This window comes from Fistularia commersonii, chromosome 7 (genome assembly GCF_037954325.1).
Source record: "Fistularia commersonii isolate RoL2024-O1a breed Wild chromosome 7, RoL_Fcom_v1.0, whole genome shotgun sequence".
NCBI classification, from domain to species: Eukaryota; Metazoa; Chordata; class Actinopteri; order Syngnathiformes; family Fistulariidae; genus Fistularia; species Fistularia commersonii.
The window spans coordinates 11,087,993-11,232,171 of NC_141290.1; the positions used below are offsets into that span (position 1 = coordinate 11,087,993).

The 144,179-nt window shown below is 41.0% G+C and overlaps 1 protein-coding gene across 1 annotated transcript; it reads left to right on the forward strand.

The window, feature by feature from the left end:
- Nucleotides 1-4,231: 4,231 nt before the first annotated feature.
- Nucleotides 4,232-109,748, forward strand: cdh22 (cadherin 22). Its single transcript, XM_086149788.1, has 12 exons — nucleotides 4,232-5,310; nucleotides 19,648-19,942; nucleotides 37,639-37,758; nucleotides 43,432-43,599; nucleotides 46,002-46,183; nucleotides 47,354-47,610; nucleotides 53,978-54,114; nucleotides 67,560-67,681; nucleotides 94,468-94,585; nucleotides 97,524-97,673; nucleotides 97,903-98,004; nucleotides 108,130-109,748. Exons 1-12 carry the CDS (start codon nucleotides 5,080-5,082, stop codon nucleotides 108,660-108,662), a joined length of 2,415 nt encoding a protein of 804 aa, XP_086005914.1. The 5' UTR covers nucleotides 4,232-5,079; the 3' UTR covers nucleotides 108,663-109,748.
- The last annotated feature ends 34,431 nt before the right edge of the window (nucleotides 109,749-144,179 follow it).

The following is a 144,179-nucleotide window of genomic DNA, read 5'->3' on the forward strand; positions in this document are numbered from 1 at the left end:
TTTCTATCCAGTCATACACGTACACAGGCTGAGGCTGTTTGCATCAGGGGCAGCCAGTTCGATTGCCACGTGACCTCCCTCTCGAAACTCGCTGCGACACACAGATTGGGTTTTGCTGCCTACGTGCCAGTGGATATTTGCAGGCACAAGTGTGTCAACAAGATGGTCAGGGGGCAGCGAGCGGGACTCTGGTTGTTGGCGCCATGCTACGGGTTCACCAATATCAATCTCGCCCGACCGCTGTTCACGGGCTGCCAAATGTCACAGGGGCCTGATCTGGGCATGCCCGCTGATGAGGGGCCACGGCGACGGTCTTGAAGCAATCCAGCTCCCTAATAGGTCACGAATGGCTGCACAGTGCTTGCCAATAGGTTTTTGGAATGGAGGATGAGTGGAGGGGGCAAAGAGAAAGAGAGAGACAGATGGGGGAAGCTGTCAGCTGTGTTTGTATATTCAACCGTGAGTTTTTCTGTCCACTTCATGAAAAGAGATGGTGGTAATTGACATGCCACTAATTCGCCCGGCGCTCACGACGACTTGTGACGCTGCCGTGGCGCCGACACTGTGCAAAAACCGGAATGCACTAATACGAATCCCTGGCTTCTCTCACTCTTTTTTTTCTCTCTAACTCATTACAGTTTCCCCACTTCTAGGCCTAATTATGAATAAATGTGTAAACACTTAATGGAATTCCCAGAGCAGAGCGGCCCTGAACAGAAGGATGGAGAGATTCATTGGAGGAGTGAGATTTTTTTTTTATGCTCGGATACCAAACAGTTTGTGTTCAGCAAATGCCTCGGTTTGCAAAAGCAACTTCTGGGCTGTCGATGCACCCAGAAAATATTTGATACAAATGCTCTCTAATTAAACATATGCAGGCCGCCTGCTGCCCCGTTAAGTCATCTACTGTAAAGGAGCAGGCGAAGGGGAGATACGCACGAATAAATTAATTCCATCCCCGCAATGATGTTTGCCTTGGAGGCACGGAGGAATAAACAGCGCTGTGTGTTTTACTTCTTTGAAGTTATCACTCCGCAGCTCAAACATGTCTAATTGGGAACCAGAAAATAAATATTTTCGATCAATTCATGTCAAGTGGGGGACGGAACACGGGCTTTCGGTTTTGTTTGTCGGAGTTAAAGACGCAGCGATGTGGCCTAGTTACAGAGGGATGACGGTCTGCTCCAGAAGGGGGACGATAATGGTCTCCATCATCTCCACTGACACGCTGCCCACACTGGCTATCATCCTTTTGCCAGGGCCAAGTGGTGGATCTTGAAGAGAGACGCGGTGTGGAGTCAGAAGAGCCCGGTCACAGTCTGTGTCACTGCTGTCAGAGCAAAGCTCTATCTGAGGAGAATGCCGGAAAAAAGGCCCATCATTGCTAGCGAGCGCTGCGCTTCTGTCGGTGAACGTTGGCAGGGCCGTTCTCGGCACAACGCCAGCGTAGGTTCTGCTGCGGCCACCTGTCTAACACAGAAAAGAAACCGGTGGACCTGTCGGTAATGTCCACATCTTATTTTTTTACTTGCTTGGGTTATCTTTTTTGAAGGTGGGGCCAAAATAATCCACAACTTTTAAACTTTGTCTTTGCCTCACACTGTTAGGGACACCAAAATGCATTGGTTATGGCAGATTGGTTGTTCCCATTAGTGTCCCTGACCAATGCACTGATACAAAGAACTGCAGTTGTGCACCAAGACTCCATCAAACTCTCTGCAAGGTGAGGGGTTAACACACTCTAGTTCTGTTTAGTTATGAACAGAACTCCTTTCTGTACAATTTACTAAACTAAAAAGAATAATGTAACGTGAATCTGATCATAAACAAATCTTTTTATTTTTATTTTTTGCTGATGAATATGGTCAGTGTTCTGCCTTGGTTTGATTTCAAAGATAAGCCTTTCTGTGTGGAGTTTGCATGTCCTCCTTGTGTCCATGTGGGTTTCCCTCGGGTTCTCTGGTTTCTATGCACAATCCTAAAAAAATGCAGTAGGTTCATTGGCGACCCTTAATAAGCCAAACGTGTAAAGTTATAGGTCTCTATATGCCATAGGAATGACAGCGAATGTTTTTTGTATGTCTCTGTGTGACATGTGAATAAGTGAATGTTTTTTAACTAAGATATATGAATGAGAGAGTGAATAACGCATGTCCCTATAAGACTTTTGCATGAGACAGTAAGAAAGAAATACCTGTAGTGACCTTCAGTTGTACATACAACACAACATCAGGGAAATTTGACCACTGCATCCTTGTCATGGCAACTGGAATAGAATCTCTTCACTTGAAGTTTCACCCTTAATCCGAGAGGCTACTTCAGAACTGAAGAAGCCTCTGGGATGAGGGCTGAAATGTCTTCAAGTGAAGAAATTCAAGTCCAGTTACCATGACAAGAAGGATTTCAACAAGAATTCATCACGACCTGGATGACTGAGATCCTCCACAGACATGTTGACTGCTGCATTAAACCCACCATGGATGAACCATGAGCAGAAGGGAGCATTTTTGGGGGTTCGGTTCACTGACTGGCAAGTGGGAGGAAGGGGATCAACCAGGAATGTTCGGTTTCGGGGAAAACCTCTCTAAGTGCTCTAACCCCCCTGAGCTAGCTGTGTTATGACCTGGAGTGCACATTAAGCAGTATTGATACAATGAATGAATGAATGAATGAATGCATATGCTCACATGTGACAAAAAAATCGAGCAAAGTCACTTTGCTGCCGGTGTTGCTGTGCTCCGCCTGTCACGGCATCAACACTGACACCTGCTGCGTGTTGGGCCCCTGCGGTTTGCGAGATAGGTACCGGCATGTCTTAAAAAGAAAAGGGTCTGGAGTTTTTATATCTGTGCACGCGGGAAAAACATGCTCATTGTAATTTCTCTTGTATACCGGCAGTATATTAACACTATCCCCCAGTTCCGTCCCACACCCAACCCCCTAAAAACACGGTGCTGCAACGTTAAAGAGGAGGCAGCTTCATTTAATTGCAACCAGCGCGTTCCTTGCAGGGCGTGAAACCTGTGCAATAACAAACCTCATCAAGCCGACTTCATGCAGTTCAGGAGATATAAAAGGTCCGCTGATTGCAAACTTGGCTACTCCGCGCATGACTCGCTTGAAATTCAAAACATGCAATACAGTAACACGTCTAACATAATATTCAACCAATTCCCCATGTTGTTCCTCCATTAAAAGCACCGGCTGCACCGAGTGGGCAAGGAGGTCTAAGCTGTTTAAGTTGCCCTGGGGATTGGACACCCCGAGTGCAGTTGGTTTCCAATAACACGGACATTGCCTTGACCAACAGTCTGAGAAGGAATTATTTCCGGAAGCTCCGATCCCGCTTCTGGGCAGGGAGAGGGTGAGATTAGAAGTCCTCTCCCAGCAGACAGAAATACAATAGGTTAAACCACCTGCTGGCCCAAGGAGTTCTCCTTGCAGTGGTGTTGCAATCATCTTCCTTTGGGGTCACGAGGCCTAAGACACACTAAATGTTATTGTTTCTCCTTCCCCGCCCCTCGGCTGTCATTTGTTCAAAATGTTTTTCCCCTAAATAAAAAAATTAAAAAAAAAATCAATCTAACCTGCAGCCGCAACACAGGCCATCGTAGCACGTTTCATTTCCTCCCTTTGACTTTCATTTTTCAGTTCATTCTCTCCGTCTCTTCGTCTCCCCTCCTCTCATCCAACCCCCCGCTTTCTTTCTGCTTCTGCACTGTAAACTCTGTCTAACCTCTGTGTGTGTTTCACAACAACAGCCGGAGACCGTATCAGTCCCCCAACCCCAACCCCGCTCTTCAATGTTTGTCGGAAGTATTAGGGGCTTGTTGCCTCATTGGATTGAATTAATTGATTAATACTTTTATCCAATTAGTGCTTCCTCATGCAATTAATCAGCTGGCGGAGGTCGGGGGAGGTTGGAGGCCCGCTCTGGCAGTCGTACGAAAAAAGGCAGACACATGCCGAGGCTCTACGTGTGATGAAGAATGACCTCGCTCGCTCGCTCGCACCGCCTCCCGCCCTCCGCGCTTGGATGCTCGCTGCCGTCTTGTTGCCACTTCACAGCTTCTCTCCAGCTGAGAGTGCATTGTTTGTGTTTTAGCTCAACGCAAGCAGGTTGTGTCATGCCAGTGTTATAACAAAAAAAGGCTCTTTGAAATCTATAAGTCGCTAATATAGCAATAATGACAACAGAATTTTTTTTTTTTTTTTTTTTTTTGTCTTGCAGGTTTGACGCCCCCTCTGCTGAATAGTGGACGCTGAAAGAGCAAACTCTCCAGACCAAAGCGGCGCTCCGGAGGCACGAGCCACCGGGAGATCAAACATAATCACCCCGACAGTAAAATCAGTTTTGTCACCTTTGAGGTTCAAAGATTCCCCGTCGGACGGCTGAAGTTGATTGTGGCTTTTCAAGGAACAGGACCGCTAAAGAGGTTCGCTTTGAAGAAAAGTTTTGGTTCAGCATTTGGCAGGCAGCTTATTAGAGCTGAAATATTCCGAAACATCAGGCGGCCACGCTCGCCGTCCGGTTCAGCCACCGGACAGGGCTGGAAACAAAGTGCTTGGCGCCACCAACTACAACAAAACAAGTTGAGATTGGACAAAAGAAGAAAACTTTCCAGCGTCCGTCCTCGGCGAAGTGTCCTAGGCTCCCCGTAGACAAGTGAGTCGATGTCTTGGCTGAAAGAAACAAATAAAAAAATATAATTCCGAGCTCAGGTGAAAGACATTTTTCTCGCTTCTGCACGAGGTCATGCTGGGAAGAGAAGAGATGGAGCGCACGTTGTTAAGCGATTCAAACTGACCGACCATGTCAGGAAACAAACAAGCCCTTGGCAGACGTAGGAATCTGGCACGCTGCATGACCTACATTGTGTTTAGCAAGCGGCGTTAGATGCCTCGTCCCATGGATTGATTTCCTCGTACAGAGACGACGTTTTACCCCGGTTGGAGTTTCACTTGTAATCAAACTACAGGCCGTCCTGTATGTTTTTTTTTTTTTTTTTATATTAAATGTAAGCCCTGGTTGGGTTTGTTTTGATTAAAAGAAAACAAAAGCCGCAAGAAGAAACTATCATGGCTCCCGTTTGGACCATAGGAGCTTGGACAGTCTCAGCGGCGTTGTGTCTCCTCTGCTGCTGCGGTTTCAGCCGCTGCAGCGGCGCAAGGACTAGTAGTTCAACCTCAGGGCCCGGCAGACAGGACGGACCGCCATCGTCACTGGAGCGCGTCAAGCGTGGATGGGTCTGGAACCAGTTCTTCGTGGTGGAGGAGTACACCGGAACAGAGCCGCTTTATGTGGGGAAGGTAAAGAAATCGAATCCTGTACTCTGATTTTAGTCATTTGAATTTTGCATGTGGATTTCTTCTTTATTTACAAAAAAATGCTCCTGGGGGTGGGCTGAAACACTGATATTGCACTTGTGACCACATTTTTTTGAAGAATTTATTTAGTCACATTTAGTTTTTCATTTAGGCCAAAATTATTGGAATTGGACCACTGCCTTTTAACCCATCAGGGGAGAATCAACTAAGCAACGCCAAGAGAGCATTTAGGTGTTCAGCATCTTGCTCAACAACAATTTGTCAAGCTAGCGGGAGCTTAAGAATTGGACAGGGAACATTTGGCTCCAAGAAAACTACAGTACTGTGGTCTAACTAACTGACCCAGGGTACCCCCAAAGAAGACAGGGGGTATCCAGTAACTGTGAGTGTATTTCAAATAGTTTCGGGTTAATTTTTGGGTTATTAAGTTCATCTTGCAGCAAGAAGGTCCCTGGTTTGATTCCGACTGTAGGTCTTTCTGTTCAGGGTTTGCATATTGTGCGTTCTCTGTCTGTATGGGTTTCCTCCAAGTATTCCTGTTCTTTCCCACAGTTCAAAAAAATGCAGTAGGAGATGCTAAATTGTCTGAATGTGTGCGTGAGAGAGTGAATGGTTGTATGTTTTTATATGTGGCCATTTATATGAACCAGCTGGAATAGTTAAGTATACGTAGTATAGACGATGGACGAATGGATCTTAATGGGGAAGTGCAAGAGATTGCAAGAAAATAGGTAGTTTCATAATAACAAAAAAACTCATAAAATATATATGTTCTTTTTTTTCCATCCATTGTCGCTCCACGATCCTCACTGACTTTGAGGAGATGTTCGTTTTTCAGAAAGCGTTTGTCAGTGATGTAATAGCAGTGATTGCTTTTGTTACTGTTCTTCCCAATAACTCTAGTCCGCCTCAATTTCCAGATTAGACTTTTTTTCTGCTCATTTTCCCCCCTTTAAAGAATCCATTTCTGGGTATAAAGTTGCGCTGTTTTGTTTACTTTTTTTTCATACCTTTTTTTCTACACCTCCCTTTGAGCTCAGTGCAACGCTCCAGCCACGAATCCCTTTTCCAAACAATATGCAAATATAGTATCCTATAAGAACAATATGAGAAAAACATTATATGAATGATGCAAATGAGTGCCGGCTGACAACCTGTTTTGGGACTTTGGATATTATCCTCCTCTAGAGGTTGAATTATTCTTGCGTACTTTATATACCATTAATCCCATGTTCTTCCCATTAAAATATCCAACTCACCATTTCAGTTTGTGAAGTAGTCCGTTGAATTTTGGCTTAAGCCCCCCACATATGCGGTGAGAAGCGAGAACTGGATTCAACAAAGTTCTTGCTGGCAGTGGCATTTCATAGTTTTCTAGGAAAACTCAGATGCGGCGCTTGACAGAAACGACAACAGCACCATTGCAGTATCAACAAGCTCCCTGACATTTTACAAACTTACACTGGAAATGGACGTAGAGGATATGTCTGTTTGCTTATTTATCGTTGATCTACTAAAGAAGATCTAACGAAACAGACAACAACAGGACTGTCTCAGTCTCTGCAAATGTCACATCCCCAAATGCAACAAATGGACCAGTACAATGGGAAGTTCTTTGGGTGGGGATCACTGTTGTATGCTCAAGTGTGACCACTAAAAGGACCGGATAGGAAGAAGACAACATGACATTGGTATAACTAGGGACACGAATTCTCCTTCCTCACTCAAATAGCGGTTGTCTACTATGCTGGAAGCTGGAAGAAATCTGCACGGCCTTCTAGTGGAAGCATTGCAGGACAATCGGCAACTAAAAGCAGGCATGGCAAGTATCTGAGCAGTGACTTTTGACAACATTATATACCGACGTACCTCTTAACGTACTTAGCAAGAGCATAAATGAAGCCTCAGGTGAGAGTCGAGTTGCTGCACCAAGTTGCTTCCTTGGCGATTTCCTCTTGCCACTCTTCTTCACCTGCCCATTATTTTTGGCCTTTGGGAATTTGTCTCAAGGATATCACCATCTTTTACGACAGTTGCTTTCCTTTGTGCTCAATTTTCAGGCACCACTTTCCTATAATTTCACGCCCTCTGTTTGTCCTCATGTCTCTTACTCAATATTTTACACATTCTTTTATACTTTCATCTTCAAAAGTAGCCAGTCCACCTGTTCGCTCTTGCAGAAAAGCGTGATACTTCTGTTCTTCCGCACAAACCAACACCCAAATTGCCGAACACTCAGATAATAGTTCTTGGATGACACAGGAAAAAAAAAACGTTTCTGCTGAGATGATGCGTGGAGAACAAGCTGCTAGAAAGAAACAATGCTATTTCCTTCACAGGAGAGAAAAAAAAAGTTCTTGCAGAGTTTGAACTGGCTTTAACGTGCAAGCATCTCAGCTATAGCTCCCCTGCAAGCTTTTCTGCAACCAACACCGTCGGTGTCACTAACCTCGAGTGGACAAAGAAAAAAAAAAAAAACATGCAACTCCACACAAGGACCCTGCAGAGACTGAGTGGACTGATGAAGTCAGTTTCATCACTCAAGAGTGCCCTGTTGCGCTGAACACTTGATTGCAGATACAGAGTTGGGTCAAAAAATAACCAAATAGATTATGAATGTGGATAATTATCCCCTCCACTCCATTGTAGGTGGCTGATTGAATCCCGGCTCATTTGCCTTTTTTCTCGCCCAAGCAACAGGCTGAGAGCAGAGCAAAACTGCCATTTGTAAGGGTGATCGGGGATTATATAAAAGTCCGGTGGCCACGTTTAATGCAAATGCACGCAGACCTAACTTTCCTGAGATGAGTCATAAAAAGAAAAAAAAACTTTTTCTGTAAGATTTCCCGCTGACTTCACTGTGGCTGAAGGCTGAAAGGCAGCAATGTGAAGTCTGAAAAATGTCGAAATCACGATTCCATTTCCTTTCTTTTCTTTTTTTTTCTTTTTTTTTCTTTTTTTTCCTTTCATTTTCCACCTCAGATAATAATTTAAGGAGTTAAAATCCACAAAAGAAGCGGCCTTTAAAGTCACTGTGGCCTTTCTCTTTTGAATTCTAAAATTTCCTATCACAGTGGAGTGACACATTTTTAGGGTTTGTGTCATTTTGTTTAAAAACAAGTTAAAAAAATTAGTCATACTTCATCCTCCAATCATAGCACAATGACCTCTGCAAAGGGAGGCAGAGTTACTTAAAAAAATGACCCCTTTATATATTATTGCAGATCCAACATAATCACTGTGACTTGTACCCTGACGGTAAGTGGCAGCGGAGTGAAACACCCAAAAATAACATACTACTACCCCAGTTACCCGGGTAATTAGAGGAGTTTGGCGCTGATTGGCATAGGAGACCTCAGTGAAGACAGCTGGTGATTGGCTCAAGTAGATTTAGCATCACACACACACACCACACGCCACACATTTAACCGTGTATACGTCATCCCGTGCAAAGGTCAGAAAGTCTGCCTGAAAGATCACTTGACATTCAAATGTGATTGAATTACAAGCAAAGCTCCCTGAAAATACCCGCAGACTTGTCGCTTGTACATTATGGGATGTTGTAGTTCAAATGGTGTGCGTACCGTCATTTTCGGACTATAAGCCTGTACTTTGAACACTGCAGCTTAAATAATGACACATCCTCCTAAATATATTAGTCACAGCAGCATTAAAAAGCATCGCAATCTGGTGGCCCACATATAATATATGGATCGAAAAAGTATGGGACATATATCAGTTGGAGCAAATTACATATTCATTAAGACCTCAGAAGCCTAATTTTACGAAACAATGGGCACCTGTCATGCCTTTACTAATACAATAAGATTGGAGTCAAGGAGTTCTGGACTTGCAGCGGACATACAGTAAGCATCATGTCCTTTTAGATTACCTTTATGGAGTGGATTCTTATCATTTTTCGTCACCCCGCCTCCCTTTTTTTTTCTCCAACCCAATATTTCTGCTACTATTTCCTACATTCGTTATCATTTCATCTCATTATATGTAGTATATGTACCTGTCATATTGATGTAATATTGTGAAGTTACCGTGAAATTCTGAGGCTGTTCAATTCCAACAATGAAGAAAACGACTTGAATGGTTTTCTTGCGCATGAAGAAGACGAAGATAGCGATCAGCCAGAGTAGGACAATGCGAGGATAGAAAATGGATGGATGGATGGACTTTTCCTTTTGTTATTTATTATTCATGTTTTTCATCGGCAGTATTACAGGCACTGTTCTTAAAGAGGCATTTCCAGTACCTATTTGTGGATGCTATCGGTAGGTTATTAATTAAAAGTCTAAAAAACAACTTACAGACAAGTGTGGCCTCTATATGTACACATATATTCATTTGTTAATTTTAGCCCGTATAGTTTATATTCAAGTGCGCTCAATAGTCCGGTATATGTGTTGATATGTATGTTAAGCTCGCTGTAGGGAGACTCTGTTTAAATTTCATGTTATTTTAACTACAAAAGCATTTCATTTTAAAACTCACGGTACGCAGTGATGACAAGTTCAGCCGAGTCGCACAGGGACGTGTTCCTAATATTTAGTCTGGTTCAATCCATCTGATTTGGCCACTCAACACGATTCACCATAGCCCATTACACTCCGGCACAAACGTACATTTCAGCCCACGCGGTTTGTTCTCCCTTTGACCTTTCCGGACGAGAATATATGAGGAGCTCCACGGCGCAAACAAATGGCTGAAACACTCTCCCGCGTAAAGACATCAGTCGACATCTTCCCCCTTCCTCCTGCGGGTTTTTAAAATTTGAAAAGATGAAGGGAAAGCTTTGGGAGTGCATTACACCAATGTTATTTGCTTGACCGAAGTTGAAATTCTTTGGTTACCCGTTCAAACAGTCCCGGATTGATTGCAAATGTTTTTCACCACCGTCGGCGGAGTAAGAGTTGTAACCCTTCTTTTCGTTTTTTTTTAAATGCCAAGGCAACTCGTTGACTCTGCAATTTGTGGTATGCAGAGAAAAATTTTTGAAATGGAGGGAGACTCGTCATGGCCTTCTGCTCGATATGAAGGGCAGCTTCTGAACCCTCGGAACCTGGCCTTTAGATTTGGTTTGAGAATTCAATAAAGGACAACTGGTGCGTAGGAACTCCCCTTTTCTACAATATCGGCGCCGCCACCGCAACCCTTTCTCCTTATTCATCGTCCGTTTTTTTTTTTTTCCTTTTTCCAAAGGGACCCCATTCAAGCTGACGAGAGCGGGAAAGTTGGAATATTAATGCCTAGCTAAACACATCAATTCCGTGATCCCGTCGCTTCCAATCATCTCGACGCGGCGATCAACCGGCTCATATTGCATATATTGATCTCTTGATTGTTACAAATGAATGGAGATGTTTGCCTTGGCAGGGCCGTTGTAATTATCCTCCGACTGGATGTCGTTCGTCTCGCCTGCCTGATGGCTCTGCAAAGACCGACCCGCCTTGGGCGACCTGTCATTCAATCTGAGACAAAAAAATAAAAGCAAGGATGGACAAGAAAGAGGGGCGGATGCTATTCTTGAAAGATTAAAAAAAAAAAAAAAAGAAAGTGAGAGAGAAAGATGGTAATGTGAAAGGACAGAGGGGATTTTGAGGGAGTGACACAGCAAGAAGTTGATTATCAAGTTATTCTACTTTGAGTATCTGAAGCCTGAGCTGCTTCTATCAGCATTGTTAATGGTGTATCTAAGAGGGAGGATGGGAATGTGGCTTCCCCTCTCTCTCTCTCTCTTTCTCTCTTTCTCTCTCTCTCTCTGTCTGTCTGCAACACTAATTTGAATAGTAGAGGATTAAGGCCAAGCAGTGTGTCTGTACTGGATAATTGCTACATGTTTTTTTTCATATGACTTTAGCCCAACTCCACAAGCTTGCCAGCCTTCTCCTTCTCCCTCTCTTTTCCCTCTCTCTCTCTCTCTCATACTCTTATTCTCTCTGCCGCTACTCCGTTAATGAAATCATATTTACCAATAAAAGGGTTCCTTGCATCCTAACTGAACTGGCAGCTTTGATGGGTACATTTAGATAATGAATCCTCATGGATTCGAATGACCCGACAACCATGCGGATCCCTGCCAAGTAATGTTTTTTTTTTTTGAAATTCATCGCATACTGAAAGGAGACAGAGAACTTAGGTAATAACCTCACGGCTGCAGTTCAGGAGATGGAGAGGTGGCTGAAGGTTGGCGGTTCGATTTCCGGCTCCTCCCGTCTGCATGGAGAAGTGTCCCTGGGTGTGAACCCAAAGTTGCTTGCACGCCAAGTTCACGTTTGTGTGTGAATTGGTAAAAGCAATCCAGCGTACTCTTGGTTCAGGAGCAAAAAGGTGAAAGTCCGCTTTAACAGCATTTCTTTGTTTAGTCCTCCATTTTTGATGAAGTCGGGCAATGAGTGAATCCGAGTCAAGTCACAATTTATCTATTCATTGCCAAACCCAAAAATTTGTTGTCTTGACACAACGGGCAACAGCATGCTATTATGCAGCTGGTTACTGGGCATCTTGTCAAAATCTTGTTTTTGTACATATATATATATATACCCTTATGAGGGGTGAAATGTCTTCAAGTGAAGAAATTCAAGTCCACAACAAAAAGAGTTTGACAAGAATCCCCCATGACCTGGATGACTAAGACATGACCTGACATGTCCTGGACCTCCCTACCGGCAGACCACTGGTTCGAGTTTGCAAAGACTCCAGTAAGACCACCATCATGAACACCTGGGTCCCCCAGGGACGAGTGTTGAGCCCTCTACAGTTCACACTAATGATACATGACTTGTGCTTGACACAACTTGAACCACATCATCAAGTCTACGTACCTGAGGTGCATCTACCTATCAACCGGTGTGACATCAATAATCTTCAACTCCGTGTCAACCAAAAAACAAACATGGACTTCAGGAAGAAATGTATGCCATGCGCCCTGCTCACTGTCACGTGCAGTGCTGTGGAAGCTTTGAAAAAGCGTAAGTGACCCGCCATGATCCACCAACCCCATCTCCATCCTCAAGAAGGCACTTCCTTTGCTGGATGATCCTTCACCACCTTCTTCATCTTCTCCCTACCGGCAGCCTCTCAGTCAGGTATTGTCAGTTGCTGACCACAAACCCCTGCATCCAGGTCCATCCAGGACCTGTAACCGTCCCGCTGACTCAAGACAACCACCGATACCACCAAAGACCCAATCCACCTGGCACGTGGACTGCTCACATTCCTAAAATCCGCCAAGCTCTACCGCAGTATACAGTGCAAAGCTAACAGACTCAGAAACTGCAGAAACTTTTTTTTCCATGGGCCGTCAGACCACTTGACTAACTCGGTAAAACTCCATAAACATGACAACCCTGGCACCCTAAAAGACCTACTGAATGTCAAACAGATTTAGGGAATATTTACATTATGCATCTCCAACGCCGCTATTCTGCGCTTGCACTTTCGTAGATTGCATTATTTATTACCTTACACCTCAATAACGTTCTTCAAAAGAACATTCTAGTATAATGTGTCTACCCTTCTGTCTGCCTGTATGCATCATGTTCACTTGTTTATATCTGTTTATTTTCCGCACATCAGAATATGGTGGAAACAGAATTTCGATCCTCTGTGTAATTACTTCACTAATTGCATGCTCTGATTGACAATCAATTTCACTATTGACTCTTGACTCCGAGTACTTTCCATTCAAAGCAGGACCACACTCTTTAAAATGATTGACAGAAACCAAATAATCCCCCCGATGAGGTGCAGAAACCCCTGGACGGATCTCAGCTCGATACGGGGCGGCATTCTGCCTCAACCTGAGAAAGACGGGGCGAGCTATCGGCAATGTGGTGGTGGTTCTACCGGAAGAAAAAAGGCAGGAGACGTTGCAAAACGGATAAAAAGCTTGTGAGGAGATGGAGAAGAGGTGGGGGACTGGGGGGACGCGAGGGGGCGGACGATCACCAAAAACCCCGCCAGACACGGACGGTGATGATCCTTTCATGCCGAGATCTTCTGTTGACTCTCTGATCTTGGTAAAACTTCACTTCGAAGGGGTTTATCGTCAGAAACCCAATGTGCTAACAGGCCGCGGGCTGGAGATCTGGAGCGCAAAGTGACACATCAACCCCCCCCTCCGAGGAACCCCCTCGTGAAAATATTACATGACCGGGGACAGATTGCTGACAAACAATTTGCTTTGATTCGCACCGAGAGACGGAATTGATCAATCGGCATCGCCCACGTTTCCGTTCGTGAGCCGGCTGCGGGCGAGATCACAGAAATCGGTGAATCTGAAACATCGATGTTGCATTTGAAGAAGCGCCGCAGTCCCTTTTGGGGATACTTTCAAATTCACTTTTTTCAAAAAAAACAAAAAAAACAAAAAATCTTATGCTAGCTTTTTTTTTTTTTCTGATGTCCTCACTTCTGTGACTTTTCTCGCTCCCTTTTGGTTTTCATCTGCCTCCCCCTCCCATCACCGCTTATGTTTAAATCGACCTCCCCGACACACACACACACACACACACACACGCACCTTCACACACACACTTTTCCATGCCCCTCCAGCCCCCGCACTGACTTCACCTGTGCTCTCTCTCCGAAACAGTCACCTTGTTAGCACTTTGAAGCTGTTAAGATCAGAGAACCTGACAAGCCTCGGAGAAACGTGTCTCCCCTTCCCCCCTCCTGATTACACAGACTTAAATATAAGGCGGCCAATTTGGTCCTGCTTTGAAACCTACAGTAAAATCGAGGGGGGTTTTGCGTTGCCCACGGTTACCCATCAACATGTGGAAATTCAAAAACCCCAACGAGGTGATTCACGTGTCTCGCCATTGCCGTTTGGTCCCAATATGTCACACAGGATAATAACCGGATTTATATGTTTTGAGAATGTTATTGTTCTCTGCCGCACAAACTTTGAAGGAAAGAAAAAAAAGAGCTGACTCACAGATGAGCGAGAACTTTCTGTCGCGGCGTGTGAATCACGAGATGTCGCCCTCAGCGGGTTGGCGTGCCGTGACAGCTCGGACGGTCTGTCATGACCCGAAGGTGGAAGTGACAGGGAATCAACAACCCGACTCTCGGCTGAGTCACCCGACGGCGCTCCCTCGCAGCCCCAGGGCATTCCTGCCGACGGGGTTTCATTTAAAGCCAGACTTTGTATTAGCTTCTTGGCTACGCTGACGATATATTTCAAGAAGGGTAAATTAATGTCAGTTTTTCGACACAGGCTGAAATATAAGTATTTGACGGATAAACTGACTCTCCTCGGGATTGGTTGCTCATTTGGGGATGGCGGTAGAGCTGGCGTCTATGCAGTGGGAAAGTTGGTGGTTCAATTCCCAGCTTCTCCCCTCTGTTTGCCAAGGCGTTCCCAGACGACACACCAAACACCCGGTTGTTCCCGGTAGTCTGGTTTTCTTTCTTTATTTGGACGGCATTGTGGCATGTTGGTTAACACTTTTCACCTTACAGCAAGAAGGTCCCCGATTGGGGAGTCTCCATGTTCTTCCACAGTCCAAAAACATGTAGTAGATTCATTGGAGACCTTAAATTGTGGATGAGAAAGTGAATGTATGTCTCTTTGAATGAGAGAATGACGGCGTGAACGGTTGTTTTTTCTCCAAACGCGGTCCTTCGATCAACTGGCGACCGATCCATGGCGAACCCCAACTCTCCCGCTAGGCTCCCGCACCCCCGCCAACCTGACTACAGGACTTGCGGTACAGATAATGGATGAACGAGTGACTGTTTACGCTTTCATTTATTTATCATCTGATTTCATTGTTCAAGGTCGTGCCTGAGACACAGGGAGAAATCAAAAGAGAAAAACAACAGAGAGACAACCAGGAACTTCATTGCGCAATCGATAACAGAACAGACGATAAGTCGCATGAAAGCAGAGGAGAAACATTGGCGAGGTGGGTTCAGGTGGCGGGGGAGGCCGGCGCGCACTGAATATCTGCACTCAATTACTTATCTGACGTCTCCTGCCTTCACCTGCACCCGTTGATAAAGAATGACAGACCCGCGTACGGAGTATTTACCCGCTAAGTTGAAAGAGTTACAGCGGTTGTCCCAACCCTGTTTACCATAACACCCGTCGTCCCGGAGAGTTAGTGCCGGCAAACGAGCTCGATAGCCGGCTTTAGCTATCGGGTTCAAACAACATGTTTGTCTGTGGTTTTTTTAATAAAAAAGATTTGATTTTGACAGTTTATGCACCAAACAAGTTACAGAAACATATAACTTCCTGGTGAGGAACATTTAGTTGTGTGAGTTTAGCTTTTGATTTAATTTTAAATGAAAAAGAATTGTACCCTGACCAAAAAGTTATTCGCCCGCCTCTTCAGTCCCGATAAACCTTTTTTAAAAATGTGCAAAATAAAAAATGGTCTACATTATACATGCAACAAGCAGTTCACAAGCACACTTTTTTTTTTAAGTCACTTTTATATTTATGCATAATTTGACTGGTTCACTGATTTTTTTTTTTTTTTATCTCTACCGCTTATCCTGCACTCAGGGAAACATACAGCCACTCACCCTCTCATTCACACATCATGTAGAGAAATAGAAATACAACCATTCACCCTCTCATTCATATGTCATATATAGAAAGCTCTTCAAGCTCTCATTCTTGCATCATATGGAGACAAAAAGCTATTCACCCTCTCGCTCACGTCATATCCAGACATGCAATGATTCACTCTCTCATTCTTAGATCATATAGAGTAAAAAACTTAATTCCTCTCACTCACACATCATGTAGATAGAGGAATATTCACTTTCTCATTCACATCATATAGAGACATTCCACCATTCACTCTTTCATTCACATGTCATGTAGAGACATGCAACCATTCACCCTCTTACTCACGTCATATAAAGACAGATGGCCATTCACTCCTTCATTCTTGCATCACATGGAGACAATTCACTCTTATAGCCATCATATAGGGACACATGATGATTCACCCTCTCATTCACTCTTACTTTATAGTTTATAGTTTATTTTCATTTCTAATTCTGCCTTTCTTTTATCATTTATTACTGTTATATTTTCTGTAACTCTGGCACAGCAATTTCCTTCGGGATTAATAAAGTTGTTCTTATTCTTATTCTTATTCTTATTCACATGTCATCTGGAAACATTAACCATTCACTTTCTAATTCACAGTGGAAGCACATCGTTGTTTACTTGCTACATTATCGAAGCATATTTGATGAGCTATAGATTTTATTCTTGATGTTCTCCCTGCCGGAGTGAGAACTGCCAGGCGTCGAGAAAAAGGTTTAAAAACAACAATGTGTAAAACTCACGGACAGTAATTATTATTTTTTTTAATCCCCATGGTGCATAATCAAGGGAGAGGGTTTCCCTTGGTTTATGTGGGCATCCAGTGTGAAACTGGGACATTCTGGGATGGGGCAATTTCTTGTTTCTCTCTTATCCAGGTGAAAATTCTGCACAGGGATCGTTGTCTGCGGTGTGTGCTTTAAAAAAAAAAAAAAAACAACCAAATGCCTCAGATGAGACCAAGACATGGGATTTGTTGAGTTTTTCCAGAGGGGGTAATTTTAAACACCGATGCATCGATCATTCTGCAAATGTAGGAGGACAGCTTCCTGTTTGCAGCATCTTTATTTAATGTGTGCTCTGCTCGACGTAGGTTTGTTTACAGCGCCGCTTAGGTTTATGTATCTATTTATCTATTTCTTTATTTATTTATACATCTGGTAAGCAATCGCTGTTGTCCTGACTTTGACCTTTTTTTTTTTTTTTAAGTTTCGCTGGGAACAACTTAGCTGAGCGTCATATGTGTGTTTTTTTCAAGCTGCCAACTCGAATCACTCCGGCGAGGATAGACTGACAGACGGATGGTTCTATCTAGCCTGAGGGGGAAGAAATTGCATCATCCCAGCGGAATGATGAACTCACTGCGTGTGTATGTGTGTGTGTGTGTGCGTGTATGTGTGTGTGTGTGTGTATGCGCTGACACAGCGGATGCGCCTCGCTGTACAATAGGTAGCAAGTTCTTGGATTGAATTAACACGTGATGACAATGTTTCACGCACATTCTTGTCCGTAGAGTCTAATTTGGTAATGCAGAGACCGCGTTTGTGTGTGTGTGTGTGTTTGTGTATGTGTGGTGTCTGAGGGAGCCAGTGGCACGCAGGAACGCATGCTTCTATTGGACAATGATCATGGAGCGGACAGTTTTATTCTAACTGAAATATTGATACCCACCGACCCGGATCCCGGGCGATACTTTAATTTTTTTTTCCTCCTCTGACCGCTCGCGTATTCGTCTTGGGGATGACTCAGGGTTGCGAGGAGAGGCAGGAACACACAATAAATAGGGGATGGGGGGGGGTTATGTGATATGAAAAATACACGCCTGCATTATTCCACAGCTTTATGACAAATACTGTGTGAAAACCATGGCGACTGGGAGGATTGAGCCCTTTCTTTAATTTAGCCTTTGTGAAATATTAACCGGGCGGCCCGTTCCCAGGAAAATGTGCCACGGTTTCACGGATACCTCTGAATTATAATTTCAGATCAAATGAAGAGCGAGGAAGGTCCTAAAGAGCGAAAGGACGGCTGGGACCGGCAGGACCGATGGCGCTTCTATCGCCGCCTCGGGAGTGTCTTCTAATCATATTAGGTGGAAATATAGGGCTGATTTATTACGGGCTCTTTTTAAGTTCACTTTTCCAGCCCCTGCACCTCGGCGTCTCCTACCTTTAACAACCTTCCAGAATGACTTTCATTCCCTAATTTGGGCCTCGTGTCCCATGAAGGGCACGACGCATGGGGAGGAAAAAAGGTGGGAATTAGCTTCTTAACAGGGGTGTCTTTTGTCTTGACAATGGAGACGGCTGGTGTGTCAGGACCTTGGAGAACCTTAGCTTCAAGTCTTCAATTCCCTTTTCCTTGCAGCTGCTCCAATCATCTTACTCCGTCCAAATATCTACTTTGCATCCTCGTCTCTCACCGTCTGACTTGAGAAGTTTCAAGTACCTTTGGGAAATAGGCAGTAATAGACAATGCAATATAAAGACTGCGTTAAAAAAAAAAAAAAAAAAAAAACTCTTCTGAAAGTACAAACTTTAAAATTTCAGGATGTGGTTGAATTCAAGATAGCATAAAGTTATATACAAAGCAAGAAATCACTTTGAAATCTTCTTTGATGAGTATGGGAGTTTCAGTTTGAGGGGTAAAATTATGGAATAGTCTTGAGGTGAATTTCAGCAAGGTTAAAAACATAAATTAGTTGAAAGGAATATAAAAAAAAAACAAACAAAAAAAAAAAAAAAACTTAAGTTTTAAATTAATGTAGGGCTTATATACTGGACGTTTAATACGGGATTATAATATAAATCTCTAAGAACTTTGATGTGTTTTTTTTTTTTTTTTTTTTTTTGTGGGGTGGGTTGATAGTTTGCCTCTTTTGTGTGCAACATAATAAATAAATTGTTTTGAAGACATACAAAATGTAAGTGGTAAAACTGAAAATGAGGCATTTTATGGGGTAGACCTGTAGAGTGTATACTTCCTTTGACTCAATTTTCAGCAAGTTAAGGGAAAAAAAATGAAATTGTACATGTGGAAAAAGTTGAAATGTAAATTTGCACATGATGATAAAATATTACATGATATAATTAAATATTGAAATAAACAAATGAATAAATCATGGAAGGCTTGCAAAGAATGGTATACCATTGTGCTCAGAGCCGGCTTTACCCAATGAGGCGCCCGAGGCGAGATTTTAATTGGCGCCGCCTCAAAAAGAAATAACATAGCATTGTCTTGAATTCAAAAGGTAAAATTTTACAAGCTTAATAACTTACAAAGAAATGCAAAAAAATACTAAATGAATAAATAAATACCCTCAAGTACACCAGGTACCAATCAGTCAGATCATTCAAGGTGATTTGGTACTCTCATTTCTAGTAATATTACTTGGGCATCGGTTTGCATTTGGATCAATGTGAGCTTTTCCAATTGAAAAGTTTTAATAACAAGTAGTTCTACCATAACTACGTGGAAGGTTTTTTGTTTTTCTCCTGATTTAGCATTTAGCATCCACCATTTGCCTATATCGCCAAATAGACCACAGGGCTCCGGTTGTGCTGATAGTGCGAGCACCAATGCTGGCCGCTCACGGTCTCAGAGCAAGAATGTGATTGGACTTGATTCTCCCTGTTGACCATGGGGCACACAAAACTATTTAGAGCAAAGAGGCTGCTTTGTTGCATCCACATTTCAAAAGAAAGCCTAATAATAGGTTAATTTCGATCGTCTTCCAGATACATACAGACTCAGACGAAGGCGAGGGTAACATCAAGTACACCATTTCGGGAGAAGGGGCCGGCTCCATCTTCATCATTGATGAGCTGACGGGTGACATCCATGCCACCGAGAGGCTGGATCGTGAGGAGAAGGCCTTTTACACCCTGCGGGCTCAAGCCCGGGACCGTCTCTCCAACGATCCACTGGAACCAGAGTCGGAGTTCGTCATCAAGGTCCAGGATATCAACGACAGCGAGCCCAAGTTCCTGGAGGGTCCATACATCGGCAGCGTGGCGGAGCTGTCGCCCATCGGTGAGTAGAGTGACAATCGGTCAATTCCGCTTTCCTGATTTGATTAGAGGACACGAGCTCGGAGTGGCCCGGAGTGATAATTGTGACCTATTATCGCTACAACAGCTGTGTTAGTCTTGTCCAAGGCAGGTGCAGTTTGAGGTGTATTCTTGTGTACGGCATACAGATTAAGGCAGACGAGTTGACTTGTAAGATTATGGACTCAAAAAAATGTTACTTATTTCTATTTATTGTAGCAATAAGATTATTTACCCCTTAGTTACTGTTCCCTCTAAGCCGCGCATTTGCGGAATCGCGCACTGCTCCAGCGTTCTCCGCGCACAACAAAGCTGAACTGTAAATAAATTAAACACATTTATTTTATTTACAGTTCAGCTTGGATTTTATTTTGCGCGCAGCTTAGATTTGCAGTGCGTGGGGAACGCTGGAGCAGTGCGCAATTACGCAAACGCGCGGCTTCGACGGAACAGCGCCCTTAAACAAAATTGCATTTTCTGCACCTTCTGTTTCTGACAAATGACTAAATACTCATAAGGTGCAATTGACGATGACCTAAGCAGGCCTTGGTTGGTTACATTGGAAACATTCCCAAACTTTGGACCGTTCTTTCGGCATCATCCTTGCTTCGTGCGGCCTCCATGCCACCGCTCCAACCCTCATATTCCCTGGTCACTAGTGCACATGCATTGTTAGCGAACAGCGAAGACTTGGGGAAAATGTGAGACTTTTCCTTCTGAGCTAGGGGGAAACTTTGATTAGCGTCGCTTTGCACACTGCAGGATACACACATTAGCTTCACCAACAACCTGTTAACTACCAAATTTGTTGGCTAATTTTGCAGTAGACTATTTATCGACTGGTCGTCTCAGCCCTAAGTCAGACAGACCCTTCTGTCGGCTCTTTACGTTCACTACTTGCGTATTTCTGCATGTTTTTGGGGTCTTTTGCCAAATGCAGCAAATGGAGCAGTATCCACCAAAGATTTTAAGGGTGGCAGTGTTGCTCACTATGCTCAACCAGTGGATGGAACAGAGAAGAAGACAATGTGGTGTCGATACGACCAGGGAGAGAAATTCTCCGTCTGGCTGCACAGACCGCTGCCGTCAAATGTGCTCGTTATCGTTATTGCGGAATTTGGAAGTTAACTCTCCACTGTCCTCTAGTGGATTTATGGCTTAACAGCCTTGTAAGTATATGGGTATCGACGTTTTGGCTCATTTGCGCTTCTGTTTGGTTCTGTTTTGGCAGACGAGGCCGAAATGGATGTTTCTGGCAGGATTCAAGATTTAATTACTGCCATTATATGCTGGCTGTTTTTATTTTTTTGCTTTTTTTTTTTTTTTGCAATTTCATGAATTCTCCATCCACATATTGCCACGTAGGGGCTGCACATACCACCACCAGTACTCCACTGCACCACCTTTTAGATCATCATCTTTGTTATTGCCGGATTTGGAAGTGCACTGTCCTTTATGGTTGTATGTTTTGTGTGGATGGATGTGACATGAGCCTGAAGATTTTGTCCGAAAACTTATCCTTGCAAAATGACTCCTCTGTTGCGAAAATGAAAAAAAAAGAAGAAGAAAAAGGATCAAGCAGTAGATTTGATGAAAATAGACGTTGAGTCAGTAAATCGGAAGCGAGTAGCGGTTACACGGGGTGTATCTTCTTCCCGTTGGAGTAACAGTACAAGTCATAGGTGGAAATGAAACATGGAATCAAGGAGAAACCGTATGCTTTTTGCAAGGAGGCTTCCTGGCTGCGTTCTGACAGCGAAAAAAAAAAAAAAAAAACAAAAGCAACGAGAGAAACGATAACGGGTGAGTTGGGGTGAAAGACGAGCTGTTTCGCTGAAGTAGATAATGGCGGCGGTTTTGCACACCGATGAGGGCTTTTGATGGTGATGGAAAAAAAAAAAAAAAGCTTTTCAGCCGATCAAAAATTTTGGATGTGTTGATGAAAAAAAACAGGTGAACAAGGTTGTCAGAAGTGTTATTAGCATGTTATTAACCCCTCGAGAGCGGAGACAGGTGTTTAACAACTAAGTAGTTTTCTTTAAGTGTCAGCTGATATCACAAGCGGTTGGGAGGGGTTGTGCTAGAAAGAGTGTCTTTATTTGCAGGCGAGGTGGGAGGGTGATGGTGCTCCTCGAGGTTGAATGACTCCAGGGGAGCAGTAGCAAAATGGAGGCCCCTCCTTTCCCCCCTCCCTCTCCAGGTTCGAGCCTGATTGGAATTAATTCCTGCCTTCTCAGCACCATCCAGACTGTGGGCTCTTGTGTGCGCGGCGGCTTCGCTCCTCTTTGCTTAAAAAAAACAAAAAAAAAACAAAAACTAAACGGCGTCTGCACAAATGAGTCAGCAAGGAAGCCTGAGAGAACGGGTTGGGGGTGAAAAAATGCATTAGGGGAAGGTAGAATTAAAGAAGAAGAAGAAAATGCAAAAGCGCTGAGAGCGTGAGAACCGTTGTTTCTGAAAAAAAGAAAAATGGGCGGCTGGAGGCGGTTTATTTTTAAGGATTTATGACCCGGCCATGTTGGCCGCAACCCCTGCAGCTTAGTCAAATGAAACAATAAATGACTGTGTATTTAAGGGTCCACCGATTCTTCTTTTTGTTTTTTTTTCCCGGCAATTTTTCTTGACGGTTCCGACAGGCACCGAAGGCAGCGGTAAGAGAGAAAAAAAAAAAAAAAAAAAAAAAACAGGAGCCGGACAAACAAGCCTGGCTGTCAAACGTCACTCACAAACATCTACCATTCTGCCTCTTTTGCCGTCCTGCAGGCGGACGGATAACATTGATTTCCCCGGCATTCACAGCGAGGTTCCCTCCATGCATTTTTGACGATAACCACATAGAATCTGTCTAAATAAAGTTTCTGTCATGTCCTATAGTTTGTTATAATAGATCACGACTGTTAGGAGCTCCTTACTTTTATTGCAATATGCTATTGCATTTCACAGAGATCCGCAGCGTTTTTCAGTGGTGCGATTTTATCAGCCGACTTCACAAAGGGGGTTGGGCCCTCATTTGTTTTGCAAGATTGTACCGAAACGGATATTTTTGGTAGGATTCAAGGGGAAGTGTTGTTTAGCTAATCATGATGGCCTTGCCGACGACCTCTTAATTTTTCCAACTAGATAACTGATTATAGCTCTGATACAGACAAACCCTTCTGTCTGCCGTTTGCATTTATTTCTTAGATAATTCTGTATATTTTCGGGGAACGTGCGGATGAGAAGCCAAACACGGTAAACGGAGCAGTACAACAGGAGGTCATGGGGGGACAGTGTTGTTCAGTATGCTCGACCGGCGAAAGGAAAGGAGAAGAAGTAGACAACGCGATGTTGATGTGATCAGGGAGAAGAATTCTCTATCTGGCTGCAACTTATCATTATTATTAAAAAAATTGTTATTACGAAACTTGGAAGTGGACTCTCCACTGCCCTCTAGTGGCTGAATTGTTTAACAGTCTTGGAAGTATGTGAGCAGTGATGCCTGACAATGTTAAAAATGAGCTTAAAGAGTTAATTTGTTTCTGTTTTGCCAGATTGTGCCCAAAAGGATGCTTCTGGTGGGATTCAAGATTTAATCACCGACATAAGCTTGACATTTTTTTTTTTTTAATTTTTTTTTGGTTAATTCTTATATTTTACAATGTCATGCATTTTTCCTAACCATATTACACGAAGCTCTCAGGCAAAAGCCAGCCACAATTTTGGGCGGATTATCTAGACGTGGTGCTTTTACTGCATTTGCATATAATTGAAGATGAGGCTCCTGGCCTTTGGGAGAAACTCTATGGGAGCTCACTCCCATTTTTTATTTATTTTTTTCCTAGTGTCAGCACACCATTGGGTGAAAAAGTGTTCACGACTGGATTTAGGCTATAAATCTGAGAGACACTTCTTGCACTCAGAGGCCCCTTTTCTTTTAATGCTGTGTTTGAAGGAAGTGTCCAACATTAACCTAGCCAGCTGCGAGCAGACTCGGTGGAAGTGACCGGTTGTTCTAACAGTTAGAAAAATTGGTTAGTTTTCTACTGGTTAGAATCTAACTGGTAGAAAAGTTTAAAAAAAGAAAAGGAAAATAGGACTATTGCAAAACTAAAATTGACTTTATATTATTTGCTGATTAATTTTGTATTTGATTATCTTATTAAATAAAAAAAAAATAAGCTGACCTTGCATTGCAAAGGAATGAAAAATAATCTTAATAAAAATGATAATATTAAAAATAATACAAACTTCTTGAAGAGATACAGGCATTTTAACATTCTTTTACATGATCTCCCGTTGAATTGTATCTAGTATTTATGTATATATTTACTTATTCAATTGTGTTTGTTCAGGAAGATCCAAGTGTGAATTTAGCATTGATGGTAACTTTCTCTGTGAACCAAAAACAGCAAATCAACAAATAAATAAACAGATAAATAAAAATATACATACATGCATACGGAAAATGTATGTATTTACCGGAAAAATTGAAAATGTTTTTGGATTTATCTTCCAGATAAATAATTAGAAAAATAAAAATAAAATAAAATAAAATAAAATATATGGATAAGTAAATTTCACTAATAATAATAATGCTAATAAATTGAAAGTGGAAATGTTAATTACACAAATTCAACCTATGGCAGTGATATTTGGTTGATTTTGGCCTTGCCTCACATCCACCCTCAGATATGACATGCATATCCGTTAGTTTTCCTTTTCTGGGGTTGGTTAATTCTGAAAAGGGGACAAGTGAACAAATAAAACAGGAGTGGCAAAGTGGATGATGAAGTGTTGGGGGCTCGAGCTGTGTGGAAAATACGCAGCTAATTAAATTACGGCGTTAAATCAAATCTGTAGTTCAGGGGTGATCGAGCGTCACTGTGACTCGCGGGTGCCATGGGACAGGGGAGCCGGCGTGGACAATTTCACTTTGCCTGGAATGCCAACCGATTCCTCTGACGGCCACTGACAAAAGTCAGGGAGCATCATTGCACTTGGAGACGCGCTCGGCAATGCTCACATAACTCATGATTTGGCTGAATTCTTCTCCTTAGCTTAAAACTGAAAGGCAGTATTTTAGTACCGCACAGAAACTTCAACTTAAATTTCAGTCTTACAACCAATGACATCTTCACTGACCTTAAAAGAGAACAGAAACTTTCCTTAAGGTTCTTTTTTTTACTCATAGCTGAGGGTGACCGGGCTTGACATATGCAGTCACTTGATATCGGCGGTGGTAAAGTGGTATCTTTAAGTCGTCAATAGACCAAACAGGGATTCCGACAGCGAAGATTTGTGAAATTAATACGGCTCGACACCAGCTCTGACGCGCTGACAGGAATCAGATACGTTTTTAGCAAAAAAAAAAAAAAACGGGTTTCAGTTTCAATCGGACATTCAGAGACCGCCAGTACTGACACAAACACGGACTTGCGAGAGGAGCCTGTTGCCGCGGCGATTCACACGGGCATCACCGTTTCACATGAGGAATACAGAGGGAGCTCGCATCGAAAGTCAAAATACTGAAAAGCTTTTTAAAAGCTTTTGGACGCAGCGTGAAATCGATGGTTCCTGTAAACAAGATGGACAAACGAAGAGGTGGAACCTCAACCATCAAACCTTGTCCTCCACGCTTGTAAGAAGAGCATCCATGAGGGGATCCGTCATAATCCATCCATCTATCAATCCATTTATTCTTTCATTCATTCATTCATTCATGCATTCATTCATTCATTCATTCATTCAGACATCTATTGATTCATTTTACCGTTCATTAAAAAAATCAATAAATGCATACATTATCAAAAAATCACCCTGCTGATGGTGATATGAGCTCTATAAGCTCTTTAATATGATAACCATTTTTTTTTTCATTAATTCCATCTATTATAGTCGGTTATAGCAAATTATTCACCACAAACGAGGCCCTTTCTGTTTATACTTGTCAGATATAAAGATTATTTATGTAAATAAACATAAAAATAACGGTAATAAGTTCGTTGATGCCTCTGCCTGTTAAAACTCTGGGGCAGCTGCAGGCTGTTAGCGAATGTCTAAAAAAATATCTTGTAATACATTATATATATATCAGAATCAGAATCGAAATAAGGGAAACATTATTTTGGAGGAAACAAGGGGTAGCATAAAAACATAGAGCAGATCCAACATCTGTAAATATTTAAGAAAAAAATTAATACATCAGATATAAGAGAAAAACACAGTGAAAAATTTACTGCTGTAACTCCAACATCTGTAAATAAATTGCACGGCTGTGTAAAATATATATAATGCAATGTGGAAATTCAATACTATTTGGCATGTCAGCTAGGTGTAATTCAGCTTGTTTTCTCGTTTGCTTTGTCTTTTTTTCACCTATTGCATTTTTCCATACATTTGTCAGGATCAAAGTGTTGACATTGCATCAGGAAATAAAATTAAAAAATATGTGGCGGTGAACGCCAGTTTGATTAATGACTACTCACTTCAAATCCAACGGGTCATCTTTCTCCTCCCATCCTTATTTTTGAAAGGAATAAAAAAAAAAAAAGCTGATTCACCATTAATGCAAATGACCCGCAACTGTCCATTCCCAAGCCGATGCGAGTCCCTATGGTGAAAAATATAAATGAATAAAAAAAAACAACATTTCAATTCGGAAATATGTCTCATTAATCTCCGACAAAAAGGGTCCCGTCTTGTCATAAAGGTCTGGATTAAAATCACTGATTCGTCCGAATCATGCGTGAGATGCAGCAACGGGCCTGGTTTTAATGTCCTCTGGAAGTACGAGCTCTCTTTGTCGCTGAGACAAAGTCGACGAGATCAACACCTCCTCATCAAACTCCGAAGAGAAAACAATAAACAAAAGTAAATCAGACAGGTCACAGAAGTTTATGAATATATTCGCATGCATCGGGCTGCTGCTTACAAGAGAAAAAAAGCTTAGTATTTGCATATGTTTGTGTGCATAGAAGTGTGAAATTATCCTGTATGTACTTAGGAATGTGCAAAATTGGAGTGTGGCTGTAGGCGTCTCAGCCCCAGAACAAAGCAGATATTTGTTTTTTATCTGCGAGGAGACCGGCCCCGTAATGATCGCGACACGGGGCTGATGACTTTTCGTGTGACTGTGTGTTATAGTGTAAACACAGACGGTAAGACGCAACGTGCACGCCTGTGCGTCTGGCGACGGTGACGGCGGTGGTGGTGGCAGTCGAAAACGTGCACGTCGACGAGGAACCCAGGGTTTTTGAGTTAATTTAGACTATCAAACTGTGCTGGGTGGGATTAAAAGTGAGGATGAACTAGTTTAATTTTTAATTTGGGTGTTGTCTTTGAGCTTTGATTGTTTCCTCCCTGCATCTATTTATTTATTTCTTCATTCATTTAATACAGTAGAACCTCGGCTTATGACTCGAATTCGTTCTTCGATTCCGTTCACGCACCGAATCAAAGTTTCCCATCGAAACCAATACAAATCAAATTGAACTGTTTTCCAGACCCAAAAATATACTGTACTCCTTTAAAACTTTTTTATGGTTTCATTTGGGGCAAAATTACAGAAATAAATTGAAGATAATCTCAATTATTACTGTGTTTCTGGTGTTCTTCCTCTTTGTGCCGGCACTTGTCCATGCAAAAAAAATAAAGCCCTCTCACATATGAGAGATAGCTAATGCTATCTCCAGCAAGCTGTCTTTCAATAATCCAAACTAACGATAATTTTTCTACTTCTTTTTATACTTAAGAGCTTTGCTTCCTTAACAAAGTCATCTCTTTAGCCACATCAGCCATCTATAGAGCATCTTTATTCTTCAAGATTGCACAGATGATTGACTTAACCATGTCGTAGTGCTTGGCGAGATCTTTAACCACTTAGCTCTTATTTTCCTCTTCAGTTTGACTGTAATTCTTATCTTCTTAACACCACCACAACCAGCACTTTTAGCTTTTTTGGAAGCCATAATAAGGGATCACCTCATGGAAAAAAAACCTTATAACAGGAGAACACAACAATGTAAACAATGCCAAGTAGCACACATGACTGCTGCTATGCTGCAATGCCACGACTCAGAAAGCCTGTAAGTTTGTTTGTGTGTTCATGCAGTGAGGCTTGTTCGCAGCTTGAGTCAAAATTTGAGCAAAAATACTGTTTTCGGGCCGATTTGTTAGTGTTTAGGGGCGTCAGTAAGCCAAGGTTCTGCTGTGTCGCCATGTTCTCCCTGTGTCTGCATGGGTTTCCTACCAGTTCTCCACTTTCCTCCCATAAACCAAAAACATTCAGTTCGTTCATTGGAAACTGCACACGTGAATGGAGGGGGAATGATTGTTTGTCTCTATATGACATGTGAATGACGGGATGATTGTCCCCATCTGTGGCCCTGCCTCTCAGCCAATCACAGCTAACCCCCCCCAACCCTGTGCACGGGATAAGCAGTATAGATGATGAATGGATTATCTATTTATACATTCATTGTTGTTCAATACGAGATGGAGCAGATAAAATGGATTCCTTTGTGTAACAAAGGATTGCAGTGACCCCAATTTCTTTTTCTTTTCCCCTCGCCTTTTCTTGCTTCAACAGACTTTAATTTGATCCGTCACAAATTATTGTTTGCCTATTTTATGCTTTTCAAAACAGCCAATTAGATCTGTAAGGAATTTGTGTTTTGTAATTACCAGTACAGTTTGCGATTCAGTCAAAGCTGTTTTTTGATTTATTTTTCTCCTTCATGATGTTTATTTTTTTCTATTTATTTATTCTTTGTTTGTTTGAAATTGCTTTCATCCTCAATGATCACATAGCTTCTCGTTTTTCCATGTTTCTCTGTCCGTGCCACACGGGCTTATTTGCCCCTGAATGCAGATTACCGGACTCGATCCAAATGTGCAAGGCATCATATCTAAAACTGCACTTTGCAAAATGAGAGCGGTGAAATATCCACCTGACGTAGTATGTCTTCATCTAAAAAACTGAATATTTTTCCTGAAAAAGAGATCGATCAGATATTGGACAGGTTTATATATTTATAGAATATTCCCATACACCCCGGGGTAAAGGTTGGGTTTTGGAAATATATATACTTTTATGGTTTTCATTAGCTCAAGCACAAATAGGGATGCAGGCTGTGGGTTGTATGTCTATATAGCGCGGTTGGAGGAGTTTTTTAGGTTCATGTTTATGCTTCGGAAAAGCCTCGTCATTAATATTTGAATCCGATGCATCCCTTCCCCGTTCTTTCTCCCGTAGCACTAAACGTTGCAGTATTAATGCGGCTTAGAGCGAGGGCCCCAAAAGAAATGTCAAACTGTTATGTTTTTCCCTACAATACCACTTAAAGTTCAGAAGCCCCTGCCAGTTAAACGTAAGACGCAGCGAGCTTTCAGACCTCTGCAGTCGCTGCAGAGGTATTATTGGCAGATACACAAATACACCCTGAGCTATAATCCTCAAGCTCCACGCAACCAGCAAATATTGGAACGGTCGCGCATTATTTTGTCTCTCTTCATAGCAAAAGCTGAAGTTCATACCGTCTAGTCACTTTGGCCAGTACATGTGGTGTTTATTAGCGGGAATCCGCGGGGCAGAACGTTTCCATCGGGCAGGACCTCCGAGGCTTCTAACCTCGGGTAACGCCGACCGACGAGGCAGTGAGTCCAAAGAACACACATAGGAACGACGGTTTGATCCCCGACGTCCAGCTGGCCTCTTTCCGCCGCTATCATCTGGTAATAACACAAGCTAATGCAGTTACCAGACACAAGGTACACTCTCCAGCAACTCAAAGTGCTATTCTTTCAAAGATCCTTTCAAATACTTAACAATAAGTACTTTTTATTCTTTTTTTTTTTTTTTCACAACCCAACTTTTACATCCCGTAGGAGCCAACGTAAACTGAGCCTAACAATCAGAAGGGAGAATGCACAAAAGAAATAATGTATGACATTGATAAATAAAACATGTAAGAAATATCATGAGAACCAAGGTCCAACAACTGGAAACTAGATATTGCATCATTAGTTGAACCGTATAGGATATTTAATGGTCACACTGTATACCATGGTAAGCGCTCCTGCCTAGCAGTCAGACAGTTGCTGATTCAATTCCCATCTGATATTCTGTGTGGAGTTTGCATCATCTCATCTTTCAGCATGGATTTCCTTCCACGATTCAGAGTCATGCACTAGGTTATTTGCTGAAGTGTGAATGATATATATAATAATAATAATAATCTTATATTTTATCAAAGATATTTGACATTAATGGCAGCGTGAATGGTTGTCTCTATATGACGTGAATGAAGGAATGACCAGTTGTGACGTATGAATGACAGAGTGAATGGTTGTAAGTTTCTACATGTTGATACAGTGAAGAATTTCAAAGAAATACCTTTATTGCCACATAGAACACAACATCAGCAAAAGTTGACCGCTGCATTTAACCAATGCATGAACCAGGTTAGTTATGAGCAGCACAGGGGGAGCATTTATACATTTCCACTGGCTAGGAACCCCTTACTTGCAAGCAGTCCAGGGTGCATGAGCGCATGATAAGCGGTATTGTTAATGAATGAATGAATGAATGAATGAATATACTGTGACCGCAAAAACATTGGTTATCAGAGCAGCATTTTCTTGGTGGCTAAACCTCATCAAAGCACCACTTATTTGTAGGTACATGTTGTTATTTAGAGGAAAAAGGAAAATCAGGTATTTCAGGGCAGTTCAAGGCAGCTTTTTCAATATCAGCATAAGACTGAACTATTCAATCCTCAATCTTGCGGAGGGTGCAGTCCCAGTTAATTGTATTTTATAGACAAGGATATGTTTAAATAAAGGTTTACAAAACAATTTGGCTCCGGTGCTCCAATGTCCCTTTTATTTCTGCCAACTTCCCGTCGTCCCACCACGCAAGCACATACATAAACATGCAAACGTGCGTAGACATGCATCCACATTCTCCAGCAAAGTCAGGATGGGAGATACATTCCCGGTCACGTGAGAGCCGTCCTGGAGAATCACAGTAATAATCACCCTGCTGCTGCTGGAGTCCGGGGGTTTGCGAGGAGGCTACAAATTGCTGCAGTCACCATTAGGACAGCTCGGGGCCGCTCATGCTAATACTAGATGAGACCGCCGGGAGCAGCGGGATCACAAAGGAGGGCAATGCGACAAGGCAGGAGTAACATACAATCAATATTCACTGCCAGCTGACTTTATATAAATGCCCAGCAACATCAACTACTGCGTGCTCCGCCTCTGCGCTTGATGTGCACTAATTGATTGTGGCTGAGCTGTGCAAGCGGTGCGTGTGTTGTGGGCAATTCAAAAAAAAAAAAAAAAGGAAGAGAATAAGGAGGTGAGAGAGCCCTTGATTTTGTGTGTCTGTGTGTTGAGTAGTGGAAGACGTGCATATAAACAGGAACTTGCCGAGGTTTTGCAATAGGAAAACTTATGGAGGGGCAGCTTAACCATTTATTTATGTGTTTATCTATTTTTATATTTACGCATGTATTTATTTATTATTTATTTAACATTTATTATCATTATTATGTTATTTTTCTTATTTTCATATTCAATTCAGTATATTACAATAATAATAACATATTCATTTATTTAAATATGCATATTCACATTGTTATTATTCATATTATTATTCACTTGTTGCATATATTTGCAAATGCATATCGCATATATTTATAATTTGTTCACATCGTGAAAAATGCTCAATCTCAATAGGAAATAAATCAGAGAGGGAAAATGAATATAAAATTAAATAAATGCACTTTGCTCCCATGCTTACCAAAGGTAGTTTGTTGATATGAGCCCTGAGAAGTGGAAGCAAAGGGGCATTGTGATTGTTTTTTTATTCCACTAATCCATGACATATTTCTCTGTATACTTGTCCAAAAATCAAAATATTATTTCAAACAAAAAATGATCAGATCCGTTAAAAGCACCACGACTAACAAAGATTAGATTTACAACCTCTGCCTTGCGGAGATGAAAAATATCTTCAAATTCTTGTTGAGATCTCGAAGAAGATCAATGTTAGCAGGCCATTGCTTTTTATGACATGGCAGATTTTTCATCGTCTTATAGTTCATTCTGCCCCCAAACCCCCCCCCCCCCCCCCCCCCCCCCCCTGTACAAACACACACACTCACACACACACACACATCTCGCCCTCCTAGGGCATTTATGTGGATAAGAGAGGAATGAATCACAGCAGAAGTAGTGAAGAAATAACTTTTCATGTGAAAACACCCCGGCTTTTATGGCTTTACTAAATGATCCATAATGCGACTGAGGAGCACTCAGTCCCACAGATTAAGGTGGGTGAGAGCAGGGATGAGGCTCGGTGCCGCACCCGCAAGACCCCTCCGGTGAAAACCTGCACTAGTGCAGTGCCGGCTGAGATAGGCACAAATCTCTTTTACGAGGCCGCCTCTTAAATAGCTGTCAGTCTAGTGTCTCACAAGCGACACACTCCTGCAGCAGCCTTTACAGTAATTGAACCATCTCTACCCGGAGAGCAGAAACGGTGTGTGGGAATCCATCCCAACAGGCCGTGTTGATACCATTAAACGAAATTTGTGCATGAATCTAACTAGAACTATCATCACCCACGTTCGTCCGTATATTCCACGCTCCAAAATTAGCCTTGCACTCCACTTCGTTCTCCCCAGCCATGACCCGAGGGTTTGTTTTTTATCTGAATAATCCTTCAAGGGATGTTGTGGAGGCTATAAACATTCCAATACCGACCAAAAATCACAAAATAAATTGATGTGAATACATACAATCACTTACATGTATGTGTAATTATGTATGTACAGCATGTATGGCTGTGCATATGTATGTGTTTACACACAAACACATATTCATTGCTTGTTAGTCACACACGTGTGCATACACCTGTAAGTATGTACAGCATGTATGTGCATATATGCATATGTGTACATACACACGCACACAAACATGCATATTAGATTTATGTGAGGTATGTATATGAGTATGTAAATATGGATATGTAGGTAACATGATGCATACAAATATACATATGGACTGTGTGTCTGTGTGCATTTACAGCACAACACAATGAAGCCTCCATAGTAATATGAGTTTCGTCAATGTTCTTTCCACGCTCCTTTTTTTTTTTTTTTTTTTTTTTTTTTAAATCATACGAACAATATTGACAATTTAGCAATTTCAGAAGTACCCTGAGTGTGTACCAGCATGAAAAGCACAATTAAACAGTCATAATGTTGGGCTTCATCTTGACATCCCAGTAAATGCTGTAAGCACCATAAAGGAGAGTTATCTTATAATAACATTAGGATAATACAAATGGAAATGACTGAACAAATAAAAGAAAGTAAATGGAATATAATGTATAATAAAACGCTGCTGTTCAAAGTCAAAATATGCCCCTGGCATTTTGCTCCAGTGGAGGAGTAAATTATTAACAAAGGCATATCCTCATTAGAGTTGCAGGGCATTGAGATGTTGTTGCCCTGTCAAATCACCCTCGGTGAACTATTGAAACATAAAATGAAAAATACACCGCCTGTGTAAGTTGAGTCGTTGAACGCACACAATTAAAGAATAAATAAATAAAGCCACTGTCAATTTAACATTGAGGAGTCGGCTCACGATTCACATAGCTCTTGGGAAAATCATAGAGGCCACATGTGTCGACTAAACACGAAAGCAAGTAGGAAAATGTCATTGATCTCTGAGTGTGTGTGTGTGTGTGTGTGTGTGTGTGTGTGTGTGTGTGTGTGTGTGTGTGTGTGTGTGTGTGTATGTTTGTGTTTTCGTTGGAGTGGATTAGGTCAGAGATGTGCTCCCACTTTGCCTCCGCTAATGATGTAAACCGGCGTCATTTGAAGTCAATAGGAAATGACAAAACGCCATTCCAAGTTGTCACACTCATAATAATAGTATAAGAGTATGTGATAAATAGCTAAGTGAATGCATTACAGCTTTAACTAAAAGCTTGATGTATCTGCATTAAATCAGTGTCATATCCTGCAGAACGCGGAGCCATAAAACCGCAGCCAACGTCCACAGGCTTTGCAGAAAACCAACCATATGTTGTTACTGTCATCCCCTACACGCAACTGCAGAAAACAGTAACTTTCCCCACATGTTTCTTCACTGCCATCCACCCTAACTCATCAGCGGACATGAGATACCTGATTTTTTTATTTTTTTTATTTTTTTATTTAAAATTGTTCAATATTTGTTTGCCTGAACTCCCAAGAAATTTTCTACCTGTTTTCAGACACATTTATGCGTGCGTCAAACAGCAGCATCAGTCCACTCTATCTCTATTATCTGGATGTTTTTGTGAAGAAAGAAAAAAATGAAAGAAAATTACTTAGCATATTTTTATCTGTTTCTCAGGGCTCTAAAGCATGGTTATTACAGAGTGACTGAAAAATAAGTGATTGTAAAATCCCATGGAGATGAGTTGAGAAGGTGTTGTCTGGCATCCTTATTGAGCGACAGGTGGCTCCGCAGATGATTTTTGGCTGCAGCCTTCGCCAAAAATACAACCATTACCTTCTGTTTTACATTTTTGTAGCACTCGGTCAAAGCTCGCCTCCCGCCCAAACTCAATCATCGCTTCCGAACAACCACATAAAGACAACAGTCACCCGCTTGGTTCTCAACCAATCAGCCCTTATTTTCACCAACCCCTGTTGCTGAGCTGATTGGCTGATGGGCCACAGAGGCACATACACTAACACTAAACTCTTTGTTAGTACATTTATTCAAATATTTTTAGATTGCATTTTTATCATATTTTGTTTACTGGTGAATTATTATTGTATTTAATATTAGTCTAAATATTTTTCTAAAATGGTTGAATCTTTAATGCCAGTATAAGTATAATGATACTACCACTCCTACTGCTATGGTTATTATTATTAATAATAATAACAATTTCAAAATGAATAATATCATATATTATATATGTGATTTTATATATATACATGTTTATGTATAGACATATCCATTTGTGTGTGCTTATACAGTACATATATATGTATATGTATGTTTCCAACGTTTCAGCTTTGTAACATTTGTTTAATGTATCTAATAACTGTCCATTCTGAACTCAGGCAGTTGCAGAAACCAAACCAATGGCACCATTACTTACTCACCTCAGTGAACACATTAACCCCACGAAATGCAAAGTCATTTAATGCCCTGGCATTATTCTCCTAAACCAGAATGTCTGAAAACTCAACGCTTGACTTTGACTCAAAATTATTTACGTTGTATTTGCAGACGAATCGACTGCGGCTCCTCAGGTGGAGCGGCGCCTGCATCCAAAGATGTGGCGTGCTCTTATTGTGATTCTGTTTGCGCGTCAATAGAAACAGAAAAGATTCTGAATTATAGTTGTGTCTGAATACTAATGCATCTTATTTATTTGGTCTGTGAATTTCATATATATGTATATATAAATGTATATATATAGTAGAAGTGAATTGTTGCCTTGGTAATACACCGTACTTTTTCGTCTGCTGTAAGTACTTCATTCCAACTCTGAGAGTCAATATTTTTTGCGAATCCCCTGAAGTCCATCAGCTGTAGTATCTGCTTGAGTGAGACGACAAGCACGCCGCCAGATAGTGTAAGTAATGACTTGTCTCACTAAAAATACTGATGCGAGCCACAGCTTTAATAAGAATCCAAGTGCCAAGCTCACTGCCTTGGTTACTCATTTTAATACAAACACAATAAAGTGGTATTTGCATTTATATGGTTCTTCCAAACTGTCGGTATCTGTCAACCGCTAACCAGAAACAGCTGAGTGTCGAGGTGATTGTTACCTGGGGAAAATTAAAATAAGAAAAGTAATCCCTCGAATGAAAATGGGTTTATTGGTCCCACCACATCAGGACCAAGCAGGTGGGCAGAATTAGCAAAACCCGGCCTTTTGCCAATAACAGCCTATAGAGCCTTATGTTTTCTCCACGATAAGGAAGATGTGACCCTCATCACCAAAGAGCCTTCAACATTGCTTGGTTTTCCAAGGACGAGCTCGCTTTTTAAAAGAGTAATGGGATCATAAAGCAACTTGTAACGTACATTAATAGCCATTCCTAGTCTAATTAGTACGTGGCGTTTTCGAGAGAACGAGGTGCCTCGTGTCAGGGTCTAACAATGCCAACTCCATGGCAGCACCAGAGATGTTATGGTTCCACAACCGGCATAATTTGAGGGCTTTCCTACGAACTGGATTTATTTTCATTTGAACAATTCATACGGTCCACTTCCTGAGAATAGACTTGACCTCTTTCGCAAGACAGATCAGTCTATTAGCAATGTGCTAGCTGCCAAACTAGCTTGCCTCTATCCAATTTAATGTGCCTACCAAAAAAAAAAAAGAAGTGTTATAGGTGACAACAAAAGAATTGCGTCTGGATCTGTCCCCCGTGCACGATCATCAAATACCCTCGTGGAGCTTCATTGGATGACAGGAACAAACAGTGCTCTGACACTTCCTGCTAATTAGCCCCATTAGCATACAGCCATTATATGGCTGAACAGTAGCATGACAGGGCTCTGAGAAAGGCTACAGCAGTGACCTTTGGTGGACAACACCAGCTGTCAGTAATTACCCATCGCATCGGCTGGAGGGATGGAGACAAAGACTGTCTCCTTGTCCTTGAGGAACGTCTCCCTTATCTCGTTATTCCAAGAGTGAAAGTATTTATGAAAAATAAAAAAGAAAGAAAAGAAATCATGCGCTCAAATGCCTAGATGCACTGTTGTTTCCTGACTGGAAAATAAAGATTTTTTTTTTTTCTTTTTCTTTTTTTTTGTTTCGTCAGCTTTCGGCTGAGCTTTAACTGAAATGTGTGACTAAACTGCTAGACACGCCTGCCACTTGCAGCCAGAGGCTTCTGTTTTGTCATTGACAAATGTTGCGCTGCACCGATTAGGATTATTTTTTTTCTTTGTATTTGCGCTAGTAATCGTCAGTAATGCCTATTCCTAATGCCTCCTCGAAGCGACCGCTGAATTTGCACTCACCTCCATTTTCAAGCGCAACGTCTATGCTGATGACAGCTAGGACTTTGAACAGTGTCGAGTAAGCGAGTAATTTGAGTCGTCGAAAAAAAAAAAAAAAGTTTGGAAAACCAATATGTCTGTCCTCCTTCTGCGTTATTGCAGTGAAAGTACACTTAACATGTGCAGGTTTTCCAACAGTTATGAAACCCGAGTTCCCTTTTAGCCCAAACCTTCAACTCTGCTTCTAACATCATGTCAACACAATATCTCTTTCCCCAAGTAAAGGATTGCGACACATTGAAACTGCAACATTACAGATCTAATCTAGAAACAGAATCGATTCTATATGTTTAGTTGTACATACTCTTTACGAAGCAGTGATGTGGAATCCAGCGTATGTTTCCCCGGTCGCTCCAATTTTTCAACCTCATGCTCATACAGACGCTAAACATATCATGTCTTTATATATTTCGCTTTTGTATTCTACATCTCTTCCTCTGAGAAAATCAAGACGTGTCAGGTTCCATCGCGACGGGCGTGTCTGTATCTGCTCAAAACGACACTTAAACTCATTTCACTTTGAATTCTGCCTCTGGCGACGAGACAGATGAGAATGCTTAATTTTTTGTTTGGTGTTGTTTTGCCGTCCCTTCTCAACAGGAACCTCCGTCATGAAGGTGACGGCGTCCGACGCAGACGACCCTACGTACGGTAGCAGCGCCAGAGTGGTCTACAGCGTCCTGGATGGAGAGAAGTTCTTCACGGTGGACAGATACACGGGTAACTGTCGAAGCCCTCTTCACCCGCTGTTTGTTCGGTTGGACAATTTTTAAATCGTCTTTTTTCGTTTCTTTTTTTCCTGCTACCTGAAGCAATCTAAAGCTCAGAGACCGTAACTCCCAGATCAATCAACGTTAGCTGACAAAAACGTAAAATCAATTGGCCAAAACAAGCAACCTTAAAAAGTTTTCTGCCAAAAACTATTGGCTCAAGTTATCGAACGCTATAAATACCACGTGGAATAGATTGCTTAGCTCGATAGCGCATTGATGTTGCCACCAAGCCGTACTTTAAATCACTTTTTAAATCTATATTAAATGGTCATTCTTATATAAAACCCCAAACTCTTTTGACAAAGGTTCTGACCTTTCCACTCTTCCGACATTCCATATCAAGACATGTATTTTCCCGACATTTTAAAAGCAAGCTCTAACAATTGCCAGTTGTGCAAATCGAGTGTTGTGCCAGCTCTGGATGGCGCTATGTTGTATTTCATTGGTAATAAATTGTCTTTTCAACTGAGGCAAAGTTCAGCCAGACAACTCACGCTTGAATTATTCATCATTGGAGCAGAACAGGCTCTGAGGCACCGAATTCATCACTCCCTGCATTTTTGTACATCAAGATATTGTAAAATAGTGAAGAATTATTTTAACCCCCACCACCCTTGGAAAGTACAGGTGGCTGGTAGGCCACCTAAATGGTACACCCCCATACATGGCAGTGGAGAGCGATGGCAGGCAAGGGAACATGGGGAATTCTGAAACAGAATTAAAATAGTCTACCCAAAGATGATCGGTCAAAGACAGGGAAATGCGTCTCTTCTGGATTACAGTGTACGGTAATCAAAATGTCTAAACAATTAACTACAATTTTTTATCAAGTGTAGCCTCTTCACAGCATGTTTTTTCTAGTATTTTTAGAACGAAAACCTGACTGGTGGAAAATGTTGACATAAGTGAATTGGGGACATTGAACATTTTATTCATATAACCATATGAGGAAGCTCCCCAGGGCCGAAGTACCCATTCCGCCCACTGATTTAGGAGTTGTAGCAGCGTTATAACCTGACCCCTTCTTTCAGGATTAGTTTAGCATTGATGGTGCCTTCCATTCAACTCCCCCCCGGGAGAAGCGGTAAAGTTTTAATGGTTCCTTTTTTGGTCTGCGCCATTTGGATTTGGTCAGCCTTGAATGCCTGGATGATAAATGGCCCTGCTGTAGTGGGACTATCCGGGAGATCGGATGGTTTGTTTCAGCTTCTGTTCCTGCGACCCGCATTTCATACCTCCCCATTTGGTGGGCGGATGGACGAGCAAGCCTGATAGGTGCAAGACAAGACAGACAAAAAGAGGGGACATAGCAGCTGTGAAATGTCACCCACTGGAGAAAAAAATAGTCATTTATATGAAGCACTTCATGTACTTTCAGTTTCATAAAAAGACAAAGGAGCAATTCCTCAAAATAAAGAAGTCGCACAGGCTATTTAAAATAAAATAAATCCTAATAATAAATCAAAATCAACAATCGCCCATCCGCTGCGCGGACACCATCGGCTAGTCTGCAACCGTTCATTTCGTTGAGGCTGTTCTTGTCCTGGCTCCCTGGCTGCGCTGCGTTCCGAAGCCATTCAACAGCGCTTGAGAATGTCTGAAATGCCGGGTCAAAAAAAAAGACTGTGCCTGCCATGATGTTTGCTGAGGGGATGTCTTCCGGAAGGATGTCAAAAGCACGTTGACTTCTTTACCGCTAATTTTCTGTCTGCAAACTAGAAAAAATGCCGGAGCGGCCCATGTGGCTTCACACATCAGATTTACATTTCCACTGCCTACTGGTTTGAAAACAGAAATAAAATTAACATGAGTTAAGAAAAGAGAGAGAGAGAGAGAGAGAGAGAGAGATTAGAATGTAATTTTTCATTTTGCGCTAATATTATGCATTACCATACCAAGGCATTATTTCACAGTTGGTGTACACCAGCGTATTACCCTGTTAAATTGGTTAATGTTGGGAGTACGTGGAGTGCATCGAGATGGAGACCACGTCAACTGAAGTGACTGCTTTCATGAATAGTGACCACGCAGTCTCATTTACATGTGGACCCAACAACGATGTCAGGGCAGTCATGCTGTACACTATGTGGAGACGGGGATTTTTCCTTGGACGGCCCTAATTTAGATGCATCCCCTCTGGCCTTTGGTGGATGAAAGGGGTGCATGTTATCCGCCTCTTTTTTTCTCAACTCCAGTGCTGCATGTACTGTATTTTGGCTACTCATGGAACACACCCCGGGGGGCTAAATGTGACTGGAATCACTAAGTTGCGTTCCCCACACAATGGAAACCTCTGGGAGTGAGACAGCATACTAAGCCAAGGGAATGCATCAATAGGTTCTGATATGAAAAATCCCAAGGGGGGAATTGGAATCATATTACTACTGCACAGTAAAGCATTTATGCTGCTGTTGCTGGGCCAACAAGGAGAATGTCTCTTCTTCACGGACAAAGTGCTAGTTGAGAAGAGGAGGAGTGAGATATAGAAATAACACCACTTGCTTACCAACACCGTCAGACGTACATACACTTTTATGATGATGATGGTGATACCCGTCCATGCACTACATATGATTTGTGATCCTTTTTTTTCTGGCATTGTATTTTGCTGAAAAAGAAAATCAACAAAAATCTGAAAATAAAAAATGAAAAAAAAGCACACTTCTGGGCATAATAACAATTTTATGGAAAAAGAGAAAAAAAATCATTTTAAAACCCAGCAGCCTGGGAACAGAATTAAACATCATATTTCTGCTGAAAGTGATTATTTTCACTAGAAATGTCTCAATTTAATCCTATTCATCTTGCACACACACACACACACACACACACACACACACACACACACACACACACACACACACACAAACAAACACAAACAGATATATATACACATTATATAAATGACATTTAAGATATTTTTGTATTTGCCCAGTTGCATCCTATTACATTCATTATTCAGCCAATAAATAACACTGAATGGTTACTTCTGGTTTTAGTTTAAGCTTTGGCTTTTCCCTGTGCGGACTAGATTTTAAGTTAGAGATGTAACCAGCATGAAAACCAAAGAGCTGTCTTTCGTTGAAAAAAAACAAGCAATTGTGAAGCTGAGAGAAGGAAAATCAATCCGAACCATTGCCCAAATTGATTTGTATTGTAATCTACTGTTCGCAGAAGACTTCATCAACAAAAGTACAGAGGCTACAGCACAAGATGCAAACTGGAATTTGCTATAAAATACACAGACGAGCCTCAAAGGTTCTGGGACAAAGCGTTATAGACTTATGAGACAAAGATTAACCATTGCCAAAGTAATGGAAAGGCTACAATAGGAAAAAAGAATGGTTTCCTCAATGGTTTGCTAAAATATGGGACCACTCGATACAAGGCCATCTCTGAAACATGGTATTAAAGTTTATATCATGGGTACGGCTTGCATGGCATTTTATGTAAACATTTGTCTACCAATTTAAAGAAAAATGCAACCTAAGTGGGAGATCCTTCATTACGCAAAGAGATAATGACCCAAAACATGGTGCCAAAACAAACTTAAACTCGAAAGAGCATTCATATTACCTGCTAAGGAGATACTAACACCCAAAAACAACCAACCACGGAAAGATGTGATGAGAGCCTGGAAAAGCATCAAAAAAGAAAAGTGCAAGCAGTTATCGAAGGATTGAAACGGTTATAGCGAGCAAAAGATTTGCAACTAGACATTAGACACTAGACGATAATATGCTGATCTGTTTTGGAAATCTTATTGTCGTGATAACGGGACTTAAATGTCTTCTCTTGAAAACATTTCAGCCCTCATCTGACAGGTTTCTTCAGTTGTAATAACCTGTGTGGAGTTTCTGAATATAACTGCCAGGGTTTTGGGCGGTTCTAGGTAACGGTGGCTTTCTATGTAAATGGAGCAGGTGATCGGCAGAAAGTAATATTTGCACATGCAGACCAGGGCCATCAGCACCCTCCAAACAACTAGGAATTATTCAACACCAGGACCAAAACCTGATATCTATCAAATGATCCTCAGTCCATAGGATCCAACAGGTTTCACTCCTTTGTCTTGCTTTACCTTTTTTACATTCCAATCCAGGTAATCCGAGAAAGTTGCTCTTTTGGCCCCAACAAACTACACCCCATTAGCATAACAACCCCCTTAAACCTAATTTCTGCTGATCAACTCTTTCATTTACATAACAAGCCACCATAACCTGGACCTGCCCAAAACCCCTGCAGTTATATTCCGAAACTCCACACAGATTATTAGAACTGAAGAAGCCTCTCGGATGAGAGGCCAGTTGCCATGACAAGAATATTTCAAAAAGAATTCGCAATGACCTGGATGACTGAGAACCTCCACAGACAAGATCTGTTTTTGTCAATTTTGTCATTTGATGTGAAACCAAAATATTTTGAGTCCATTGCAAAGCATAAGGAATCAGCCTCACTGTTTCAATGCTGTATGAAGGAAGTATAGGACACCGTTTATTTAGTCACATTCAGTTAAATACACAGCACAATGAGGAGCAGCATGAGGCCACTTAGCTCTACTGAAGGAACCATTAGTGAGTCAGTGTCTTGGGACGTTGGGTTCCAAGACAACAACCACTAGACCGAGTAGTACAACTAGAGGAAGAGTCTGTACGATTGAATTATGATTATGCTTAACAAGAAAAAAAAAATACATTACAGACATTCCCATTTCATTTGACTAAAATTGATAAAACTTATTTAGCCGTCTCTCAAATTCAAAGGCACCGTTAACTGATCATTTAGTTTTACTCTACCCATGGTAGATACATCTATTTTGATGCCTGTTCAGCACAATACCAATAATAATAATATTTTTTGTATTATACTTATATATCATCATCATCATAAATTAGGTATTTGTTTATAGTGTCCCAGCAGTATTGCCGGCATCTCATTTCATCTACATTGCTTGGATCCAGCACAATAACGCACATATCATCATAAATAAATCAGTCAATACATACATATATAAATAATCAAAATTTTCAGGATGACGTCTCCACTCCATTGTCACTTATGTAGGAAGCCATTTGATTGTTCCTTAGTGTTAAACTGTAGTTTAAAAAGGACAAAAATATAGAAAAGGCATTGTGTTTCTAACATGCCTATCTTCATATGTCCCTCCCTTTGCCTGCAGTCTATCACTTTCCCGGTGTCCCCTCTTTGCTCCTTTTTTGAAATCCACTTCTTAGATATGAGCAGAGTCTGAGCCACCGTGGCGGAGTTGTTATGCTGTTCAGGGTGGCGGAGGCACGCCTTCATTCTGCCCCTATATATTATTCATTTTAATACAGCTGAGCCATAAAAAGGGTGTATGCGCAGAGGCGCAAATATGACATAATCTCCAGCATCCAGCTCTCGAAGGAGGTGAAATGGAATATGCTGCACTTGTGCCTCTGAAATGGAGTGCTTAGCAGAAGTTGAGATCCAAGCTGAGTCGGGGGCGCGATGGGAGGGGGTAGAGTTAGTCAGAGGTACTCACCACTAATGCAACCTTTCCATTTGCTTCAATCACTACTCCCACTTTTGCTCTTTATGTGTCTCCACTTCAATCTACCCGCTGTCTCTCAATCATTAGGTATCATCATGACAGCAGTGGCAGATCTGGATCGGGAGACCCAGGATCGTTATGAGCTGGTTGTCAAGGCAACAGACATGGCGGGACAAATGGGCGGTCTCTCAGGATCCACCACGGTGACCATAGTGATCACGGACGTTAACGACAACCCACCACGCTTCCCGCAGAGTGAGTGTCTTCCTGTTCTTACCTTGGAGAAATAGTCAAAGTCCAAGTCGGATTTATTGTCTATTTCTCCGCATGTACTGGATGTACAGAGGAATTGAGAAGACATTTCTCACAATCCCATGGTGACGTGAAATTAACAAAATGTTATGGGGTGCAAATTAAACAGTAAAGTATTGCATTAAGTAGTTCAGTTTCATGCAGATTTTCAGTAAGTACTACCATAATCCTATATGGTACAATAGCAGCATGATGGTTTTCTTTGTGACAGTCCAAAGTAGCAGGAGTGAAAAAAAGCGGTAATATTGTAATATCTTGTAATATAGTGGTAAAACAGAGAGAAAGTGAAACAAAAGAAAGAAAAAAACGGATAACTGGGGTTCAAATGAGGAAACTAAGGGCTCACGCTGCGCACCTGAATGGGTACATCCGTTCCAAACACCTCTGCCCACATACTCCTCGTTTTCACATTAAGTCGCCGTGGCTGTTACGCAATTCCTCCACTACAGATCCGTAGCAGACGATAACAAACAGAGGAGCCTGTGATAATGAGAAATTACGAGAAGTAAGTCGGCTCTGACGACGCGTTAAAGTCTCGCTCCTTTCAACGGTCACACCTGCGCAACACTGCCTCCCTTTGACTCCCGGCGATACTGCGCTGTTTGCTACATTCAGCTACACATCCGCAAACTCACCAATAATGTTCAGAATTTCGCAGGCAATGAACGAGGACAGACAGAAGGCTCCGACGGTATGCTTATGCATATTTAATACCCGCCATAAATAAGCCCTTATAGTCCAGGAGGGTGACAATACAGCAGCGGCGCAAGAAAATAATCGCGCTTCCGAGTGGCAGGCAGAGACCTTGGTCGTTGACACCAAAGAGCGATCTGGCATCGTGGCCCGATGTAGTGTGAGGAAAAAAAAAAAAAGAAAAAAAAAGAGGCACCTTTTTTGAATATATGAGGTAGTCAAACCCATAGCCCATGGCGAAGTACTGATCCAGAACAACAGCAGCTGATCCATAAAAAAGTACAGCTCCCCCTCCAATGACAAAGAGAACTGATCCTGCACAGCTCAGATTTTTTTCTTTTTTTTTTCTTTACCCTTCTCCGTTAGCCCGAACAGAGGACTGCATCAGGGAGATTGGTTGTGCTCTCATTGTAATGTAATAGCCTTGGATTTATGTGGAGTGATTTCAGATTCATTTCACAGGACTTACATGCACAGCAGGTATAGTAGAGAAGTCTTTGAAGCGCACCATTCAAACGCCCATGAATGAACTTTATAAACGCATTAAATACCCGTGTTACCTTAAATAGTAGTACGCCTCATTTTTTTTTTCCGCACCCTTGTCAACCGCTGGCTCTTTTAAGTCGCAGACCCATTCACATGGACCGCTGCTGCTTCCGACAGAATTACGTTTAGGATTTTCTGTAAATAATGAAAAAAAATAAAATAAATAAGAAAGAATGTTCCCGTCTTTGCCCCTCGTTCCACCGACTCTTCACGCCATCCCGTTTTTAGATTTAAAACTCCACTGCTATTACTTTTGTTACAGCTGGGGGAACAGCTCGTGACAGCCTGGCTGATTGTATTTGATATGCCTCCGTACACCTTTTCTTATTTCTGGATAAAACCCCCTCACCCATCTCAGTAAATCATATTTACTCAGTTAGAGGGATAAACCTTGCAGGATTACTGTATCTGCACCCCATGGTATGGGGAAATAGAAGGACTTAAGTATACCGCTCTGCAAATAAGATGCAAAGTAAGATGGCACGCTTTATCTTTAAGGACTTGTGTTCCCGCATAACTTTCTCCAGGGAATCAATAAAGTTTTCTTTTTATTATCTCTCTTATTGAGCTCTGGCAGAGTCAAGACACTCCCTCAGCCCTTCCTGTCATTTTGAACGTAACCCCTGTTTACTTATTATGCCGTAATGACATGGGATGGAATGATAATTCCGATGTTAGTCGCGGAAGAGGTGGATAGGAAATGGATTGCAAGCAGAGGGATGTTTGGGGGGGGAAAGGGGATTAAACTGACAAACCTGCCTGATATATTTACTTAACCTGAGCTGTCTGTCTTGCTATGCAGTCATCCGTGTCCCATCAGCTTACCCGCTTTATCTTTGTGAACTGTCTTTGTTCTTCCTCTTCCCACTTTTCCCTTTTTCGCTTCATCTTTCACCGATGTCCACCCCTCCCTTCCGCCTTTCTCCATTGCCCCATCATCCCTTTTACATCAATGTCCCTCCAAACATTTGTTTTTTTTTCTTTTTCTCCTCCGTTCTACCATGATTTGTCGTACTTTTTTTTCCCTCATGTTCTCTCTTTTTTTTTTTTTTTCTTTATCCCATTCAACATTCTTTTTATGTGCTGTCGACTTCTCTGCACGCTAGAGATGTACCAGTTTACCGTGTCGGAGGGGGCCTCTGTCGGGACGCCCGTTGGAAGTGTCATCGCCACGGACGCCGACATGGGAGAGAACACAGACATGACCTATCTGATCAAAGAGGGAGGGGAGCTCTTCAAGGTCACCACTGATGTAAATACGCAAGAAGCTGTGGTGTCCATCAAGAAGGTGCGTTGGGATTCAGGCCAAGGTGACGCTATCTTACTCAAAAAGGACTCTGCTCTTGATTTTTACTATCAACGAAAACCAATGACCGTTTTTGAATTTTCTTTTTTACCAATCTGTGGATTAAACACATTATTATTTCTACAATTTTGTGATACTTGCAATTTCCATATTTCGTTTCACTGCCAGAGATTAGCCGCGACCACTTAGAATGAACCTTTGACTTGATAATGGTGCAGCATTTTACGTTAGTCCTGTTGATATTCCCCAACTTCTATTTACCCTACTTTTCAACATCAGTTGGATACGATGAAAAAAAAAAATTGTTTGCAGCACGTTTCAAAATGCTTTTTTTTTTGTTTTCAGACGTTCATGGATGGTAGATACCTAGTGAATTAAAAAAAAAGAAAAACTTCACATTGCTGTAACAGTAGAGACCTAACAATCCATGAAGACGGGGAGATTGGCACGAAAACTTATTTTTTTTCAGAATCCTCTTAACTAAAAGTCAACAGATGACCTTCCATATTTACTGTTGCAGAGTTTTGTTGGCAAAGGGAATACGATTCTCCTCAGTGGGCGTAACTGATCTCTGGCGTAGAGACTGAAAGTGCGCTGAAAGAAAGGAAAGGAAAAAAAAAAGATTTGTCTTGATGATTGATGATTGATCATTGGTTGTCTGCTTGTGTTTGACAGGGCTGTCAGTTCTGTTTTTGTTGAAAAGGTGTTGTTTTTTTTTTTCTTTTTTTCCTTCCTCATTCTGTTTTCCCTAGCGTAAGAAAAGCAAGATAGGTGTATACATTTATGTATGTGCAATAAAGAAAATCTAGCAGTCACTTATTTCCATGGACACATTAACATACCATAAGCATTCCTCTTGTCTGACACCCTCGCTGCTGTGAATGAGCCCAACCAGAATAAATCACGACACACACGCCGGCCGGAAATCTTTCACTTCATTGCACTTTAAACATCCAAATCGATACTGCCCAATAGTCGCACTGTATTGGTCGGAAGCACCACGGACATAGTAATAATTTAAAAGTAACAAGACAGGGGTGCGGGAAGGAACTGGCTCTGCGCCACCGCCAATCCCGCCAACATGTATTTGCGCAGGTCTATCCTCCTGTAGTGTTGTGGTTAAATTAGCTCTTATTTCTTTTTTGGTTTTAGCCGCTGGACTTCGAGAGCAAACACAGGCACAATGTTGTGGTGGAGGCGGTGAACAAGCATGTGGACCCTCGCTTCGTAGACCTGGGCTCTTTCCGAGACCAGACCATAGTGCGGGTCAGCGTGTCGGACATCGACGAGCCGCCGCTCTTTCATCCCGCAGAGGGTACCATCATGGAGGTGCAGGAGGACGCCAAGGTGGGAGCGCTGGTTGGAATCGTCACAGCCAGGGATCCAGACGTCAAAACGAAACCTGTCAGGTAATATAGCAAGCGACTTAACCATTCAACTAAACTATCAGATGGTGATAGGATTAAAACGCTGTACACAAGGTCCAAAACTTTAATTTTTAACATGGTGGCGATAGATAATACTCAACATGAACCATACTGGCTCATTAAAAATTAAACATACGGCTTGAATCGGTATTTAAATCATAAAAGCGTGAATTTGATGACTTGGGCCGATTGTAAAATTAAATGAGAGCGATAATGATGCTGCTAACGGACTGACGGTATACAAGTGTTGTAAACCATTTATTGAAATTAAGCCCAGTGCATTTATTGGTCCAAAATGGAGTGTAATATCCTACTACCAGCAATGTATTACTTGTGCGAAGTGGCTCTCTTGGTTATCGGCTGATTGCTGCTTGCAGCTGACACTTTTCGCATTTGGGGTTATGGCGGTGCACTCTGGTTTACCTATCCCTTGGCTACCACCAGACTCTAGGCCAAAACTTTTTCATCAGTTTATGTACAATGTGGACAAGTTCAAGAAGGTGAGTAGAATGTGAACAGTCACAATTTAATTTCATGTAATTTAATTGAATTTAAGTTAAGTTAAGTTAAGTTAAGTTAAGTCAAGTTAAGTTAATTTTTCACCACAGAAATATAGTATACATACTCTACATAATGAAACCAGTAAACATACTGGTAAAAATATAAATGAATGATTGAGCTCATGTTCATTGATTTTTTTTCAGTGTGGCAAAACTGGGTAGAACATTAGCAATGGCAAGTAGTGCTCTTTTTTTTTTACTGGGGGAAGAGTAGTAGTTCCTTTCTTGACCAGGGGTATTTGGTATCTCACCATCGGAGCAAAAACAAGAGATGCCACAGAAGTAGTTGATTCAGATTTTTATCATTACACCAGGGTTCATTTTGACAAAAACTGGATTTGATGCCTGTGGAAACTCAGATTGCATCAACAGGATACATTTTCTTTTGGTATTCCCAGATTCTATATGAGAAGCGCTCCGCTCTAACATGACTTAGGTCATTCTATGTGTTACGGTTCCCACTTTCAAATAATAGATGGGTTTGTTGAGTGGACATGAAATTTCCCAGGGATAATTGGACACCAGCAACTCTGATGCAATTCAACACAGATTTGGAGCCATTACATTATTTGCACGGATTCTTGATGCAGGCTCCTTTCTGATTTGACAGAAGCTGTCATGATGTCAAATCTCATAAGCCCTGACATCCGACAAGACTGATAAAACTGGATAGCCTCCCGAATTCAGACTTTTGCTGCGCCATGTGATAACGTTCCACAAAATACACAGGATTAGGAGTGGATGGTGACATGAACATTCATCCGTTCATTATCTATCGAGCTTAAGCTTCTGTGAGGGTTGAGGGGGGTGGGGAGGTTGGGACCTAGCTGAGGTTAGACAAGAGGCTGGGTTCACCCTGGACTGGTCAGCCAGCACATGCCTTAGGAGAATCCACTGCATTTGTTTGGCGTGTGGGAGGAAACTGGTGAACCCGGAGGAGCGCTGCAGGAAAGGTGCAGCCTGCACACAGAAAGGCCCCCCGTCGGGATCCAACCAAGGACTTTCTTACTGCGAGGCGACAAAAGCATCGTCTTTAATCGATAAGTAAACTAGCAAATGTTTCTTTGTAAACACTGCCGCCCCGAAGAGCAACAAAGTAGACCATTTCTGCCGCGTCTCTACAACATCTTTATGCATCGACGCAATTTTTTTTCATTTCCAGCAGATATATTTCTATCGCTGCAAAAATATATGCTGTGAAAAATGTAATGCGAAAGTCTCATGAGTCAGTGTCCAGGTGGAGACACTTGGTTTCTCAGAAGGGGAATGGAAGTCAAAAATGAACTATGCGGCTCGCACAACGGATAAAGCTGTATATTATATCTTTTTTTTTTCGCCTAGATCACGGCTCCTGATAAAAGACATATCATCTCATAATCTTCAGTACTGAGGTCTGTGGTTTATACGTCCTCAGAAGAGCAATTGCAGTGTGAGAGGGGAATGTAGATAAGGGCTAAGACAGTCTCACTGACAGAGTACACACTGACACACGCAGGGCCTGTGCAAATTACCTCGATTAAAAATGCATGAACCTCAGTTCCAGATGTAATAAAGTACAACACAATGGCAGCGCTGTCGTTCACCGGGGTCTTGGCAGCTCGGAGCTTGAAGTGTGTGTGTGTGTGTGTGCGAAGTGAATGGATGAATAAGTGAAGGGAAAGGGGAGAGATTGGCCAGAAGCCACCTAGCGGGGAGAAGTTAGTGAGCTTGTGCCCTCTGGCATTCAGACATACCTTTTCTGTGCGATTTACTGTCAGGGATAGATGAGGGGTTTTTTTGCCAAGAAGTAATATAGATTTAATCATCCATGCTTCACGTATCACTATTTTGTGTAACAACAACATGTTACATGGTAACTGCACAACTTTATGCTCATGGTGCTCTAAATGAAAATAGGATCCCATTATTTGGAATTCTATGCACAAAATATTACACAGTATTAAATCTAGCAACAACAATAATAATTGTAATGACAATAATAATAATAATAATAATAATAATAATGTGTTAACAATGTGACTTTAATTCAATTTTAATATAATGCAATGTTCATAAATGGACATAACATACTCAGATAAAATCATTGTGACAAGTTATTTAGCATTGCCATTATTATTATTATTATCATTTGTAGTAGTAGTAGTAGTAGTGGTATCAATATTATTATTATCATTAAAATTATTAAAATTATTATTCACTTTAGTTTCCGGAAAAAAATGGTGGCTGAATATTTGTGCTGTACATGAGAGCCATAATTTGGACTTTGTCAGCCCAGATTGTTGTTGTTGGGAGGGGACGGTGTTTGTTTGTGGCAGTCGTATTTTTGGTGTTATTACTGTTGTTTTTTTTATTATTTATTTGTGGTTGTAGCAATAATAGTAGTAGTTGTAATAGTATTACTATTATTAGTATCGTTATGAATATATTATCATTGTTTTCATTATTAATATCGTTGTTGTTGTCGTCGTTGTTATTCTTGAATCTATTTTCCAGAGTAGATGGCCACTGAATATTTATGCCTGTACATGACAGCCATGGTCGGTTATTTGGTGGCCCATTTATCTTATTGTTCATAGAGCTGGCTTCGGGCAACAGGAAATAACCATTAAGTGGCCAATATCAATTTATTCTTACATGAACGTCATCATCATCAGCACCATCATCATGGGTGGCTGGCGCTCCACTGTGAGGTATGGGGCAGGCAAAATTTATTTTACTTCTCACTAACGGACAAGTTAGTCTCTTCTTTTGTTTAAAATCCAAGTCCATGACATTTTACCCATGCATCACTTCGCTGACTACAAGTGATTGTTGTGTGTACATTTTAATTTGCTCCTTATATACGCGTCACTATCAAGACTATTTGTCTTCCTTCGTGGGCCAAAGAGGTTCATCTCTGTCTTTCGGCGGCGGATACACTGACAGCCTTTGTGTCCTGTGTCGTGCACCCCCCCCCCTCCCCACTGACAGACAGATTAAGTGCATTTTGTCGTTCCATTCTGTCCCCTAAAATCATATATCTGCATGAAATAGCCTCCATCTAATTGTATCGATGATAAGTTGGTTGTAATTGCCATCACCGTGCCATATCTGTAACTGCAGGGCCAATTGGATGCATTGTGCCCTCACAAATATTGAATATAATAGAGATCGATGATAAAATCACTCAGATTAACAGTGTCTGTGAGGGTTCTCAGTCATTCGCTCTCAAATATGACAGCTGGACTTTTTTACTCCTTCAGTGCATTTCAGCGCTCAGCCGAAAGGCCTCTTCGGTCTTGAGGAAAACACCAGAGCCGAAAACAGACCTCGGCAACACGGAAACGGAGTTTCTCATCGACTTCCAATCCAATAGTTGTCGGTGCATTGGCGCGGATGTCTGGTGAAAAGCAGCCGAATTAACTGTTTGAGCGGCGGCGGATTTTATAGTTTCCTTGAACGACCTCAAAAAAAAATGTCATGTTCGGAAACTGCAGGAAATGGAAAGATCGGCTTAGTTACCATTATTTCAGTCACTACAAGGAGTCGTTACGACGGATAAATAGATGAAAATTTAAATAAATAATGAGATCAATATATTGATTTAAAAAAATATGTACATAATAATAAAAATAAATGTATTAATCAATTCATAAGTGATAAGATAAGATAAGATAGTACTTTATTGATCCCTAAATCAAAGCAATGCAAGCAACGTTGTCAAGCAGTCTGTCGCTCAATCACTGCTGGTATCAGCTTGAGAAAACACCTTTTCTTAAAGATAATGGTTTTAATGCACTCAATGCAAATTTTGCTTATATTTCATTGCCATGTACTTGTAATGATAATAAAGTTGTATAGTAATCAAATCACAAATTGTTTTCCAAATGCCTACTCCTTCACAGTTACGGAATATCTTTCTTGGCAGGGGCATTTGTTCTCACACATCCCAATCTGATTGCAGACGATTATTTGCACTCCTGACATTTACCGCTCACTGAGGTTGGATGTTGAGTTATTCTCTTTCAATTGCAGCTCCTTTTGCAGTGTTAGATTATTAGAAATACTCTAAAAAAGGTTGTCCTTGTGTGTCTTTTTTTTCCCTTTCTGTCTTTGGCTTATAAACACCACCACATTGTGGTGAATCATTTGCTCTGACATTTTAGAATTGATCTTTCGCTGTCAGTCTGAGCTCTTTGCCCATTGAAAAACTATTTTGAAATACATTTACGATTTTTGATAGTGTTATTCTGTTATTATTTTTTCTTGCTTTTTAGTTTTTATGTCAAGGCAGCAAGAAGGTAATTTTTTCTCAATTTTCTGTGCGTCGGCGAGGGTTTCCTTCAGGTCCTCTGGTTTCCTCACACAATCCAAAAACATACAGGAGGTTGTTTTTGAGACCACAAATTATTGTGAAGTTTGAATGAGAGAGTGAATGGTTGTTTGTTTTTAATGTTTTATGTCCATATATATGGCCCTAACTGGTATAGATAATAAATGAATGAATTTTATGCTATAGAATCCCCAAGAGTTTTTTTTTTGTTTTTTTTAAACTAAAAACATTCATATGAACAGTCAGAATTAATTATTTTTAAGTTTAATTGTAACAAAAAGAATACGGTCCTGTTACAGGGATAAAAAAAAATAAACAAACAAAAAAAAATGTTTTCCCCATCATCTCACAGAGTCAGTCAAGCACACAGTGCTGCTGATGATGTGGACAGAGACGACAACGACGACCTATTCTCAGAGTGATATTAAAAGATGGTAACACTATGGCCTCTGTATCTGTACGGAGTGTGCGTGTGTGTGTGTATATATGTGTGTGTGTGTGTCTGGTGAAAGGAAAGCAACAAAGAAACCTTTCAGCTCAATATTTGTTGACTCACCCATCTTAAGAAAGAGCTCAGAGGACCCCGAAACATGCATTTGCGGTTTCTCTTGAGTGCACGGTGAAAATTTAATGGCTACTTTCTCTTTCTGAATAAGAAAAAAAAAAAAAAAAAAAAAAACAAGATTCACCGCATAGTAAACCGCCATTGAGTAACAGGAGAAAATTGGACAAGCTGCGCTGGCAGAGGACCCGTGACCAACCTCGCCCGAAAAAACATCAGCGATATTATTACCTTAATCTCAGAAGCCTTGTTTATATATTTATTATATTTGTTGTGTTAAATCCATGTAAAATAAAATCCCTGAATTTACTGAAAGCGATGCGCTTTACAGTAGTAAATAACACATAAATAATAAATAACAATCCCCCTTTTGACACATTGGACACTTTGTTCCACGGGAACGAAACATCTATATACGGGCATGTACAAACTATAAATATTCCAAGTGGGAATTGAAATTTTGATGTCGTTTCACTCGGTGCTCTCAGTCCTCCACGGGCTCTGCGATGAGGAAGTTACTATCTGTGTTGCACCTTTTAAGGGTAGATGCGTTGCTAAGTGCCTTGCAAACGCAGCATAAATATAGGTGTAGCGTTAAAGGCTTTGTGTTTCTTGTAAAAAGGTATCCGCAGGGCTTCAGTACAATGGGTCACGGCTCCAATGTCACGAGCCAACCTCAAAAATAGATAGAAAAAGAAAAAAAAAAAGGTATTTTATGATAGCGACCTTGTGATGTGGAGCATCCCGTTTCATGCTTACGGGGTTACTGTCGATAAAGGCGATCCAATCAAAATCTTTTGCAGTCATTGTCATCGAAGCTTCAGCGTGTTTACCATCACGCGGACGCGAGTGAGATGTTTATTATGGTGGGTTGCACAGAAAAGTCACTGTGTTGCTCCATATTGTTTCTCGCAGGTTTTCTATTGATCGGGCCACAGACCAGGAAATGATCTTCCACATCGACGCGGGCTCGGGCGCCATCACGCTGGGGAAGGTGCTGGACCGGGAGACGGCGGGCTGGCACAACATCACCGTGACGGCAGTGGAAGCAGGTACGCTTTCCTTACCCTTTAGAACCTTGCCACCATTTATACATATCATAAATATATATATGTTTCTGTATATATATTGTTTAAGCTGATGAGTCTTTCCATGGCCAGCATTGTTTGAAAATTCTTGCTTACAGAGAAAGAATTCCAATCATTCTTACAAGGAAACAAGAAGGTATTATAATAGATTGTAGCACAGTGGTTAGCTTGTGTCAGCACAGCGTGTATTAATTTAATTTAATTTTTTTTTGTCGGGGTCTACGGTTTCCGAAATCATGCATTAGGTCAATTTGAGACACTAAGTTGTCCTAGTCAATGGTTGGATGTGTCCCTGTGACTTACAGAAGACTGGTGCAGGTAAAATCCCATCTCTCACCCAGTATTTGCCATGAATGGCTGGTCCTCCTCACCTGAAAGAATGAGAGTAGTGAGTTATACTTAAAGATGAGTAGCAACTTAAGTTAGAGCATGAGCCGTTTACATTAAAAACCAGAATAATCTGCAACAAATAATACATCTAAAGAAAGTTGGGTTCTGGGGGGGGGGGGCAGGACTTTCGAAGAGTGGTCCAGTTGTGGGACCAGTCTAAGTTCAGCTCAAGGAAGGACATCTAATTTGGTGAAGCACTTCAATTGACAATAGGTATTCCTAATTTTTTTTTTTTTCTAATATTAAATTAACTCGTTAATGTTTTTATTTTTTAATGTATTAATTCAGCATTTGTTTGATTTTATTCTGTATTTAGTTTAATTTTTTTTTATTTTATTCTATTTCATATTTTGTTTCAATTTATCTTAATGTATAGTATTGATTTTTTTTTTTGTTTGTTTGTTTTGTTTTGTTTTACTTTTCCATTCTGCATTGCACAGCCAACTTGAAAAATTGGCAGCGGGGCCTTGTTTCATTTGTCCTGCCGTCACATCAGGAGGAGTCGTACTCCTGGCTGAGAGCCATCAATTCACTGTCATCCCTCCAATACCTGGGGGGCGGGTTTTTCTATCACTTGCCTGTGCCACAATAAACACTTCGCCGTGCATTAAGTAGATACCTTTTCTTTTTTTCTCCCATTTCAGAGGGTATCATCGTCATTGAAAATATGCAGATCTACCCGCTAGATATAGGAGGAGGTCAATTTGAGAAAATAAACATAAAGAGTGGGTATGACGGAGAGATTTTCTTGAAGATTTTATGTTTGTGTCCCAAGCTGAGAGACACAGATGCCTTGTCACTTACAGTGAGGAGTCGAGATAAACCAACGAAGGACAGCAAGGATAAATGTCACTTTCAGCTTGCTGCTGAACTTATTAGATCAGAATTTTCCAAAAAATCATGGCTTAAAAAGGAAAGACCTGTTATACATGACAGGGTTATCAAAGCGTGGCCGCCAACGTTTCGCTCACCTGACCATCGAAATACAACTCGTGGTGATGAAGAAAGAGTCTAATAAATGGGAGAAACTAACTTTAGCAATGGCAGCAACACGTTGCATGCAGTAGTTTGCTCTTTTGCCTCGTAGCAAGAAGGTTCTCGGTTCGGGACCTGCTCTGCATGTTGTGCATGGTTTCCCTCCTGGTTCTCCGGCTCCCTCCAAAAACTCCAAAAACATGCAGTAGGTTCATCGCAGACCCCGGAATTGCCCATAACGTGTGATGGAAAGGGTTGGTGATTGTACATCTCCACATGTGCAGGATGAACCCGCCTCTCGCCCAATGACAGCTGGCACCCTGATACGCATATAGATGATTCAATAATGAATGAATGAAATTTGGAAATGCAATTGGAGGATGGATATTCCCATCCTTTCATCACATCAGGTGACTTCAAGCGTCTTCTGTCATAAAGCAAAAATACCACACATGAGCAGTAGGTGGCCTTACTCAAAACAGATATTAATTTTAGCCTAGCTTTTATTTTTTTCCCTTTTTTTTGAAGCCTCTCAGCTCATTAAGGCTTGAGAAGCACAATGTCAACCTGTTTGAGGACACACACACACACACACACACACACACACACACACGCACACACACACACACAGAGTCTATTACCGGCCTTTGAACCGCTGCGTCTCTGCTGTCTCATTCGCGCGGCGGCCGAGTGACAACAGGTTTTTGACCGTGCTTTTTCGAAGCTGCATCCCATGTCAGCTAAAGTACAAATCTCATACTAAATGTCACTAACCAACACGTGCAGCTGCGATAAGTAAGAAGGTTTAAGTGCAGACGAGACACAAATACACCTGATTAGAAGCAACCCGAGCCGTCTCTCCCTGCGGACCCTTCCCCTCCCCCAGTATGATATCACCTTAATTGCAAATCAGTTGTGTGTGTGTGTGTGGGATGCTTCACCCTGAAGGGGTATAAAAAGACAAAGATTCCTGGAAAGTCTTTATCGCTTGTTTTGTTGTAAGAAGGAGATATTTCCCAACTTATTTTCCTTTTATTTATTTATTTTTATTTTGGGGTGGCTGTTTTTATTATTCTGTGCAACTTGCTTGTTTTTTCTTCTCGAACTCACAAGTTTCCAAACTCGATGAGGTGACAAATCAGCGTACTGAATCAAATTTGTAAAGTAATAAACAACAATGGATGCAAGGAATACTAAGATTTTAGTCAAATATGTAACTCTCTAAATTTCACCCTGACACTTGTGAGGGAAAATACGCATATGGACGATGAATTTAGTTTTTGGACGCTCTGTCCTGCCCTCTGGTGGATTCCATGTAAAGGCTGCACCTGTATACGTGCATAACGTGAGCTTAAATTAGACTTTTAGCATGTTAAGGCTAATTCTGAGTGTGTAACAACTTTCAAGCAAACACACACATTGTGATTTAGATGTTAACGAGGGGGCCTACAGAGTTGAGAATTATTGAAAATAGCCCCTCTCAATTTCTGTCCTTTAACTTAATAATTAGGTTAATCTATACAGCCATTATTTATTCATGAACTATATTTATTTTGATTTTTTTGTCATCTGTGTTGCCCATTTTTGTTTGAATTTCTAAACAATTATGAATTGTTTTGGCTATTTATTATAGACTTAACATCTGTCATTGTTTCTCCGAACGCCTTTTTTTTAACATTCATTGCACAGCCTTTTACTTTGATCAACGTGGAAAGAAAAAAGAAGGATGAAAATAAGAAATCGCACTCTTTCAAGGGCGCACTTCTCTGCAGAAAGGAACAGGAGGTGCGGCTGTAATTTGTTTATCACAACCCAGGCTCCTCTTTGAAAGGAGCAAGCACAGGCCCTCTGAACCCAGCGGTGTGGTTGTTGATTGTGTCCCCACTGAAAAAAAGGACAAGTAAATTCCGCTGAGGTTGTAATGAGTTAAAAACCACTGCGACTGTCACTTTCCACCACTTGACTTGGATGATTGTGTTCTGTTTGGGCGTTGCTGTAGTACGGCCGTAACCTGTCAGCAAGGTGGTGAGATGTAATAATGAGTCTCGAGATGTGTCTGCTTGAGCGAGGCGGCACAGCGGCGCAGCGGTTCGAGCTTCCGCCTCGCAGCAAGAAGTTCACTGGCTCGTGGCCTTTTGGCGAGGTTCACCACGTTCTCTCTCTGTTGCAGCGCACAAGTTTCCTCCCACAATCTAACATGCAGGAATTTCATTGGACGCGAGTCTCATTGTTCATTTGTGTTCTACTCTTACCCTCTCATTTGCAAAGCACTATGACGGAAATGTGTTCGATAGTTTTTCTTCTCCTTATAATTATTATTATTCTTTTTCTTTCAACATTTCCCTTAAGGGGTCACCACAGCAAATCAACCTTTTCCATCTAACCCTATTCTCTGTATCCTCATCTCTCGCACCAACTAACTTATATCCTCTCTCACTACGTCCATAACTCTTCTCTTTGGTCTTCCTCTAAACCTCTTGCCTGGCAGCTCCAATTCCAGCATCTGTCTACCAACATATCCACTATCCCTCCACTGTACATGACCGAACCATCTCAATCTGGCTTCTCTGACTTTCTCTCCAAAACATCTAAAATGCGCTGTCCCTCTGATGGACTCATTCCTGATCCTATCCATCCTTGCCACTCCCAAAGAGAACCTCAACATCTTCATCTCTGCAACCTCCAGCTCTTACCCCCGTCTTTTCAGTAATGTCACTGTTTCTAGACCTTACAGCATCGCTGGTCTTATTTTATATACTACTGGGGAACTGTGGGTAAATTCAGCTGAGTTTATATTTTATGCTGCTCTATCTATCTATCTATCTATCTATCTATCTATCTATCTATCTATCTATCTATCTATCTATCTATCTATCTATCTATCTATCTATCTATCTATCTATCTATCTATCTATCTTTTGCTATTTACTATATGATTTGTTTTAATTTTATTTTATTTCATTTTATTTTTTTAATTATCATGTGATGTACTTATTTTCTTCGAGGTGCATAATCCCATATTCTGATTACTAGTTGCCAAGGAGGATTCCCCTCAAGTTTTTTTTTTTTTTTTATCTTTTTTCCTTTTTTTGATGTTTTTAAATTAAATTGTCAAATAGCAGTCATGCAGAATATTAACTGCCCGTGTGATGAATACCTTTCACTCCAGACCTCCAAACAGCTCGAGCGATGAACTTTAGTGTTGCTGCACCGTCAACGGGCATATTAAAATGTTAATAGCTATTACAATCATAGTGATATTTTTTTATTTTTTTTGAGAAGGTAGAAATGAGATATAATGCTACTTCATGTGATCCGAATTTTGGCTCCCCCAAGACAGTGATGTGTTCCTTTTAGCAGATGTTGTGAAGTTTTTATATATATAGAGCTTATATATATGAATATATATATATATATATATATATATATATATATATATATATATTCTTATGCCTGTTGCACGAATAGGGAAATTGAAACGCTGTGGGGGATGAATGCGTTGCTGCGCTTTCGTCGTCACTTAATAGAGACCATTTTGGACATGGAGTAGCTGAGGGGGAAGGATTGTAATAAATTCAATTGGGGGGGGATTTATTCAGGATTAGAGGAAACATCTTTATTTGTGCTGTATTATTCAAAAACAACAACTTTCAGCAGTGTACATTTGGGGAAGAATGAAAGTCACCTCGTGGAATATTGGGATTATTAGTCTATGTGGGTTCCCTCTAACTTCATTGACGGGGAGCTTTTTTATATTCTAATTTTGAGCTGTTTGCAATAATATAAATCAAACTTAAACCCAGGTGTGTTTGTGTGTTGATCAGATGCCCTTGAACGTCTTAATTGTGTTGTGCCGTGGGGTTTTAGCACAATCGTTGTTTGCTATCGTGTTTACCTGACAAGCTTTTGTCTTTTTCACTCTCATTTAATTGTAAATGAAAGTAATAAACCCATGGTTTTCATGTCTAACTTTTATCCTCCACGGTGCCAAGCATATACTTGTTTGTGACTGTTCAGTGTGTGTGTGTGTGTGTGTGTGTGTGTGTGTGTGTGTGTGTGTGTGTGTGTGTGTGTGTGTGTGTGTGTGTGTGTGTGTGTATGTATCGGCAGGTATAAAAAAAATCCGCTAAATCATGAAGGCTTTCTACATTGATCGATAAGAACATTAATCAGCTCCTGAAGGCACTATTCTTAGTGAAAATTCTGGTAACTGAGGAATATGCTGTTTGTGTATTTTTCTATGAGCATGCACCATCAGTTCTTGTCAAAATCTTCTTGTCTTTGCAACTGGACTTCACTTCTTCAATTTCTTCACTTGAAGATGTTTCAGGCCTCATCTGAGAGTCTTCTTCAGTTCTAATGACCTGCATGGAGTTTCCTAATATAACCGCCAGGGTTTTGGGAGGGTCCAGTTTATGCTGAGGATGTCGTTCTTTTGAGACAAAGGAGCAACTTTTGGGGATTACTTGGATTGAAAGGTGAAAAGGTAAAGCCAGACAAAGGAGTGAAACCTGACGGACCACATGGACTGAGGTTCAGGTGGAAGTTGGGCTGGTTCTGGTGGTGAATCTTCCCTGTCCATTCAATTCCAGGTATTCCCCAAAATATACTCTTTTGTCCCCACCTAACTACACCTCCATTAGTACAACCACCCCCTTTGACCTAGTGTCTTTCAATCAATCCACCATTTATATAACAAGCCAGCATAACCTAGACCCGGCCACAGCCCTGGCATTTATATTTGGAAACTCCCGTCTCCTTCTTGGATGGGGGGGTGAAATTTCTTCAAGTGAAGGAATTCAAGTAGACAAGAATATTTTGACAAACATTCACCATGACCTGGATGACTGAGAACCTCCACAGACATGCTCCGTCCAGTGTGGAATGTGTACATTCCTTCATTCTTTACCACTTTCCTGCAGACAGGACTGTCAGAGCCTATTCCGTCTGTCGTTGGATGAGAGTTGGGGTTCGACCTGAACCGGCTGCAAGTCGATCACATGTAGAGAGCATTCACTCATTCATTCAAGTGACATTTAAAGCCATGCAGCCACTCAGTTCCATTCACCGTCTAAGCATTCACATGTCAAAAAGAGAAATCCATTTAAAATGGCCTATTCCATCTGACAGCAAATGCCCTGTCACATTCATACATTTTTTTCTATTTATATTCTTTTTTTTTTTTTTTCTTTTAAATCTGTATTTAAGGGACTTTAAAATGTATAATATATATATATATATATATATCATCAGCAAAGATGATATAATATGATATAATGATATAACATATATATATATTTTTTTTTTCTAATTTTTATTTTTTTTCCATTCAGCCACTCCCTTCATGGGTCACCAAAGTAAATCAAACCTCCATTTAATCTTATTTGCTTTGTCATCATCTCTCACATGTACTACCTTAATTTCCTCTTTCACAAAACCATAAATCTTCTTGTAGGTCTTATTATATTTTTTTTATTATTATTGCATTACAAGGGGACCTTTGTATGTGGAGTTTACATGTTCTCCCCATGTCTGTGTCGGTTTCCTCCGGATTCTCCTGTTTCCTCCCACAGTCCAAAACCATGCGGTAGGTTAACTGGAAAAAATTTGGATAATTGCCCCAATTGAATGAGTAAGTGAAGGGTTGTTTGTTCATATATGTGGCCCTGCGATTGACTGGCAACCAGTCCAGGATGTATCCTGCTTCTTGTCCAGTGACAGCAGGGATAGGCTCCAGCATCCCCCATGACCCTGTGTGCAGGATAAGTGGGAGAAGATGGATAAATGGATTATTATTATTATAACTGATGAATTTGGCTTGAAATTAAAAAAAACGCGGTGCAAAATTATTTTGGCGTTCGGGTCTCGTATGCGCTTATGACAGGCATAAGTGAAGGAAATTTGCCGCAATGCTCGGCCAGGCCGCTGGCTCAGTCGGGAGTCCGGAAAAAAGGAGCCTGTTAAGTACATTAAAATACTCATTTTCCCATCTGAGTGAATGTGACATCTACACCTGACTGTGTCCTCCAGCAGAGAAGACAGAGCGTTTAGTTGTCACGCGCCCCCTAAACCAAAATGCAGAAGCACGCAAATGTAGAAGGACATGTGTGCACAATCTCAACGCTGCAGCCTGTTCATGAAGCTATGTCAGAGCCTGAGCGAAGCTGCTGGAGAGTCGCTCTCAGATAGCCGGCATGCAGCGCAAGAAGTTGCAGAGCACGCCAAACAATGTCTTTAAATTCTTTTTCATTCTTCATTCTCCTGTCATACGACAGATTTAGAACAGCACCAGTCGGTCCAGATGAATGAACCTGTCTAACTGAGTAACTTTTTGTTTTTTTTTTCTTTCTATTTCACGTTGGCAGTTTGGGTTGAGGAGCAGCCAGGCGCTCACGTCATTGTTTCACACGCCTTTAAATTGTACGGATTGAAAAATGTGAAATGGGTATCTTCTGATTGCCAGTTTTCATCCCGGCCCAGCAGGGGGGGGGGGGAGGCTCGGGGAGGGTGACGGCGACATAATGAGGAGACAGAATTAGAGAAGAGAGGGGGACAGTCATCCGCCGCTAGTGGAGATCTTCCTGCTTTTTTGCTTTTTTTCTTGCTGCTCCAGCTCGATTAAAATCCAGCATTGATGTGAGGATTATGCTATTAGTCCATACCGGTGTTCTCATTAGCCGCCGCTACACAGAGACGGGGCTGGAGAATTTGCAACGTTCTGTTGATTTCCCTTCTTGACTCATTTTGCCGTTTTGAAATGTACAACCGAGGCTAAAGCGTGACGGTTTTCGGCATTGTGTTAGGCTGTTTAGTTTCGGCGTAATTGCATATTCATGCCGGCACTTCTCAATATTTCAGTGACACTCAGTGGTGCAGCATTATTAGGTTAAGATCATTTCAGCCTGTCCTCTCCCGACCGGTTGAGGCAGAAGGTCGTCCGCCTAGAGCCGGAATCTGTCCAAGATTTCTTCACCAGTAAAGGCCATTTTTTTTCCTTGAAAGATTTCTGTTTAAAGCAGCCTATTTCATTTGACTCCAACTGCTCTGTCACATTTATTCATGATTTTGTCTCTTTTATTTGTTTTATTTTTATTGTTTCTTTTAAATCTGTTTTTTGTGGATATGTATGTCCCGACGATGTCCTTGAGTATTGAGTAAAGTGCTTTAGATAAAATGTATTAATATTATGTGGACAGCACTTTGGCGCAGTGGTTAGTATTTCAGCCTCACAGCATGAAGGACCCTGGTTTGATTCTGACCAGGGGACCTTTCTGTGTGGAGTTTGCGTGTCATCTGCGTGGGTTTCCCCCGGGTTCTTCAGTTTCCTCCCACCCTCTAAAAACATGCAGGGTTAATAGGAAAAAAAATTGGAAAAATTGCCCAAAAAGATTGATTGATTGAGTGAGTGACAGGTTGTTTGTCTATATACTGTATGTGGGCCTGCGATTGACTGGCGACCAGTCCAGGGTGGACCCCGTCTCACGCCCGATGACAATTGGGATAGGCTCCAGCATCCCCCATGAACATGGGTGCAGAATTAGTGGAAGATGGATGGATTGTTATTATTATTATTATTATAACTGTGATGAATTCGGCTTGAAATTAAGCTTGGAGGTATGACCGGTGAGTTTAGAACTCCAGAAGTCTGAAGGCAAAGCCCCTGCTCCTTTACAATGGAGTGGTTTATTCTTTTCTGGGGTCAAATGCAGAAATATGAAATTTTCTGGAAGATGATCTTTTTTTGTTTCGTTTTCATCTGACATTGGTTGGTAGGTAAATAGCAATTTAGATTTTAGTCACAGTTTGTGTTAGTTTGAATCAATGAAGCTCCGCAAATGTAGTCTGTCCATCGATCCAATAAAGCCTTTTATTCAGCAAAGCTAATTTGTCCCGAGCTTTCATTTAAAAGTGTAATAAATGTGCAAACTCTCCAATCGCACACGGCAAATGAACTCGCTTTGCTGATGACTAATGGTACTTTTGTTTTTTTGGGATTGGACCAATCTTCCCCGCATGTTGCCTCTCCCCTCAGCGAAACCTTTGTTTTTTATGTCTCACAACGTTCGTGTCAGTTTGTTTAGCCTTTCGTTATGTCACGTGCACGGCGTACCGTGACCACATGTAAGATATCTGAGCATGCATGGAGAACTTTTAATCAATACGAGTGAGCCATCAACGGGATTTGAAGCTGCGCGGCAACGGCGAGTGTGCGCTCGGCGCGTGAACCGGGTTGAGACGGCACTCTATGCCGCTTCATTTAGCCTGGAGATAATGTTTTTTGTCTCTCTCATTTTCTCTGTGCAATACACACAGACACACACAGGAGCAAGAGTATTAGGCTCCCCACTGTGTTCTGCGCTGTGTTGTATGAGGAAGATGGGAATTCCAACATCCATTATCATATAATTAATTAAGACTGAAGAAGAGAAGTCTATCTAGCTCAGACGAGGCTCTCAGTGTATTAATTATACTGATATTATGGTAAATAGTAATCATCTCTGCTTCCATGTCAAAAAAAAAAAAAAAAAAAATCAAGGCTTATTAAGATGTATTTGGAGACGATACTATTTTGCTGTATTAATCAGGAAATGGCGATGATATTCGAATCCACTTGATAGACGTTTCCTCCTGGATGCAGGCATAGCGATCCAAGATGGACACCTTTTCATAAAGACCCAACTTCAAGAAATAATTTTCCTGGCCCGAAACGACCCGCTTTTTTTGTTTTTACCTGCACATATTCTACCGGATTAAATACCAAGGCTGAATTCAGGCCCTTTGATTTCCACTGACTGCTTCTGCTCACAGCTGGAGTGAAATCGTGCCACCGCAGGCGAAGGAAATGAACATGACCTCCGAGAACAGAAGGAGTGCCTTCACAAAGAGTCACTGGCACAATAAGAGAATATCTACAAAGGCTGGGTCCAAACACTCTTGGATTTCTTTTGGTGAAAGCCCTGAGAGGTTTTCAAAGAGTCGCATGGCGTCAAATCAGGATCTAGACGAGTTTGAATTCCTTTCTGCACGAGTGTCAGGTCGGCGTAAAGAACTGAATCAAGACAACGCAGCGTCAGATGAAGCCGAATCCTGAACAACCTTGATATTGGAGCTGATCGGACAGTCATCGTCAACGTAACATTTAGATCTTTAAAGATTATAGGTTTTTTATCAGTGGTTTGATTCTGAAGATCGGAAAAGAAGAAAAAAAAATCTGAAAAGTGATCGCAAGCATGTAGGGTTTGAGCCACTGCGGGAAAAACCCGGGCCAGCAGTGACCGGGTTTCTCATTTTTCAACTCGGACTCGATGCGAAGTGAAGCTTCTGAAAAGCACAAACATCTTTTGTTGCTCTAGAGATGAGCAATCGATCCTTGCAGTTACAGAAGCGGAGAATAAAAGGGAAAACGTCATTTAGAAAAACGGATCAGTCATCCCTCTGAGACCCCTTAGAAAGTACAACATGATTCCTGTGAAGATAAAATTGCATGGAATTCAGAACTGATAAAGCCATACTAATATTTGAAGGACAAAAAAAAGGAGATTTTTTTTCATTAATTTATACACCCTCAAATTTACAGATATCAAGTCAGGTCACGACAAGGAAATTTTGACAAGAGAGACGTGCAACCATTCACTCTGTCATTCACAAATGCGGGCCATTAAAAGTCAAAATGAACCTCTTGCATGTATTTGTACTGTGGGAGAAAACAGGAGAAACCCATGTAGACTCGACAAGAACACAAACTCCGTACAGAAAAAAAAAAAAAAATTATATATACATTAAGTATCTTTTTTTTTTTCACACACACAGACATATATATATATATATATATATATATATATATATATATGCATACATACACTGAAAAATCCAAGGCAACACTAAAATAACAGAGCCTAGATCTGAATGAATGAAACATTCTCATAAAATCCGTTGTTGTTTACATAGTTGAATGTGCTGACAACAAAATCACACAAGAATTATCAATGAAAATCAAATTTATTGACCCACGGAGGTCTAATTTTGAGTCACACTCAAAATGAAAGTGGAAAAACACATTACTGGCTGATCTAACTTAATGTAACGTAATGTCTTTCAAACAAGTCAAAATGAATCAGTGTTGCTTCCTGTTGGAGTTACAGTTACAGTTAAATATTCCCTTTATTTTTTGGACCAGTATATGTTTATGCACACACATACACAATATATATATATATATATATATATATATATATGTATGTATGTATATATATATACATCATCAAACTGCTACACTTTCCTTGATTCTGAATTCAGATCCATTGCCCTAACTTTGAATGTACCACTCTGATGTAACCTGTCCTTCAGTGTTTTTTTTTTAATGATTTTTTGAGTTTTGTGTGTGTTATACGCTCGCATTACTGAGCAGATTTATCTCTGACAATACCTTAATTCGTTATCTAATTTGTTTGGACAAAACGGAGGGGAAAATTGTTTTCGTGAAACAGATTCCCGAACCAGGTATTGACTTCTTGTCGTCCGCCCGGCACTGCCCAGCGCCTCCGGAATCAATTATTTACCTTTTATTTTGCCGTTTTCGAGTCAAATGTTAACTGGCCCTCGGACAACAATGATCGTCTCAGACATGATGGATCTGAATGACGAGGAATTTACAAGCTGCTGTTCACTTCACCGGAGCCAACAGATATTAGTATTTTTTTAATCTTTGCACACTAAAACTCATAGTGACAAAGTCTGGGCTGCAATTCCGTTTTTACTGTTTATTTACACACAAGAGAATCAGTGTTTTAAGCATGAATGAAAGAGTGGTTTTATGTCTGTATATGACCAACAGGTGAAAGATCCACACAAGCCTCCATGGTTCTCTGAATGAAATTTATTTACATTCTTAAATTAAAAAATTAAGCTTGGCACAAAGATGTGGTGGTTAGTGCTACCGACTCGCACCTAAAAGGTCCCGGGGCTCGATTCTGAACGCGGTGTGGACTTTGCACGAGTGGGTTCCCTTTGTGGTTCTCCAGTTTTCTCCCACAGTCCAAAAACGTGCAGTACATTAGAAACCATGAATTTCACAGACGGGTGAGTGAACGCTGAATGTTTACATGTCTCTATATGATGTATGATTTGAAAGAACGACTCTACATGTGTGCCTGTGATGGATTGGCGAAGCCCACGTGACAGCTTGGATAGGCTCAAGACCCCCCCGAGTGCAGAACCATGAGTGCAAGACAAATAGCATAGATGATGCATTAATGAATGAATGAATGAATGAAAGATCCTTAGCCACTTAGAGTAGACAAGCAAACCCGAGCATTAGCGTATTTCCTTTATGTTGCATATGGTCTTTCCATTATGGGGGGAGTTTTGTTCTTTTGTTGTTGTTTTTTTTTTCACTACTACCACCTCTACCTCTCGAGAAGAATTATAGAATAATTCGTCTTTTTCTTTACCTTTCCGCTACTCCCTTCAGCGGTCGCCAAAGTGAATCAACCTCCTCATCTGCATGTACAACAATTATATCTACATATTTGCCCACTGTTCATCGTCCATTGACTATGATGTTTGCAGATGACATTGTGATCTGTAGTGGCAGCAGAGAACATGTAAAGGAAAGATAAATGGATGGGTGTTTGACATGGGTTGTTGATGAATAAAGTTTACTCACAAAAAGACCGAATACCTGTGGGGCCCAAGTGGAGAGTGAGTATGGTTCAGAGACACTGACGAAAAGACAGGAGGCAGAGCTGGAGGCAGCAGAGATGAAGATGTTGAGGTTCTCCTTTGCCGTGAGGAGGATGGATAGGATCAGGAGTGAGTCCATCAGGGGAACAGCACGTGTTTTGAAGAACAGCTTAGATGGTGGAGATCTGGGAAGAAGGATGCTGAGGTTGGAACTGCCAAAAAAGTGGGATAGAGGAAGACCAGAGAGGTGATTTATGGATGGAGATGACATGAAGTTGATTGGTGTGAGAGAAAAGGATGCAGAGGAAGATTGGCAGGAGGATCTTGTAACGCTTGTGATTTTATCTCTGTGTCTCTGATAGATAATCACACCATGGCATCCCATTCAGCTGTGAGTATTCGGATTCTTGACGTCAACGATAACCCTCCGGAATTGGCAACGCCATACGAAGCCTCCATATGCGAAGACATCAAGCCGGGCCAGGTAATTTTTTTTTTCCCCAACCGAACCCCAAAATTTACAGATCCTGTATCAAAGCGGTCCCCTGGACCGCAGCTCTTTATCTGAAAAATACTCTGAGAAAACAGACTGTATAAAGGAGGCACGTAGTTCGGTAGATGCTATTTCACTTGTGTTGGTGAGTCAGAAATATCCCAGAAGAATGAATTAATCCCGTATGCGTTCTGGAGATGAAAAACTTAACTCATAAAATAATCCAGGAAGACAGTAAAGTGATTTTAAAGTTTTTTTTTTGTTTTTTTTTTTTCTTAATAATACAAGTCAAATACAAATTCACATGAAAAAAAAAAAAAAAAAAAAGAACAAATAAAGGCAGTGTTAATTAAGCTGCCGGATATTTTGTTCTTTGTCACTTCAGACGCCCACGGAATTTTCAGAAATTGTATTATTTATTTATGTCAAGATTCAGCTGTTTATTGTATTGTCTTATTTTTCTTTATTTTGATTTTAATGCAATTTATTTGTTTATTCATATATGTATCTATTGTGTATGTATTTGCTTGTTTACATATTTATTTTAATAACAACAAGCAGCCTTAAAAAAGGACTGCCACAGGACGTGTTCCTTTTAATTTGCCAGAAATCCAGAATGTGATATCAAAATTAAGTCCCCAGTAGGAGCATGCATCCGACAGCATCCTATCCTTCCCATAAATAGAAGTGATGCTGCTATTCTGCGGTGCTGTGATTGTGCCTGAGTCCAAGGGTAAGCAGTGAAATATAGCAGATACAGAGGCTAAAAACGATATCTTTGTCAAATCAGTATAACAGTTAAGTCCTCATGTGTATTTACATGTTCGTTACCGTGTTTATGACGTTGCAATAACAACCGCTGGACATTTATCTACAGCCTTTGTTCTTTACACACCCGTACACGTAGTCCATCGACCTCCGCAGCCCGAAGGTCGCTCTGGCTAGCTGCCCTCTTGGGATCGTGCTCGCGGCTGCAGACGAAAAAAAAAAAAAATAAAGAGCTTCCACTCCGACCTTCCCGTAGCTCTGGATCCAGTCATGAAGCTACAATCAATTAGGGAAACAACCTCCAGTTAAATTTCAAGGATTTATTTTTAACGTTAAAAACAGATAATCTCCGATTTGACATATTATTTAAAAAAAAAACCTGGTTGCTCATTTCACATTGCAAAAATATTTTTTTCATGTATATGCTTGTTTTTGGAATCAAAAGGAAGCAGTGCAAGAAGAGTGCGGTGTAGCATTAAATCGCCGTTCCTCAGCCTTGATGTCTTTTTTTCCTTTCTCTTTCAGAGAAAAAGTCAAGCGTTGAACCACCGCGCTTTTGTGATTCATTATTTACAGCTTTGACGATCAATACCAGAGGGAGTCGGTTTACTAACTCTGTCTGTTCAGATCCTGCCGAGGAGTAGTACTAAAAATATAAAAATGACAACCCCTTCATTTTGTATAGATTATCAACTTAAAAAAATTGATTTATTTCTAATAATGATGTATTTATTTGCAACTGAATATTAAATGCTTGTTTGATCGTGAGATTTTGTGCATTGGCTTGTGAAGTGGTCGTGGGTCAAGCTTTGTTGCGATTACCAAATTTTAGATAGCAAACAAATAGAAAGTAAATGGGGTGAATGGTACATAGAGAGTATTTACACCTCGCGGTTCTGAACTGCTTTACAGTAAAATGCGTTCAGTCACTGGCACACACCTATGGTGGCAGAGCTGCCATGTGAGGTTCTAACTAGACTAATGGGAGCAACTCTGGGGTTCAATGTCTTGCCCAAGGACATGCAGATGGGAACAGCTGGGGATCGAACCGCCAACCAAACCAACTTAGCCAGGGTCACATAGAGTAAATATCAGTGGCCAGTAAAAGCACAGTATGTCTGCCAAGGATTTACAGGTACTGGCAGAATCTGGCGGTCGGAGACCCTCGTTCCAGCTCCCGCGAAGAAAACAAAGCAAAAACATTCCTTGGTTCCATTGTGGCTTATTGGCATTTAATTGGAGAAGAAACAGCCGTCGAACTTCACCTTCTTCGGTTATTTTATTTTTTTCTTGGCACCGCGCTGTACCCCGGTGTCAGGACTACTGCGCATCAGGGAGAGGATGAGAGTGCGTGGAGTGCAGAGGTCGAAAACAAAAAGGGAAATAACGTGAGCAAGCACTGCCCCATCCGCACATAGGTCGGCTGTTACGAAACCGGCATTATGGAAACACGGCCATGTACCAACTCCCAGGGGCACTCGGAGTTAACCATCTCGCTACCAGATACTTTGGATTATAGACAAGCCAGGTATTGAACCAAGAAGTTACAAGACGATGCACTCTACAGCTTAGCATGTAGCAGCAGGATTAGTGAGAACGACAGGATGAATTTTATAATCTGTGTCAGATTGTATCCTCGATACAGACCGCTCCTTTACTCTATGATGGCAAGACGGAAAAACAAACTGTTTTTCTACTGCGGATAACACTTTATTCACACAAGTCTGTGTGAAAAAAAAATCAGTGATTCTTGATTAATTAATTCTGCATTAATCTGCATTTGCAAACTAATGAATAAAATACATAAATAGATAAAATAAAAGCAAATATATTTTCATGATTCTAATTTCAAAACCTAGTCCGGAAAATAGTTATTAAATTTCGATTAGAAATGTTAAATTTGAAAATTGAAATGCTTTAGCAGAGTGCTTTTTCATCTTCAGAATGTTGAAGTATATTTTGACTCATAGCTAATATGAGTAATGTACAATCCAAACTGCATTGTCATTTTCTTCTTCCAGACTGCTCATTCTGTGAAATAATCAAAATTAAAAGGCAACATGTATTTATGATTCAATTCTGAAATGTACTCCAGCAAATTGTCATCAAATTTTAATTAGAGATGTCAAATTTGAAAAAAGTAAATGCAGTAGAGGATACTTTTTCATTTTCAGAATGTGGCAGCATATTTTGATTTTAAATGAGTAAGACGTAATCCAAACATTTTGATTTTCTATCCCGCTGCATATAAAAGGTATGAAAATTCAATTTGGATTTGCAATCCCAAGTGGTGTAATACAGTGACGTCAGTGGCCCATCTTCTTCTTCCCGGCTTGGTTGGGTATTAATCTGATCATGCAGATTAAAATAAAATAAAATAAAATAAAATAAAATAGAATAAATAAAAAGCAAAATATATGAAAGATTCAATTTTCAAAACATAATTTGGCAATTTTTTTATGAAATTCTAATTCCAAATGTCAATTTGAAAATTGAAATGCAGCAGAAGAATGCCTTTTAATTTTAGGACTGCGGCATCGTATTTTGATCCATAGCTAAAATGAGTAATAAGTAATCCAAACTGCATTTTAATATTGAATCCCGCTGCACCAAAAAAAGCATCTAAATTCAATTTGGATTTCCAATCCCAAGCGGCATAAGACTGTGACGTCAGTGGCCAATCTTTTTCGTCACGGCTTGTTTGACCTTTCAAATACAACACACTCAGCTGTTTACCTGCTAGCTGATCGCTGTGGCTTGTTAGCATGGTACTTCCTAACGTATTCACGCAAATCTCACGCCCGAGCTAGCCTTGTACTTGGGGCCTCAAAGTTAAGGACCTAGCAGAGCTGGTTGAGACTGAGAGGAGTTTTAGCTCGTTGATAATGGTTTCACACAAATCTTACAATTACGGAACCAGATAGAATTGCAGAAAATTTCCGAATCGGATGCTCCTGACAGACTTGAGCAGACACTGTTATCACGGTATATTTTGATCATATCAAAAAGGATACCCATAGCTGGGCGTCCCCTTCCAGACACCACCGCATCGACTTCCTGAAGGACTGAGAAGAGTCTGTAATTTGCTCAATTCACAAATTTTCTGCAATTCCAACCAGTGCTGTAGTTGTAAGATTTGCCATAAAGCGTTAGGGAGTAAGTATCAGCTGGTGACTGCGAATGGTTGATTATCTCGCTATGACTTGCGAGTGAGTGACTTGTTTATCCCTGTGATCGAATGGCGACGGGTCCAGAGTGAGTCCTGTCTCTTGGCCAATGACAGCTTGGATCGGCTCCAACCTTGACCCTAAGTGCAGGATAAGCGATATAATGAATGAATGAATGAATGAATGAATGAATGAATGAATGAATTGATATCAAACCCTTATTCTTGCTGAAATCTTGTCGTGGCAGCTGGACTTGAATTTCTTCACTTGAAGACATTTCACCCCTCATCTGGGAGGCTTCAAGTGAAGAAATTCAAATCCAGCTGCCACAACATGAAGATTTCGACAAGACTTCACCATGACCTGGATGACTGAGAACCTCCATAGAAAGATTAAACCATTATATTGTTCTGTACCTTTTTTGTGAGCCAAATTCTTCCCATAAGTAAAAACAAAACAAGATGGCTCCTAACCCTACATCAAAGTGCAGACGGCAGAATACGAGCGCCGAATCGAACAACGGAGTGTTTTATGCACCTTAGCGTGAATCACGACGGAAACGCAGGTAAGGCCGCAGTTATTTCCAATCCGATAGAAGGTCGGGTCTCCTCATTGATCACCATTAAAAATGGACAAAGTCATTAGGGTGTTTTATTCTCCGCGCACACAGTCAACAGGCCCTGGGCTTTGTTGGACCCAATTATATGTGCAGAGCGAAGGAATAATTAAAAAAAAAAGGAAAGCAAGGCTTTAAAAGGGCGGGGAGGGGGGTCTGCACTGGAAGCTGCATTTACATGTGTAATGAGGCTTAGGCCTCTACTCCCCTTGATCCTCAGACTCTTAACCACTTATAGCCCCCCATGCATCTGCAACACTGCCTGTGTGTGTGTGTGTGCCTTTTTGACTACATTGTGTGGTTTCACCCTGCCCCCCCCACACACACACATGCACACACACTCCCACATCACCGCTGCTGCCATCTGCGAAAAGCCCAAATTAACCTTCAGCTCCTAATCACACGGACATGATTAGTCTTCCAGCGACCAAAAAAAAAAACGAAAAGAAAGAAAAAGAAAAGAAAGAAAGATCATTTCTGGCCCACAGCATTTTAAAAGAAAAGGTTTTTTTATTTGCATGCTCATTAGATGAGGATGCATAAAAACATTTCACACTTTTAATTGCAGAGCAAAAAAGGTGGAGGAGTGGTGATTTCAAAGTCACTCTAACTTCCCATTTCGCTATCTATCTATCTATCTATCTATCTATCTATCTATCTATCTATCTATCTATCTATCTATCTATCTATCCCTCCCTCTCTCTGTCTTTCTTTCTCTCCATCTCTCTCCCGAAATCTCTCTATCACTCTCTCTCTTTGTATCTTCCTCCCCCTCTTTCCCCCTTTCTCTATGTATCCCAGCATCCTTCTATTTCTCTCTTTCTGCCAATTTCTGTCTCTCCTCCGGTCTCTCCATCTTTTCTCTCTCTCTTTCTTTCTCCCCGTCACATTTTTTTTCTCTCTGCCCATCTGTATCTGTCTCTCTCCCTCTCTTCCTCTTTCTCTGCATCCCAATTTCTCTGTTTCTACTCTTCCCGTCTGTTCTTCCTTTCTATGTCTTCCCAGAAATGTCCATTGTTGTCCTCAGTTGTTTATGTCAACTTCTTTATGAATTGTCTGCTGATATTGAATGGAGGCGGTTTTAAGATGCAGATGAGAGGCGGTCGTGGTGGAGATGGTGTCGGTCGGAAGGGCACAGGCTTGACAATTTTCTCCTCCGTTCATTTCCATATGATACGTGAGTTTGTTTTTACATTGGATTTTGTGATTTCAGCAATTTTAAGGTTATATATGCAATTTTATTTATTTATTTATTTATGTTTTTATTTTCAGAGTTGGAGCTTTCCTTCTTAAAAAAAAAAACACCTCAAAGCGCTTATTTGTGAAATATGGTGGCTCCGCACCGACGCACAATGGCCGCACAGTACCCGTTGGGCCAAAAGGAACGGACCAAAGCATCAGAAAACGGGTTTTTGATTTCGAAATTAGATTCAATTTTTGCTCCAAATCCCCAGAATGCTGTTAATCAACTAGGCGCCTCTGACCGGGGGGAACAGTTCTCGGAAATTGAGATAATTAAGTCAATTTTTCTCCCGCTACGTGTGGTGATGGGAAACTGGCACAATGCCACAGAACCTAAGAAAATGCACTTTGATCAGCTTATGCTCACTTTACCCAAGAGCTGAATTATATTAAAATTATGAGTGAAATGATAGAACACTTGCATGTCTTTATCTGACATGTGAATAAGAGACTTAATTATTGTATGTCTGTAAATGTGAATGACTGTGTGTCCATATGTGGCCTTACAATGGGCTGGCACCTCACACTGATAAACATCTGGGATTGGCTGGAGCCCTCCTGTGATCCCAAGTACAGGAACAGCAGTAAAGATCATGAATGAATGAATTAATGAAATAATTCAGGCTCATTTATAGTCACGTTAGATTCACAAATAGGTTTAACTGTTTCAAACATCAACCAACTCCGCCTACATATTTCCCATGTGTGCTTTACGTTGCCATGGTTGTAACTCAGTGCAGCCACTTGGGGCGGTGCAGAGTTCAGCGTTCCGGTTCAGATAATAAAAAACATGGCAACGTTGGAAGGTTGGACGAAGAATGCTTCTCCCTGGTTCTACCAGTATCACGTTTTGTTATTCTTCTCTGCTCCTTTCACTGGAGGCAGTTGAACATACTGCGCAACAATGCTTCCCAATAACTTCTGGTTGGTACCATTCCGTTAGTTGCATTTGGCTACGCAAGAAATGAACGAATAACATTAAATGCAGCAGCATTTAGCATATATGAGCCTTCACTTTGGGCAGACACATAAACACCTTTTATCATGGCAAGTTCCCTTCTCCCGTGTTGACGCTCATATTTGCATAACACAAATGTTGCATTATTACGCTATATATATATTGCCTCGAAAAACCTTGACGCTCATCATCAAATACTTTGAAAATTGGACTGTCTGGTAAAGAAATGTCCATTTGAATATTTTCAATAGTGCACTGAGCATTCACTGAGCATTTAATTAGTAACTCAGTAACTATAAAATATATTAGTCTGTGAAGCCTCTCTCTGTGAAGGTTACGGTCAATTGTTGTCCAATCCTGTTGTAAAACTGGATTTATTCATTTATAATTTTTTCCTTGGAGTTGTTTCACTTCTTGTTCAAGACGCATTTTCACTTCTAAAAGGTTGTGCAGAGTCTCTGCAATCCAACTAAAGATGTTGGGGTTGGACATGGGTCAGAGAGGGTTTATTAGATTAATGAATGACTTGTCTTTCAGCAACTAGGTTGATCGGGTTTGTTATGTCAAAGTATAAGTTATAATGACACGTACAAATTACCGGAGACTTATCTGATTGGGTATCAGTGAAGCTGATGTGCAGATTGAAAACTCGAGAAGTCCGTTTGTTTTCTCAGGCTGAGGCTGAAAGCGATCTCTCAGTTTGGCAAAGATGGCTTCTGTGAGTGAAAGAAGAATAATTTCAAACTGGAAAGATGGTCGCTGAACAGACGAGGGGGTCTTCAACACAACCTTTTCGCCCACGTACAACGCCGTGCTGAGATTTGTCCCGACACACACTTCCACAGATCCGCCTGCACCCTGCAAACCACCTGGGGAGTTCAAAAACCTAAACCAGGCCCTGGCGTCTAAGGACTTTTGAATTTTTTTTCAATATTTTTTCTTTATTACGATACCTTTTTTTTTCCCAACGCAAACAAAAAAAATGTCATAAATAAATAGGGGCGGTGCAGTGATTGGCTGGGTTCATTGGAGACTAAATTTGACAGTCAGACTTTTGTCTGAAAGAGTGGATGGTTGTATGTTTCGACGACGGTCAGTGGTTGTATTTCTCCATAGGTGGCCTTGTGTCAAACTAACAATGAGTCCAGGGTAAACATACTCAATTTTCTTCTCTTGCTCAATGCCAGCTGAGACAGGCTCCCACAACACAGTGACCCTGAGCACAGGATAAGCAGCATAGATAATAAATGAATAGATAGGTGATCATAAGATCAATTTCTGCAGGATTGTCGCATTGGGTCCCTGAAAAGACGGAACTGACTCGCTGGATCGTAAAAATCTTAGAAATTGATCTGTTCAGACTCGATCAGTCTAAAGTAACTTAGCTTTTATCTACTGGTTGAGTAAGATAAAAGTAATTCTGCATTAGATGAAGCAGAACAAAAGGTAGATTTTGAATGATTCCAAATCTCCGATATTTGAATGTTCTTCTGTCGATCTGCACTGTAGGCTATGTTTAACTTGTAGCAAGACTTTGTTGGCACAAAGCTAACATGACACAGCATAAGGTACATTAAAAGCCATGTGGATTTTTTTTTTTTTTCCTAGCCTGAAGGCTGCATAATGCACACAGCGATTCCTGCAGAACAGGTTAGTAGAATAATCATTACTAAAACATTACAGTGTGGAGCTTATTAGTGAGGATGTCAAACCCACTTTAACTGAGCGAGCGTTCATGGGTCCCCGCTGCCCCCGCCAGTCGGTCCGCTCACACACTCTAACCTCCGTTTACATTATAAGCAGCACTACGTACGTTTTAGTTGGATTGAAGCCCACTCTCACTTAGCTGTTTGGTAGGGGACCACCATATCATGAATTATAAAAATCTCCACGCGTTGGTTCTCCAGGTGGTATTTCATTCATTGTTTTGCATTGCATGCATTGTATTTAATGACTTCACATAAAGCTTCCCTCAAGGCTGCGCTCAATGACCTTTACATGTAGGATATTCCCCGCGGCAAAAACGGCGCAGGAGAAACAACGAAACTAACAGCTGTCGTGGGAAAAGAGTTTAACGCTAATGTTCTCAAATACATCGTGAATATTGTTTCCTTATGAGGAGATGGTTGATATGCCAGCCCTGCAGGATACACCGTTGTTATGTTACGCTCCAAGCCACTACCAACCCCCCAGTTCCCTCCAACCTGTAAATGCTAATTGGTTTTGATTCATATTACTTCATGCAATTAATTTGAAGAGTACTAACAACCCTTTCCCACCTTTTGGTTAGCCTTGGGTCCAGATAATACTTCATTTGGCTTGCCTCAATCCACTCAACATTTTTGCATCGTTTCCCTGAGGAGGTATTTGATACTGAGAACCTTACTGTTAAACGTGTTTCTTTTTTTCTTTTTTTTTTTAAACTAACTAAAGTTGCAAAGCTCTTTCACCCTTTTACTGTATATTTTTTCTCAGATTTTACCCATGCTGCGACGGATACGATCTCCGAACCTCAATTATTACATAACAATTATTACTATTATGTGTGTCACTGCACTTTTGAGACTTTTGACCTGTGGATCTGCTCCGTCCATCACTGATGCTGGAATTGATCATTCAACAGAAGTAGTTGGTGTTCAGCATAAAAACGTTGTGTGCAGAATTCTCATTCCTAAAACTCATTATATGTCAACGCATTATGAATTCTTCATGCCGTAAAATCCCCCATGGGTATGTGGATACCACGCAACGCGTGTTCACATCCATCCATCCATCCATGGTCTACCATTTATTCTACTCAGAGTCGTTCAGCTGCTGGAGTCCATCCCAGCTGCCAGTCAATCACAGGGCCACATATAGAGACATACAGAACTCCATATACTCTCCCATTCGCAGACCGTACAGAGATGTGAGAACATTCACTCCCTCATCGGTGTCCTTGAATATCGCGAATAGTGGCTCAAATAAAATGCATTATTATTATTCCCATGCCAATCATGTCTGCAAACCCAAGGAACAGAGACCCTCTTCCTCGGAGGCCGAAGCACTCACCAAAGCGCCACAGTGCCCCCTTTATCACTCATTCATCAACCTGCTGATAATTAAACCTCACAGCCCCCCCCCCCTCCGATCTTCCGTGCTGTTTCAGCACTGCGCCCAGTGTCGCGGATGTAAGAAACAACTGTCTCAAAACTCTGCCACATAACGCACGATAACTATGGCGTAAACAATAGGACTTGATACCCGGTGCAGGAGGCAAAGGATTATATATACATAATTTGACATTCAGAGATGCTGGGTAGCAACGTGTCCGCATCGCCCACACAGTCAAGCCTCGCTATAAACCCGCTTGTGACAACAAGCATCCGGAGTGTAAATTATGTGTTTCTGTCTGTAAAGTACTGTAAATATATAACCATATTTTTAAACATCCACATTCTCAGATTTGATCAAAAAACATGCCTTTCACCATCATCATCATATTATTATTATTATTATTATTATTGTTATTATTATTATTATTGATGTTGTTATTATCATGATTATATGACCTATTGTTTTTATTTATCCATTTATATATTTATTTATTTATTTTAGATGAAACAGCTGAAAGTTTCCATGTGTGCATTCTGTAAAATTGAAAAGTTACCCATTGCCACTTTTTGCACTGTGGGACCTTTTTGCTGGTTTTTAGAAGCTTCTATTTTGAGGCAAGGTCACTAAAGGTGCATGTCTCAAACACCTGGGCCACAGCCATCCCAACCGTAGCCCCCTTAGTTCCTTTGGGGGCTAAAACCTAAAAGTGTCCCTTGGGAGGATGCTTCCTGGAATGAGATTCGAACTCAATAGTTCTTAGAACTTGTTTTTCCCCCAAAAAGAATAGCAATCTGTGGGAAATTGTCAAATAATCTTCTTTGTACAATGCAACTTGCTCACTGACACGGGAAATATCTGGTCACTTTACCAGTACAACTTAAAAAATGAAACATCCAGACATGCGGAGCTGAATTGTGAAGCTTGGGAAAAAAATTGGCATGCACAACAAATGAGGCCACAAGCACGGCGCTTCGCTCTTGGTTTCACAAACACTTTTTTTTTTTCATAACTGTATACGGCAGGGGGAAACGCAAACACTTTTGATTTATTTGCACTTATGCTTTTCCAGCATTTATCCGTCCAGCCCCTTTGTGCCGAATTTGTCAGCTCCCACTGTTTACAGCGAGGTATATCAGAGGTGCAGTCATGCGAACCCGTCTTACCGACTGTGTCAGACACATGGTGGCGTGCAAATGTAGAGTGCACGTTCGTACGCCCACGCGCATGCTGTTTGCACACAGTCGTCAGTGTCGCACTTTTAATATGTCACATCGAACCCCGGTTTACGTGGCTAATGAGCAGCGCTCCATTGTCTCCCGTCGTGCGCTATGTTATCACCCAGCCTGCTCACGGAGTGTCAGCTCCCTGGCTCAGGTCTATTTTTCCATGGAACCACAGAGAAAATCAGATTAACCTAAGCCTTTTAACTGCGGTTGGGTTTGATCCCATTTGAGAGCTGGCAACGCAGCCCAGTTTGTTTGTCTTAAGAGGCAGAAACGAGTGATGAGAGGGGGTTGGCGGGGCGGGGGGGCCGGTGGCTGAGAAGCGAGAGACGAAACTGGTTGGAAAAGACTGAGCGGCCACTCCGGAGGGGCACAAATCAAGCCAGGTCGCCTTTCGATCTCCGAGGTTTTTTAACTGACGAGAGATTTGTTTGGTTTGGTTGAAGGTTAGGTTATTGTGCCCTATTTATCTGTTGCTACCCATTTTTTTTGTTTTTGATAATCTTGGAGGGAGGCTTGTGAAATCAATAACAATCCTATTATTTCCTAGTCCTATTAAATCATATTTATTTTGATTTTTTTAGCAAATATTAAGTGTTTACTATCTGTGTGTGTGTGTGGGGGGGGGGGGGTTATTGAAGCAGCCATTTAGCTGCATTCATTTACTTATTCATTTACTTATTTGTCTGTATTTAATGTTAATGTATTTATTGATTTTTTTTTTTTTTTTTCATTTTTTATGACAAATACAAAGTGATTTAATAGTTTTAAACAGGGGGTCATTAAATCAATTACATTGTCTTAATTAATATATCTATTTTTTATTTGTCTGTATCCATGTATATATAATTTTACTTTTTTTTTAATATTTGTCATGACAAATATTAAGTGTTTTAAAAGTCTTAAAGGTAGGGTTATTAAATGAGCAATACAATATTTAACAGTATCATGTCTAAAACAGAGACAGAGATGATTTTGTTGTTTTTGGTTGATCAATTTAACTAACAATACATAATAATCTGAAAGTTAATCACTGATTACACAAGAAAGTTATACGCAAGTGTTGTTTTCTGTTACAAATCCTTGAAGTATCATACACCACACAAACTCACACACACGCACACACACAAGAGGGAACTTGATCTAATTTTAGTTTTACGGCTCTTGACACTTAGGGTTACCTGAGTCACTGCGGCAGAGAATGAGGGCAGAGATTTGCATCACTCAGAGAAGAAATATTGAGACTTCACCTATCACTCCATTTTTTAAGATAGCATATAGGCATACATATATATATATATATATATATATATATATATTATTTGGCTATTATTCAGGCTCAGTGGCATGGCTTCTAGATTATATCGCAATATCTATGTTGACACTGATGGCGACAAACAGTCGCACTAACATGATGACTTAATTTGCATTTCAACATTTTGGTTTGTTATATCAATAATTATTGATAATCTTTTCAACTTGAATGCTTATATGAGAGACATTTGGAAGAACAGTGTTTGTTATAAAACTGGGATAACCAGACATATAATTGTATCAAAGGAATTGACATTGTTCCCTACCTCCTTCGCACTGACCCATCTAACTTATGGAAAATCCACGTGCTCATTCTTGTCACTTTATAACAGCGGTTTTGTTCTCGGGATTTGAATCACGGGATCAGTCGAAATAATGAAAGATGTCTTTTTTGGGGGGCTCCAGAGTTATGCTTTGCCCTTGTAGCCACCATTTGGTGGTGGTTTTAAAAATGGTGATCAAAAAATATCACTCAGCGCCTTACAGCTTGTCTATTAACACATTAAACAAAACTAAAGTACATCTAATTGGTTATATATTTTGGCCAGTGTAAAAAAAATATAAAAAAATAGATAAATAGATAAATTAATAAATACACACTTTTATTATGAATACTTACATAAATACATAATTTTATTATTATTAATTCACAGCAATGATTCACCATTTCAGTGTTATGCTCAGTAATGAATAAATGAATAGATATATAAACAAATTACAGAATAAAAGAATATATAAATGAAAATGAAATGTAAGTAGATTAATTAATAAATAAATACATTATAAATACATAAATAAATAGATAAATAGATAAGTAAATACCTAAAAAAATAGAGGAACAAATATACAAAAGAAAAAACAAATAAAATGTAAATAAATACATAATTTCATGAATTTATCAATGAATCATTACATAAACTGCAGGATTGAATGGAAAAAGAAAAATGCAGTGCAACCCCCTATGTAAAATATGAAAGTTATTGCGCCCTTTTCAAGGCAGACTTGCTCAGAGCCCTTTGATTTGTCCTCTCCTGAATCAATATCTCGATTAAAGAGCTGCAACACACTTCCAGGGCAGCCCTTTGCTCACCCTTTGGTATTTTTCTGACTGTATGCAGAGCGACAGATATCATACACTGCTGTGTGTGCAGGAGAAGAAGCCGCAAGGAAATCCCATATACGACAAATAACCTGCAGTTAGAGAAGCCTGTCAGCTCGGCTGTTCTATCTCACGGGCAGCCGAGGGGGTCACAGCGACAGATCAACTTCGTTTGGCTGTAGCACCGCCGACATCCAACTCCCGGGTTGAGTACGTTTGAAATCGCTAAATGTTAAGGCTGTCTGAAACACACGTCACATCCCACACACACATATAGGCATAGCACTTTACTCACTTCATGAGCACGGATACTCAAATATGCAGTGGAACACATCTGACACGTAGCTGGGCGAATGGGAGAGGGAAAACAAGGATGAACCAAAAACAAAGACATGCAGCGATGGAGGAGGGGTGCGCTTGCATGTTGTGTTCATCTGTTGATCTGACAATTTTTGCTCCTGTGACACAAACACCCCATTCAGATCATGCGATAGTTTAAAGCTACCAAATGCAAAATGATTTTGGTGTAACTGGTGTCTCTCTGGCAGTTTCGAGAATGTGCACACACTGGAAGGACAAACCTGTGACTGTAGGCTCAATTTGTAGAACCGTCGTCCCTCCCCCTCTTTGATGATTGTGAGAATTTGAGTCATTGTGAACTGTTCATACATTCATTGCGTTGAGCTTCTTCTCCTCTCGGCTTTTCCCTTCAGGGGTAGCAACAGCGAATCAACCTTCTCCATCTAACCCTATTTTCCGTATCCTCCTCTCTCACATCAACTACCTTCATATCCTCTCTCACTACGTCCATTCTCCATCCTTTCATTCTGGCCGATAGTCTTCTATCCCATAGTACCCCTGACACTTTTCTCCACCCACTCCAACCTTCTGGAACCCGTCTCTTCACCTCTTTGCCACACTCTCTGCTGCTCTGGACTGTTGAGCCCAAGTACCTGATATCCTCCAACTTCTTGATCTCCACTCCCTGTTCCATCTGAGTTCCTCTCATTCACTCACATATACTCTGTCTTGCTGCGACTGACCTTCATTCCTCTTTTTTCCAGCGCATACCTCCACCTCTCTAGATTTTCCTCAACCTGTTCTCTGCTCTCACTGCAGATCACAATGTCATCTGCAAACATTATGGTCCATGGAGTTTCCTGTGTAATCTCATCTGTCGGCCTGTCCATCACCACTACAAACAGGAAGGGGCTCAGAGCTGATCCCTGATGGAGTCCCACCTCCACCTTGAACTTCTCTGTTACACCTACAACTCACCGCACCACTGTCTCACAGCTAGCATACATGTCCTGCGCCAGTCTATCATACTTCTCTGCCTCCCCAGACTTCCTCACACAATACCAGAGCTCCTCTCTTGGCACCCTGTTGTGTGTTTTTTCTAGGTCTACAAAAGGGCGATGCAGCTCCCTCTGACCTTCTATGTACTTCTCTATCAGCATTCGCAAAGCAAATACTGCATCTGTAGTACTCTTTCTAGGCATGAAGCCATACTGCTGTTCCCAAACGCTGACTTCTGCTCTCAGTCTAGTTTCCACTACTCTTTCCCATAACTTAATTGTATGGCTCATTAACTTTATCCCCCTATAGTTGTCGCAATTGTGCACAGCCCCCTTATTCTTAAAAATGGGCTCCGCACATTTCATTTCCATTCTTCAGGCATAGTCAGAAATTATATTGCTGCCTCTCCTAGACACTTCAGCAATTCCACAGGTATATTATCAGGACCAACTGCTTTTCCACTCTTAATCCCCTTAAATTCCTTCCTCACTTTGCTTTTACTAATCACTGCTACTTTGTGGTCTGCAATACCTTACTTCTTCTACACCGCCTCTCTTTCATTTTCCACATTCATCAGCCCTTCAAAGTACATTTTCCATCTTCCCATCACTCTTGTAGCATCTGTCAATACATTTCCCTCTCTATCCTTTATTACCCGGACCTGTTGTACATACTTTCCATCTTTATCTATCTGTTTTGCCAACTCCTGCACTTCCTCATTCCACCACAAAGTCTCCTTATCTACTTTTCTTCCAAATTCACCAAGTACTGTCCTACCTGTCTCCCTGAAAACATTACAGTAGATGTAGTTGTCCAATCATATGGATTGGACCACCCCCTGACCACCCAGAGTCTTTCTCAATTCCTCCCTGAAAACCATACAACACTTTGCCTTTTCAGCATCCACCACTTTGTCCTTTGCTCTGACGTTGTCCTCTTGATCTTCATTGTCACCAGGGTCATCCTACAAACCACCATCCCTGCTGTCTGGTTACACTCTCACCTACAACTACTTTACAGTCACTGATCTCTTTCAGGTTACCTCATTTATACAAGATGTAGTCTACCTGCGTGCTCCTACCGCCGCTCTTATAAATGATCCCATGTTCCTGTCTTTTCTGGAAAAAAGTGTTCACTAAAGCCATTTGCATCCTTTCTGCAAAGTCAACCACCATCTGTCCCTCTGAATTCCTATCCTGGATACCAAATCTTCCCATCGCTTCTTCATCCCCTCTATTGCCTGTACCAACATGTCCATCTCATCTCATCTCATCTCTGGGGATATTCTGCACCACTTCATCTTACTTATTCCAGAGCTTCTCCTTCTCCTGAAACTCACATCACACTTGCGGGGCCTAACAAAATTGAGTATCACATCTTCAATTTCCTGTTTCAGACTCTATCTGACATTCTTCATTCACCTCCAGAACATTCCTAGAAAACTCCTTTTTAAGATAACTCCTACTCCATTTATCTTCCTGTTAGTACAATAATAGTACTACTTAAATCCTGCCCCTACGCTTCTAGCCTTACTACCTTTCCACCTGGACTCCAGTTTATCCACCTTCCTTCTCTGCATCATGTCGACCAACTCTACCTTTTCTTATCATAGTCCTAATATTTAATAAGTATCTACTCTCATTCCCAGTCTGTTTCCTCCTCTCTCTGCATCTGTACATGCCATCCTCCTCTCCTTCTTTGACCTACAGTAGCCCAGTTTCCATTGGTACCCTGCAGGTCATTGGTACCAGTTGGCGGTTGTTGTTAACCTAGGCCTCGACCAATACATTGTGAGATTATTAGCTTTGATTTGCATTTTCAGAAAAAATCATGCAAGCTAATGAACCTGGATGAAAAATCCATTTCGAGAGTCCCTATAAACACACATACATTCACATATATAGATATATACAGGGTGGCTGTTGCTCTGTTGGTAGTGGGTGAAATCCCAGGTTGCTCCCCATGGTGATGGTTGACGCCTTGCAGTGCTGCTCTGCTGAATGGGTTAATGTTACCTGCTGTAATGTTTTATGTAAAGTGTTTTGAAATACCTGGTTAACTTGACACAACTTACATTTGCCATACCATCTCTACACAAATGGGTAATTTAATGGGCAAAGCACTCAACCCTAAGGTGTCACATCAGCTTTTAAGAATGCGGGCGTGAGGTTACCAGGACTCAGCCTGCCGCTTTTTAAAAACCTTCAGACCTGGCCCACCTCAGTCACTTTCAGGGACAACCGCTTGCGGAGTCTATTTCTACGGAAGGAGGGTTTTGCAAGCTGTAGCCGAACGAGACTCAAACACGGGTCGCTAGAAGCGCCAACTGTGATACGGGAAAATATTTTGGGGTCCTCGACCAAGCAGAATCTGGAACAACCTTGAAAAGATTCAAAGGGCTGCCTGGGGTCATTTGCAACTGAACATTGGTCAGATCGACATGTTGTGAAATTTGAACAGACTCAGCAAGGATGCGTTTGACGGGTGGAAATAATGCATCTGTTTGAAAACACTTCGGGAACCAGTAGGAATGTGACACAGCTCATTTCCCTGTAACTATATTTATTTATTTACCTTTTTATTTGGCCTTTTTTTTTTCTTTATTTATTTTTCATGAGTTTATTTATTGATTGATTGGATTTATTATGCAACAACTATCAGCTGGCAATGTCTTAGATGGAAAAGATCAAAAACTTGCTTGTTTTCACATTTTGCAAACATTTTGGCATCGGTATTGACCAGCCCTAGATAGTCATTCATCCAGATATTCATTAATTCATTCATTCATTCATTTATGATCTATGCCTGCAGTGGATATGGATATGACTGCCAGTAATGACAGGGCCACATTTAGAGAAAAATAACAATCCACTCTCTCATTTGCACATCATACTATGAGGAGGCATTTAATGGGTGAAAATAAAATGTCTGCTTGAAAACATCATAGGAGCCGGTACAAACCTGGCTAATTTAATTATTCATTCATTTATTTATTTGTTGGTGTATTTATGTTTTTTTATGCAATTTACCTCTTATCTCGCTGCTCCCATAGTGAAATGGTTGATCACCGCGGTGAATCCAAAACAATATTTCTTTAAAAAAAAAAAAAAAAACTATTCCTCTCACAACCTTGACCTTTTAAGACATCTACGTTGCAGACAGGCTGAACATTTCGCAACCCCCCCCCCTTCACTCCTCCCCTCCCCGCCCCCACTAGCTTTCCGGAGATATGTGAGATTTTGGCGGGGTCAGGAGAGGGTACGACGAGATAGAAATCTAATTAGGTGATTGTGCTTGAGGGAGTTTCACTCACTGTTCAATAAACTCCCACGCGCCCGCTTCCCTCCTTTCTCATTTCCACTCTTTGCTTTCACTCCCTCTCTGTCCCTCTCTTCTCCCTCCCTCGTTCTCTTGGCTCATCCTGAGATACCCCCCTGCTGAGGGCACAGCTATAGAGCACAGATCAAGGCTCAGTCGCTTCAGACTCACATATTCATATTCCTTTAGAGGAGATTCTGTGCATCTGTCCCTTGTTTCGGGGGACAAAGCCGCCGCGGCGCGCACGGTCTCATTTCTTTGCTCATTACTGCTCCGCTTTCAGACTGTTACAAATCAAAAAAGGGCTTGAAAAGAGGTGAAAAGATTGGATGGGACCTGTTTATATGCAGCTGCATCATTCACTCATCAAGAGCTCGGCTGGTTAATGTGCAGTTTCTAGAGTTTCTTTTCCACTTCTCTTCCACCCAAGTAAACCTGAACCAGACAGAGAGACGGACGAGCAAAGTACGCTGCGCCAGTATTTTAGGCTAAATAGAACAATGTGATTGTTCCTTTTCTTCTCTGGGAGACCCGTGGGGGTGCCATGCACTTATTGGATGGAGGCTGTGCATCAGCTCCCGGCAAATGATTTTCTGACATAGAAAATGTATAAAACCACATATAGAGCCAAAAAAAAAGAAAACTCGATTATTCATACATCATATAGAGACATGCAACCATTCACTCTCAAACACATTTTCACTCTAAATGCACCAAGAGCCTGATGAATAGTGAAGTTCTACTTAGTGACATATACTGACACATTAGACACCCCATTCTCGTCATTTTTCGAGGAACTGAGGACCATCATGTCTCGATCATCATCAAATAAAAACAGAGTTTATATTTTCCACATCTCTCTGTTCCAAATCGTGTTCCTCCACTGACACTGCACCCGAAAATTTTCAGGGTTTGTCAGACTGTGACACAGGCTTTCAAAATACAAAATTCACCTTTTTATCAATGGTTCATATAGACACAAACAAGAGACATATTCACTCTCTCACTGAAACATCCTGATAATTTAGGGTTTCCCACTGCTGCATGTTTGCGACCATGGGTGAAGAACAGACCCCCTGTTGTAATCAAAACAGGGACCTCCTTGCTGTGAAGTAAAAGCGGTAATCGCTGCACCAGCATGCCATCCTGGACCCTGAATGCATCATCCATCCATCCATCCATTTATCTTCCCCCGCTTATCCGGAGTCGGGTCGGGGGGGGCAGCAACGGGAGCAGTGAGACCCAGACCTCCCTCTCCCCGCCACATGGTTCAGCTCCTCTGAGGGGACCCCAAGGCATTCCCAGCCCAGCCTGGAGACATCGTCTCTCCAGCGTGTCCTGGGTCTTCCCCGTAGCCTCCTCGCAGATGGATATGACTGGAATACCTCACCCGGGAGGCATTCAGGAGGCATCCTGACCAGATGCTCGAGCCACCTCAACTGACTCCTCTCTATGCGGAGGAGCTGCGGCAATACTCAACACTCCTCCCGGGCGACTGGACTTCTCACCCTATCTCTAAGGGAGAGTCCGGCCACCCTGCAGAGGAAACTCATTTCGGCCGTTTGTATCCGCGATCTCGTTCCTTCGGTCACTACCCACAGCATGTGACCATAGGTAGATTGACTGGTGAATTGAGTGCTTCGCCTTTTGGCTCAGCTCCCTCTTCACCATGACAGATCCCTGCAGACACCTCGCCTGTCGATCTCCTGCTCCATCCTTCCCTCACACGTGAACAAGACCCCAAGATACTTGAATTCCTCCACTTGAGGCAAATTCTCTCCATAAAAGTTAGGAACAGAATCGATGACACAAACTTTAGCCACAAACAACAGTCAGAACCTTTCCTTGGACGTTCCACATTCCAAGAGCCAGCTTCTGCAACCAAGGATCGGACCCTCAAGGTCCCCCGCTCCAGCCACCCCCTGGCTCACACTGCACCCGACCCACTTGACCCTTCCTGTCGGTGGTGAGACCAGTGGAAGAGGGACCCATGTCGATCCTTCGGGCTGTGCCTGGCCGAGTCCCATGGGTGAAAGCCCAGCCACCAGGCGCTCACCACCGAGCCCCGCCCCCAGGCCTGGCTCCAGATTTGTGCCCCAGTGACCTGCATCCAGGCATAGGAAAACTAGGTCCAACGTTTGTCTTCTTCATGGGAGGTCCTCTGGGCCACACTTTATCTGGTCCCTTACCTGGGACCTGTTTGCCTTGAGTGACCCTTCCAGGGGCATAAAGCCCCTGACAAAATAGCTCCCAGAATCACTGGGATGCGCAAACCCCTCCACCATGGTAAGGTGGCAGCTCACAGAGGGGTGAATACATCGTAGTAAATAAATATCCTTCAGTAAAATCAGTCATACCACAATGCAAACACTATCAAATTACTCAAAGAAGGATTAGGGCAGCATTTTCTGTTTTGATTAAATCCCATGGCATATTTCATGCTTTTCTCTTTTCCGAGTAACTGTTTTGGAATGCGGGTGATATAGTCCATGGCACTTTTTAGTGTGAACATGTGTTTTCCCTTAAACAATCCTCTATAGCATTTTGTCATTGTGCCGGCTGCTTCCGAAGACACTTCCTGTGTCGCAGGTGTGACTAAGCCTGCTTGGTGCCAGCGATGCCGCATCAACGCTCATGAACTGTTTATTCTGAAGGCCTGGCTGTGTCCTGGAAGTGTATTTGTCAGTGGCTAAGTCACAGTAATGCGTAGCCACCCCTCCGGCTCAATTTAGAGTGGTGTGCGGGGACAGAAACGAATTAGCCTGCCTCACACTGACAGGCAACTTTAGCTTAAAAGCAAAAGAATTTAAAGATTTTTTTTTTTTTTTTTTTTTTTTAACTCGGGGCTTCCTTTCTCATTTTACAAAGTGGCCGTAATTGATGATGCTAAAAATATATATCTGTCTGTTGGTACATTATTGATGGAGGTCATTGAGATGGTTTATGAGGAAAAAAAAGTCCAAAGCAAAATGTAGTCTATTCACTAAAAGTGTTTTTGTCTCATATGAACCAAGATCATTGTTTTAAACAAAAGCAAGATATATATATATTTGTGTGTGTGTGTGTGTGTGTGTGTGTGTGTGTGTGTGTGTGTGTCCGTGCATAACTGAAGTCTCCCTCTGAGCAGGGAGTCACCTGGCGCATCCCCATTATCACGTCCTCTCTCATTTCTCAGACATCTTTATCAGTAGATCCCAGCTTATGTGAGTGCGGCCTTAAAATTCAAAAGCACATTGAAATCAGGAATTCAGTTGAGATTGGTGATGGTGGTGTGTGTGTGTGTGTGTGTGTGTACGTGGAGGGGTAGCATTTTTAGCAATCCTTCTGGGTAAATGCACCATTCTGATAAAATACATATTCAATCATTCAAAATCCAAATATATGTCCATCAGGGAGAGTGAGACCAGCACAGAAGACTAAGGAAATGTGTGTTTACACTGCGGTTAGTGCCTCCTCCTCACAGCAGGAAGGTCCTTGGTTCAATTCTTACACAGGGGGTTTCTGTATTCTCCCAGTGTCTGCATGGATTTCCTCCAGGTTCATGCATATTGGAGATCCATTATAGCCCAGATGTATGAAAGAGAGTGAATGATTGATTAATGTGAGAATGAGAGAGTGAATGCTTGCATGTATGGATGTACATAGTGTGAGAATGTGAGTGAATGGCTGTATGTCTCTATATGAAGTCAGACTGAAAGGTTGCGTGCCCGCTGAGACGTGTGAGAGAGAGTGGTAGCATGATTCCATATGACATGCGAATAAGAGAGTAAATTGTTGTATGTCTCTATATGAAGTCAGAATCACAGAGTGAAAGGTTCTATGTTCTTTCATATGTGAGAATGAGTGAGTAAATAGTTGCATGTCTACATGACATGTGAATGAGAGTGAATTGTTGTATGTCTCAATATGAAGTCAGGATGACAGAGTAAAAGGTTCTATAAGATGTGTTCATGAAATCTATATATCTAAAATATATCTTAAATCTAAAATCATTAATCTATCTTTTAATTATCTCTATCCTGTACTTGTTTTTTAATCGTCTCTCTATGTATATTTAAATTCATACTAACCCTCAGCCTTAGCCCTGAACAGGATAAGGTGTATAGATAATGGATGGATGGACTGAAGAACTGCTGTGTTTAGTAGATTCAAAATATTGTGTTCACTTGCACTGCTAATCATACGAGTAAGTGAGATGACCACATGACGACATGAAAAAGCCCTCATGCTTAGATACCGTAGAGCTGCGTGAGCGGTAAACAAACCCAATTTGGTATCACGCGACGTCCATTTAGCGGCACTGACCGCGCCATTCTTTTCAACGCGCGGAGGGTTTATTTGTGTCTAGTTAATCATCGTCGACGAGGAACACGGGTCTATTAACCCCCGGGTTGAAAGACGCCGTGAATTATCCTCTAATCACTTACACTGTGCAACTGGAGTGTGGAGTGCATCTCTGCTATTATCATTTAAACAATCAATTTATGGTCCAATGATAAATGAGGGACGCGGTATGTTTTTTAATTTTTTAAACATTTTTTTTTTACCCCCGAAAGAACAAGAATGAGAGCGAGATAAATGCAGAGGGCGAGGGATTACAGGAAAAGGGAGTCAAAGTGATGGATAGTGAGAGCAGGCGGAGGAGGCGGGGAGCCCAGAGAGAGAAAGGGAGGATGGAGGATGGGTTTGGTCCACTAAATAAAGCCGCGTTTAACATTTTTAAAGGCACCCTTACTCTTAATGACGTGACTGCTACCAACAGGCGGCAGGGAGTTTGATATATTCCTCCTAAATGTTATCGGAAATGGTGTATTAGTAAGAGCAGACAAAGGAATAGCGGGCCGCTTTTAATCATTTAGAGAAATGCCTCACTTACCGGTAAATCGTGGGCTGTCCGTCAACTCAGCTTGTAAAGGGTGTGTTTGAGCCCGATGGGAGGTGGGGATCAATCTGTTCAGGCTGATTTTGTGGGTCATATTCATCCATAAAAAGAGATTTTTGGTCATTTACCGGCAAGTTTTTGGTTTTGGATGAAAAAAGGGGGACTGAAGCCCTCCTATCGTACTATCCATCCATCTATCTTCCCCGGCTTATTGGTCACGGGGGCAGCAGCCGGAGCAGTGGGGCCCAGGCCTCGCTCTCCCCCGCCACATGGACCAGTACCTTGGGGGAGACCCCGAGGTGTTCCCAGGCCAGCCTGGACACGTAGTCTCTCCGGCGTGTCCTGGGTCTTCCCTGTGGTCCCCCTCCCAGATGGATATGCCTGGAATACCTCCCCCGGGAGGCGTCCAGACCATCCTGACCAAATGCCAGAGCCAACTCATTTGATTCCGCTCTATGCGGAGAAGTCCGCATATCTCCAGACACCGCACCGATCCGCCAGTCGATCTCCTGCTTCGGCTTTCTCTCAGTTATGAACAAGACCCTGAGATCATTGTACTCCTTCGCTTTGGGCAGGACCTCTTCCCCGACCCGGAGTGGACATTCCACGTGTTTCCTGTTGAGCACGATGGTCTCGGATTTGGAGGTTCAGATCCTCATCCCACCCCCTTCACATTCGGCTGCGAATCATTCCAGAGAGAGCTGGAGAGTTGCAGACCAAGCTGCACTGAAACGTATTATTGCACTTCCACTGTTCTATTGCGATGTTTATATTCATATCTATAATCATATTTATAACAATGGTTACACTCTTTTACCAGCACATATCCCAGTGCACTGTGGACAACAAAGTAGGAATTCTACTGTACAGGGAATAATGTCTCTACACTGTACATGTGAATGCTTTGAATCTTGAATCTTGAATCTTTTGACTACTTCAGCAACTTCAACCCTGGAAATGGGTGTGTCTGATGCAGAGTCCCCTGGATCTGCTTCCTCATTGGAAGGCGTTTCAACCAGGTTGAGGAGGTCGCAGAGGTATTTCTGCCAACAATCCACAATATCTCGAGTTGAGGTCAGCAGTGCCCCGCTCCCACTGTACACAGTGTTGACGGAGCACTGGTTCCCCTTCCTGAGCCGCTGGATGATGGACCAGAATCTCCTCGACGCCCCATGAAGTTGTCTTCATGATCTCCCCAAACTCCTCCCATGCCCGAATTTATGCCTCGGCAACCACCGAAGCCACATGCCGCTTGGCCTGCCGGTACCTGTCAGGTGCCTCCGGAGCTCCACAGGCTCAGTTTGACGGCATCCATCACCAACTGAGTCCACCGGTGGATTTTAGAGCCTGGCTCCAGGGTGGACGCTGGTGACCCGTGTCCAGGCATGGGAAAACTGCATTCAGTGATTGTCTTCTTCATGAGGGTTTTCTGAGCAACACTTTGTCTGGTCCCTCACCTAGGAGCTGTTTGCCCCCGATAACATAGTTCCCAGGATCACTGGGATACACAAATCCCTCCACCACGGTAAGGTGGAAGATCACGGAGGTCCTCCCGGAACTTTTGATATAATTTTGCATCTCGTTGCAGATCATTTTACAGTGGTGAAACCAGGCTATCGCATCAGTCTCCTGAAATCATTCATCATTAACTTTAGTGTCTATTATTCTATAATTACACAGCATAAATAGATGGGACAATCTAACGCTATGTTACATCATTAGCTGGCATTGCACCATTAATTCAAGGCATCATTTGGCTAATATGACTGATTATAGGCACCCCATTTGGTATCATGTGGAGGTGGTGTGGTGGTCATGTCCCTGGTTGGATTCCGCCAGAGGTCTTTCTGTGAGGAGCCTCCATGCTCTCCTTACCTTTGGGAAGTAATTGAAGTTGTACAAGCCACAATCCAAAAATTCCAAGGTTCATTGGAGATCCCAATTAGCCCAGACAAATGAGAGGGTGAATGGTTGGTCATCTCTTTATAACATGTGAACGAACGATTGAATTATTATCTGTCTAAATATAGCTCTGCGATCAACTGGTGACCTCTCTGGGGTGAATCCTTCCCCTAGCCCAATGACAGCTAGGATAGGCTACATACCCGATACCCTGAGTGCATATCAGACAATGGATGGATGGATGGATGCATGTTCACCCTATCAGTTATTCTACAGTGATGAGATAACAGACTTGACTTCGGCTGAAGTCTCAAGTCAGGCGTTCGAATCGAGGCTGGCGAATCTCAAAAAATGGCAAATAATCCAGAAACCTGGGATATCAGGTACTGGAGTCCCAATCTCCTCTGGTGTAATCCCAGATGAGTTGTAATACTCCTCCTTAATCACCGTCTCCTCACACTCATCCTGTGGGAATCTTCTAAATCTTCATCAAAGAAAATCTTTTGACAACATACCAGCATAAGAAGTGGGCGGAGAACTGCTGCCTCTGGCACTGTCATCCTTACTGACATAGAGCTTAGCAGCTTTAATTTACCCTCATTTCTGAGACGGCATGGTTTCGTATTTCACGTCACCTGGTGTTCAGGGGGACGGCACGAGTCCAGTCAAAGTCGAATTCCAAAAGACGTTCATAACTCTATCTGGTAAGACTTGACATTAACATCAATTGCACTGTTGACTGTTTGTCCTTGGAGGAGAACTGCAACATCACGGAGGTGACCCATTTTCGTCAAACCATCACTTTTTTAGGCCGGAGTCATATTTCATGCTGCTTTCAGGACAAGGAAAGTTCATATGAATAAGCAATCAGGAAAATGAAAAGGGAAAAAATGGGTGGCCTTGTTTGATGTCTGCTGACAGAGGAAACGGGGCATTTATAAGCTCGTGGTTTGACATTGTCTGCAGAGTAATAGGATAAGAGGAGGCTGAACGGTCACCGAGAGACCTCCGTTAAAGTGAAAGTCTCTCCGGGGACTGTTTGATGTCGTCCCGCGCTGAATCCTATCTCACCTTATTGTGTCTACACATCGCTCTGCAAATTGGATCATTTTTGTCTTCGAATTTGAATCACCTGTGGTTTCTGGCTTCATTTTTACGAACCTGGAATCATCTTCATGCTTGATTTTGAATTTGTTGATGATTTAGGTTTGCATGAATGCATTTTTTTTTCCCAATTTTGGTCAAATGTGTAAAATGTGTAAGGATATCTATATTCTGCCATGAAACTTTTTATTAAAAAACAATGAAATCTGACATAAAACACACAAATAATGAATGGGAGGTTATCATAATTAATCATGATTAATCCACAGCAGCCCTCTGATTAATTCAATTTAAATCATCTAACAGAAATTGCTTCATCGTGCAAATCAATCAATATGGATTAAAGCTTTTAATTTCCAAACTTTTTTAATTTTACCTATATATATATATATAAACAATTTAAATTACATTTATTTAAAAACAATATATATATTGAAGCTCACAGAGGGAGGACTGTGTAATTTATTTTTTTCTGATCTTCAATCCCGATTTGGAAGGCGTTTTAGGATGATTTTTTTACCTTATGTATTCACAGTGCTAGTGTCAGCTTTCTTAATAAACCCCCCACTAATCTCCATTTGACCGTAGCCCTTTCAAACTGCACTTCCACAGGACGCGTCAGAGTATTTTGCATCCAAACCGTCTTCCTTGACCTCACACCACCCCCTCATGAAACAAACATCGGAACTGTAAAGTGAAAAGTGTTTTTCATATTAATGTTCTTGCTTCCATCAAAGCGATCTAAGTTGAAAATCTAACCTCTTAGCAATTTTATTTTTCTTTCCCCAGTTGATTCACACCATCAGCGTAGTGGATAAAGATGAGCCACAGTCTGGACATAATTTTTACTTCAAGCTGGCCCCCGATGCCTCCAGCAATCGGCATTTTACCCTCTGGGATGTCAAAGGTGAGAATTTCAAAGTCACTGTGTTTCTTAAATATCTGTGTTTCATTTATATTTATCTGTTTATTTATTTATTTATCTCATTCAGGTACCAGATGAAATGATACGTGTCATAATTTATGTAATAATGGTAATAATAATTATTATTATTATTGTCATTTGTTTATTACATTATTAATGTTGTCTTCATCATCACCTTATTATTAACATTATTATTGATATTATTATTTATATTATTATATCTAGTAGTATCATAACTTTTGTCATACACACATTACCAGTCATTATTGTTATTGTTTCTGTTGTTATTGCTTTTCTTGTAGTAGTAATCATAGCAGTAGTATCATCTTTTCCCCTATCAAAGTAATATTGTTTGCGATTCCTTTTTTTTTCACCACGACCATATTTTTCAAGTTTCAAATTACCCCCGACTTCAATTTCTGCAGAGCGATAACATTTTATGTTAACGTAATCCTTGAAATACGGCCGTCTCTTGCGGGGATAGATAAATAAATCTACATATTTCCTTGATATGTCTTCTGTGGAATTATTTGTCATCATAAAAAGTGCATTTCGGAAAAAAAATAGTATATAACATAACAGTATAAGTCTTCACTCACTCAATTTTTTTTTTTTTGCATGAGAGTTTTTAACTTTTCTTCTTCTTCCTCTTCTTCTTCTTCTCCTTCTTCTTCTTCTTTTTTCTCCTTGTTGTGCATCCCTCATTTAAAAATGTGCACTTTGGTGACATCCGGCCAAATCGAGATTGATCTGACACCAGGGAAATGTCAAGGGAGCAGCTTGAGCCAGGGAAATGTCACCGTGTGGAGGCACTGAGGTCTTTTGAGACCCTCCCCCTCCCACACACACACACACGCACAGAATTACTCGTGCATGTACATGGAGTATTGTGCGCAAATATGATGAAATCGTTTTTTTTTTTTTTTTTCCCTCCCGGGGCTCATCCGCATATCAGGAAGACGACCCATGTGTTTTAATGCATTTCCTCACAGCTAACTGTGCACGCATGGGTCTGTGTGTATGTGCACATGTGTTGGTGAACACTGGTGGAGGGATAACATGGTGTATGGGCACAGAAATAAGTAAATGATGAAGAGTCACATTGTATTCATGCTCAGATGTAAAAGGTCACAAACACCCAAAGCCTGTTTTGACACACACAAATGCACACACACACATACATATATACATATATATGTGTTTGTGTGAATATGTATATTCTATATTTGTGCCATATGTATTCATAATTCCATAAATCCTGCACATGTGTTGGCGAAACAGTGCTTGAGGATTTTACCCCCCTCCCCCCGCCCGTCTACCAACTACAGCGTCTGGTTTCATGGACACATTTGTCAACCTGTCACTTTCAATCTGTCAACTCTATTTTTTTTCCCCCCATGATGGCCTCACATTGCATTATGTCTACACACCTTGACACAGTGATTGGGAAAGCTTTTTTTTTTTTCTTCCTTTACAGCGATAAATTCTGTTGGAGATGACCAAACAAAACTTTTGCATTAAGAGATAAAGTTTTTTTTTTTTTTCTGTGTCTCTTATTATGTCAGTAAATGCTGTAGCCTTGCATTTGGTCAATTCTCAGGGACAAGATTGGATGGAATTGCCAATAAAGCAGGATGTTAGGTGGAGTTAGCTGATGGGCTCTATCTATCTATCTATCTATCTATCTATCTATCTATCTATCTATCTATCTATCTATCTATCTATCTATCTATCTATCTATCTATCTATCTATCTATCTATCTATCTATCTGGCTATCTAGCTATCTAGCTATCTATCTATCCACTGCATATCGCAGAGAGTGACTGAGAGTGATATTCTGTTCATTATGTTTTATTTTCAAATCACCGTGAGTCAGGAAAGCTGACTCGCAGCAGAATCAGGTGCGGTTTTGGTCTGACCTCCACCTTCCAAGGTTTTTCTCCTCACACGGGCGTGTGAACGTGAGAACTTCCGAGTCACGTGAGAAGCGCATCGCCGGCTCCTTTAGGTGTTCTTTATAGTTTCACTCATAAGATCTTGTTTTTTTCCCACCACATGACAGGAGACGTGAACGCGATGCAAACAAAAATCAAAAGGACAAACACGGATGTGGGGGAGTGGGTGGTTACAATCCTGCACGCGACCGGTTTTATGGAGATTGTTCCACGCGTGTCAAGGAGGCAGCGGAGCGGCGTGGATCTCGGTGATGAATGTTCTAGAAGATGGATTGTTCTGTATCCTCTATGCAAGTCTACCCCACAAAGTTGCTCTGACTCTATTTGTCAAAACCCCTCTGTCTAGCACCCCCTCCTCGCTGTCTTTGTAACATTTATCTACGTCTCCAGGAGAGGGTTCGCATATACGACGATGGAGTTTAATTTCAAATAGTGGCTCATTCAATCATTTCCAACCCTGTGTGAATTTTTTTTATTGTTTACTCTGTTAAAAAAAGAAAGAAAGAAAAAAGAAGAAGATAAATGCAACCTCCTTGAAAGCACTTCACTCGCCCACCGAAATGATTTGACCTTCGGCTCGAAATCAACGATCTCGACACTCCTCTGCCTCCGCCGTCCTTGAACTGTGCGCAAATAATTTATCCAGACTTGTGCGAAAATAGGAGCGATTTCCTTTCTGTTTCTTTTCTGTTTCTGTTGTCTGGGTGTTGTTTTTCTTCAATGCAACACTGAAATAATATTCATTCTTTTTTTTATAAACCGAATCACCGTGTCTCCGTCCGTTTAAAACTGCAATTTGTTCCCGGCATTTTTTTTTAATTCACAATTCCCGTTTTCAGCAGAGCAAAAAAGAGACAGCTGCTAGCCTCTCCGATGAATGTTTTCAGTCGTTCTGTGAGACAAATTTTAAGTTTAATTGTTCCTCTGCATGTCTCTCTTATCTCCTAACACAAACACAAACTAGACACGACCGCCGGCATCCGCACCCAGCGGTCGGGCTTCAACCGCCACGAGCAGAGCGTGTACTTCCTGCCCATCACGGTGGGCGACAGCGGGCCCCCCTCCCTCAGCTCCACCAGCACACTGACCATCCACATCTGCGGCTGTGACACAGGTGAGGCTTCCCGCGAGACTCGCCGCCATTAGCGACAATCCCTGTCATTTCCTGTGCAGGTACGGCGCCGCTAAAAGGTCATTCCCACTCATTGGACCCTTTGTAGAGGCTAATATTTGCGGGGAACAACATCCATGCACGGGCTTGAACCTTCGTGTTTAACCACTTATATTACTACGTGCTGTTTAATCTGTTTTATTTATTCATGTATTTTTTTTTTGCATTACAGACGGAGCCATCCAGTCCTGCAACGCCACAGCATACGTAATGAGCGCTGCTCTCAGCCCCGGGGCACTTATAGCTCTACTGGTCTGCATGCTCATCCTCATCGGTAAGCGAGCGTTCATGAATGTATGTATGGGTGGACTTCGATGTATTATGGGGGGGTAAATGGGCGGGTGATAGATGGATGGATAGATGGACGCACACGATTCATTAGGATCTCTTTTCCGGGGCCGGCTATTTTACAAGTCTGACAGCCATGGGGCCGGGAGCTCGGATGTCGCAAAGAAGAAAAATGGAAAAATTTTTAAGGGGAGAGTAAACAGATGCTGAAAAATATGGCTATTATATTATTATTATATGGTTATAGCTGATGAGAGATCCCTGGTTCAATCCTGACCAGGGAGTGTGGAGTTGGCATGTTCTTAGTGTCTACATGGGCTTTTCCTGGGTTCCCCGGTTTATTTGCACAGTCCAAAAACTTGCATGAGATGCAACGAGAAAATGAGTGAACGTGAACGATTGTATATATGTGTATGACAGTGATTTTTTGTACGTCTCGGTATGACGAGTGAATAACGGGAGGGACAAGCGTACACTACTAGGTGATGGTGGATCAGGCCAGAAATGCTGAGGGAGAGGAGATACTCCTGTAAGATGTTTAATTACAGAAACCCAGGTCAAACTGTAACCATAACAAAAACCTGCTAAATCTCCAATACAAACAGAGAACAACTATGCAGCAAAAATAAATGCACTGGACAAAATCAAACTCCAGTCTCAAAAATAACTTGCTAATTCTTCCTAACTTGCTAATGAAAGCAGAGCACAAATAGTAGCAAGGACAAATGTACCAGGCAAAATCAAAACAAACTTTTCTCCTCAACATACGACTCGGCAAACCTACATATAGGAGGCAGTCAGGACTGTTACCATAGGAAAGGAGAACAGATCATCAACAAATACAAATAATGACAAAAAAGGCTATAACATATTAAATGGACATTTTAATAACACTTAAACAGCAGGCTGCTACTGAGAACATTAAAATTTAATACACTTCAATAATGTATAAAGGGATTGAATGGTACGGCTCAATCAGGGCTGTCTCCATCTTCCCCATGAAGCGTTACACATTGGACTGGTCCAATTAAGGCTGGAACACAACAAATGCACACTTTTTCCTTGATGCCAATCTTTTTTTTACCACCGAAACGACCCGTCAACGGCAAGGAACATTACAAAAAGCTAACCACCTCCACCACGTCTACCCAGTTCTGCAGTCGGCACGCGAAATTGTCCGCGCCAGCATGCGCGAGAGCGCCCGGACAGTGGCCGACCTGCAGCAACAAAGGCATGGAACATGGCCAGTCCGTCCACGACAGTCACAGAAAGAATAAATGATTGTATGTCTTTGAGAAAACCATCACGCTACTATTGAACAATATACCACAATATACCATTATGGTACAATCTACTGACCTTTGCACTAAACTGTCGACAGAAAAAAAAGCTCTGCTGCTACTCTTTCATGCCATCGAATTTCAGTCTGTAACTGCGCACCTTATACTTTATACCTTATAGTAAGTATAATGTTTACTGTTTAATTTACCAGTGCACTTTACTGTTAATTTGCACTCTATTATCATTATTATTATTTTGTTAATTTCATGTCACCTTGGGACTGTGAGAAACTGTATGTCCAATACATGCAGCGAAATATACTTTGGTATGATGGACTGATTCTGGGAGTGAATAGTTGTATTTCTGTATTGAGCGAGAATAGTTTCATGCCTCTATGTGACATATGATCGGTTTAATGTATATTATGTCTCTATATCAGGGGTGTCAAACTCATTTTCATATAGGGCCACATCAGCATAATGGTTGCCCTCAAAGGGCCATATGTAATGGTAAAAATATAAATATCATTATATGCTGCCAAATTTAATGTGAATAAATGTAACTACTCCTTAATGTTAAATAACTCTGAATTTATTACTCATTCAAATCCAAAATGTTACATATGCATTTGCATAGATCTAAAAAAAAAATTACTGGTTGCTCTGTTACAAAGCCAGCTCTCACTGCTGCTGTGTTTTTGGACATGGCTTTCATGAATACATTCTGCTGCCATTTTACTTTGGCTTTTAATTCTTGGACAATTTGTTGTTTTTCTGGAAGGCTAACTTTGCCACACTTGGCTCTGTGTTTGGTGTCAAATTGCCAACATAGATTGTACTCTTTGACAACCGACACTGCCTCATAAGACAAAAGACATACCGTTTTTTTCTCCTTGAAGCAGAAACATGTAGTCGCTTGCATATCTTTCTTGAAACAGCCTTCCATCTGCATCAACTTTTCTCTTCCCGGACATTTAGGGATTATTTGTTTTTCTCAATTCCACTTGTTGAAAATCGCATTGATGTGGAATGCATTGATGGGATGCCGTCACTTCGCAGGTAACATGAGCATCATGAATTGTGGGAAATATAGTTCATGGTCAATGCATATGTTTGACTTATTTATTTTAAGACAATCAGACCTTTTAATATTCTCGCGGGTCACATAAAATGACATGGCAGGCCATATTTCGCACGCGGTCCTTGAGTGTGGAACATATGCTCTATATAAAAAAGTGGATGAGCAAATGAATGGTTGCCTGTCTGTATATGACAGTGAGCAGCTGTATGTCTCTACATATGGCCATGTGAACGACTGGCTAGCAGGGTGAACCCCACCTCTTGCCAAATGACAGGCGGGATAGGGACGTGACTACAGGATAAGTGGTATAGATGACAAAGTTCTGAATGGATGTCTGATGTTAGGCTGACCAATGATAATAGCTTTTCCTGCACACAACAGGGGGGGACTGTGGGGGGCTCATTATCTCCGAGAATAGGTAATGTCCTTTGAATCAAAAACACTCTGGGCACGTCGAAGGTTGTCAAACCATGCATCTGCTGCATTCTGAGGCAGAGGGTGTGTTTACACAACCTCTAGTGTGTGATCTGGCCTCCTCTGTTGTTCCCAATGCCAGCATATAACCTCTACATTAATAATTCACTATGATCACATCATCCAGTAGACCTCCCCACATTGCATGTGTTATTTATAACCCCCTCTCCGTTTTTTAAATTGAATGTAATATAAGTTGAACTAATATTCCACGTGTAGTTTTACCTTGCAGGTATGCAAGTGTAATCAAAGGTATGCATAGATTTGACGTTAATTTGAACCGTTGATGCTAAATGGCTTCATTTGTTTAGAGATATTTAAATGTGAATTCATGTTTATTTATGCTCCTTTCAGCTATCCTTGATCACATATCCTCATCAAGGCTTATCTCCTCTATCTGTGTCGTCAGAATCCTCCTCACTCAGCAGAAACGTTGCACTTTCCTTGACGGATCACATTCGTCTGCCAGTGCAATGCAACAGGGGAATATGATTATCTAAAATAAGTCAATATCAGAAGTCATTCGCTCCTCCTGCTGGTTGCAGATAGTCATGGTTGAGTCTTTTTTTTTTTAATGTTCCCTCTTTTAGCATCGGCCAATTTAGGGACTGAATCTCTGGACTGTTAGCATAATCAACCACAGGCATCCCTTTATCTGGAGCCAAAACCAGCTCAGGACATCAGATTACATTTGCCACTGTGTTTCATTTTGCTAATGTAGCAGCGACGCACATCAAATTCGCGTAAATGCCAGCATCTAGTTTTTTTTATTTTATGCATGCGGGACGCAGCAGAGACAAAGACATCTTGGTGCCTGAACAGATTTGTCTGCAGCCGAGCATCAATTTTATGAAAAATATCATATGAAAAAATGTGTTTTGAGCAATATAAAGTCATGTGGAAGTGAACACAGCAAGATACCAAGAAAAGGAAAAAAAAAATTTATTGCAAGGAAATACAAAATGAACACAAACTCACGATGACCTTTGAAACTCACAGCACTACAAACGCTGCAGATGGAATTTCTTTATGTATCTGTTTTTGTTCGTTGTTTTTTTTTTTTGACTTGAAATAAGTTTTGATGCCACTGGGAAGGTAAATCGACTCAGGTGAAACACGACTCGACCTGCGGGAGGGAGGCGGAAAAGTACGTAAATAGATAAGTAGAGCGATCTTCCTTGGAGCTGAACATTCCTGGTTTGATTCCTGGCTTCACCTTGTGTGTCGAAGTGCTGTTGAGCAAGACACTGAACCCCTAACTTCTCCCCTGGCGCCGCTAGATGGCTGCCAACTGCTCATGGTTAACCCATGATTGGTCGAATGCAGAGAGGAGTTTCCCGCACGGGATTAATGAAGTACAATAAAATAAAAAAAATAACAAAAAAATGTACATATAATAACTATGTACATGGACAAACGTATAAATAAATACATAATAGATAAATACATACATAGATACATATATAAATAAATAGATACGTACAAGAAAAAGGATAAGTGGATAAATACATAAATAAATGGATATGTAGATGAACACATAAACAAACAAACGAATATATAAATAAACACATGGGGAACAAATAAAATACATAGATAAATCGAATTCTTGAATATATTGATGCATGTATCAATAAATGTATGAATAAATAATAAATGAATAAAGGAAATATATAAAGAAAGAAAGAAAATAATACAAAGATCAATACATGCATAAATAAAGAGATATGCAGAGGAATGAATAAACAAACAAATCAATAAATACATAGACAAACAAAATAAATAAATGGATCAAGGAACAGGTAAATGAAATTAGGTGATTTATAGATCAATAAATGTGTTCATACATGAATACATAATAAATAAAGGATTCTTTTTGAAGAAAGACAGAAAAAAAGACTAATATAATATAAATAAACAATTTACAAGATTGAATAAACAAACAAACAATGATAAATAAATGCATAAATATATTCATTAATAAAGGAAAGCCTTAGTCAGTGCTCGTCAGTGAGTCAGTCAGTCAGGAAAGTGCTAGCTCTTACTAACTGCATACAGAAACTGCTGTGAGGACAGATTTGTCATCCGGAAAGTGAAAGCGGTCCAAGTCGTGCATGAAGGCTGGCAGAGATACTTCCCTTCCTCTCCGGTCCCCATCTTTTCCCGGTCACGCTAAAATAAGTCAACACCATGCAGTGTCACGTATCAAATTAACAATTTTACAGATATGATTCGTGCAACTGTCCTCTCTCTTGTCACCTCCTAGTTTATATTTGTCTTTTTTCCCTTCATTACTTCCTCCAACTTCTCGTTGGCTATCCCGTCTCTTAATTCAGGCGGGAGAGGCGTTTTCCATGCAAGCGCATGAAGGATGCCTGGGTTTATGAATGATGGGAAGCCTCTCAGAAGGCAGACGAAGATGGAATGAATGCAAGTTGAGCGCAGAGACAGCTGGAGGGAGGAAACTGGCAAAACAGCTGGCTCAGCACCTGAGTCTGAGCGGAGCCGCTGGCTTTAAATAAACACACTTTTTCATACCTCTGTAACCAGAAGCGCATAAGTGCAGGCAAGTGGTCATCCTCTCAGAGACCGAAGGGGTTTTTGTATCGCCGCATTTGAAATTTTTATGATGTCGCACCCTCGCTTCATCGCCGTGCGATGTCACCCGTTTTTGTTTAGTTTTTTTTTTATCTCCCATCCTCTCTCCTCTCCGCGCTTTCAATCAGGCAGATGGAGGACATAACACCGACGGGCCGCTTTGACTGTCACTAAAATCGCTTCTCATTTCTTCTCTGAGAACTGTTTTGAATGAGAATTTATTAAAAAAAAACCTTGTCTTTAGAAATACCTTGTTCACAAATCCATCCACTCATGGAGCGGTTGAAAAAATGGAGCATAATTCATTAATTGTGTTTTTAGAAGGGCTTGATGAACACATTATTCGCAAATCTGAGCCACTTGAGCCGGCCCAAGTAAAAAAAAAAAAAAATGAAATTTGCCATCATCGCATCAAACGTTAGGGCTTCAGGGATATGTTTAATCTTTCATTCGGGTTGAATCTTTACAGAAGGACTCCAGCTTGAAGAAATGAATTATTTCGGTATAATGTTGTTTTTGAATTTTAGCAATGGCAATTTGAAGGAAAAATTCACTTATGTTAATTCACCGTACGATGTTATCTGCTCATTTTTCACGATTCCTCTGAGTAAATGATCCATTGTGAATTCAGTTCCAATTAGTTACTAACCGGTTTCGCATTCACAGCCCGGGCAGAGAAGACAAGAGGTGTCACGACAAATAAGGAAGGACAACTCAGGCGCTGCGGTTGGAGTCAGATGGCAAAACCGGTGCCTAGATCGAGCACGAGTCGCATTTTTTTCACATAAATACGTGGATCGGTTGAGAAAGAGGACGAGGGCGAAGCGAAAGAATCAATTCTCAACACGCGCAAATGCGGTGCGTAGCTATTCTCACGCACAAAGACACACACCTCTGCACACACAGCCTGTTCACCAGCCATCCAGGGATTTTCCCGTTGGAGGGGGAGTGAAGGGCTGGACTACCTCCATTACATCAATCGTCCGGGTGATGAGAAAAATGAAAACAAATTTCTGCCTAATTACGTTACAAACAAACAGTCCCTCCATCCGTTCATTTAAAAAAGCCCGATGTGATAAATCCATTCCACCGCGCCGAAGCATCTGCACGCATCCATTCCAATTAGCTCCCATCTGCTTGCAATGAACTTCTGGGTGGGGGCTACCAGCAGTGGCCCAGGGGTAAATTAACCGTCTTGTCAGGAACACTTATCATAACATCTGTGCACGTGGGAGAACAGCTTTGTGCGTGTGAGGTGGAGATACGCAGGTGCATACGGCTGCGGTGAAGGCGAGAAGCGCTGCGGCTAAAATATTCCCTGAGGCTAATATCTAGCCTAAAACGGTTTTTCAATACATTGCCGAGCCCAAAACTAGCCGTGATATCCACCTGTTGTCAGTCGGGAGGAAAGCGCGGTTATCGGGGTTGTTGTTTTTTTTGCTTCTTTTTTTTCGCTGCATATTTGGCAGGGGCCTTCGGGAGAAGTCAGCTCGAGTCAAGTCATTATTTTGTTTTATTTTTTTGTTTATATGACGGCAAATCTCAACAGAGATGTCTTGTGGCTTTCTCTCGCAGAGCGGCTATGACACATCCCAGCTCAAAGTGGGCGGCCTTCTGCGTTGACCGATTCGGGCAGAAAGATAGAGGGACGGATATAGGAGGTCGATCTGCACAGAAACGAAGGATTGAAATCTGGAGAATAATAACCATGTTACCTTGAGATAATAATAACTCACTGCAGTTTTAGTGCCATACCTTGGTGTATAACAGTAAACGCATGTGGAGCTGCTAAAGACAATCAATTGGACTTTTTCATTTGGTAAACATACAGATCAGATGAGATTTAAAGCTATATTTTGGGTAATTTTTTGCTTTTTAATTGTGCTTGTTCGTGTTTTCATTTCCTGTTTACTTCAAAAGACTTCCTGTTCAGTCTTTGATGTCCCTGCCGGGGTGTTTGTTCGCCTTGTTTGTCACACAGTTCCCCGTAGTGTCACTTTAATCAGCCCCTCCTTTGCCGTATTGTTTCCATCCAGTCACCCTCCCCCACCCTCGTGTTCTCCTACCTGTTCCCATTTGTGTGATTAGCTCAGTTTGTCTCGCTGTTCAGTTCTGAGAGTCAAATCGGCGTCTGATCCTCTTCGCATCTTCCTGCCCCGGTGTTAAGTCTGGTTTCTGAAGCTCATCTGCTCCTGCCCTCTGGGTTCTCCTTCATCGCTTTTATAGTAAATCTTGAATAATTATCGAACCCCTGAGCGCTACGGCTAAAACCTGCGTCGAGGTTCTCCTACTTCTATTCTCCTGAGCGGCCACATATTTACCGTTGCTCATGTTGATTCAGTACTGAATATTTCAATGGGAATTCAGCTACTTGGCTGAACACGACATGACATCACAAAATGACCCAAAGAGCACTATGTCTTTTTGGAGTTCATGTCTAAGCGCCATTCTTTTCCTTCATCCCCGAAATATCCTGGGGTTGGTAACATCAAGTTTCCAACTTCCTATTAATCTCCTTGTTAGTGTGGATTTGGAGTAATTGTCTCCGCTCTTGTTTAGTATGCACGGCATAGAGCGCGGCAATTTACCGCGAACCATAACTGTTTCCTCAACCCCCGTGGCAATTAATTCACCCCCGTTCACTGAGAGAGAATAAACACAATGGTTACAGACGAGGCTCTCCCGACAGAGCCTGAAGAACAATGCAAAACTGAGGATGATTATAATATCAGTTAGATAGAAACACAAAGAAACTCAACATCAGCAAGGGCTCTTTAAACTGACAGGGCCAACACAGGGACGGCAAGATGGTATTTACTCTGATTATGTGCTCGGGACGAATATTGCCATTGCACTTTGGCAAACAGGCGGAATAGATTTTGGGTTGGGACATTAACGTGAGGGTAAAACACAGTGTTCAAGAGCCACCGCCAAGGTTGCTTTTACAGAATGAGCTTCCATCTGTCATTCTAATGAAGCATCCACAGTTGTGAATTGGTACACAGCACAATGAATTTACTACTGCTGCTATTACTACTGCTACTGCAACTACTACTACTACTACTATTACTACAACTACTAATAATAATAGTGGTATCATTTTCGTTATCATTATCATCATTATAATTAGTATCGGAAGTAGAAGTAGCAGTAGTATTTTTAGTATTTGTATTATCATACATCATCATCATAATTATCAACAACAAAAACAACAACCACAATAACAATAACAATAATAATGATACAGAAAATGGGGAAATTGGGACATTTTCCAAAGATGTCTTTCCTCTTGCCATAGCCTGTTGCATTGCGTTACAGTCGGAGCATCAGACGCTCTGCATCTGTGCGGGACAGCTCTGGCCCCGCCGTAATTGATAGCCTTTTTATCTCCACAAGCTTGTAGACATTTGTTTTAGGTGCAGGCTATCTGTTGCAGAAGATGCATGGTGCCTACTGGTTAATGATCTATCTCAATGTCCTTTCACTGGCATCCATTAGTTGCACATCGTCCCGGCTAAAAGGAAGGAAAAGCACATTCCTCTGTCAGTTACGCATTGTCAGTATCTGCCTTCCCGTAGGTAATACATCCTGGGGACAATCATGAGTCAACTTAAGACCATTATTTACCCTTGTTGTTGTTTGTAACACATTTTAAAATGGCATGTTATTGCCACGGAAAGGAAAGAGAAAAAAAGCTATTTTCCTGTTGGTAGAGTTTTTGCTTACAATTCAGGGTAAATACAAAATAGCAGTGTAGCAGTAGAGCAAACAGTAAAAAGATAGCCTGGAGCTCTCATTCCTTTTTGTCTTTTCTCCTTTCATGTATGTATGTATGTTTGTCTTTATTTATCTATCTAATTTTTTGCATACACTAATTGGCATGAGCATCTTGAGTATGTTTAATTGTAGATGTCCTATTGATAATTATTATTTTTGTTGTTGTTGTTATCACCTTGGTTGATGTGATTGCTGTTTTATGAGTTCCTTTTTAATGGAAACATTTATTTATATTGGTCTCTTTGTGTGTCTGTGCCATTGTGTACTTGTCTGAGAAATGTTTGCCTTTTCTGATTCTAATAAGGATGCTAGGACTTCATCCATCTTGGCATTTTTCTCAAATTCATTTGACCTATAACAACATTAGTCTGGCCTATTTTTTTTTGCATTTTAGACTCTTAAACTTAGATTAGGACTGATGCATCTGCTGTCTCCATTAGAGCCTTTTGAAGCTTTGTGAATCATATTCTCCGGCATGGTGATCAGTTTTGTGGAAAATCAATCCTCATGCATTTGAAATGCAAGACTTAACCATATTTATAGTTTCCCCTCTATCCCATTGCCCGGAGAGTTAAAATCAAAGTAACACTGGCAGGAGTTATAAATTCTTTTCATGGAATTGCAAGTTTGAGAATGCGTGGCGTGTATATATAGCACCGTATAAGTGCTGTACACATCCAGTACACTTACTTCTCCCGGAGCCATTTTTCCCTTTCAGTGTTAAAATGACAAATTTCAACTCCCTTGCTTCCTGTTAAGATTAATACTTTATTTAAATAGCATCCTGAACTTCCTCCTGCCTTCTGTGTTACTGTGCAAAAGACGCTGTACATGTAAACACAATTCCTTCCTATATTAATATTCAGCACTAATGTAACCTCTCCCATCTCCCCAACCCCATCAGTCCTTGTCCTGCTGATCCTGACCCTGAAGCGCCACAGGAAGGGCCAGAGGATGACGGAGGACGAGGAGGACATGAGGGATAACGTCATCAAATACAACGACGAAGGCGGGGGAGAGCAGGACACTCAGGCTTACGACATGAGCACCCTGAGGAGCCTCTACGACTTCCCCGAGGCCAAGGGCTGCGACTCGGGCGCGGACATTCACTCCCTGCCGCAGTGGATACAGGCCAACCGGGTCGGCGGCGGAGCGAACGGGGCGGCGGCGATAGCTGCGGCAGACTTTTCCCTCTTCAAAGGCTACATCCGGAAGAAGGTGGAGCAGGCCGACGCCGACCTGTCGGTGCCGCCGTATGACTCGTTTCAGACGTACGCATTTGAGGGCACAAGCTCGCCAGCTCTGTCGCTCAGCTCCATCCACACACTTTCCACCACCTCTGAACAGGATTTCTCATACCTCAGCGACTGGGGACCCCGTTTCAGGCAACTGGCCGGCTACTACGCTCCGGGAAACACTGACGAGGAGGGGTCCTAGCAGAGCGTCTCCTCCGCAGAGACAGTCAGACTCTCTATTTGAACCTTTTTTCCCCTCTTCTCCTCCCTCTCCCCCCTACCGGCGCCATATTGGGATGACAATCCCAGCCGGCGCAGTGAACCGCTATTTGTTTTTAGCCGACAACGCGCCTATAGGGTGAAGGCTGCATTTGGGGGTCAAACGTCACGCAAGTCTCCGCTCGGGGAGAAAAGGGTCACAGTTCATGAGTGGCAAGAAGTAATCTCCGAAACTGCTCAGCCGGGTTGAGCTCTGCTGAGTCCATAAGATGATTGGGACCGTTTCCAAGCTTATTTCCATACTTGACCTCTTTTGCCTGTTATTAACGCATGTGTGTTTTTATGTTGATCCATTGGTTTGTTACAGGTTTTCCCATCGTTTGTACGTGCAGAGAGAGGCTTCTCTCCCCCCTTAGACACTCAATACTTTACTGTTATCAGAATCATCAGCAGCATTTTGGAAGTTGCTGAGGTAACCTGTCAAAACAGTATTTATTGAAGGTGGCGATATTTATGTATTTATTTGTTATTCTGTTATTTATTTATTTATATATGTTCTGTTTTTTTTTTGTTTGTTTTTGTTTTTTTTGCTGAAAACTCCACTGATGTGCTTTCAAAATGGAGGTGGAGGATTAAAGACCGCAACGGTAAGATGGTGACATCTGGGTTAAATGATGATGATGTTCTCGAAAAAGGTTTTTATTGTCCTCTTTTTGTTTTTTTTTTATAAAATAAGAAATGTTAAGATGGAAAAGCGGAACTGTGAATAGACAGAGGGGTGAGGACCAGAAGCTGAGGAACCAAGGCACCGCCAGCTCCGTGTGAATGGTTTCAGACCGACTTACCTTTCCTGTATTTTGGTGATTTATATATACATTCAGAAAAAATTAAAAAAAAAAGTTTTTTTTTGGAAGTTACAAACTGAGGACAATTGTGTGTTTATTGGTTCATGGTTTCTTTTGTTATTCTCTTTGCAGCCAATTTTGAGGGAATAATGCACAAACCACAACAGTGATTTGAGACGTTAAAAGAAAAAAAAGGAGAAGAAAATAAAAAAAAAAGACTCATGGAATTGTCTGTTGGCCAACTTTGACCCAATTTCCAGCAGTTTTTTGTGTGAATGTGTTTAACTTTATATCCTGATGTATTTTTTTTTTCTTTTTTATTCCTTTTTTTATTATTTAAGTTTGTTTCAGGATGGGCGGATGCCATTTGCAAATATATTGTTTGTTCTTTGTTTTTCTTGTTGTTCAATGGGAAAGGCACCACTAGACGATGGACTAGTCACATCCACCTGATATTCACAAGTTACTTTATGTTGTTCTTAACTTGCAAATATATGGAAATTAAAAAAAAAAAAAAAGAAGCGAAAAGAAAAAAAGACTAAATATTTAATTTTTTTAAAATAAAAAACAAAAAACAAGCTATGTCTCCCTGTGTGCAATATCCTACCTGGGCCAATGTCATAGCATAGATGATGTTGATGAGTGTGTCTGTGTGTGTGCTGATGGATTCGTGCTGTGAATTATAGTTGAAGACCTATTGGAATTACACATCAAAACTATTTGAATCTTAGAATACATCATAACTGGTATTTACATTGTTTTTATATATAGTAACTCTTGTTTACATTTTCTTTTATGTCATATCATAGATCATCTTTAATTTGTATTATATGTCATGACTTCCATTTACCTTGTGTCATATGTCAGAGCTTTTTGTCATAGCTTAGCATTTACTTTGAGTTATAGATCAGCTTGTGTCGACTCTATGTTATATATTATGGCCTGTGTTTAAATTGTCTTATGTCGCAGTTCATGTTTACATTGTGATATATATTAGAGCTCAAGTTTTCACTGTTACATATTATAATTTATGATTGCCTTGTGTTACATATCATAGCTCATGTTTACATCTTATTATGCGTCATAGATGGTGATCATAGAGCGTTGAGTTATAGGTAGTAGCTTGTGTTTACATTTTCTTGTGTGTCATATCTCATATTATATATCATAGCTAGTATTTACACGGTGTTATACAATATATCATTGCTCAGTTAATTTTTCTTATATATCATAGCTTTTATTTACATTGTGTTATATAACAAACCTTATGGCAATGACATGTTATATATCATGGCATTTGTTTACATTGTCTTTACATTTTGTTTTATATCATAGCTCATGTTTGCACTGCCGGTACATGCAGAGCTGTGGAGTGAAACAAACACAGCACATGATAGGCCAAAGGCAAACATCCGCCGTTCTCGCTTCGTAGCTGCCTTTTGGCTGCGTTTTCAAAAACAACTGCAATCATCATAATCACCAGGGTGATGCCAGAGCATATAAAGTTGTTTTCATCTCTATGATCCACCACTGATGATGGAAAAATGGACTGGGATGCACACAAAGCTGTATTTAAAATAATAGTTCTCCAGAGGTGAATGCTGGTGTCTTCTCTGGTAAGTAGCTGGCCCATTACATTATTCACGTAAATTGCAGCTCAAACCTAAGACAATATCATGGGATAGAGCAACAGAATCCTTTTTCATTTTTCTGGTCCTTTGTCGAGCGGCAACATGGTGCAGGGGTCATACTCCAACCTCAAAGCAAATCAGTCCCACTCCCTAATAAATAAATAGATAAATAAATTATATATATATATATATATATATATATACACACACACACACACACACACATATATATACATTCATTCATACATATATATCCATGGCAATATTGTATATATATATATATATATATACATATATATATGTGTGTGTGTGTGTGTACATTTACATATATATGTATACACACACACACACTCACATATATACATACATTCATTCATACATATATATTCATGGCAAGAGAGAGGAGGGAAACACATATGTTTTATTTATTATTTCTCATTGTTTTCAATTTATTTTATTGGTCTCATAATGATCATAATAATAATAATAACAACAATTGAAACCAAGAAATGAGCTGCTAATATTTTGATGGATGTTGAGTTTTTAATCTAGTATATATTTTCAATGCCTCCAAATCCCTGAGACTTCCTTTCATGTTTGGCGTTGAAAGACGAGCTCAAAACTTTTGGCATAAAAAAGTTTCGACTCATTTCGATAAAACTTGGTTTTTCTGATTTCTGTGAAGTAGGTGTATTGGCAGCCAGATGGGGTCAAACTCAAGCCAGGAGGGTACAAGAGGATCAACAAAACTACAGCTAGTTTTAGATAACACTGCCAAGGTTTGGATTATGGCCAGAAAATAGATGTGCAATGAAAATTTATTCAGATTTTCCTTAAAATCACTCCACTTTAAAATGCATTGGATAATCACCAATGGTCTGTGTTTCTGACGTTTAAAAAGCTCTTCCATCTGATCTACAAAGGTATCAACATTACTGTCCTACTTCTCGCTAAAATCTTCTTTCCCTGGCAACTGGACTTGAATATCTTCACTTGAAGACATTTCACCCCTCATCCAAGAGACTTCTTCAGTTCAAAAGAACTATGAGGAGTTTCCAAATATAACTGCCAGGTTATAGATCGGGACAAGATTATGGTGGTCTGTTAGATAAGTTGATCTGCAGAAACGAGATGTAAGAGGGGTTGTTATGCTGATGGGGGTGTAGTTAGTTGGAACAGAAGAGCAACTTAGTGGGATTACCTGAATTGGAATGTGAAAAGGTAAAGCTAATCAAAAGAGTGAAACCTGTTGGATCACATGAATTGGGGCTTAGGTGGACGTTGCCAGGGGCTGATTCTGGTGGCGATTCTGGCGGCGGGTCTACTTGTTTGGAGGGTGCAGATGAGCCTGGTCCGTGTGTGCAAATCCATCTCGGCATTGATCCCAGTATGGTGTTGTACGTTTTGTGGTTGTGTCTGAGGTTCCCTCCTTTGTTCGGAGATTCTTTTTCTGTTTTGACAAAGACGGTTTCCTTGACTCCTCTCTCGAACCATCTCTCTTCTCTGCACAGAATAGGGAGAAATCTTGAGAGGTGGAGGTATGCTGTGGGAAGCAACAAAACTAAACTATGTAATAATAACCAATGAAGGTAAATTTGCATTTACATTATTTACCATCTTATCTGACTTTTATCTCTATACTTTTAATGAAAGATTTTTTTGGTATTCTGTTGAGAACCACAGGGTTTTACACCAACAAGAGATATACACGGCCCAAAGTAAAATCTCCGGCGAAAGTAGCTTATGTATTTTCCTCTGCTAATATTCTTTCTAAACTTTTATTATAACTAATTATATCTGAAGTTTCAATAACCCCTGACTTAATGAATTATAAATTGCATTATATTGCAAGTATATGTGTTGTACCAAACTTCTACACAAGGGCTAAAACAAGGCGGTATGAGTGAACAGTAAACATTTTCATTGTTTTACTATCCAAAGCACATGAGGCTTGGTTTGAAATTAAAAAAAAAAAAATATATATATACATATATAGTCTTTGACACTTTATTTTTAACATGATACATGACATGTTTATATCAATTTCTCAACTATTATAACCCCCAAACACTGAAACTCAGTTAACATATGCGGATCGTGAGATTTTATCATTTCTAATGTTAAATAAACCCTGAAACTTTTTTTTTTTTTTTTTAATTCAACTTAATCATCAAAACAAGATTAAAGTTTAAACATTTCATTATTAATATTTTCCAATTACACATTTCTTTTTTTTTTTTATCTTCCAAATATGAGAACTGTGTATCATCTGAAAAGAAAACCTCCTGTGATTATTTTGAAACTTTATAAATATCATTAATATTAATTCATACACAAAACAAAGTGTTACTGTTCCTTGTGCCAAGAAAGTCAGTGAAACACATCCAGAATAGGCTATAGAGAAGCTATTTACAACAAACAAGCTACCACCCTACCAAACAGTCACCACTTTCCTCCATTGGCCACCAGCAGTCTGAAGCATATCATTGGGTTTTTCAAGTGGACACTTTCTTTCATCAGTCAGACATTAAAAATGCATCCAGAGGGATCCTTGTCTGGAGTGGACCAAAGGTAGCCTTGCTAGCTCATCCTTCATCATGCACACCAATGCCATACAGTGGAAGCAGGTGTCCCATCTATTTTTTGGACCTGCTAACTCCGTGTTTGCGGATCACCATATGTCGACCAGTTAGTGTCTTCTCTCCGTGCCGCCTTGCTACCCGTATTTATTTGTGCGTGCTTGCCAGTAAATTATTTGTCCACCCATTATTAACTTAACCTTTAGCTTTAACAGCATTCTGTAATTGACAAGTAAATGTCATGGCCTGTAAGGATAAGTGCAAGAGAAGGTCAGCATAAGCGACGCAGTAATGTTCTCTCAGAGATGGGTTCATTTGTTTGCTTTCAAAGAACTCGGGCATTTTCCCACGGATGGACTTGTGCCATGTGACCGGCGCTAAAAAACGGGGGTTTGGATTACAGCCTGATTATATATTCAACCTGAGAAAGCTCCCCTAGGTCACTTCAGTCATCTATGATCTATGCAAACAAGCCTGTAAGTTATCTTCTTTATCTTTGTCAAAGTCATTTCCCTTAACACGCTGGCAATTTCGGGTCTGTAATTAGTTACTGGGAGATGTTCGTTCAGTGATTAGTTGTTTCCAAGGGCATACCTGTGTGTGCATGAGATATCTTCAGCTTTTGGGTCTGTTCTTTACTCTTAATTGACAGATGATTAATCGGGGGGAGCGAGGCCGCCAACGCCCGCCAAAGAAAACCGTTCGCATTTGATCAATTTCATTCACATGCACTGCGCAGGAGAGCCAACTGTTAAACTGTGCCTGTTTTTCCAACGCTTTACTGGGAAAAAAATTAATCTGGCCCTGGAAATTGTGGTATTGAATATCACAGGTCAGGTCAGCACAGCTAAGTGGAAAAGACCTCATTTAATGTCTCTTTAAGAATGAGTGTGAGAAAAAAAACTCGAACAAATGAGCCGGCTACTGCTCAGCACAATACACTTGTCCCTGACGATGATACATTCAATTATTCATCCAAGACACTATGGCTAAAAAAATAAAATAAAATATAATAAGATAAATCAGAATAAAATATATTTAAAATTATATACTGTTTTTTTTTTATTTTATTTTTATTGTCATTATAATATTAAATAGAGGCCTGATCAGACCAACAGACTGTTTACTGTGATAGTTCCCGATTTCTAAATCTTGTGCTCTGATTTGTTTTTTTCCCCCATAAAGAATAAGTTTATTTATTTGTTTTTTTTGTCTGTTTACTTATTTTTTTTATTTTTTTTTATCTATTTATTACATGAGCACATGGCTGAACCAAGACAGAGGAGTTAGGAGCAATTTTGAAGAAATGAATACAAAAAATCCTGGAGAGCAAAACAATCAGAAACTAAGGATAGGACCTCGTAAGCTTCATATATTCATTAATTAATACACAGGACAAGGGGTTACTGTCCCTTGTGCCAAAACCCTAGTTAAAAACACAACTACAAGCCCAATCTAGGCTCTAGGGAAGCTATCTAAAACAAAAAAAAACAAGCCAGCTACCAGCAGGCTACCACCCCACCAGCCAGGCACCACTTACCTACATAAGCCAACAACAGCCTGAAGCATATCATCGGGGTTTCTAAGTGGGCATCTACCATCATCTGTGTTTCATCAACTAAGGCCCACAACACTTCCAGAAGTCTTGATCCTGGAAACCCCCTCCTCCATGCTACATAGCTGATCCAAAAGCTAACTATCTTTTTTAGCAACCTCCCTAGGTACTATGCTTCCCCCTTAGCCACAACCATTCTCTTGCTCGTTCTGCCGCCCGAGATATGTTACTGACTGCAAGTTTCAGGCTCCGAAAAATGCCCAACTCACTCAGCACGGCAACGACAGACTTTGCCACAAACCCACGACAGACCATCTAAACAAGCTGCCCCCAAACTGTCCAATGACATATGACATGCGAATAACAGTGAATACTTGTGTTTGTCTATGAATGAGAGGCCTATTTGACGGATAAGAACATGAGGACCTGGCCCATCTGCACCCTCCAAACAACCTGGAAATAACCTCCAGAACCAGAAATTACCAGAACCACCCTGGTAATTTCCACATGAACCTCATTCCATGAGATCCAACAGGTTTCACTCATATTCTGAGAAGTTTGGCTTTACCTTTATACATTTCAATCAAGTTAATCCCCAAAAGTTGCTCCTTTGTTCCCATCTTACAACACACCAATTAGCAAAACAGCCTCTTCGACCTAATTTCTGACGATCAGCTCTTCCATTTTTATAACAAGCAATCATTACCGAGACATGCCTAGGACCCTGGCAGTTATATTTGGAAACTCCACACAGGTCACTAGAACTGAAAAAGCCTATTGGATGAGGGCTGAAATGTCTTCAACTGAAGAAATTCAAGTCCAGTCTCCAAGATTTCGACAAGGAGAGCGAGAATGTTTGACAGCCCCGATGACACCTGGGATCCACAACCCTGTGCAGGTTAAACGGTACAGATAAATTATAGAATGACTGTATACACACCGAAAAGGTTTAAATGGAAAATATGCTGATGATATGATGTTCTTCAGGGTCGACAGATCCACAGTCTTTGTAAGGGATTAGACATGTTTGCCTCGATACGTCTGCAATCAGCTCCATCCTGTGATTCGGTTTAAAGTCAATCGCATGAATTAATCTATTCAAATCAACACAATCGGAGAAATAAACAATGCAAAGTAACACACCCTTAACTCAACCATCCATTAAGATGAATGAAAACCCGTGGCTACATGTTTTAATTTTAATCCCACTGACACCTCAACAATTATTTTTTTTAAGTCAGAGGGGCCAATTAAACCTCCACAGTCAATCTTCTTTTTATCATCTTGTGCTTTAATTTTTGACATGTTTTTGTGAAGCATGAGCACTTCCTGTCCAATCAACCTTTAACTGAATAACACAAAATCACACACATTGTTTTCCTATAAAGGTTTTACAATGAGTTCGAGGTAACAGCCTCTGCCTGTCCATCCTCAGCTTCAACCCCCAAGAAAGGCCTTGTCCGGGGATAGAAAAATAAAATAAATGAAAATTAGAAAAAAAGAAGGAAACCTCAGAAGGAATCTGGTAGGAGCGAGTCACCTCTTGGGACAGACAGACAGAAATGCTGGAGGTGCCGCTTGTACACAGCAAATAAAACACATTGTCTAATCATATTTTAATGATATCTTCATATTCCACCCCCCCCCCCCCCCCCCCGACTCATGGGGTTTCACTGGCATTCAGCAAAGAGGCGCACCGCAAAAGCAAACAAGGAAAGACACGAGATGCGAGGTAAAATTGGGAAAAAAAAGCAAAGTTTCAAAACATTCAAACCTCAGTGGAGTTGAGGACATCGCTCTGAGACGATGTGTAGACTTACGCTCTCCGCTCTCTCTACTTTGACACTACGCACACGTTTTACATTGAGTCACACTCGGAATGTCAAACCTCATGTTTTAATCTGTCTCATTAAAAGGGGCTTTTAGTTTCCATTGCCTGGATTATTATTGAATTATTGACAGTTTCTAGTTGTTCCTAAAAGTCATTTCTAAAAAGCGCAGACAGGAATCATCTTCTGGATCCTAATGCTGTGGTGGAAAAGACAGGAAAGATAGCTGGAAGTAGCAGGGATGAAGATGTGAAGGTTCTCCTTGGGAGTTTGAAGGATTATGGGATCATGAATGAGCCCATCAGAGGGGCCTGGAGATAAAGTCAGACTGAGATAGTTTGGACAGCCAGGGGAGATCTGGATAGAAGCTAGATGATGTGAGGGATGAAGATGCAGAGGAGAGGGGTAAAAGATGATGGGAGATGATAGAAGATGTTGATTCACCATGGCGACTCCTGACAGGAGAAGAAGAAGAAGCCCAGCACATTTCAATTAATTAATCTATGATGTGTCAATGCTAACAGAATGTCCAACCGCTTTCTTTTCATATATGTGAAAATTTAAGGCACTCATTGCAGTGAGTTTGCAATGTGTGTGTGTTCCGTGATGTACTGTATGTGTGTGTGTGTGTGTGTGTATTTTATCCATGTATGCGAGTTAGTGAGGGAGAGAGAGACAGACATACCCAAGGAGAAGGAGAAACAAAGATTTTGCAGAGGCGGTGTCGGAATCATTGCAGAAGGATGTGTTTTATATTTCGGAATTTAATTAGACTACGAAAATTGAATCTGTTTTGCACTTTGAAGGCACGGCAATTTCATCAAAAAATGACTTTCAGAGACAAACCGGGCAGACGTCTAATTACTTTTCCCAGTTTTGCCCAAAACCCAATCTAAAATTTCATGTGACGGGACAAAAAGTGCTGTTTTTTTTTTTGTTTGTTTGTTTTTTTTTTTTTTTCCTAACAACCAGATTTGAAAAAAAAACATAGAAAGACTGGTCTTTAGAAAGTGCATGCTCAAAATATTTTTCTGGCTGGAGCCAGCTGTAATTGGCTGTGAGGCAGGCTTCACCCTGGACCGGCAGCCAATTACAAGGCCCTGTACAACCATTCACTCTCATTCACACATCTCGAAAATTTAGGGCCTCTAATAAAGAACCAAGAGGAAACAAACCAGTGACCGTCTTGCTGTGAGGCGGTAGCGCTAGCATGCTAATATAACCATAGCATGATAGTTCTTAGAGGAAATGCAAACTAATATAGTTGGTCGAACACTCACATTACAAGCAGTATTTTAGGCCAAACTGTTTGTCTGACTGCCCTCACTCACTCGCTCACTGTACAATTTTGCCCTTCTCATTTATCATAATGTAAAAATATAACTATTTTCATATTGATTTTATTCACTTCACCACTTCCTATCACCCTTTGCAATGGTTAGGAAATGGTTGAAATAAGCAGATGCTTATAAAAACAAATATGATGGTAAAACAGCTGTGCATGCACAAGCAGACAATTTAGCAGAAAAACAGAACAGAACGTTAGAAAACACCATTTCTGCTGGCATTTCTGGATCGGATGAGGAAGCAACAACACATCGTCAGATAGTCAAGAATCAATCAAGATCGCAGAGAATACTAAAAATAAGTGCTGAAGCTGAAGGCAAGATAGAGTCAGGTTGCATCTCCGTGACATGTCTGGGTTTGCAGCTGATTTGAGAACCACCCGTATATGCAGGGTTGTAATTATGCCAGAAAAAGAAATAAACTGAAGTCTGATTTTTATTAATTGTCAAGTGTCTTCCTTCCAGACGAGAACAATGCAACACAATATACAGTAATAACCTGGGATTTTCCTTTGAGAGGCAAAAAGTTCAGCATCCAGAGTAGCCAGATGAGGTAGCTTGGGTATTTGGTCAAGGCCCCCTGGATGCCTCCCTGGTGAGCTGTTTTGGGCACATCCCAGCTGGAGGAGGTCCCGGGGAAGACCGTGGAAGGGACTTTGTCTCTCGGCTGGCATGGGGACGCCTTGGGATTCCCCCAGAAGAGGGGCTGGGGAGAGGGAAGTCTCGCAGATTAGGCTAAAGCTGTTAATTTCCAATTGCTGCATGGATGTATGGATGTATGGATGTATGGATGTATGAATGTATAGATGGATGGATAGATGGGTGGGTGGATGGATGGCTGGATGGATGGATGGGGCAAAAAGCATCGATATTTTTGGATGAAAAAGTACCATAAACCAATGGTATTGAACTGAAAGACAAAATTGGTGGTGTGGCCCTTCTCTATCTCCAACCCGCAGCACTGTAGCTTTCCTTTGCGTCTCAGCCAAAAGCAGAGGGGTAAGCAGTGAGGCTTGCCTTTGCCTGATCACGGAACAGGAGAAGGGATTTGCCTGGAACTGTCCAAAGAAAGGAGCATCTTGAGCCCTGTCAGCTGTAAAACATCCTACACGTATTTGTGGATCTGCCTGTGTGGAAGTGGAGCAGAAATCTCATGTGAATACACTGAGGAGCTGAATCGAGGGGGCCACATGAGCCGTAACTGACGACTTCTTAAAATTTCAGCTGTCTATTCATGCACATCTGTACTAAGCCCATATTGTACCTGTTCATTTTTGAACGCATTTGCAAAAACAATTGCATATGTGAATCATCATGCTGCTTTTGTACCATAGACCATTATGGTAGTACTGACCTTTTGAACTAAAATGTATAAAAAAAAACAAACCTCTGCTGCTACTCTCTATATTCAAATTTTATATATTTATACACTTCAGTCTTCATGCCATCAAATATTTGTTATCTTTTTACCTTACCAGCAGATTGGATCAGTGCGCACTTGAGACCTTATAGTTCAGTGTTTCCTGTTTAATGTAAGAGCGCACTTTACTGTTTAATTTACACCCGATTATTATTATTATTTTGTTGATTTCATGTCACCTTTCCTTTGTAAACCAACAAAATGCTCAACTGTCCAACTGTTAGTTGCACAAACGCAAGTCATATGGCACCAAATTATGACAGTTGTCTCATAACATTTAAAGCAATTCTGGGCCATACTCTTGGTGCTTGGTGAAAGCAGCAAGGAAAAAAACGGTGTAGAAACCGTCGCCAGTTTTGAGCTGAGCTCAATGCGGGCGGCCTTCTGTCTCGACCGGTTAGGGTAGAGAGAAGAGCAAGAAAGGTGGACAGACAGAAAGCAAGGGTGTGTTCGTTGAAAATAACAGGCACAAACAATCTCATGGTAATAACAAAAGCAATGCCAACAGTGACAAGATTCTGGGGACATACCGTATTTTCACGACCATAAGGTGCACCGTACTAACAGGCACAGTCTCAGTTATGTGTGCCATTATTGTATTTAACTCACACATAAGGCGCACCTGATTATAGGGCACGGGTTCTATATACATCCACGCCCACACTTCCCCCTTTCACATTCTCATGATGTCCTCTACTACGTCTGCCTTACAACAACAACACACACAGGTATACAGGTGTGCGTATTTAAAAATAGAGCAAGAGAAAATCTGAGTTTGGTGTTCAGATTTTTTTACCGGTAATCGTCATCAATCAAACCCACCGAAGTCCTCATCCTCTGTTTCTGATTTGAACAGCTGCGCTAAATATATCAGTCAAAGATACTTTCCGAGCCGTGCGGCTCCTCGGAAATGATGCCGGCTTTTGCGAAAGCTCAAACAACAGTGCCGGAAGACACGTTAGCCCAAGCATCTACAATCCATTCCCAAATTTTTGGCATAACTCGCCTGGCACTGCCTTCCATTCTTAGTGAAACTGTGGTCTCCAAGAGGACTTTTCGTACCCCGTTGTTCATATCGTTACCGCGCTGGTCCCCTTCTTCTCCACAGTGTGACTCACCAGGATGTCGAAAGTGAGCGGCACCTCGTCCATGTTAGTGATGTGGCTGGGCTGGAAGTGCTTGTTTCCGATGTTTTCAGGGTTGTTAAAACAGCGATGTTCTGCATAACGCACATACACATTCTTTTATATACAATCAACGCCCACACTTCGCTCTTTAACGTTCTCATGGTGTCCTCTACTATGTTCGCCTTACAACAACAGCACACACAGGGCGCACTGCACTATAGGGCGCGCCGCACATTTTTAAGAAAATCTAAGACTTTTATGTGCTCCTTATAGTCGTGAAAATACGGTAGTACAATTTTAGCCTCAATATCCATGAAAGAAATAATGGAAAGATAATGGGTGCCAGGCAGAAGCACTGCAGGAGATCAAGCTGCGTCCTCTGGGTATCTGCAACACGAGAGACCGCAGGGACTCTGTCCTGAGGTTTCTACCATGCATTGATGAAGGGACGTGAGTGCCGACACGATGGCATGAGAGGAAGGAACTGGAGAAGTGCCTCATGGGATATCCCTTAGCAGAGTAGGCCTACGGCAGTATAACCAGGGTTTAGCATTATTGCAGAACTTCAGCTGACAAACACCCCTAATCACTAACAAATACGAACAGAGTTTATGATCAAATTTGGAATTGAGCTGCGAACAAGCCTTGGTGCACAAAAACACAAACAAAAAAACTCACAAGCTTTCTGCGTGGTTTTGTGGTTTTGTAGCGTTGTAGCATAGCAACAGTCCTTTGTGTTCAATGTATCCTCCTGTTTTAATCCTTTTTTTGTTCTGTTTTTCAATGAGTTAGCCGTTATTGTGGCTCCAGAAACAGTCAAAAGTGCTAGTGGTACTGGCCTTAGGAAAAAGTTAAGAATTACAGTCAATTTGAAGAAGGAAATAATAGCTAAACGTGGGGGTGGTGTTCATGTTACAGATCTAAGCAAGCGCTACGACATGGCTAAGTCAAGCATCTGCACAATCTTTAAGAACAAAGATGGGCTAAAAGGTTGACTACGTTAACAAAGCAAAGGTCTTCAGTCTTAGAAGAACAGTAGAAAAGTGATTGTTAATTTAGATAAATTAATTACATCTGGAACCTTAGCGACGGTCTCATATTTGAGAAGGCTTCACTTTTCCATGCTGATTTAATGAAGGAAACACTGAGTACAAGTGCTGGCAGTAAGAGAAAGAACACTTTTACACAGTGATAATTATCCTGATCTTTAATTCCTTTCTGTATTTTTGCCACAAATAATCCCATAATATAGTTTCAAAAGAGTTCAGTATATTTTAGGGACTGGAGAATGGATAAATCAGATTTGCATAGATTTCCATGGGAAAAAAAAAAAATTTGGTTTGCATTTCAGTTTACGAACACTCAAACAGTGAATTCAATTCGCAAGCCGAGGTTGTCCAGTAAAGTCGTGCACAACGGGAAGGGTTTTATGCCTATTCTTAGACAAAGAGTGGATGTCCACCTGTTGGATTGCTATTGATGGTTCCACAGAAGAGGAGCTCGGTCACTGACTGCTATTTTGCTTCTAGAGATCCAGCAGACCATAAGTAGGGTGGTCAGGTTCTAAGAATTCTTTAAGATATGGGGGTGCCATAACATGACCCCTTTTACTGGTACTCATAAGACAAAAAAAGATTTCTTTGTGTTCAACCTCAAGTCTGGTTCACTTGAAAGCTCAACCAAATCCTTCTCACGATAACAAAAAAAAAAATTCCACAAGCGCTGACATCAACCGTCATCTCGTCAAAATGCTTTAGAAAAATTCCCTTAACAAGGTCCCCCTAGAGGTATCAACTTTGAAAAAAAGTCCCTCCCCTCCCAAAATAAATAAATATATATTTAAATGTCACATTCAAAAAGCTAAAGACAATAACACTTGATGTCAGCTTACTTCCCCAGAACAAAATGCCCTGGTGTTCGCCCTTCAAGCCCCCAATCTACTGGACATGCAGTTTTTGGTACTTGCTCACAGCAAAACATATATTAGCAGAAACATCAGTTTAGCTATTTTCTCAACCAGGGAGATGTACAGGCTCATGCAAACCAAAGTTTGTTTGCCAAAGTAGTTTTTTTTTTTTTTTTTAAATCAACGTATATCTGAGATCCATGGCACAAGATTCCTTTTCCGCAGAAATGTAGACAACCTCCTGCTACGAAATTAGTCATTGTTGTGGTAGGACGGGAAACATGGAGAATGTTAGTGAGAATTACCATAGTCACCCTTGGATTACAATGGCTGGTGTAAATAGGGATCATAATTCAGGTTCGGACATCCAGAGTTTGGATCCCTTTATTTGGTTTCCACGCCCTTGGCTTTGTGTTTGATGCTGCAAATCACATCAAGTATGACGTTGTTTTGTTTTTTTTATTCCTTTCGTATGATTTACTTTGCAAAGATACAATATCTGTTTTTATGCTTTCTCCAAGTTGATTGACTATTCAAACAACCATTGTTGTCAAAAGGATATGAACACTCAACTAACAATGACCAATCACTTAGTTTGGCATTTAGTGTGCTATAACAGTAATGCCAGATAAACAGCGGTAAATGTTACCCCGGTGATGATAAACAGGCTTGTGCTGCCACTCGGCTTGGCGTTTGCTTGCCAGAGCTTTGTTTTCACACCTGTGCTAAAATTGGCCATAAGTCTGTGTTTGGCAGGACAGATGCTGTGGAGATAAAGAAAAGTACGCAGTTTAGCAAATTACTTTTGAACATAAACCATGAGATATTTGTCACCAGTCTTATGACATTCATAACTGTGGGTAAAAATGTTCCCTAGAGACGCCACTGAAACAAAAAAAATCATATTCACCAGCTGTTTTACAAAGGAAAATGTCTTCTAAAAGTCTACTGCCGCAGTAAACACAGAGGACATATGCGAACATGTAGTTTGCTTTTGTTCCGATTCAGGGGCTAAATTGACACAATTTCTGTATGTGTCCTTTGGTTTGTGCTCACCAACAATATCTTACATTGGTCCAAAGGACACACACCAGGACCGCAGTTAGAAATTATGGTTGCGAGTTTGTTGTTTGCTAAATGCCAGAAAGAGTACTTTTTCCCAGTTGGTCCAATTTACCTCTGCAATTTCTCATATATCATCCCTTTAAAAAACCAAAACCAAAAGCATCAGCAGTTTGTAAAGCTAGTTGGTTTTAAAGCATGTCTGTAGTTAAATCACAAGGGTTTATTTTTATAATATACACCCAGTTCGAACAAATAGATTGCAAGAAATCAGCCTCCTGTTGGCTGGGACTTGATGACATGCCATGAAAATGAATGAGTTCAGAGGGGCTCCCATCAGAGCATATCATATAAACACATGCACAGAAAATGAGTTGTGAGTTTATGTCAGCGAAAGAGGTTAGTTATCTGGTTCTGAGTGGCACATCTGTGCCTGGTTATTCTTTGAGTTGTTCTAAAGGGGTTGGTTTAATCACATTCTCGGAGCCTCCTGCATCACAAAGTGATGCAGCGTTGTTATGTTTCATTGAGTCATTTTCATTTCAAACAAATGTAGTTGCACATATTTGTAGAACACCTGCCTATTGCTATTTGATAACACTATGTGCACCACAAATTCACGGATGTCTTGGGTAAACATATAGTTTTCCATGTGCGAGACAGCGAGGAACTTCTGTTTTGGAACTTCAGACATATTGTGAAGGACAGTAAACAGAATGTGGGTGTACATTTAGAAGATTGAGAGAGGAGATGAAATGGGTGATGGCAGGACAGGCCATGTAAGGTTGGGCCGAACAGAGGCTGGCACTTGCAAGCTGCAAAGCAGCAAGCAGTTCATTGAAGCGGATTAGATGACAGGTGAGTGATGGACCTAGCACATAGAAAAATGAGTTTCAGACTTGTAACAAGCCCGAATCATGAGGAGAATAAGGTTTGACATTAGAAAAAAAAAGAAAGGAAAAAAAATGAGAGAAGATAAACCACCAGGTTGATGTTGCTGATGTTGACGTCGTCATAAAGCTCATCAGCTCAGTGTGTGATCCAGATGGTGTGTCAGAAGGCAGGATGTTACTCAGAAACAGGGCTGTGGAGAACACAGGGTTTATTGACCGAGGCCGAAACAAAGTTTGATCATTAATTTTGAGCCTGGGGTCTTTCCTGAAATCTATTGAATGAGTTTCTTGTGATTCCTCACCAAAAGGATTTCCTGGATCGTATCTTTGGTTAGACATCCATATATCTTCACAATCTTCTTTAAATCCAAAGGACCCGATTGTAGAACGACTCCCTGCCAGGTTCTCAAAAAGTTTGTGTACTCAGTCTGAGGTCAGTGCACGGAGAGCAACACCACAGCAGAAGCATTCCGATTTAGTAAGCAAAGGGCAGGGTCCCGAAAACAAAGAAAATACACAAGGGGGACAATGCCGGAGTGTTGATGCCAAGAGACAAGACCATTTAGCAACTTTGTGGGTCTCAGGCAGGAGTCTTTATGCATGCTCCGACTGCAGTTGGTCAGCTTCTAGCAAGGCTACTAAGGTCATTGAGAGCAGGTGTCTGGAGTGAGGGAGGACAGAGCAACGGAAAAGTACAGTCCAGGTCATACGGTTTGTAGACTGTGACATTTTACACATGACCTCAGAAGGAGAGGACCGAGTTTGCCGTCTCTTTTGACAGCTATACATCTTACACTCTACAGATTCCCAATGCTCTGTCCAGATAATATTGTCCCGCTCTGAACAAGCCAGAGGACTCAACAGGAACCCTTATTTCAATGGTTATCATTCCAGAAGAACCACTTTTGCAAATAACCGGGTAACAGTTTAAAACCATGCTAATGAAGAAAAAGTGATTAAATGTGGGACCCACATGTATGCTTATCATCCACATTACTTAGCATGTGGTAATTGTTCAAGTACAATTCAGGGGTCTGTGTCACACATATTAGCCTCCCAGCCCCGAAGAGACAACTTTAACTGTCCAGCCCTCCTCCAACAGGTCAATTGCCAATTCAAAAAAAAAAAATTCTTTCATCTTTCTTTTCCTGCTTCATTGACTCCTCTCCCTTCCATCGTCCTGCCTGTGACCCGGAAAATCAATCTCAGCATGAGGTCTAAAAAGGTGTTTCCTGCAACGTATCCAGATGTGAGGGGAGGGCATGATGAGGTCCTCTGGAGGATCTTTGACAAAGGACCAAAAGTGAGGGTGTACTTCTTTGTCAAAGGACACGACAACATGTACACTTCAAACTGCCTGCTCTTGCGAAAGGAGCTGCACAGAGTCATGACACAACCAACAGCACTGAATAAGAAAATTTACTGATGGCTAACGGCAATTTCTGTAATCGGGACATGAAGTTCAGGCACACAAACAGCTGCCAAATAAGACCATCATTTTCTTCATTGCATTTATGAATGGAATTAAAAGTAAATATAAAGCCGTTCTGCTTGTCTGGCTGAGATGATAGAATACAGGGGGGAGGCTTCCTACAATTCACTGGGAAGGTGATGCAACTATGCCACATGTCATATTTAATTGACGTGCCTTTAAAATGACAGCTGTGAAACATAGACTCGGGGTTGATGAGGAAGCAAGGTGGTGAATTAGAGGTGTACAAACTAGAAATGATGATTATGATGAGTTCACCTCATAACACCAACTTCAAACAAGGTAGTCCAGACATAGTTGGTCCAAACCAAAATTATATGCACTAGAAAAGTATTGATGAGACTTCAGAAAAAGACAGAAAGACAACTTAGACAAATTCAGAACTCTTAAACTGTGTAATGAAAGATTTGAGTGATTGTATTTGCCGTAATTTTTGAGTTTATATTTCATTTACCTTTCCTTCACAATCTATCTTCTGACACAGCACATTCAGAATGTGAAAGAATTACTCCTTTCTCGTTACATTAAGTTTGAATTACTCAGAGGATAAACCCATTAGGATAAATGTACATTATTTGCTTCCTCAGCCTGATAAAAGTGTCAAAAAAAAAAAAAAATGCAGATGCCCTTCATTTAGCGTGGATCTTTGAAAAGTTTTGCCTTTTATTCCCCCCACCACTCAAAACTTCAAATGACCAAATAAAAAAAAAAACAAAAAAAAACTCTACTTGGTCAAACTGCCTTTCTTTCATGACCTCTCAGTACAGGACAAAAGCACAGATGGATACACTGAAAACTAATCAGTACATGTTTGACCAGCTTGAAAAAAAACAGAGTTCACCACCATTGGATGAACACTATTCTGATTACTGGCAAAGGAAGGAAAGCAGTGGTTGAACATTGTTTGGAACTCCCTTAAATCTTTTGGCTACTCCAATTCTGCCTTTTCCAAAACAGATAATGCCAGAAGAAAGCTGGCAGAGCAAAAGGAGGACAAAAACAAACCCAAGGACACTGGAACACTATGCATCCTTACTATTTTGGAAAAACTTAGAAGGCTTTTCAACAAACACCAAATACCAAATCATATTTCAATCCCCATAACACCCTTTGGCCAAAAACCGGTGCACCCCAAGTACAGAGCCCTGAGGCACAAGGTCAGGAATGTGGTGTATGCTGATAAGCACAATGAGGATTGTATGATGAGCTCTATTAGAGAGACCCAACCCCTTTGAAGAGCCTCAGGTGAGGAGCAGCTATCAGAAGTTCTTGTCAAAATCTTGTTCTTGTGGCAAATGGACTCAGTTTCTCTACCCTGTCAAGGAAAGAACATGAACTCCAGTTCCCTTTCAAGGCAAGAAAATGGAGTCCAGGCAGGAGATGAAGATTTTGAAAAGAATTAACCATGACAGGGATGCTGAGAACCTCCAGACATGTAGCTAGCGGAAGGTTTTCCAGAGGTTGTATATCAGCCATGCAATTACCTCAAGGGAGTTGCCCAATCATACCTTTGCTCCCCAAAACAACACACTCCTTAACAACCCCTACCTCTTTGCTGCAAAACGATTTGCTCATTAACGTAATGAGACCTCTCAACTGGACCCAAATAACCCAGAGGCCAGCGGTCGAACCTGTATACCAGAGGCTCCCCATGGTCTGTTGGAACTGATGAGGCTTTTCAGATGAGAGGCGGAACACCTTCAAGGAGAGAAACTGAGTGGCCACAGCAAGATTAGGGGGCGGCAGAGCAATCGTCTTTGGAACCAAACAAAGATTCGATTCCTTGGTCCTCCTAGTGTGTCGAAGTGTTGTTGAGCGAGACACTGAATGCCTGAATGCTCCCTTGGTGCTGGTGGACAGCAGCCTACTGCTTATGGTTCATCCATGATGGGTTAATTGCAGAGAACGAATTTCCCCACGGGGATAAATTATTGTTATTATTTGACGATTGACCATGATAAGGATCACTCAAAACCCTCCTAAATGAAAGCCAAGATTTTTCTTTTCTTTGCGCAACTTTTGTTCCTTTTATTTATTTTTTTGTTCAGAATTGTATTCGATATGATGCCAATTAGCTGACATTTGTGTCTTGATATATACCGATATTTGAGCCAATGGAAGACAAGTATCCTCAGATCCATCTGAAAATGAACATATCAGTAACAGTGAGTTGAGAGTAGAGGAGCTGGATGCAGTATTAATGTTAAAATGAAAACCAGGGAGTGGCATCCAATGGATACAATTTATTCATTTATTCCTCCAATTACTGAATTAACTGATGGCTTAATCAATGAATGTCTTTATTTAACCTATTTATTTATTTATTTATTTATATAATCAAAACAAAAAGTGGGATGGAAACACAAATCAATTTAAGACACATACACTCACATACATTGTATATAGATATAAATATATATACATTTATATATGTATTTATATTGATGTAAAAATATACATTTTTACATTTTCAAAATCAGCTACTACTTAGGTACTACTCATGTACAACAATCTGTGGCTCTGGACAATTCTTGATTTCAAATTACACACACATAAATATATATGCACACACAAACACACACACACAAATATGAATGAAAAAAAAAAGTTAGGAAGAAATTTTAAAGATAGAAACTGCTCAAGTACAACATCTGTGTTTCTGAACAGTTTTTGATTTCATATTACATACACACACATATATCTAAATCTACACCTATATATGTATATGTGTGTATGTATATATATATACACTGAATTTATGGCTGCAGTATGAGCGCAAGCCACTTTAACAAAACAAGTAAGGATGTTTCTAGGCACTATTATTTGTTTTACAGTGTTTGTTGATTGAAATATATGCCTTCTTGTGACTCAGTATTTGTCTCCATGCATTATTAACTGCATAGCGGCGGAGAGGAGAGCCGGACAGGAAACTGGACGCGGGTGGTCAAACCTCCGAGGCGCTTCCGAAACCATCATGTCTCACCGAGGGAGAAGTAGCAGATGTTTTTGTATTTTCAAAAAGTGTGAATAAGGTGTCAGCTGCTTCCATGGCAACGGTGGCCATTTTAAATCGCTTATTCAACAAGGATCATTCTGCCAAATACATAACAGACTTTTGTGTAAAAACAAAAAAAACAAAAAAACAAAAAAAACGTACAGCCCTCAGTAAAACCAATTTAACTATGCTTATTAAAATTGGAAACATTAATATGTGTATTCACTTTCCATTTCACGACCTATCATGTTTGAACACAATTTAAGAGGATATATTGCAATCATTGGCCCTCCAACATAACCGTGTGGAATCCAGAACAAAGACATAGCAAATAATGGAATAATTAGATGACTTTCTTTGTTGAGTTTTGCCATGTATTAACATGATAATAGAAATATAATTAGTAATAACACCTAGAACGTGGAGGCTGTCACTCGGGAAGGCATTCTAAGGAAGAAAGGAAAAAAAACGCTAGTGATTAAACAATGGGTGGTTGCCTACGACTTTGAATGAGCCTTTACTGCTTTGTCAAATGAAATACTGTGAACCGCCTATCTGGGTATTTTTGTATGTGCTGGAATTACGGTTTTATTGAAGTTGTATAATTGCATTTTATTGTTTCTTTCTATCGAAGACCCCCCCACCAGCCCCCAGCCCCCTCTGGCAGCTCATAGTCCCACGCCCTCGGAGAAAAGTCATTTTTTAATTCCTTTTTTTTTTTCCTGCTGTACTGTAAGTTTGATCCCCATTCATTCATTATGCAAATACATTTAATTTTGGCTAAAAACCTATCAGGGCAAGCGAGGAGAGGACTGGGCTGGAAAGATCAATTTGAAAAAGATGAAAAGAAGAAAAATCCATTAGGAGTGAAGCATTAGATTCTCCCTGGATGTCTTTTCAATAGAATACACCCTTTTTCTCTTTCAGCTCAGCCTATACATCCATGACGCATTCTAAGTTGATTTAGTCTGACACCTATTTTGCCCTGAAACTACGGCACTCCTTGCCCAATGTCGAAAAGGGGTGAGAGACAGATGGGGCTTCGGGATAAAGCGTCCCGTCGATTACCCTCCCCTTTCTTGTACAGTAAGTCAACATTATAAATCAAAGTGGAGCACCATCAGCCAACTCTAAGAGGCAATTACTTTGTAAATGGCTGGGCTCATGTAATATTTACAACAATATAGCGGGATCTACTCACATCAAGTCTATGAAAATGCAATGCAGAAATATTAAAATTATGATCTCACTTTTCCAATATTGCTCATTATCTAGATGTCACAACACAGCGTGCGGATCTGGCGTGACAAGACGCAATTATGTGGCGGTGCAAAGTGATTTTTTTCCCGTTTTTTGTGCACCGTTTATCATGATTTTAATGTATATATTCTTTTTTTTCGAAGTGCAAAATATAGCTTTGATGCTCATTTAATGCAGACCGCACTCGCTCACACAGTGGCATGTTTACTGCCTCTAAAGTGCTTTGCTTATCCTCCCACACCCTTCACAGATTTAATTACTATTACTGCACAGTTCAAAATCAAGCAGCTCACTGAGTGATGTGAAGGCAACAGGCCAGACCCCATGGTGATAAGGTTGCTCTCACTCTCCGCATGGAATCGTCTCATCCCAATATGTGCACTCTTTGGTGTTTAAGAGTGTGTGTGCGGGGCCACACAGATGCAGGGGTCTGAACAAGCTGTCTCAGCTAGCCAGGCCATGCCCGCATTGAGTGGATGCCTTTTCTAACACACACACACACACAGACAACACCACTGGCAAGGTTATTACTGGTCTCATGTGTCCTTATGATCCCTCTTTTTTTTTTCCTTTTTTTCATCTTTTCTCTCGTTCAGAAAGTAATGGAAAATAATGAGGATGTCGCTGTAGATACATCAAAGAGACCAGATGCGTTGGAGGATTTGTACTTTGCAGCAAGAGTAGAACAAACAAGTGTGTACTTGGTATGTGGCGTTAATTTATCCGCATGGTATGGCTAAAATACACCAGGCTTGTGTCCAGGCAGCGGATCACGTGAGTGGGGGCAGTGAGGGTGCTCTTACCTGCTCCACCTGCATGCTTCTATGTGCCATCTGTGTTTCCTGAAGAGTTTTCAAGGGATAATTTAGTGCCGGATATTCAGAATAAGGCCTGCATCAACACGACCAGTCTGTTTCCAAACTCTTGTCATCATAAGGGTAATGTGCGCACACATCGACGCGATGAATGGATGAATACAGGAGACGCAAAACAAAACAAAACAAAATATATATATATATCATATCAATACACTAAAGATATACATTTTTAGTCTTTGTTCCGCTTGGCTGCAAAGTCTGCAATCTGCATATATATTTAAAGAACTTGTTGCAACATGTTGCAAATATATATTTATATCTGCCATTGGGCGAGAAGCAGGGTCCACCCTGCTACATAGACGGACAACCATTCACTCACTCTCTTATTTGGGCCAATTTGACCTTTCTGTGTGGAGTTTGCATGTTCTCCCCACGTCTGCATGAGTTTCCTCTGGGTTATCTGTTTTCCTCCCACGGTCCAAAAAATGCAGGTTTATTGGAAAAACAATGGGAAAATTGCCCCGAATGAATGAGTGAGTGAATGGTTGTTTGTCAATGTATGTGGCCCTGCGATTGACTGGGGACCAGTCTAGGGTGTACGCTGCCTCTATATGTATATATATATATAATTTATTTATTTATGTATTTGTTTATTTATATATATTGTACCTGCACTTTTTGAGTTGCGCACCAAGCTGCACTCAAATGTCTTATTGCATCTTCAACACTGTTCACATTTATAACTGTGTTTAGTATCATTATATCCTGTCAATACATATCCAAGCGTTTCTACCCTGTTTATGTGACAATAGATGCTTTGAATCTTAAAAAGTTTTTTTTTTTTTTTTTTTGGCTCATTTGATGCTGCATGACTTCAGTTGAAACCCCCAGATGGACCCCTGGACTTTTATAATCTGGAGGATCTGGAAGATATTTTTTGTAGGTTTCGAAGGTGCTTCAGAATTAGCTTCCCTCACCACATCACTCTGAATTCAAAAAATTGAGATCATCATCTCGATTTCTTAACTACCCACCCCCTGGTACCTGTTCCTCCTGGTCCACTGATTTCTAACCATTAAGTAGCTCTTCAATCAGTGAGTCAATGCACCCAGGCAGTTCCTGGCCAGGAGAACCTCTGCTGCAGAGATATACTCACAGCTCAACTCTCGCACCACCTGCTGATCCGGTTCTTGACAGTCCTCACCAATACCCAGAGTGCAAGAGTTCCAGACTTCTGGGTTTTTATCCAGGTAGTTAGTCCAAATTCATTTTGCATGCCTCTTATGTTCACCCATAAGCTTCAAAAGTCAGCAAGTAACAACTCAGTCAGCTTTACATCAAGGATGTGCTAATGCCATTTCTCCCAACCATGAAGAATATGTCTCACAGGATGTGACACTTCGAACAGCCCCGATGTCAGAAAAGCCAGAAATAGTTTTTGTTCTCCCCCCGAGATGCATACATCAGCCGGTGCATGAGGAACTTTTTAAAAACTCTTTATTTCATCCCCTACCATCTCAGCCCTGATTACAAAATACCTACCCTGTAAATCATTTCGCAATATTGCAGTAGCCCTCCAAATCCTCACATTAGCAGATTTGATTGCTCCAACTTTCTGTCTTTCAGCACTCCTGGCACCAAAGGTTGTTTCTGCTCTTCAAAACTATGTTATTTCTTCTTTTTAGACATGAATGTCTGGATTAGTATCCTTCAGAGTGACTTCAACAATCGTGGTTATGACGGCCGCAGCGGCAGTTTGCAGATAATGATTTAGATTTATACGTCATCTCCCTTTGGATAATTACTTGGGGAAAAAAAACAGGAAGTTGAGGGGTGCTCTGAGGTAAAACCGAAAAGGAAACTTAATTCGCCACTTCCGATCAACACTCACAAACACATATGAGGATTTTAACTTTGCCGATCACAAAAATCTATTATATCGCCGACCAAATATCAATCAGCTTTTGAAAGACCTTTAGCCAGTCAGTGTTGATGTGTCTGCTGGGTATACGCATTTATTTTCCTCTAATATGATACAGTTCCCTTCATTTTTTTTTAAATTTCCCGCGAGCCCTTCTCAGCCGAGGGATGTTGTCTTGGTGAGGGGGATGTGTTTCACCGCAAGGAAATCCATCTCGCTCCTCGTGATGCTAATTACTCCCTTAACTTGGGAGTCAGAGCTGGCTATGACATCATCAATGTGAAGAGACAGGACTAGGAACTATAAATATTTCAAGATTCATTTGTAGGCGGATAGAAATGAGTGGCAACCATATTTGGTTTGGATGAAGATATTCAGATGTATACTTGGGTCAGTGTCAATTGTGAGAAGAAAACCCTCCAAAACGAAAGACGATCAGGAGGGCGAACGGCATGTGATCGTCGCAAGAGCCGAGATTCACGATAAAAAGCAGTTTTGACCACGGAAGGTAACAGGAGACACGACCACGTCTGGTTATTTCCCAAGCTGGTTTCTCGGCGCCCGCCTTCTGCTGTGGAGACCACAGATGATTGTTGAGGTTCTCTTTTTGGAGTGACGAGGATGGACAGGAGCAGGAATGAATCCATCAGAGGGACGGCACATGTTAGATGTTCTGGAAAAAAAGTACGATGGTTTTGGACATAAAAGGAAAGGCTTGTGAATAAATTGGTGGAAGGGTGCCGAGGTTGGAACTGCCAGGCAGGAAGACTAGAGGAAGGGGATCGAAAGAGGACAAGAAGTTAGTTGGGGTGAGAGAGGGGGGTGCTAAGAATAAGATTGGATGGAGGATGATGATTGGCTGCGGTGACCTCTGCAGGAAGTGGCCCAAAGGAAAAGAGGAAGTCTCTGGTCTGGAGACAATGGTCGCTTCATGAAGGTGTCCAGGGCTTAAATAGATTGGAGGTTCTAACCTTTACTGAGAAGGGGTCAGTTTTTATCATGTACTGCTTCTGCAATAAGTAACTACAACCTTGCAAATTAGATAATAAAAAAAGATCTTACTGTCATCTTGCATCAGGCCACAGAAGACAGACGAGAGAGTCAAAGAAGCCATCTTTGTCAAAACAGAAAAAACATCTCCGGACAGAGGAAGGGGCCTCAGACACAACCTTTAACAAGACCCATCTGGACCCTCCAGGCAACCGGAATAGACCCACCACCAGAACCCACCCCGAGTGACGTCCACATAAGCCTCAGTTCATGTGATCCAACAGATTTCACTTCTTTGTTTAGCTTTACCTTTTCACATTCCAATTCAGGTAATCCCACTAAGTCGCTCTTTTTTTTTTCCAACGAATGACACCTCCATTAGCATAATAACCCCCTTTACACCTAGTTTCTGCAGATCAACTCTTCCATTTACATAAAGCCACCATAACGCAGCCCCGCCCAAAACCCTTACAGTTATAGTCGGAAACTAGAACTGAACTGAAGAAGCCTCTCAGATGAGTCGTGAAATGTCTACAAGTTACGAAATTCAAGTCCAGACACCAAAGCAAGGAGAGCGTGAATGGTTGACAGCCCCAATGACAGCTGGGATTCACAGCCCTGTGCAGGATAAATGGTACAGATAAATGAACGAATGACCGTATTCGCACTTAAAAGGTTTAAATGGAAAAAAAATTGGATGTTATGGTGTTCTTCAGGGTCGACACATCCACAGTCTTTGTAAGGGATTAGATATGTTTGTCCAGTTGCCAGGACAAGAAGACTTTGACAATTGTCATCTAGTGTTTTCTAGCTATTTTTTGGTTCGGTGGATGGATGGATGGATGGATGGATGGATGGATGGATGGATGGATGGATGGATGAATGGATGGACGGATGGACGGACGGACGGACGGACGGACAGACGGATGGATGGATGGATGGATGGATGGATGGATGGATGGATGGACGGATGGATGAAAAATTAATTACTTGATGATTTAGCATCCAGATTTCTCCACTTATTCACACTCTTTTTTTTGTCATCACGCTGGTGAAAACCTCCACCTCCTGCAATCCAAAGTCCTGTTCCAACTCTTCAGGCTTTTTTTTTCCCCCCGCTACTTTCTGTCCGTATTGTTACAGAAGACAGCAGCTGAACCACAGCAGGTTCTTTCACAAATTACTGTATGGTTCGCTTGAAAACTGTCCAGCAAACAGGGCGTTTGTCAGGAGAACTATGGTCTGACTGTATGTTGTGTTCTGCCTCCGTGGAAGAGCCGGACTTAAGAGGCAACCCACTGTGGTTCAATTGAAATCACAGCAGGTGGGAAAGCCCCCCTGGAACAGCCCATTTTACCCTTTCCTCACAACTTTAATTAGATTTTTAGAAATGTTGTGTTAACTGTACTCCTGGGCCTCCACTGTATATTAGAACTGAAAACTAATGATAAAGTCAAACCTCAGAGAATGACTGGCGATTCACTGAGGAACACTGTGTGGGTTTACTTTAAAAAAAAATAATGGCGTTCTTAGTTCTTTGCATTCCATATATAAACACTGACATACATGTACACACACACGCTCACACACACTGTTCAGTCAAGCACAAGGGTTTTATGACCAGGCAATTCTGACGTGTGGCAGAGAGGAAATCGTAATTTTCTTTTGCCTTACGCCTTTTTTTTGTGCAAGTCTTTCTTTTAAATACCAGCCCTTGTGGACAACCCTAAAAATACACTACCTCATCACAAAATTTTAATTAAAATAAACAATCCATACAAACAATTGAGCAAAAGTTTTTTGGGGACTATTTCACTAATGTATAGTGTGGTTGGGGATGTGTGTGCATAACTCTGCAGCTCAATGGCATGTGTGTGTTTGTGTGTGTGTGCCCATGGTAAAATAAGCCCCAACCAGAGCATGGGGTTCTGTATCCCAGGCTCTGATTGGCTCAGCAACTGTCACATCGTCATAGCGTGCATTCAGCATCTTGCCTTTTCCATTTTACATCAACTTTTCATCATTCTTGACTACACTATGTTTAAAAGTATATGTGTTTATAAGAGTATGGGAAAGGTTGACAAGAGGTTGAGGAAGGGCATAAAACTTTAAGATATATATGAATAACTACATAAAGATATGGCCGCTACTTTGAGAATTTTGATAAGCCATGCACTACACCATGTATGTTTTCGTATACATATACAGTTAAGGCAAGAAATAATTGGACGGTGACACAATTATCTTGATTTGGGCTCTGCATGTCACCACAATGGATTTGAAATGAAACAACTGCAACGGAATTGAAATGCAGACTTTAAGGTTTAATTCAATAGGTTGAACAAAAATATATGATTAAACATGTTAGAATTGTAACTATTTTTATACAAACGCTACTCATTTCAGGGGCTCAGAACTCATTTGACAAATAAACACAACCCAAAATAAAATGTGACTTTTTAATGTTGTGTTGAGAATCCTTCGCAGGTATTGACTGCCCGAAGTCTGGAACCCATTGACGTCACCAAACGCTGGGTTTCCTCCTTTGCGATGCTTTGCCAGGCCTTTACTGCAGCTGTCTTCAGTTGTTGCTTGTTTGTGGGTGTTTCTGCCTTAAGTTTTGTCTTGCACAAGTGAAATGCATGCTCGATTTGGTCGAGATCTGGCAATTGACTCACCCTTCGCAGAGTATTTCACTTCCTTGCTTTACAAATCTCCTGGGTTGCTTTTGCAGTATGTTTTGGATCATTGTCCATGTGTACTGTGAAGCGCCGGCCAATCAACTTCGCTGCATTTGGCTGAATCTGAGCAGAAAGTATCTCCCTATACACTGAAGAATTTATCCGGCTGCTTCTGTCTTTTGTCACATCATCAATAAACACAAGTGAGCCAGTGCCACTGGAAGCCATGCATGCCCATGTCATCACATGATCTGGTGTGCTTTGGATCATGAGCTGTTCCAATTCTTTTCCAAACTTTCTTCTTCCCATAATTCTGGTACAGATTGATATTAGTCTCATCCGTCCAAAGAATGCTGCTCCAGAACTGGGCTGGCTTCTTCATGAGTTTGTTGGCAAAGTAAATCCCGGCCTTTCTATTTTTGAGGCTGTTTAATGGTTTGCACCTTGTGGTGAATCCTTTGTATTTACTTTAATGAAGTCTTGTCTTTATGGTAGACTTACACCTACTTCCTGGAGAGTGCACTTTTGTTAGGGGTTTTTTCTTCACCACGGAAGGGATTCTGCCATCATCCATCACTGTTGTCTTCAATGGACATCCAGGCCTTTTAGAGTTCCCAAGCTCAACAGTACACTTTTTTTTTTTCTCAGAATGTACTAAACTGTTGATTTGGCCAATCCTAACATTTCTGCTATCTCTTTGACAAATTTCTCCTTTTTTTCAGTGTCAGGATGGTTTGTTTCATCTCCATTGAGAGTTTCTTTGATCACAGGTTGTGTGTTCACAGGAACAGCTTCCAAATGCAAACGCCACACCAAGAATCAACTCCAGACTTTTTAACTGCTTAATTGATGCCCATGCACCCTTGCTCTTTTTTGCAGCCTTCTGAGTCAATCGTCCAATTACTTTTGGTTCCTTAAAAAAGAGGCGGCTATGTATTAAAGAGCCGTGAATCCTAAACCCTTGCTCCAATGGAGATGTGAATACTTTCAAATAACAGTTGAGAGTCTGCACTTTAAGCCAACATTGATTATATAATTGTAACCTGAATATGTTTTCATAAACAGCTAAAGTAACAAAAATTGTGTCACTGTCCATATATATATATATATATATAGACACACACACACATACATATACATTTATAATGCATATATATATATATATATACACATATATACATGCATATCTCGCTTTATATATATATATAAAGCGAGAGAGGGAGAGAATGAATGAAAGAATGAATCAAATAGGTAATTAACATTCATATATATCTCTCACACACACACACAAACACACATGTTACCCAATTTTTTGGAGCATAAGTCACACTCTTTTTCATGGTTTGGCTGGTCCTGCAACTTATACTCTTATACTGTGTGTGTTTGTGTGTTTTTCTTTCCAGTTCTGATTATATAGTCTTCAGACTCTTGATATGTTCTAATATAATCACTTCTGGATAATAATGAGTCCTGGCTGATTACAGATACTGGAAAAATTGTGGAATATTTCAAACAACAAAATGGAAAGTTTTCCGTAAAAGAAGTATCAGGCATACATACATACAAACGCACGCGCACACACACACACACACACACACACATATAAATTTATATATAATTTATTTTATTTTTTCCATCTTAAAAAAGAAAAGAAATTAAATTAAATTCAATATCTGGAGAATATTTCTGATCATTAAATCATTAAATCAACGGCTGTGTCATGTTTGAGTAGATATTTGAGATCTTCCCACCACCACAGGAGAGTGCCATTATGGCACTTTTTTTTTAATTGTGCAAAAAAGAAATAAATGAGATTGAAAAACAGACAAATGAAAAAGAGCTTGAAGCAATTACAACATCCCTGAAGCATGATATGAAGTCAGTCTCTGGGAGTTCATTTTTGGGGAAGAGATCCACTAGACAATAATGCGGCCCCTGCTTAATTTCAACTAACCAAGTGTTCTGCGCTCTAAAAAAAAAATAAAAATAATAAAATAGCTCAGCTAGACAGTGTACCTTGGAAAAAGTTTCGGTCAAAGTTTTGAACAACAAAATGTTCCAGTCAAGCAACATAATAAGTCTGCCAGACATTTGGGATTTGTTCGGACCAGCCGAGTGTCATCATCGCCAGACATGTCTTTGCCTCAGAGCTCATGCTTAACTTGTTTCTGCGTTGGCTCGCCCGTCAGCACGCAGGAGGGGGGCGGGGGTTGGCGTGAGGAAATCGGTTAAAAGAGGGAAATGGGGAAAATGCAAGAAGAGGACCCTCTGGAGTTGTGAGTCTAATATCCAAGAGTAAAGAGACTTATAGTATGTATCATTAGTATAAAAGATAAGAGCACCAGGTTTTAAAATATGATGATTCAAAAAAAAATGTTATGTACCCTCTGTTTCCGTGTTTTTGCAGTTCACCCCGGCCGGCCTAAACACTTTTGCACGAATGTTGCATGGGACCAGAGGCTGGTCCCTGCGAGGGGATGTAGATGATACAAGTAAAAGTCAGCTTTATTTCTCAGTCAGTATCTCAGCACGTATTGGACACACAGAGGAATCGAGAGGATGCTTTTCAGAGTCCCACAGTGGCATTAAAGTAACAAAAAAATAATAATAGAGTGCAAACTAAATGGTAAAGTGCACTGTTGCATCAAACAGTAAACATTTAACTATAAGGTATAAAGTGCACGCAGATACAAATTGCTGGTAAGGTGAAAAGATGACAGACATTTGACAGCATAAAGAATGAAGTGTATAAATATGAGTAATTTGAATATAGAGAGTAATTTTTTTGTACAGTTTAGTGCAAAATGTCAGTTTGTACTTCCATACAATAGTAACATGTTTTTTTCTGTTACAGTGCAAAATAGCAGTCAAAGAAGGAGAGGAAGAAGGCGTGTTTGGAAGCAGAGACAGAATTGGAAAGGCAAGAGCCTGGGACTGAGGGTAGGGACTTTAATTATTGGGACTATGACAGGAAAAGGTACACAGTTGGTCGACATGATGCAGAGAAGGAAAGTGGATATAGTGTGTGTGCAGGAGACCAGATGGAAAGGTAGTAAGGCTCAAAGCTTAGGAGCAGGCTTTAAGTTGTAATATGGTACTGACAAGAACAGAAATGGAGTAGGAGTCATCTTGAAGGAGGAGTTTGTTAGGAACGTTCTGGAGGTGAAAAGAATGTCAGATAGACTTATGAGTCTGTAATTTGAAATTGAAGGTGTAATGCTTAATGTTGTTAGTGGCTATGCCCCGCAGGTGGGATGTGAAGATGAAGAAAAGGAGAAGTTCTGGAATGTTTTAGATGAAGTGATGCAGAATATCAGAGATGCAGAAATGACAGTGGTAATTTTGCAGACTTCAATGGAGTTGTTGGTGAGGGCAATAGAGGGGATGAAGAAGTGATGGGCAGATTTGGTATCCAGGATAGGAATGCAGAGGGATAGATGGTGGTAGATTTTGCAAAAAGGATGGAAATGGCTGTAGTGAACACCTTTTTCCAGAAAAAAAAAACAGGAACATGGGATAATTTATAAGAGCGGAGGAAGGAGCACGCAGGTAGACTACATGTACCTGTATGGACAAGGTAACCTTAAAGAGATCAGTGGCTGCAAAGTAGTTGTATGTGTGAGTTTAGCCAGACAGCTTAGGATGGTGGTTTGTAGGATGACTCTGGTGACAAGGAAGATCAAGAGGACAAAGGCAAAGCAGAGGACAAAGTGGTTGAAGCTGAAAGGGAGGAGGGTTGTATGGTTTTCAGGGAGGAGCTGAGAAAGGCTGTGGGTGATCAGGGAGAGATTCCAGATGGAAAGCAGATAAGGAGACTTGGTGGTGGAATGAGGAAGTGCAGGAGTATATACAGAGAAAGCAGTTAGTGAAGAAGAAGTGGGACACTGAGAGGAATTTAGAGAACAGACAGGAGTACAGGGAGATACAACGTAAGATAAAGATAGAAGTAGCAAAGGCAAAACAAAGGGCGTACGATGACCTGTATGCTTGGCTGGACACTAAGGAGGGAGAGAATGATCTATACAGGTTGGCGAAACAGAGAGATAATGATGGAAAGGATGTACAACGGGTCCGGGTGATCAAAGATAGAGAGGGAAATGTATTGACAGATGCTCGAAGAGCGATGGGAAGATGGAAAGAGTACTTTGAAGAGCTGATGAATGTGGAAAATGAAAGAGAGGCAAGGGTAGAAGAAGTGACTATTGTAGACCACAAAGTAGCGGAGATTAGTAAAAGTGAAGTGAGGAAGGCATTGAAGAGGAAGAAGGGTGGAAAGACAGTGGGTCCTGATGATATACCTGTGGAAGTGTGCAAATGTCTAGGAGAGACAGCAGTAGAGTTTCTGACTCGATTTTTCAACAGGATCTTAGAGAGTGAGAAGATGCCTGAGGAATGGAGACAAAATGTGATGGTGCCTATTTTTAAGAAAAAGGGGGATGTGCAGAATTACAGAATTGACTGAATGGTTTTATGTCTTTATAAGACGTAAAAGAAAGCGATTGACCGGCGTACAGTGACAGCTCGGACAGATGTTTTAATAATTTCAAACCTTTTTTTTTATCAATAAAATAATTCAACATCTTGAAAAAGCAAACCACATTTAATTCCAAGATTTGGAAGCATACTTACTGACTTTTTGCACTTCTTCTTACATCGCTTTTCCCTTCAGGGGTCGCCACAGTGAATCAACTTTCTACATCTAACCCTATTCTCTGTATCCTCCTCTCTCACACCAACTACCTTCATATCCTCTCTCACTACTACGTCCATAAATCTTGTCTTTTGTCTTCCTCTCGACCTATCTCTATCTCGATAGATAGATAGATAGATAGATAGATAGATAGATAGATAGATAGATAGATAGATAGATAGATAGATAGATAGATAGATAGATAGATAGATAGATAGATAGATAGATAGATAGATAGATAGATAGATAGATAGATAGATAGATAGATAGATAGATAGATAGATAGATAGATAGATAGATAGATAGATAGATAGATAGATAGATAGGTATAAATGGCTTTACGGTAATCTTTGTGCTGGATGGAAAAAAACCTCTTTTAAATCCGTAGTGAAGTGAAAGAGGCACATTAATTACACAGAAATTGCATACGTGGTATTTGACCCAACGCTGAGTAAGAAGGCGGCACGGGACAGCGGGTACGCCGCAGAATTAATTACCAGTGTTTGTATATAATTTATTAAAAGCCGACTGCAGGTGTGAATGAAGGACGCCCACGCTCGGACGTAAAGCTGTCGGCTTTCTTCAGCGTCTCCAGGGAAAAATCAATTTGCAAACCAAGACATTGTATTCATGAAATTGAATAATAATTTAATTTGATTTATGCATTTCATTTCACTATTTGACTTAATTTCTTCATCCATTTTCCAGAACGGCTTTGTTTTCTTTTCATATTTTTTGTTTTTGTTTTATCTTTGTCATGAACTCTCTTGCAATGCTTGCAAAAAAAAGAAAAAAATTAAACAAGGTCAGAGGTCAGGTATTTCAATCTGTGTACTGTAATGACAAGCGATAACGAATTCCGGATTGAGATGTAATGATGTCTGGGAAGAGAGGTGGCTTCAGACCTCTTCGATTCCACGTAGGCAATTAATTTGGATGTCAGAGGGGTTGGTAAAATAATGGACAAGCACCAGTAATTACCATAAACAGTATGGTTCATTAGCCAGTATCCTCCATATCATTTCATTAATTTAAAATGCTCCTATTAGACCATTATGATCTAATGCATGTGTTTGGTGTGTGTGTGTGTGTGTGTGTATGTGTGTGTGTGTGCGTGTGTGTGTGTTACATATTTCTGCTGATCCATTTCTTTGTCTGTATGCTGTTTGCTCTCCGTGATTTTCAGCATGAAACAGCCTGCGAGCGCGGTAAATCTCACTTGTAATTATTGTCTGCGTAGGCAACTGACCACTTATGCACCGTCAATAAATCTCGAGTTTACCGCGGCCCCCGTAAAGCGCCGGGAAAGCTGTTGCTTTAAAATGTGAAGTGATTTCTTTACGATGCACTGATGGATCAATTGCCGCAGAGCCTGAATTCATGGCTGAATGACATCCAAGGTGTAGGCCGAGGTTAAACCCTGTGAATGATTGCATTAAAACTTAAGGTGGATGAAATATTGCCAAATTATTCTATTCTTAATATTACTTATTATCATTATTTATTCTATTATTGTAAGTATATTAATTGCAATGTTATTATTATTATTAATATTAGTAGTAGTAGTAGTAGTTGTAGTAGTAGTAGAAGTAGTAGTAGTATCAATATTATTATGTGTATTTTGGTCAATTATTGTAAGTCTATTATTTGTCGTATGTATTTTATTGTGAGTACCGGTATATACATAATGTATTATATATTCTTTCTTTTTTTATTTTTTTATAGATAACATTTTTAAATTGTTTGTTTATTTATCTATTTACTTTTTTATTTATTTATACAGCGGCATGCTTTCCTGAGGCACTCAGTAATACCATTATATTTGTATTCAAAGGGCCCTGTAATTGCCATGATAAGTGCAAATAAGTGCAATTAGCAAAGTGTAGTAAATGCCTCCCTCTCTCTCCTCTCTCTCTCTCTCCACATCTCTCTTCCTCTCTCTACCCCTACCCTAATGGCACCCTCATTTCGGCAGGCAGATCTACTGCGGATAAAAATCTGGGAGACAGCGGATATAAATAATGGTCATTAGAGTGTGTTCAACCATCGCAACACTGGAAAGGAACTTGCTCATTTCCTGCCTACATGGAGCTCGTGCAGGTCCCAGACGACCCCCACCACCACCAACCCCCCCCTTGTCCCTTATGAGATTAATAGATGCGTAAAAATAGGGTTGTGAATCTGATTTATCACAACAAAGCTTTTTGGCTGGATTTCTCTGCCACCATGTCCGTGGTCCCATCCTCTCCTAAGAGCTTCACCTGGCATCCGGCCATTCAACACCCCGCCCTGAGCCCAGCCTCCCCCCACCCACCCCTGTGTTTTTATGGTTCTGTGGTGCAGAGCTAATTTCAGTCAATTTCTGAAAAGAACTCTGTTATGCTGTGAAATGGGGCTCCAAAGAGGTCATAAGGGAGGACATTTCTGGTTGATGGGATGTTATTCTGTGCTACAGCATTT

Excerpts from the sequence above, each read along its gene's own strand:
- cdh22 (XM_086149788.1), top strand. The coding sequence starts at position 5,080 with ATGGCTCCCGTTTGGACCATAGGAGCTTGGACAGTCTCAGCGGCGTTG. Across the intron at positions 37,759-43,431 it reads CACGGTGGACAGATACACGG|GTATCATCATGACAGCAGTG; the intron begins GTAACTGTCGAA and ends CTCAATCATTAG. Across the intron at positions 54,115-67,559 it reads CGTGACGGCAGTGGAAGCAG|ATAATCACACCATGGCATCC; the intron begins GTACGCTTTCCT and ends TGTCTCTGATAG.